At 38.3% G+C, this 113,184-nt stretch overlaps 2 protein-coding genes and 1 long non-coding RNA gene across 3 annotated transcripts in view; 2 read left to right on the forward strand and 1 right to left on the reverse strand.

The window, feature by feature from the left end:
• The window catches only part of LOC114037059, a 159,588-nt gene extending 145,329 nt beyond the window's left edge, over positions 1-14,259 (reverse strand). The window contains 5 exon segments of the mRNA XM_027853858.1: positions 2,279-3,196; positions 4,018-4,131; positions 6,146-6,272; positions 6,699-6,778; positions 14,141-14,259. Of these exon segments, the coding sequence (XP_027709659.1) occupies positions 2,279-3,196; positions 4,018-4,131; positions 6,146-6,272; positions 6,699-6,716 (1,177 nt within the window). The 5' untranslated portion in view covers positions 6,717-6,778; positions 14,141-14,259.
• Positions 14,260-36,505: 22,246 nt separating this feature from the next.
• MIS18BP1 (MIS18 binding protein 1) lies at positions 36,506-94,724 on the forward strand. Its single transcript, XM_027853796.1, has 17 exons — positions 36,506-36,560; positions 44,019-44,744; positions 49,139-49,288; positions 49,638-50,104; positions 60,137-60,210; positions 60,944-61,074; positions 61,613-61,700; positions 67,580-67,752; positions 70,585-70,751; positions 71,685-71,787; positions 82,569-83,466; positions 84,246-84,418; positions 85,562-85,722; positions 90,388-90,530; positions 91,576-91,663; positions 92,781-92,832; positions 94,467-94,724. The coding sequence occupies exons 2-17, from the start codon at positions 44,147-44,149 to the stop codon at positions 94,568-94,570; spliced, it is 3,570 nt and encodes a 1,189-aa protein (XP_027709597.1). The 5' UTR covers positions 36,506-36,560; positions 44,019-44,146; the 3' UTR covers positions 94,571-94,724.
• A 17,678-nt stretch (positions 94,725-112,402) lies between these two features.
• LOC114037026 overlaps positions 112,403-113,184 on the forward strand; it is a 10,552-nt gene continuing 9,770 nt past the window's right edge. The window contains exon 1 of the long non-coding RNA XR_003568399.1: positions 112,403-112,531. This is a non-coding gene — a long non-coding RNA (uncharacterized LOC114037026). The remainder of the gene's footprint in view (positions 112,532-113,184) is intronic.

Below are 113,184 nucleotides of genomic sequence, written 5' to 3' on the forward strand. Positions count from 1 at the left end.
AAAAAATCCTTGTATCATATTTCTCTGATAAGGGTTTGGTATCCAAGATAAATAGTTAATAAATATACGCGATTAATAGTCATTCTTCAATAGATAATGGTCAAAGGACATGAAGCAGCAGTTCTCAAAAGAAGAATTGCAAAGTATTCACAACCACATGAAAGAATGCTCCAGATCACTAATAATATGAGAAATGCATATCAAAATAACTGTTTCATCTCACATCCTACAAATTGGCAAAGATGACAAAAATGTCAATACTCAATAGTGAAGGAGTTATGGAATGATAGGAACACTATAATATATTGTTGGTGGAGCCATGAAATGGTACAACCATTTTAGAAAGCCATTTGGAATTATGCAAATAAAGTGACAAATATATCCATATATATTGAACCAGAGACTCCATTACTGGGGCTTATACCTCAAGGAAGGCCATCAATAAGGAAAAAGTCCCCATATACTCCAAAATATTTATAGCAGCATTTTTTTGTGATAGAAAAGAATTGGAAACAAAGTAGATGCCCATGGGGAATGACTAAAGAAACTGTGATATATGAATGTAATGGATTATTAATGTACTGTAAGGAATTATGTATGTGATAAATCTAGAGAAGCTGGAAAGATCCACATGACCTAATGCAGTTAAGTAAGCAGAGCCAAGAAAACAATATACACAATAACTACAGCAATGTAAATGAAAAGAATAACCACACACCAAAAAAATCAAAAGTGAATATAACAAAATTATAAAGATTAAGCATAATTGGAATGAAGAGGTATGAGAAAATACTCCCACCTCCAGCCCCCTTCATGGAAGTCAGAACTCCAGAGGTGTTACACATTGAACATGTTTTCAGATTTTTTCGAAGTATTCATCAGTTGAGCTGATTTGTTCCTCTTTAATAAAAATATTGTTTGTTATATGGGAGGACAATGGGGAGGATATTAGAGATAATGATAATGATGTAGAAAATAGAAGACATCAAAAACTTATTTAAACATTAAATAAAATTTGACAAAGAATTTTCTGATCTATTTTGTTTTGTTTTCTGCTATTCCCCTAAGGAAATCTCCCTAATGACAAGAGATGATGATAATTATAGTCTGCATTATGTTGTATTTTATGGTTTACAAAGTGTTTTCTTTGTAATCTTGTGAAATAGGTAGTGCAAAAAGATGAACAAATTTCAAAAATATTTGTCCAATTTTTTAAAAAAACTACTTTGCAAATGGAAAAAATAAACACTTGCTCATTAATCACTTGATTAGGCAATAGAAATCATTGTAATTTTATTCTAGAGCCTTAGACATTTCAAAATATGAGTGGACAAAGAACTCATTCACTCTGGGAATATATTCATTTGGTTTTAATCCACCTGAACAAGAACTTAAGTACTTAAGTAGACTTAATCCGTGATGGTGTGTTGAAACAAGTATTTGAACCTGAAAATTTTATTATGTTTTAGACATGAGTGAAAATAGTTCTCTGGGTTAGCAAACAAAGCAATACAGATTTCACCATAGTTCATCACTGGGTTTTCTGCTGAGGCTGTTATAAAGATAGAGTCACAATCTCAATTGATAGTAAAAAAGAAATTACTAGTAACACTATCCTCAATAACATCACATTTAAGAAACTTTGTGCCAAAAAACAAGCCCATTCATTACATGAATAATATTATTTTTGTTATAAACATGAATATTATAAAGGATTTTGTCAATCACATTATGTGAAAGTTTAGTATTTTTGTCATAACACTTTAGTAAATGTTTGAATTCTATTTGAATTCAAAAATTCTGTTTGAATTAAGTGTGAGCTAAGAAAATTATTTATATGGGTTGTTTTATAAAAAGCACATGTAAGGAATGAAGTTTTTTTTAATTTAAGAAAATGGGAGCTAGTTACTAAAGTTCAGAAACAATTGTTTTGGGGGATAAGAGGACTCTAGAGTTATTTTTCAGTATTTGTGTACTGTTCAAGTTAAACCTTAAGAAGAACTGGGTTGAGGGGGAGGAATATGGGTGTTTCTTTTCTTGAGACATTATCAGAGCTACATTTTACAATGTATATACACAGACTTTTGGTTCAGGAAGTTTGGTGGGAAAAGACAAAAGATAACTGAATAGCAACCATAAATAGTAACAAGTTTTAAGATGAATTTTATTTAAAATTAGAGGAATCAGCCTGAAGTTTTTATGTAGCCTCTGTCCCACTTTGACTTTTAAGCATTTAATAAAGTGACAAGTCTGACTAAAGTTTTTTCTATAATTCATTACATTCCCAATTTCTGTTCTTTGGCATAACGTCGCTGATGTTGGATGACTGATGACTTTCGACTGAAAACTTTCCCACATACACTACATTCATAAGGCTTCTCTCCAGTATGAGTTCTCTGATGCCGACTAAGGTGACTTCTCTGGCTGAAGGCTTTCCCACATTCACTACACTCAAAAGGCTTCTCTTTACTATGAATTCTCTTATGTTGAGTAAGAGATGAGAGGCCAAAAAAGGCTTTCCCACATTCATGACATTCATAAGGTTTCTCTCCAGTATGTATTAACTTATGTCTAGTGAGTAGAATTTTCTGGCTGAAGACTTTCCCACACTCATTACATTCATAGGGACTTTCTGTAGAATGAATCCTCTGATGTCGAGTAAAAGATGATCGATCAAAGAAGGCTTTCTCACATTCATCACATTCGTAGGGCTTCTCTCCAGTATGAATTCTCTCATGTATGGTAAAGGATGAACGGTCAAAGAAGGCTTTCCCACAGTCATGACATTCATAGGGACATTGTCCTGTGTGAGCCATCTGATGTCTCCTTAGGCTACTGCTGTGTCTGAAGGCTTTCCCACACTCATTACATTCATAGGGCTTCTCTCCAGTATGAGTTCTCTGATGCCTGGTAAGTGACGAGCGATCAAAAAAGGTTTTCCCACATTTATCACATTCAGGCCCTCTGTCTTTATTGGGATTTTTAAGAGAGTTCATTGATATTTGCTTGAAACCTCTTTCACGGCAAAGAGATTTTCCCCATGGTTCCCCTTTAGCATTTTGTCTCTTTTTTTCCAACCTGTTTTTAGGTAGAAGATCTTCTCCTCTGAGTCTTTCTATTAAAATTCCTGGTGATTCTAATTCAGAAATATTCTGCTTCAGAAGGGATCCTTGCACTTCAATTCTACTCTCCAAGTCTGAAAAAAGACAACACAAATTTACTCTCCTTGCTAGAAAAAAAAGGAAAACATTTTTATGGAAAGAGGATAATGAAATCAAAAGTAATTCCTACTAAGATACTGATGGTACTGGACAAGTTTTTTAAAAAGCCTGGTAAACTATGGAAAGGTTAGCGAGTAGAAGAGGAGTTGTGAACAGGTAGAACTTGGTGGAGGGAAGGTAATTAGCAAAGTAAGCAGAAAATATGAGAGCCTAACCAGGAACAGAGGCAGCTAGGTGGTACAGTGTTTAGAGTGCTAGGCCTGGAATCAGGAAGACTCACCTTCCCGAGTTCAAATCTGGCCTCAGATGCTTACTAGCTGTGTGACCCCGAGAAAGTCACTTAACCCTATTTGCCTCAGTGTCCTCATCTGTAAAATGAGCTGGAAAAGAAAATAGCAAACTACTCCAGCATCTTTGCCAAGAAAATCCCAAATGGGGTCATGAAGAGTCAGATACAACTAAAACAAGTAAACAACAACAAAAAACCAGGAATGTGGTAACATATAACTCCCTCATGCTTAAAAAGAGGCCAATGATGAGTAAGGACTAGGATAGGATCTGGAAGTTAAATGGTGGTCTCTGGAGAGGATAAACAGAGACAAAGAACTGGAGGCTGGCAAAATGAGAGCAAAGGCCCCACCAACACTGACACAGGAGGAGGAGAGATTTTATATCTGGGTCCATTGCAATGGACCTTTGGGCCTTGGGGCCATGAATATGGCCCCTCATTAACCCTCTGGGTTCTTCCTTCCAGTGCGTCCTCTCTGTCTGGCTTCCATATCAATCATATACTCACCTTGATAGATATTTCTTGGGACCTCTTTCTCTTCAGTTCTCTGCAGATCAAATGCCCAAGGCTCCTTCCCTTGTCCCACTTGGAAGATCATATCACATGTAGAAATGGGAAGCCCTGTTTATACAAAAAAAGGAGGAAACACAGCAGTTTGTCCTGGAGACAGACTGTCCCAGAAGTCAGTCTCAGATCCTTTTTTTTTTTTTTTGCTTAGGTAGGGATGTGAAATATAGACTCATATAATATGAGCATTGGAAGGATCTATATCCATCTAGTCCAAGCCCTTCATGTTCCAGGTGAGGATATTGATATCATTACATGTGAGGATATTAAGAAGTGCCTGACTTCATAGAGATCAAATCATTAATACGCAGTAGAGCTGGGATGAGCCCCGTTCTCCTGACTTTAGCATACTATGGTCCTTCCTCACTGAGAAAGGACAAGACAGAAAAATTCAAAGGGAGTTAGAGAAATTTCTGATGGTGGCTTAGGCAGGTGTTTCCAGGGCCCTTGGGAACAAAAGACAGGGAAGGTTATAGCCTTAGATGGTTGCCAATTTTCAGTTCTATGAATGGGAGCATTTACATCTTCCAAAGGGAAGTAAGTACCTGGTCTCTGAGTCCAAAAAAGGTTATAAATCTCTGGCCTGTGAGCAATTCAAAGGCTCCATAGCTATTAACTAACAATTCTCTCTGATATACCTGTACCTCAAGATTTGTTGAAATGGGGGTCTCTACCTCCTCTATCTTGCTGCCTTCTAGACCTTGCCTGGCCCCCTTCCTGCCTGGTGTTTTTTTTTAACTTTGCAGGCACATTGAGTCTGTACTTTCCTTAGTGCATATGGCCATCCTCATCACATTCTCTTTCTATAATGTGCCCTTCCTCTCCCATCTCTGAGATCCAGTTTTAGAGTAGGAAGTTTTCTTTGTCTTTATCAGTCCAGGTTTCCTCATAGGCTACAAAACAGATCCATACTGTTGTCACCTCCCTCCTGTTTAAGTCCCCATGCCTCTGACCTCAGAAAAATCCTATTTTTCTTCCCTAAACTATCGATTTTTGCTATATAGCCTGCAATAGAGATTCTGATGGGCTGTTCTAAGTTTTGTGTGTCTGAGATGCTATAGGAAGCTCTTGTTTGCAGACACATTGTTCAAAAATTCTACATATGCTCTTTATTCCTTTTCTATCCTTTCTTATCTATCCTATCCCATCACCATATGCCCTGCCCCCTCCACACTCTACTTCTAAATCTGTAGGCTTTCTCTGTACTAGAAATGTTCTTTCTGTTTCTGTTCTAGAGGCACAGAGATGTTCTGAGGTCCTCATCTTCTCCAGCACTCCATCTTTTATCTGGTCCAAGAGAGGCTCCAAGAGAGCCTCATTATCACTTTATAGTTAGGTAGCAGGCACTGGGGATTCAAAACATTTCCTACAGACACCGTTACGGTCCTCCACTCAAATCCTTCTTAGAGGCTTCAACATCATGGCATCAACACGGTGTTACACTAGGTTCTCAGAAGGCATCCCCACACACTCTCCCGAGCTACAAAAGCTTTAAATACAGAGCTATGGCTGGCCTGGATGTCTGTGAAGCTTAGCTGAGTTAAGGGAGCCCCATTGCCAATTTATTTGCTGGGTGGTACATTTTTTGGCCACGGAGAGTCATAAAGACCAAGTTGTAGAGGGATAGGTATCTGCCCTGGTTGAAGAGAGAACTCATGTGAACAGGAGCACAAATCCTTGGAGTAATGATATAAATCTTAATTATACTTCTTACATAAGTGCAACATAGATAACTTCAGTTCACCTGTCTGTATTTACTTAGCTTTTTTCAAGGTTCCACTCAGGCATCACCTCCTATAGGAAGCCTTTTCTGAAGTCTCCCCAGTTCCGAGTACTCTCTCTTGGCTTCTGTTTTATTATCTGTGTATGTGCATGGCCCAAGTATAATTTAAGCTCCATTGCACTGCTATTTATTTCCAACTTTACTGTTCCCAGTGTCTATCCAGTACAGTGCCTTCTTACATATTAGGCACTTAATGAATATTTGTTAAATTAATTCCATTTAGCAAAGAGCTGCATTTTCTTACTACAGGGCAGATTCTGAATCACAGGATGAAGCCGTCCTTACCCAGGGAGATGAGATTTCTGTAGTTCTCCAGCATCACATCTCTGTACAGGTCCCTCTGAGCAGGGTTCAGTTGCCTCCATTCCTCTTGGGTGAAGTTCACAGTTACGTCCTTGAATGTCACCAATTCCTGTAATAAGCACAATCTTGCTCACCCATGGATGCCTCATTCCAGGGAGAAGAGAAGTAATTAAAGGCATTTAAGATAGGTAGAATAGATAGGCAAGGAAGTGGTTTGTATGATGTTAATGGTTCTAATGTGGATTAGGAAGAAGGTTGGGACCAGTGATCTGAAACAGAAAGTACTTTGTCCCCAAGACACTGTGTCTAACACTAGGCTTCAGTGAGGCTGAGCATCAGATAGAGTACTCCTTATAGTGTATCATTTACTAAGGTTCTGAATGCACATTCTTGGGGATGAAGAACTGGGGTTCTGAACCCTGGAATGGACACAACTGGACAGAGAATTTCCATGACAAGGGAAAGAAAAAATACATATGCTCTGGACACTGTGATTTTCATTTCAGGGAAGAGAGAAGAAAGACCAATAATTCACCTGAGACTCAGGAGTCATTTTCTTCTTTATCTTCTTCTGTGTTCCCTCTTGGAGAAAGGTCAAGTCCTGAAGATACAGGGCTGGTGGTTGAAACAGAGGCCTTGTCTTTTAGTTCCCAGATTCAAGAGGCTTAGAAATCACTAAATCACAGGCTGGTGTAATTTTTTCCATTTTTCCAGACCCTACAAAGAGGGAAGCCAGAAAAGAGCACAGACAGAACTACTCCGCCCTCTCCAGGGGTCAGAGTAAACTAGTAGCACATGGCAGGGGATGGATAGAGCAACCAGGCTTGAAGTCACAGCTTTGTCATCAACAAGCTGTGCAATCTGGAACATGTAACTCAAGCTTTCTGTGCCTCAGTCACCTTCTTTTTCATTGAGGGAAACTGTTTCCTATCCTTTTCCTTATCCCACTGGCTATATAAAGAATCATTACTCACATCTCCTGTGGGGCCAGATGACATTGTAGCATTAGGACTAGGGAGGAGGCTCAGGAAAGGAGAAAGAGCATAAAATGAAGGACTAGAACCTTTGGGCTATTATTCTGGTCTTGCCGTGCACTAGTGATTTGACTTTGGGTGAATTATGTAACCTCTCAATTACTATCCATGAAATAAGAATAATCAATCAATCAATATTTATTAAGTACCTACTACATGCCAGGCACTGTACCAAGTGCTGGGGATACAAAGAAGGGCAAAAGACAGTCCCTGCCCTCAAGGAGCTTACAATCTAATGGGGGAAACAACAAGCAAACAAATATATAAAAAGCAAGCCATATACAGGATAAATAGTCAATGATTAACAAAGGGAAGGCATTAGCATTAAAAGGAGTTGGGAAAGACTTCCTGTAAAAGATGGGATTTTCACTGGAACTTAAAGGAAGCTGGAGAAGCCAGTTGGCAGAGTTGGGGAAGGAAGGGATTCCAGGCATAGAGGACAGCAAGAGAAAAAACCCAGGGCTGAGAGATGGAGTGTCTCCATTTTATATTCATACAATGCTAAATAAAGTAATGAGAGTGATTCCACAAAATACCTGTGAAAATCAATTTCATTACTTCTTAGTAACAACTCATTTCATAGCATCTAGGAGCTGAAAAGAAACTCAGAGGGCATCTGGTCCAACCTGTACATGAAACAATTTCTCTTTAACATAGTGGACAAGTCATCAACCAGTCTTTGTTTCATGACCTCTAGTGAGGGAGGAAACTACTATCTACTCAGGCAGTTCATTCCACTTTTGGATAGCTCTAAATGTTAGTGTTTTCTTTCTTTTAGCCTAAATCTGCCTCTCTTTATCTGCTGTTGCTTGGAAAGTTCTTAGCACAATACCAGGCACATAGTAGGCACTTCATAAATATTTGTTCTCTTCCTCCTTCCCTTTTCCTTATAGGGCTAAACAGAATAAGTCTAATACCTTTCCACAGAACAACCCTCCACATCCCTTCTAAGACTTCTCTTCTCAATTAATCAATCAAGATGCATTTATTAAGCACTATATGCCAGGGGAGGAACTATTGTTCCTGTACTATTGGGAAGGAACAATATATACATGAAATAGAATATACAGTATTATGCAAGGTAATTTGGGTACTTGTTGTCTCCATTTCCTCAGCTACTAACTCATTTCCCAATCCCTTGAAATCTGACTTCTGACCCTACCACTCAACTGAAACGGCTCTCTCTAAGGTTATTAACAATCTCTTAACTGCTCAATCCATTGGCCTTTTCCCAGTCCTCACCCTTCTTGAGTTCTCAGCTATTTTTGACATCTTTCACCACTCCCTCTTCCTAGACTTTGTCCTTGGCTACTCTGATACTGCTCTCTCTAGGTTTTCCTTTTCCCTTTCTGACCACGATTTCTCAGTCTCCTTTGCTATATTATCATCTATGGGCTTCTATGTGCTACATGCATGGGTATACCTCAGATCTATCTTGACCCCTCTTCTCTCTTCTCTCTATATTCTTTTTTGGTAATCTCAGTAGTTCCCATGGATTCATTATCATCTCTACACAGATGACTATCAAATTTGTATACCCAGATTTAATCTCTCTTCTGAGTTCCAGAGCTTCATCACCAAGTATATCCTGGATGTCTCAATTTGGATATCTCATAGATATTCCAAACTCACCACGTCTAAAATGGAACTCATTATATTCCCCTGTGAAACACACCCATCATATAGCTTTCTCCATTTCTATCGATGGCACTGAAATCTTTCTAGTCAACCAGATCTTCAATTCTTCACTCACTATCTAATCAACCTCTATATCCAACCAGTTCCCAAGTCTTGTCAATTCTGCCTCCACCACACCTCTTTTATCTGCTTCCTTCTCCACTCATACAACTAATCACTCTAATTAAATCTCTAATCATCTCTCAATTGGAATATGACAACAGCTTCCTAATCACTGTCCCTGCCTTCACTCTCTTGCTTCTTGAATCTATTCTCCAAATAGCCACCAAGCTGATAGTCTTAAAATGCAGATCTGACCATCTTAATTCCTACTCAAAAATCCTGAATGGTTCTCTTTTGCATTTAGTGTAAAATACTAAATCCTCAGTGTGGTATTTAAAGGGAGCTCTCCACAATCTGGCTCCCACCCACCCTTCCAATCTTATTTCATATTAGTCTTCTTCATATATTCTCCATTCCAGGCAAATGGACCCATGCAGGTTTCTTACACACAACATTTCGTCTACCATTTCCATGTCTTTACACAAATGGTTCCCCCATATGTAGAATGTACTTTCTCCTCACCTCCACTTTGTAAAATCACTAGCTTCCTTCAAAAGTATAGCTCAGGTGCTATACTTTCCTGAACCTTCCCCACCTCCAGCATTTATTAGCATTCTTTCTTTAAATTCTTTCTATTACTTTGTGTTTATTTTTTTACAAATTGTATTTCCAGTAGAATGTAAGCTCCTTGAGGGCAGGAACTGTTTTGTTTTTGTCCTTCTATCCCCAGCGCTAGTAGAGTGCTTTGCACATAGTAAGCAATTAATGTTTGAAGAACTAAATTGACAGTGTAAGAGAAACGAGCTGAAGGTAGAAAGAGTCATGTCTGGGATGCAAGAGAATCCGCAGAAGTCATATTCAGAGAGGTAGGAAGAGAATCTGACCAGTATTCATACTATGCATCTTGCTTCTAAAGAAAAGACAGACTTTGGTAAATAAAGAGAAGATACCGTGAAGGCAATTTATAGCATTCTGAACTTGTGAAGAAGGCCAAAAGCTGAATCTTGGGGGAAGAAATTTCTGGAGATATTGAGGGAAAACAGAAAAAAAAAAAAGTCAACTCAAGCTAGATGAGAAAAAAATATGAGGAAAAAGGACTCAAGAAAGAAGAAAGGATTTCAAGAACTTTCAAGAAGAAAATAGTAATTAGGCAAAGTTAAAAAAAAAGTTAAGGAAAACAAATGAGTGAGAGGGTCTAATATTTGTTTAGAGAAAAGTAAGTTAGGTGTGGCTGTCAAAATGTTAAGGGGTAATAAAAAGTAATAAAGGCAGTCAATCTGTAATGGATATAAAGATATTTAAAAAGATGGCAAGAAGTAGATCAATTAATGGTAAAAATGGGGAAATTTTGCAATGACTTGAATTGAATATGATGTCTGTTTTTAGCCACAGCCAAGTGACTGCTTATGCTCCAAGTACAGGCTGGTCTCCCCTCTTAAAAGAAAAGGTAAAAAAAAGCTTGAAGAACACCTGTCCATACTCCAAGGAACAAGAAAGCATTCATTTAAAAAAAAAAAAAAAAAAAGCAAAAACCAACCCAAAGAAGGAAAATTCATATGAACTGACGTACAGCAAAACAAACAGAATTAAGAGAATGTACATGACTGCAATGTAAAGGAAAAGATTGTTAAAAGAAAATCAAATTCTAAGTAATTGAAAGATGGAGCCATGACAGTTGTGTACAAGGTGTTTGAAGGGTTTTCATTGTGGAAGAGGGATTACACTTATTCTATTTGACCCTACAGGGCAGAATTAGAAACAGGGGGGAAAAGCTGAAATAGAGCAAATTTAGGTTTAATTATTAATAATTATTATTAAGGCTTTTGAAAAGTAGAATGAGCTGCTGGAAGAGGTAGTAGGTTTCCCCTCTTTTGGGGTCTTTAAGCAGAGATTGGAAGGTCACTTGCTGGGTGTGATATAATGGGGATTATTTTGGGGGTGTGGGTTGGACTTCATGGGCACTGAAGTTCCTTATAACCCTGAAATTCTGTGATTCTTTCATTTGGAACACAGCACCATGGAAGTCAAGGAAACAAAGTTTCACACATCATTCCATCTTTTCTCATTTCCTCCAGACACTCCCCCATTTTTATCATTCCCTTTAGAATCTCTTGGGCTGATCAGACAGGTAGGAAGAGAACCTGGAGCAAGCCAATATCGTGAAAGCCCAGGATGAAGAGAGTGCCCAGGAGGAGGGAGCTTATGTAGATGTCAAATGCTACAGAGAAATCAAGGAGTCTGAGAACTGAGGAAAGGCCATTATATTTGGCAACTATGGTCTCTTAGTCTTCTTCATTGGCAGTCTTGGAACAGTTTCAGTTGAGTGGTGAAGTAGGAAGCCAGGTTATAATGTGGAGGAGGGGTACGAGAAGGAGGAAAGATTTGTAGAGGGCTTCTTATAAGAACTTGACTGTGAAGAGGACTAAAGAAAAAGGACACTATTTTAGGGAATGATTGGGTCAAGTGAAATTTTCATTATTGTTTTTAAAAAGATTAGAGAGATCAAGAAAGGAGTCAGTAGGTAGGAAGAGATGGAAGATTCTAGAGGGAATGATCAAAGGCAGGGAGTGGCTGGAGGAAATGAGAAGAGAATGGCACGTGAGTTTGGCATTTAAACACCTTTACAAAAACCCATTCTTCCAGGCTTATTTTACTTTACTCTCTTTTAATTCACTCTATATTCCAGTTAAACTGGCCTGATGGAATTCAGAATTCCTTCTCCCATCTCGGTACTTCTACAAAAATTGGCCCCCATGCCTGGAATGCACTTCTTCTTCCCCTCTGCCTCCTAAAATATCTGGTTTCCTTTAACGTTCAGCTCATGGGCCATTTCCCACAGGAAGCTTGTCATGAACCCCTAGTCCTTAGTGCCCCTTCCTCTTCAAATTATATTGCATACATTTATCTGTTTACATGCTGCATTTTCCCAGTAAAATATAAGCTACTTTTTTTGTTTTTGTTTTGTTTGTCTTATCTTGGTATCTAGGATAGTATCTTGCAGGTAGTTAATAAAAGCTTTTGTTGGATTGGATTGGAAGGACTGTGTGATAGAGAGTACTGAAAGAGTTCAAATAATGTATTAATTCCTGAGAGACATCAAGTAGAATGGGGCCTGAGCAAATACCACTGGACTTGGCAATTAGTAGGCATTTTTCATGGGGTTAGTAGTACAGTTAACATCTGCTTACATGTTGATTAGTAAATTGTTATATACTCTGTTAATGAATGACAGTAGAACCTTATTCATGATAGCTGTGTCCAGTTATGTATGTGACTATGGTAGCAATTCCATTAAGACAACACTATTAATATCTGGCACTACAAGATATGATGGATGTAGGCATGAAATAAATTTCCTGGCAATTTTAAAGATTTCATTACAACTTGTCCATATCCTTTAAAAATCTAAATGATGGGAAACTTTCATAAGTGAGTAATATTTTGATAAGAAGAGGGAAAGGGGGAGGAGCAGCATAATGAAGTTGACAGAACACTGCATCTGAAAACAGAAGAGTTGATTCCAATCCCAGGCCTGCCATTTACCATCTCTCTGACCATGAACAAGTCACTTCCCTCCTCTAGGTCTTAGTTTCTTCATCCAGAAAATGAGAGTTTTGGACTAGCTGAATTGCAAGTTTCCTTCCAACTCTAGAATCCTATGATCCTAAAGCACCGGAAACACATGGCATATGGCATGAGCAAAGGTATGGAGACAAGAAGGAGTATTGTGCACATGTAAATGGACAGCAGGAAGGTTGACTTGTTATAGCTGAGGATGCATAACAGAGCAAAGCAAAAAAAAAAAAAAATGGACTAGATAGGGCAGGTGGTTGATTATGCAAGATTTTAAGCGCTAGCTTTGAAGCCAGGAAGACCCCCTAGGTTCAAGTCATATCTTTTGACACATACTGGCTGTGCAACTCTGGGCAACTCATTTAACTTCTAGCTCTAGGCAAATCTCTACATTGGTAGAGAAAATTTCCTCACTTGGGAGTTTCCTTTACAAACGAAATCACAGGTCCTGTGCCTCTCCTTATCTTTGAATTAAATAATTGCTCACATTCCTAATACAATTATGATTATAAAGTTTTAAATATATTATCTAATGACCCTGTCCTGTGATCTGTTGTAGAATATAAACTCACACTCACCCCATGATGAGAAATAGAATGTAAATTCTTTGAAGGGTGTAGGGTATTTTTTTTTTTGGTATTTGTAGCCATGCCATCCATAACATGGCAATTTGCATGTACCACTTACAAAAACAACAACAACAACAAAAAATGGATCTAGGGGTATATGAAAGGACCCATTTTGCTGGGAACCAACTGACTTGCCCTTGCTCACTCAGTGACTAGTAAGAAACAGAACTGTAGCTCAAATCCAGGTCTATCTTATTGCAAATCTAGTGCTCTTTCTACCACACCCATACTGTCAGGACATTGACAGTTTGAACATTCTAAAATGAGCAGTAATGGGACTCTTTTTTTAAAAAAATCGATAATTTTTTTTTTGTTATTCTGAACTTGACAAACACCAACAAAAATGAGCACTACTACCATATGCAAAGAAGAACAGAAAAAAGTTGCATATGAATTCTCGAATCTCTATTACATACAGTTGGCTTTTAATATATATATACATATAATATATATGTATGTATAATAAATTTAACATCTTAGTTTCAAAGCAGTGTCTTCCTTCACCCACTGTAGACTCTCGAACTAGGTAATGACTGATTGAATTGAAGAGAGACGAAAATGAACCAAGCGTGGCAGATACTGGAGTCTGTAAGACCTGCCAGACGGAGGTGAAAGTGATGGAGGAAGAGAAAATGGCCAAGTAGAGCACATCTTCTGGTCTAAAGGATGGAAAAGACAAGAGCTAGCCACACTCGGACAGAGGGGATGAAGCACGGGGAGGGGTCGCTGGTGCCAGCCTGGCCGCTGGGGGCGGGGGCAGGGGTGGTGCCAGGCTCAATCCACACCCGCACACCTGCGCACACAAGCCAGGGAGGAATTGGGAGAGGGTTCCGAAGGTCTCATTTAAGGCTCAGCGGGACGGAAGGGGATTCTCCAGCGGCTCCTCGAGCCCCCGCCCCTGGCACGGGACCCGCACGCCAGCACAACCCCCGCTGGCTTCTAATGACACAATCATTCACGCACACACACGCACACGAGTGGGGGCACAGAGCAGCCTTTACCTCCGGACCAAGGCTGGTCCACAGTCCTACCCTCCCGCGCCACCAGGGTACGCCTGCGCGTGTAACCCCCAAGGTGAGCCCCCAATTTCTTCAGACCACTGTTTCCTGCTCCCGGACTCCATTTCCCATAGGCCTCAGTGGCGCCCTGCGCCCCAGAAAGGCCTGGAGGTGGAATCTGGGAAGTTGAGTGCGAGCGTCTGCTGGGCTCAGTGCATTCTGGGTAATGTAGTCCTGCATTCCGGGTCTGAGCAGTTCCCCTGCCTGGGAGTTCTACCTCTTCTTTTCTCCTACTCCTTCACATCCACAGAAGACCCAAAGGCTTGGTGCAAGCAATAGCACCTGTTTGGTTTAAATTATCTTAGTTTGACTGCATATTGATATGTTACTCTCGCTCGAGGTACTCCTCCCAAATCTAAGCATATCAGTGAAGTGTTGGGCACTGGTTATTTAAAAATTAAAAAACAAAAAAACAAAAACTACGTAACACTCAGCGAAAGCCTTGGAGAAAGTTACAGCACAGAGATTTTAAAGTTGGGGGCATTCAACATCAAATGAAGGAAACTTCAGACGAGAGGAGAGCCGGGAAGGGTTATTTGTGGAGCACCCCCCACTCTGCACTACTCCCCCAAATTGGCGTTGGCACTTTTAGGTCGGGTTCCCAAAGGGGTGACTATTCTCAAGCTCAATGGGACTGCACTTCTCACACTAGAAGAACTCAGGAGATAGTTCCTAGCAAAGTCATTTATTGAAATGATTCTCCCCCGTGTCTCCACACCTCCTCCACAGCCTACTTACCTTACCATCACTAGACCACATATATTTCGCTCTCCTTTCCTGTTCTGGAACCATTTGCTGTTGTTGTTGAGTCATTTCAGTTGGGGCTGACTTTTTGTGACACCATATGGAGTTTTCTGGGCAAAAATATTCGAGTGATTTGCCATTTCCTTCTCCAGCTCATTTTACGGATAAGGAAACTAAGGCAAAGAGTTAAGTGGCTTGCCCAGGATTATGTAGCTAGTATATGCCTGAGGCCAGATTTGAACTTTGGAAGATGAGTCTTCCTTACTCCAGGCCAGACACCTTATCCACTACTCTGCTGCTGCTCCTGAATGGAGAGTCAATCTACTCAGCCACTTTTCTGGACCAAAAGGCTAGCACTCTACCATGTGTGTGCTTTTTTCCCCATTAGAATATAAATTCTTTGAGAGCAGAGACTGTCTTTGCTTTTGCATTTCTATACCCAGTGCTTCACAAAAGGTAAAAATGGTAATAAAGGCTCTAGAGGAAGAAAGCCCTTAGAATGTGGTAAGCTTTACCCTATAAATGGATTCCTTGAAAACTAGAATAGACCAAATAGACATCAATGGCTCCATGTGACAGCAAGAAATAATAGGAAAAAAATAAAAGATTTGAAAAAAAAATAGAAGAAAATGTAAACTATCTGATATAAAAAACTGACCTGGAAAATAAGTCAAGGAAGAATTTAAAGATTATTGGATTTCCTGAAAACCATGATTAAAAAAAAAAAAACTATATTTCCAAAAATTATAAATAAAACTGTCCTGCTTATAAACACTATCATTTTGGGGTAATGAGTTTATCAAACACTATTTCTGGATTTTAAAAATTCTGTTATATTGATCTGATTTTTCCCCCCTAGCATCAGGTTTTTAAAAAAAATGTTACTTATATTTTGAAATCTGGTTAGGTGAGCCTCCTTTCACTGATTTTCTTCCTAGTTCTTGATATTCTCACCTGGTTTTCCATTTGAATTTTGTAATGACTCTGGTGTTATATTAAATCTATATGAAGGACTTCTGGGTCATGTGAGCCACAAGATGGAGGAAGGACTAGATATTTTCTCTGACCCCCATACTTCTTAAATGTCTCCAAAATAGAAATTATGCAGCAAAGATAAAACAACTTCAGCTGTTTCTGTGATCTACAACACCCAGAATCCAAAAGAAGGTTAAAAACAGTATCTCAAACCCATGAATACTCACTGACCCTGAACTCACTCAGCATCCTTCTCTCATCTTCCACACTACTTGTAGTGAGACTGTAGGACCTGAAACAGGCTACAGAAGTTTGCTCCAGTTGTGACAGCAACTTTAACCACAGCCCTTCAAGAGCAAAAACCTACCAGGTGCTATAGGCAAAAACAACCCTATAGCACCAGGACTGCTAATCTCTGAATTGGCATTGTTAGGGAAAACAGTGCTACAAAGCTCTGACCTGCCTATCCTGGGCCAGAAAACTGAGGAAGAGAGGGAACAGAACAGGATACCATGTTAGGGGTGAGAAATCTGTGTAGCACTCCTTAAGCTTGAGGGAAAGAGAATAGCATGCAACTGAAACCAGTTCTGACCACCCAAAAGTCATTTGGGGTAGAGATCTAGGCTGGTGAACCATGAAAAATTGCCCAGTGTGAGAGGAAGTTGAAGCTTTGTGATCCATTTCCCAAGGAAACCAACATCAGAAGGGACAGGGAGCAAAAAAAGACAAATTCCTAAAGATCTCAGAAAAAAGAAAACTCAAAGACTTTGAATACAAGCAGATAAATCCACAGGGAAAACTAACAACAGAAAGAAATACGGCCTTCACATCTAGTAAAGGAGTTCAGATAAATTCTGCAAACCAAAGGAATACGATCCAATGCTTGATGAGACAGAGGACCCCATGGAATGTGAAAAGAACATAGAACCATAACATGCTGTTCTTGAGTGGTTCATAAGAGCAATGAGAATTATAGGGCAGAATTTGTGACCTGCACAGCAAAAAATAATGGGCAGAATAGAAAAATGAGAATCTTTGTTAGCAAGTCTCACCAAAGAAACAAAAGAGAGAACAATAGATTGGGAATGTAAATGTACAGAAGTGAAGTACTACATAGAAGAGAAGCAAAAAAAAAAAAAAATTAAAAGAAAATATGCTTACAGGCAAGCAAAACAAATTGATCTCAAAGACAGGATGTGTAGAGACAACCTAAGGATCATAGGTCTCCTAGACAAACATGATAGGCCAAAAATCCTTAATGCCATAATGAAGGAAATAATACAAGAGAACTACCCCAAAATTCTGAACAAAGAAAATGAAATGTCCATTGAAATAACTCATATATCATCCCCAGGGGGAAGAAAAAATCCCAAGGCCACAAACTCCAAGGCACATAACGGTTAAATTTAATAATTCAATTAAGAAACTAGATTCCACATGTGATCAGGAGAAAGACCTTTAAATACAAAGGATAGGAAATTCAAATAATGCAACACTATCCAGCACCCACCAGAAAATGTTGGAGGGAATGGAATGATGTGTTCTGAAAAGTAATGGAGCTCAGGATGTAGCCCATGGTGACATAACCTGCAAATCTGAGCTTAACCATACATGAAAAAAAAAAGATGGACATTCAATAATAATAAAGAGGCTTTTGAAACATTTTTAGAAAGAAAACCAGAAGTGAAGTAATTATTTGCTTTTCAAATACCCCAAACAACAGAAATGCAAGAGGAGTGAATAAATACAGCCACCAAGAATAACAGAGTGACAGCACAGACTCCAGACGGGGGTGAAGGCAGAAGTCTAATGGATGTAACAATGAAGAGACACACAGGGCTATTATGGACAAAACCTGATGACACCCTGCCTACAAGTGAATCAATGCTTTTTTGGGGGACTCATTACAACATGAGAGGTTACATAAAATGGGGGGAGGGAAGCAGGGCACAGAGAGAAATGTATGATGTGCCAGGGTTAAATCAAGGGCTAGCAAAGAGGGGAAATGACCCTTGTGGTTTCAGCAAAAGAAGAGCCTATAGGGGACTAGGTAAGGAGGAAGGGGGAAGGATTGAAAAGGAGTAGAAAGGAAGGAGGTCTTGCTTAAGTGGTGGGAGGGGGAATGACTTGTATTCTTATAAAATTAACTCAGTTGTTTATATATTTGAGAAATGAGGCCTTTATCAGAAACACTTGCTATAAAATTTTTTCAGTTATGATTACTGTATATTTCCTTCCATCCTATTTTCGCTATTTATCCTGCTTTCTCTTTCCTTTCATCCTGTTCCCCCTCAAGAGTGTTTTGCTTTTGACCACTGCCTCCACCAAACTGCCCTCCATTTTATCAGCAACCTCCTCTTCTATTATTCCTTTCCCCTTTACCTCCTACTTCCCTGTAGGATAAGATAAATTTCTATACCCAACTGAGTGTATATGCTACTCTCTCTTTGAGCCAATTCTGATGAGAGTAAGGTTCAAACATTGTTTGCCACCCCTCCAAATCTTCCCCTCCTCTGTTCAAGCTCTGTTCTCTCTTTTATGTGAGATAATTTACTCCATTCTACCTCTCCCTTCCCCCTTCTCTCAGTGCATCCCTCTTTTTTACCCCTTAATTTTATTTTTTAGATATCATCTCATCATATTCAACTCACATCCATGCCTTTCATCTATGTATACTCCTTCTGTGGGCCAGAAAATTTCAATCTGTAATAAAAGTCACTGAGAAAAACTCCAAGCATAACTAATCAATTTATTAGGGAGTCTAGAGGCCCCTATTAACTGGGTCCAATATCTTCCTCATGATCAGGAATCCTTCCCTTTGGGTGTTAGTTACTTTTATACATTTGGAAGGGCACTAAAAATAGAATGAGGTATTATAATTCACTGATTGGTCAATTCCAGAGGATGATTTTGTGACTGAGTGCCTTGAATGTAGGATTCACTTCCCTTGATCTTTAAGTTTGACCCTTATTTTAAATATTTTAAGGAAATATTCCCATGTGATTCTCTTAAATATGAGGGTTGGATTCTTTTCTATATCATACTTTTTAGGGAGTCTGATGATATTGATGTTCTTTCACCATGCTTTTCCCTCAAGATTGATCTCCTTTCTCCAATATTAAATCCAACATCAAGAAGGAGGCTGGAAGAATCAGCAAACCAAAAAAAAAAAAAAAAAATCCCTCCATAAAAAGCTATTATAGTGAAAAGGATGGTTTAGACACAAACTCAGAAGAGAATGACTCCAAAATATTTACAAGCAAAACCTCCAAGGAAAACACTATTTGGACACAGATTCAACCAGAATTCCTTGGAAAAGATGAAGCAAAAGTTTAAGGGGGGAAAAAGAGTTTAAAATGTTTTTTACAAATGAATGAGAGTGCTTGAGAAAAAAATGGAAAAGAAATGAGGGCTATAGAAGAAAGAATTGGAAAAGAAATTAACAGCATGGCACAAGAGGTACAAAACCTTCCCAAGTAACAACCTCTCTGAAAATTAGATTGGACCAAATAGAAGCTAATGACTCCAGGAGGAAACAAGAAATATTTTTTAAAAAATTAAAAGACTAGGGGCAGCTAGGTGGCACAGTGGATAGAGCACCTGCCTGGATTCAGGAGGACCTGAGTTTAAATCTGGCCTCAGACACATAACACTTACTAGAAAAAATTAAAAGACTGAAAAAATAGAAGAAAATATACGGTATCCCATAGCAAAAACAATTGACCTGGGAAATAGACCAAAGAGAAATAACTTAAGAATCACTGGACTACCTGAACACCATGACCAAAACACAAGCCCAGATATTCTCTTCTCTCTAGGTTTTTGGGACATCACTTTCTCCTGGTTTTTCTCCTATAGGATGCTCCTTTTTAGTCTTCTTTGCTGGATTCTTTTCCAGATCACACCCTCTAACCATAGATGTGTCTCAGGGCTCTGTCCTGGGCCCTCTTTTTTTCTCCCTCTACACCTACTTTACTTGGTGATCTCATCAGCTCCCATGGATTTAATTACCATCTCTTTGCTGATGATTCTCAAAAATAAAATCCTGTTACAAACACATATAGTCAATGAAAACAAATTTCTGCACTGGCCATGGGAGAAAAAATTCTCATTCTGCATTCTGAGTTCTGTACCTCCATTAGGAGGTGGTAGCATGTTTCATTATGGGCACCTTCCATCTGGGGAGGGAATCTCCTACTTCCTGCTGCTGCCTCATAGCCAGCCTCCTCAGGTGAGAAGACCTCAGACCACCAGTAAGCTTTCTTTCTAACTTTGGAGGGAGAGGTGTATTTTTGCAGGCTGAAAAAAAAATTAACTATAAATAAAGATTGATCTCCTTTGTTTACAAAACTTTAAAAACTTTCTTAGTTGATTTCCTAGGCTTTTCCCCATATTTCCTTAACTGTTTCTGCAATTTTATGCTCCAGCATCACAATTCTATTTCCAAATGAAGCCATTGTTTTGTTTAGGTTCTCTAGAAGTATTTTCAAAGTACTGAAAATACCTGTAGGCTCTTCAGTCTTTTTTATTTCATCTTATGATGTTTTTGCTGATTTAATTTTCTTTTGACTTCTTCAATGTGTTTATTATCCACATTGATGTGTATTATGTTCATTTTAGCTTTGTTTCTGGGGATGTTGTTAGTGTTCTATTATGTTTTCCTTTTGGCATTTGTTTTCAGTTTCTATGAATCTATAATACTTATTCAAAGTATTAGAAATGTTGTTTGCTTATTTTGAGGTTTTATTATAAGGGTTCAGATAATCTTAATTTCCTGTGGGGGGAGCAGTGGACTATGTTTTTGAGAATTTTTTTGTTAACTTTTTAGCTTGTGTGTATGGCTAGGTTTATAACATAGTATGCAAAGACTACTTGCAACAAAAGGAGAGAAATTTAATATTCAGAAAAAGTAAGCTGTTTGAAACACAGATTGATTTAATACCATTGGGACTAAGCTTACATCTTTGTATCTCATGCCATCTTGACTCTTGAGAATTTAACAAAGTGAAAAATCTGAATGAAATTCTTTTCTCTGAATTTATCACATTTTCAGGACTGCTCTTTAACATAACATCTTTGATGTTGAGTGACGGATGACTTACCACTAAAAACTTTCCCCCCATATTTCATACAGTTCCTTTCCAGTATGAGTTTTGAGATGTTTATTAGGTGACTTCTCTGTCTGAAGGCTTTCCTACATTCAATACATTCATAAGGTTTTCTTCGACCATGAATTCTCTGATGTCAGAAGAGGGAAAGGAAGCAAAAGAATGCATTCCCATATTTATTATATTAATAAAGCTTCTCTTCAGCATGTATTAGCTGATGTCTAGTAAGGATACCTTCCAAACTGAAGGTTTTCCCACATTCATTACATTCATAGGGACTCTCTCTAATATAGGCCTGCTGAACATATGGCCCACAGGCTACTTGTAGCCTACCAAAGGATTTTAGGAGGCCCGCATAAAATGTAGAGGATGTAAAAGAAAGTAAAGATGTAACAAGTGCTTCGTCCATGCCCTGCTTAACCTACCTTCTAGTAGTCACTATTGTGCCCATCATGTAACGTGATGGGTGGGTTGCCACTGCACACTCTCCCTGTTTGTCACGTTATCCATGGCAACCAACCATCATCAATCTGTCTTTAATCTGAGAAGAATAATAGCATGATAGATAAAAATCTTAAATAATAAGTATAATTACTTGAAATTTCCCTTTTTAAAATATGGTTTATTTGCAAAATAGTTTAATCATTAATTATACCTTTACTTGGAAAGTGACCCATTAAAAACCTATCTGCAGCCCAAAGAAGTTTAGTCTATTTTGATTTTGGCCCCTAATTACTGCCAAGTTGTGCAGGCCTGCTCTAGTATGATGATGTTGAGTAGATGAGTTTTTAAAAAAATTTTCAAATTCATCACATTTGTAGAGTTTTTCACCAGTATGATTTTCTTGCACATACAGTAAGCAATAAATGATTGAAAAGGGCTTTTCCACATTCATTACATTTATGGTATCTCTTCTTTATGGGTTTTTTGCCAGAGATGACAGATACCAATACTTGCATGACACCTCATTCATGGAAAAGGGATTTTTCCCATGTCCTCCTACCTTGAGAAGTTTCTCTATGCTTCTGCAATCTGTGCTCTGGAACAGTAAAAGGTCCTGTCTCTGAGTCTTTCTTTTAATGAATCTAGTGATTCTATGTATTTAGAAATGTTCTGCTTTGGAATTGATTCCTGGGTCTCAGGCCTACTATGCCAGTCTTAAACTAAAAGAAAACACAAATTTAATCTATTCTCCATGGAACAAGAAAAGAATATATTGTAATTAGATGATGAAGCATAAAATAAGGCCTATGAGGCATCCATTGTATGGGCAACCATCAAAAAGACTATATTGTAATCTAGAAAGAAGCTAAGAAAGGTGAGAGGAGAGTTGAGACAGGTTGAGAGATGGGGGGAGAGTACTGATAACACTAGACAAGGTGATCAGAGAATAGAGAAAGCCTATTTAAGACCATGATAAGAAAGATAAGAGAAGCAGATCAAGTGAAGGGGATGGTGATAAATTGGTTAGTTGGTTGTTGTCCTTTGTTCTCAAAGAGGACCAAAATGACATCATTATGCTCGAGTCAAGTTATGGACTGTGGCTGAACCGACCAATATGAGCTCATAATGTTCTAGTATAGGTCAGGCACAAATAGCCCATGTGAACATTTGAAGTGAATTCTCTAAATTTGCATACCTGGTGTTTCTTTTGAGCAACTTCAATTCTGCTTTGCTGATAGAGCATAGCACCTTCTCGAACATGGGCATGCCACACTGAGCGGTCCTGTGCCAGTGTCTCCTATGTTACACAATTTCAGTTCTTAAAAGAGACCTTGAGATAAATAGGAATACTAAGGAAGGAAGAAGAAACAGAATGGGATCTGGACAAACAAACTGTAAGGACAGGGTAAAGAGAGGGCAAAAGGTGGTATGCCATCAATAGGGGCTAGCAATGTCAGAGAGATGAGATACTCCTGAGGCTCCTTAAGGATACTGGAGAACTATTATGGAAGTATTTTTCAAGACTGCACATGTATAGCCTATGTTGAATTGCTTGCTTTCTCAACAAGGGGGGTGGGGGTGGGAAGGGAGGAGGGGAGAGAATTTGGAACTCAAAGTTTAAGAAACAAATGTTAGAAATTGTTTCTGCATGCAACTGGGAAATAAGATACACAGGCAAAGGGGTATAGAAATCTATCTTACCCTACAGGAAAATAGAAGGGGTAGGGGACAAAAGAAGGAGATGTTATAGAAGGGAGAACAGATTGGGTAAAGGGGTGATCAGAATGCAGGCTGTCTTGGGGTAGGGGGGAGGGGAGGGATGGGGAGAAAATTTGGAATTCAGAATCTTGTGGAAGTAAATGTTGAAAACTAATAATAAATATATAAATAAATTGGAAAAAAAAGGATACTGGAAAACCCTAGAGAGGGGCAAAATGTTAATATATCTGGCTTCCAGGTAGTAGGGGCCAGAATAATCACCATTAATATGTTCATTCCAGTTATATATAAAAATGTTGAACAGTAGAGGACCCAGAATAATCCATGAGGAATCTTCTTCCTTGATAACCCATTTTATTTGATAATCGGTTATATGAGCCCATCAACAGGTACTGTTGGTTTGGTCATTCAAACAGTGTCAAATCTACTTAACTGTACTAACATAAAGCCTACATTTATCGATCTTGCCCACAACAACAGTATGAGAAATTTTGTCAGATGCTTTGCTTCCCTCTCATTCTCCTTCTGTTGTTGCTCTAGAGACACAAAGTAAACTCAGTCTTTATGATATAAGCATTTGGTAGCGCCTATTGTGAAGCTCGCCAAAGGAATGCTTAATACAATTCCATTCTGAGCTCAACTATGTTCAGCTCTACAGAGACCTAAGTAATATTAACCACCATTCCGAAACAAGACAGGTATGCCTTTATCCTTTTCTTTATCTGTGAGCCCCCTACCAAACTCTCAGGCCTCTTCCAATCAATTTTGTATTGTTATGGGAATTTTTAACTTCCTTTTATTCCTCCTGCAGTTTTTGGTTAATATTAAATTAACCTGACCAAAACCTGTCCCATGGGATGTGAAAGTTTATTTAAGGTCTTAAATATTCCTTAGATAAGAAGACAGAGGAAGAATCTCAACTGTCCCTGACTTCTTGGACATACAAGTCCTCCTCCTCAATCGGTTTATTTGTAAATTCTCTAAATGTAGTTTAATCTGCAACCTGACTTAGTTTACCTATAGAGTTTATTTAATGAGTTTTGTTTCCTTAGAGGATTTGTGAGATTGTGACTGTTTTTGATGAAAACGAGACATATAAAATCTAAAGTATCACCTTGATCTATCAGTATTATTACCATGTCAAAAAAATAAATGAGGCAGCTAGGTAGCTCAGTGGATAGAGCACTGGGCCTAGAATCAAGAAGACCTGAGTGCAAATCTGGCCTCAGACACTTAGTTGTGTGATGCTGGACAAGTCATTTGACCTCTGTTTGCTTTAATCCACTGGAAAAAGAAATGGCAAACCACTCCAGTATCTTTGCCAAGAAAACTACATGGACAGTATTGGCATACCATGGTCCACGGGGCCATAAAGAGTCAGACATGACTAAATGACTAAACAAATTCTTAAAAAAGATAAAACTACTTTTTACTGATCATGGTTTCTTTCTAATTGCTCACAAACTATACTTTTCCCACAGAATCATTGAGGTGTAACAGATCTCAGAATGTGATCTAATCCAACTTAAACCCAAAAGCAACCCCACCACTCACACACTATAACATCTTTGACACATAGTCACGCAACCTTGGCTTGAAGACTTCCAATGGGAAGGAATCTACTACCTCTTCAGGTAGCCTGTTCTACATTTGGACAGCTCTCATCATTAGGAAGTTTTTCAGGGCATCAGCCCTAAATTTACCTCTCTACAATTTCCATCTGTTGCTTTTGGTTCTGTTCTTTGGGTCTACATAGAAAAAGTCAAATTCTTCCTTCTATATGAGAGCCTTTCAAACACTTGAAAATAGCTATTATGTTGTATATGTATAGCCAAATCAGGTTGCAGGTTGTCTTGGGGAAGGAATAGGGGAGGGAAGGGGAAAAATTTAGAACTCAAAATCTTATAAAAGTGAATGTTGAAAACTAAAAAGAAAGAAAGAAAGAATAAAGTGAAGGTAATTTTAAAAAGATAATGTTGACATTATTTGTCTATTAAAATTTTCTTCCATTTACCAACTATTAAAAAAAAGAAAATAATTATCATGCTCCCTTCCTTCCATGCCTTGAATCTTCTCTTTTTCAGACTAAACAGCCCCAATTCCTACCACACATCTTTGGGCTCAAAGTCCTTCACCAACTTGACTGCCATCTTTGGGATGCTCTCCAGCTTACTGATGTCCTTTCAAGACAGTGGCATTCAAAATTGAAAATGAAACTTCAGATATGGGCTGACCAAGGAAGTTTAGTTCAATTATCACTTCCTTATTTCTGGAAGCTATGCCTCTCTAAAGGCAAGCCTAGGTCACTTTTTTTTTTTTTGGCTGCAGTATTGCATCATAGACATAGATTCATAGATTTAGACCTTGAAAGTACCTCAGAGGCCATTCAGACTAATAACCTCCTCATATTACAAATGAGGAAACTGAGGTCCAGGGAGATTTAGTGACTTGTTCAAGGTCACAGAAATAGTAATAGGCAAGACTTAAAACCAGATTTTCTGACCATAGAGCAAATACCCTTTCCACTGTACCATATTGCTTCCATACATTTCACACAATGTTGACTCATATTGACCATCACATTGTTGATGTTTATTGAGTCTCAAGTTCACTAAATACCCCAGATATTTTTCAGATGACTTGTTATCTAACCTTTTGAACTTAAGTGCAAAACTTTATATTTTCTTTTAAAAATTTCATCTTATTAATTCATCTTATTAAATTCAGCCCATGTTCTAATTTATCAAGATCCTTTTTTGGATCCTGACTCTGCTTCCCAGTATTTAAGCCATCTTTCCTAGTGTTAAAGGAAAAATTCTGGTACAGACCTTGCTCTGCTCAATTAAAGGCAAACTCAGGAAATAAGACAAAAAGTTTAGTTTACTGGCACCAGGGCAGCCAAATCCAAGCTCCTGCCTGCTTTTATAGAGAGTAGAACAATTTACATATAAGGAGAAGACAATCCTGATTGGTAGACATTTTAAAAAGGAGATGGGATATGTGTCATCTCAGCTCCTCCCCATTGCAGCATCTTATGGAGATAAGACTAGTTTTCTGGTGATGGGAGTAGTCCTCAAGCAATGGGATTGACCTGCAGGCAATGAGATTAATTTGCTGATGACAGTAATCCTCAGGTATTTGTCTAAAGGGGACCTTTAGACCTGTCTCCTGCATTCTGGCTAAGCACAGTACCCAAAAGTTGAACAAGGTTAAAATATGGGGGTCATTTAGACTATATTTTGCCCAGAGGCCTGACTTTGCACACTAACATTAGGTAACTTGAAAATATGATAAACATGCCACACATGCTTTTATCCACTTGTCCCTTCTTACTCTGACCATTGCTGGGTGATCTCTGACCTGATGGGGCCTGTGAATCTCTATCTTCATTCCTTGGCACATAAGGTGCTTGAGATGGTCCAGGCCCCTCCCTAACACTCCTATGGATTAGCTCCACACATCCAGTGGTCATTTTCATTTTCTTCTCTCTATTTCCTTCTGACCTCCTGACATAGGTTAGAATTCTCTGCTTTTTCATATCCTTTTTCTTTTTTTTTTTTCTCCTTGAAGCATTTCTTTCATTCTTTCAGTAAATACTTCATTTCCCCAGATAACCTAAAGAAGAAAAATATGGTTCTCCAGATAATTTCATCTTCTCTAGGACAGAGACTGATTTATACCATGAATATGTAGGTGCAATCTTATATTGCTATAAGTACAAACATAGCACATTTTCTGCAAAGTTCTTCTTGACCTCCATCCACACTTGGTTAAAACAAGATCTTCAGTCCTTTGTCTTCTTTTTGATGACACTTTTGGCTAATCTTAGTGGCTAAATTCGATGGAAATTATCTCCTAATCATACCTGATAGTCGCTCTTGGGATTCAGTCACTAAGAACTCTTGTGAAGGATTAATTTGTAAATGTTTAGCATTAATTGGTAATTACCATATTCTGGCCTTAGTCAGAGACAAATAGAGACCTTTTCAACTAAGGAAAGATTATCTAATTAGATCTAATGACCAACCTTGTTTCTGTTTGTCCCCTATCTCCAGTATCATCTTCTTTCCTGGGTAAAATCAGGTAAGGGATATTCACTATAAAACTCACAAGCTAACCAAATGGATGCAATTTCTTGGGGATAAAGAATTTGTTCTCTGGTTCCTGGACATGACCCAGCCAGGAAGAGATGTTCTAAGATGGGCCATATTTTGGAAAGACAAAAAAGTCCAATTCACTTGAGACCTGGGTGTCAGAAACACGGTGGTCATTCCCTTGTTTCCAGTGCTTCCCTCTTGGAGAAATGCAGTCTTAAGGAGGCTGAGGAAAGAAAACAGGAAGATAAGGGGCAGCAGTTGTGGTGGGTGAAAGAAGAAATGACTTAGGAAATAAAGGTTTGAGCTTCTAAGCATTTCAATTTATTAAGCAATGCATGCCAATTGCCTAACAAATTGGGACCAGTAGCCTTCCTCAGTTTTGGTACTGGACCCTGAATACAGGTGGAGAGAGCTTCACAGGCATTCAGTGTTAATTGAATTATCTTTCATTACTCCTTCTCTATTAACCCTCCGTTTTGGCCAAAGGCAAGATGACTCTATGTCCTGGACAAGAAAGTTACCACTTCCATGATTTGGCTCATAATCTTCTCTCTTCCTGTATGGACTTCACCTCATTCTCTTCATATTTATAACAACCTTCCAGGTCCAGCTCAAATCCCACATAAAACTTTTCCCTAGCCACCTCACTCTGGAGTTGATTGCTCAGTCTTCTTAATTCCTTCTCAATTTACTGTCCTCATTCTTTTGGGTCTTATCATTGACTGTCATGTTGTATGTTAAATGTACGTCGGTGCACATACATATAGATGCATATGTATACGTACGGATCATGTGTGTATGCGTCTCTCTCACGTATGTATGTATCTAAGAAGAATATAAATTGGGAGCCACACGACCACCTACACAGATATGAGGCAGTAGAAATGAAAAGTTACAGACTTTTGAGAGCATCTTCTCGAGGGAAGGACCAGGACAAATGGAACTTTAAAAGAAGTTCGGTAGTGCGATGCCTAGATACCCATCATCCCCACGTCTTACGCCTGCGCAGTCCTTATCCTTAGCTTCGGTGGATCAGGGAACGCCTACATGACTCTGCCCTAATTCTATTGGTTTAGTTACCAGCGCCCGCCGACTCCATTTCCCGGAGGCCTCAGGGTGGTTTCCGTTCCCGCAGAGCCAGTAGAATTGCTCTGCCATGGGGGGGAGGGGGGGAAACAGGATTCTGGGAAATGGAGTCCGAAGGCAAGTCTGAGTTCAATTCTGAGGCTTCTGGGAATTGTAGTTCTAAGGGCTTGTCTGCGTAGGCCAGGGATAAGCTGGGATAGAGTTCCTAGGAAGAGGGCGGGGGGCTGGTGTGAATGAAAGGCGCAAGGTCAGCATGCTGACAGCCCTTTCTTTAGGGACGGGCCCAGGGAGAGCAGTGTCCTCCTCATAGTCTGTTGATGCCTCTTTCGTCCCTCAACCTGCGGGGGTGGAGCCCTTTTCTGTTACCTAGCCCTACTCCTCATTTTACAAATGGGGAAACTGAGGTGCCCAGTGAGAGGGAATTAGGCCCCAGGAAAGTCGGGAATCAATTCCAGATCTTCCAATCTTTCCTCTACAGTACCCCATCACAGAGCACCAGCCGGCCACCCTCGACTTGAATACTAAAGATACTGATCTTACGTGCTCTGTACCCTAAGCAAATTAAACTAAGTCACTTGGCAGTCCCATCAATGTCTCATTCAGGTGCTTTACCATCTCAGCTGTTTTCCTCATTATGTTCTCTGCACTTGCAATAGTCCCCTTTTTTCCATACCCCACTGTTGCTATCCTACCTGAATTTTCACACTCCATCTCAAAAGTACCTCTTCCTTAATATCTTACTGGATTCTCCCAGGTGGAAGTAATTTCTCCTTCATTAGATCTCACAGCACTTTACACTCTTCTTACACACTCATTTAATATATATTATATAATTAATAATATTAATATAATTAGTATATATATCAATATGTGAATATATTATAAATATATTTATTACATATGCACCCCCCAGCAGAGTGCATAGAAGGTGCCCATAAACATCCATTTATATATATATATACATATATATATAAAACATATACAATGCTGAAACTACAGTAGTAAAATAGATGAACTGAAAAAGATTCATTTCATAGGGAGAATCAGTTCTGTAATTAATAAATTGGCTAGTAAAAAGAGCAGACAGATTTACAGGTGAATTTTTCTAAATTTAAGGAATTTGGAAGTAGACTAAGGATAACTTTATCTTTATATGCAGTCTACTTCCAAATACAGAGAAAAAACAATATGGCACACAATTCTTTCTACCAGGCAAATATGCTTTTTATAAATAAACCTTAGAGAGGCTTATATTATACACTGAAAATGATACACTGAGCTCCTTGGTATATGTCTGCCTTAGCTGAACAAAGGAGATTTGGTTGTTGGAGATGGATGCCATAGGGGGCACCCAAGGTTTCACCCCTTTGACTCCGTAGGAGCTTGCCTTGAATCTGTGCTTGTCCAGCCTGGCAATGATTGAGAAGCTAACCTCAGGCCACTTCCATCCTAAGAGATTGAGGCCCGCTGAAGTTTGTGCAAGTGGTCAGGCACCAGAAGTGAATGAGAATTTGCAACTCCACTGCTTATAGGGGTGACTACAGCCCCTATTTTGTCTCACAGCACCCCCACTGCTTTAGCTGTCCACAATCCAATAGAGTGAGAGGGGTTAAGCTTGTTAGTCAAGAAGTCAGGCAGCCCAGTCATAGGGTCAAAGCAAACTCCCTGGGGTTGAAGCCAAGGGACTGGGGTGACTTCTGCCAGATCCCAAAAGTCATCCACCTGTCTCTGGAAAACGGTCATTTTGGCTATGGCAACACAGTGCTACATTAGTGAGAACTCTGTGTGCATCCATAAAGTTTTATTGCATTTAGGTAAACAGAAGACAGGGTTGGTGATGAGAAGGTCATGAGATGCACAAGTCTTCAGTAATAAGTGACCATTGCTGTCTCTATTTCCAACTCCATTCCTCCCAAGGACTCCCCACCATGTCTGATAGTCTGTGCTTACTCTGGTTTTAAAGTCACCCAGAATTATAAGCTTGTTATCTTTCAGCACATTGATGCTGAGGATCTCCGGGTCTTCATAAAAGTTTTCTTTGACCTCATCAGTGTTCATTATAGTGGGAGCATGCTCACAGATGATGGTGTCATGGTGCTTTCCTGCAAGTGGCAATGGAATTGTCATAAGCCTGTCATTCCCTCCTTTTAGTGGATAGAGAAGCTTATTGACTAGATTTATTTTGATTGTGAAACCTATGCCAGCTTCATGATGCTCCTCATTACTTTGGTCACTCAAGAATAATGTGTATATAGCACCAACTTTGGTAAGCTGGACCTCATTTGCCAGCCTTGTTTCACTCAGGGCTGCTATTTGGGTGCAATGCATGCTGAGTCCTCTCACAACAAGAACTGTTTGTCTTTAAGACCTACTGCATGAAAACGTACCAATGGTGAGTGAAATCACCTTTGCAAAAGTTTTTGTACTTTTTTTTGTGTTTCTACTGCAGGGTAGGATCCCCACCTGCCACGGTAAGCAGGCTGGGGTTAGGTTTGGTGAAGCAGACAATTTTTAGGGCACCTTTTCTAGGCCCTTTTGTGATCACGCTGGGAAATGAGCGGTGCAGTCCTTTAAAAAGCCTGCTCAGACACCTCCAGAGGACCGTTGAATCCCACTGCTGCTTCAGTGCAGTGAGGACATTCTATGGCCAGGCTGCAGGGTTGTGAGTACAGCTCCCAGTATATCTGCAGCAGCTACCTTGTCACTTGCCTGTGGCCACAGGACTTTGAGTTAGATAAAAATAGGAAAATGGCATGGATGATTTCTTTTCACATAAGAATAAATTGGATTTCATTGAGGCAGAGCTGCTTGAAGTCGTCAGCCTCACTGTCTTCCACAGTCATAGAAATCCAGTGGCAAGATAAAAGTCAAGACTACTGGCAATGGCCCAGGATGCAGTGGATGCCCTTGGTGTCTTTGGAGTCTAACCAAGCTTTAGCTGCCTTCACAGCTGTTGGAACAAATTGTTCTCATCTGCCCATCCTATTGGGATAAGTCTTCTCATGTTTGGGGTAGACATCCCTCCAATTCACTGATGAGTTTGAGACCCCTTGGTTACCATCACCCTGGTTTAGCCCATATGCCAAAAAGGTTTCCTGGGGAGGGGGCCCTGTGGCTCATGTTGTAGCTTCCTGGAGCCACAGGTGAGAGCTGAGTGAATCAGGCGGATGCCAAAGGTAGATCAGCAGTCCTGAAAAGTGCTCATCAAGGCCTCACACCAGAGGTGCTAGTTTTCCCTGAACACCTGTACACCCCACCTGGACCCAATTACCAGTGAAATGGCAGAGGGAGGATGTCAAGAGGGTACATGTTGAGTTCCAGTGCTGTCCGATAGTCAAGCCTGGGGTCTGTGGATTATTAAGCCTAATTCACTGGACCTATTGAATAAGTACAGTTTCATAGGGGGATAAGATGTATATTTATAGGCAACTATACTACAAAATAGTGTATCATTACAATGCAAATAATATAAATATATGATACAAAAATATATTAGAAAGGTGCTAACATGTTATGTGATCTTTGAGAGTTATTAGTAATAAAGAAGGACTGATTTTTAAAAAGAAGCAATTTGAAATATCTGAAGTTAATAACTAATGCCATGTGTAATGGAGAATATCATATGTTAGAGCAGGACTTCTTAACTTTTTGGTGTCATGGACCTCTCCAGGCACTGTCTCAATGTTTATTGACTGATTGACCCCCTTTGGCAATTTGGTAAAAACCTATGGACCCCTTTTCAGAATAATTTTGAGCACATAAAACAAAATGCACAGAATTATAAAAGAAACCTAAGGTTGGAGAAAATAAAGATGTACTTTTTTCCCCATTTGAATGCATGGACCCTCTGAAATCTATCCATTGATTCCTTAGTGGGGAGGGGTCCCAGCTCTGGATCCCAGGTTAAGAATCCCTTAGAAGTATTTCCACCATTAATAGATGCAAAGCAATATCATCCTCAGCTTGTCATTCAAATCCTTGACAACCAGGCTCCAGTACCTTTCCAGATTTACTTTACATTACTCCTTCATTCACTTTCCCTTCCAGTCAAACAGGACTACTAGCTACTTCCCCAAACTGCACATGCCATCTTCTAACTTGATACCATTGGAATCTCATTTCTGCAGGTCACTCTCTCCTCAAATCCTTAGCTTAACACAGTTAAACTTTAAGAGGACACTTTCTTTAGCAAGCCTTTCAAGATCCCCTTGGTTATTAAGTATTCTTTCCCTCTACAAATATATCTGTATTTATTTATCTACTTAAATGTCATTCTTCTAGTGGAATGTGAGTTCCTTGGGAGCAGCGATTGTTTTTGTTTTTGGCTTCATCTTTGGACCCCGAGCACCTAGTGCACAGTGAGTACTTGATATGTACTGAATTTTCTATTTCTATTTGATGTAGTTTTAGAAATGCTAACTAGAGTAATAAAGCATAAAAATAAATCAAAAGAACAACTATGGATAATTCTTATTTGAAAATGATATGATTATCCAAAAAATTCATGATTCTGAACAACAAAAAAATTGAGATAATAAATGACTTGAGGAAGGCAATAAATCCACAAAAATCACTTGCATTTGTCCTTATAAATAAATTATATTCTCCTCTGAAACTACCTACTTTCCATTTATTCTATATGTACTCTAAAGGATGTCCCAAAAATCTTAGTGCAGTTTTAATTACTTAAGTTGCACTAAGACTATTGGGACACCCTGCATCTGTTATTTCTCTGTCTCTACCTCTGTTTGTCTGTCTACATGTACTTATAAATATAAAAAATATACATATGTGTATGTATGTATATATGTATACATATATATAATATATACACACATATGTTGTTTCCTTCATTAGGATAGGAGCTTCTTGAAGGGCAAGGACAGACTTCTTTGGCTTTTATTTCTATCTCCATCGCTTGGCACATTTGTCAGGTATATAATAAGCACTTAATAAATACGTGTTTACTTGACTTGAAACACTGACAATAGAATATAGATTGATGTAGCATCTGTCTCACAGAATTGTGAGAATCAAACGAGATAATGCAGGTAAAACCCTATGAAAATGTTAGCTATTATAATTTTGAATGAACATATATGTAATTTATTGCACACATTTTCCCCTGAAATTTAGAATGGTTAAAATACACCTACAGTTAAAAATATATATACAAAACAAGAAATAACCCAACATGTACATTTGACCCAGCATTTATACACACTATCCAAATAATTTGGAGAAAGCAGAAAATTGTCATAAAATATCCAACTCAGAGGGAAATATCCAATATAAAAATTCTGGTCTGTATTCATTTTTTTGTGTTGAGCACACTGGTGTTTGTTGTTTGCAACAACAACAAAAATAAATCTGCTTGGGAAATTAGTATAACATATTCAGTCTTAAAATTAATACATTTATTTCAATAGGGTAGGGAATTTTAAAAAATCAAACAGTATATACAAAAAGAACAAAATTTAAGTCAATGATACTATAATGTTAAGGATATGATCTTGATCACATTTTGCCTCTGAACTCTATTATTATACATTCTTCCTGTTGGACGTCTTCACTTGGATTTCCCATATGCATCTCAAACTCAACATGTCCAAAACAGAATTTATATTCTTCCCCTAAAACCATTCCTTCTTTGAATTTCCTTATTTCTTTTTATTTGTAGAGGGAAAGAATACTTATAACCAAGGGGATCTTCAAAGGCTTCCTGCATAAAGTATCATCTTAAAGTTTAACCATGTTAAGCTAAGGATTTGAGGAGAGAGTGACCTGCAGAAATGAGATTCCAATGGTATCAAGTTAGAAGATGGCATGTCCAGTTTGGGGAAGCAGCTAGGTTGCTCAGTGGATAAAGTGTAGGGCCTGGAATCTGGAAGACTCATCTTCCTGAGTTCAAATATGGCCTCAGACAATAGCTGTGCAGCCCTGGGCAAGTCACTTAACTCTGTTTGCCTTAGTTCCTCATCTGTCAGATGAGAAGGAAATGGCAAACCACTCTAGTATCTTTGCCAAGAAAACCCCAAAATGGCATCACAAGAGTTGGATATGACTGAACAATGAAAAGTTCTTCTGTTGAGGGCACACCATTCTTTCAGTCACCCAGATTCACAAAGCAGTGAATGAGATTCTTCACTCTCATTAACCAGCCCCAACTTGCTATCCACATCCAGTTAGTTACCTGTTATCAATTTTACCTCTTCAACGTATCTCTAATCTTGTTCCCTTTTCCTTCTACAACCAGAATTCCCATCACATCTTGACTGGACTATTGAAATAGGCTCCTAATGGGCTCTTTGCATCCAATTTCTCTTCCCTCTCCAATCCATCCTCCAACAAAGCTGCCAAATTGACGTTTCTAAAACACACACAATGTTGCACATATGTGCATTAAGTATATATGTGCATATATGTATACACTTGTATATGTGTATATATGTGCACATACTGTATATATGTGCACATACTGTATATTTATGTGTACAGCCACTCCCTGGCACAAAAGCTGCAATAGAAAAATAAACTCTATTTGGCTTTTGACTGTCTGGCTGGTCTGTCTTTCCTTCTTACATGTATGTTCACCCTCACGCATTTATATTCTGGACAAATTGACCTACTTGTCATCCTTTCATCTATCCTACATTTCATCTCTTTTCTCTGCTGTCTCTTATGCCTGAAATGTTCTCCCTCCCTGGTTCTACCAGGTAGCATTCCTAATAACCCCTCCCCACTAGCAGTACTCAACTTTCATGCCACCACAACAAGGCCTTTCCTGATTCCTCCATCCTTTTATTTTGTATATACGCATTTGTTAATGTCTGTATCTTCTCCATAGGATATAGGCTCCATGAGAGCTAGGACTATCCCACTTTTGTAGTTGCACCCCAGCACATTGTAAAGTACCTAGGATGTGTCACAGTAGGCACTTACTAAGTCAGTTGATAAAAATGTTCTTCAAAGAAGCCATGCTTAGAAGCTAGTCAACAGATCCAGTCCCTATCCCTACTTTGCAAAGTGACTTTACACATATTATTTCACCAGATCTTCACAACACTGTTGAGGTTATTATTAGTGCTACAACTATTATATCTAACCAAAAAGGAAACTAAGGCCTAGGAGTTAAGGGACTTGCCCCAGGATCACAATTCAAGTGAGTGCCAAAGTTCAAACCCAGTGTTGGAAATTTGACTCCAAGTCCCGTGCTCTATGTCACTTATTATTTTTAAAAGGTCATTACATTAACACCAGGATACCTAGAATTGATTACTGGGAAGAGAGATCTTGATCACCCATTTGGTATTTATTTCTTTCCACACTGCTCCCCAAATGTATGCGGATAGCTAGCTACTTTTTGTACCAGTATTGAAGGTTATAGTCGTGGTAAGAGCAAGAATTCGGAGCCTACTTCACACCAAGCTTCCAGAACTTAGCTAAAACCTTTCCAGCTTCTGCAATAATGTAGTTTTACAGCCAGCAACTGCTGTTACAATTCATGTTCCATTTTTCAGCCAAATCAGTAAGCATTTAAGCGTCCACGACGTGCCGGGCACTTGGGCTGGGAGCTGGGGATATAAGTACAAAGAATGAAAACAGAGGAGCATGGCTTTGTTACAAGGCAAGTTCACGGGGTAATTCTTCGGCTTTTCCTCCACTCAACAAATCACACTGGAAGGCAAGCTTTGTTTGCAGTTTCTACTTAAGAAGGCTTCTTCGAACGAAAAAGAAAAATGTAAGCATGCAGGGCAGCCTACAGGACTTTGGCAAAAAGTCCTGCAGAAACTCTGCCCCCAGGAAGGCTGGCTTAAGCTCTGCACACTCGGACGTAAGCCGAGCCCGGAGACTGCCCGATGGCCTCGAAGACGCCTATCTCGACTTCATTCTGCAGATGAGGAAAGTGGGCCCGAGGAAAATAACTGGCAAGGCTAAGAACGGTAACTTCCGACTCGGAACGCAGCCACCTTTACCTCACCCCGCTCCGCGGCCTCTGCGTGGGTAGTGCGGCCGCTCCCGCCCCGGGGCTTTTATAGCAGCTTGCGCCGTGACGTAAAGCGACGAGACGTCGGGATGCACCAATCGCGCACGGCCTGGCGGTGGCGGGCGCGCGTGTGCCCGCATTTTGAACTAAAAGCCGGTGTGGCTGTAGGTAGCGGGCGAAAGGAGGAGCCCGAGCCGAGCAGGGTGAGTGTGCACGCCCGCGGTGGGGTTCGGACGGTCGTCCTGGCGGGCCGCTCCGTCCCCTCCGCCCCAGGCCCTCCGCGCTATGGCGCTGGGCCGGGCTGGGGCCAATCCTCTGCGGCGCGGAGAGCCGGAGCCAGGCAGGCCAGGGGTGCCCGGAGCCCGTCCCGCCCCCGCCGCCGGGGTCTGGGCGCTCTCGGGCCCCCCGGGAGCAGGGGTGGGGGGCGGGGTCGGGGCCTGTGTGTCTGCGGGGAGCCGGAAGCTCGGCGGCCGCCGGAGCGCGCTTCCCGCCCTACCCGCTTTTCTTCCTCTTTTTCGGTCTCTGTCGGCCTCTGCCCTCCGTCCCCGGCCGCACAGCCGCGTGCTTCGACCTCCTTCCTCCGGCCCCGGCTGCCTCCATGCCTCCCCCTCCTCCGGCCCACGCGCTCAGGTCTCCCCGCTCCCCGCCTTCTGGACACAGTCCTTAGAACCAGCTGCGCGGGGGACCTTCCCCTCACTCCTGGACACCCGCCCGGCTGGTGTCAGCTCCTCCCTCCCAGTAGAATCTATAAGTTCCTGGAGAGCGCGGTGCCCAGGACGTAGTGGACACAACAAACGCTTGTTCATTTATTCGATTATTAATTGCTTCTCCCTTTGTCCTGCCATAGTAAGGTAATGGGAAGAATGCTGGATTTCTAGTCAAAGGACGGAGAGTTCAATCCAGATTCTGCTCCTTACTACCTGTTGGGTGACCTTGGGCAAGTCACTTAACTCTCTGAACCTGAGTTTCCTTATCTGTAAAATGTTGGATTTGGACCCAGCGATTTAAAGGGCTCCCATTTAGGATCAAATTTATGGTTCTATGAAGTCCTGTCCTACTTTCCCTGACCCTTGCTGGGGCAGCCTCATTACTCTCCCTCCGTTCTCATAGCTCTGAGTGAGTCTGTTTTAGGCAGGGCATTTACCTAATTGCTTTTCTTCTCCAGTCAAACAAATATATACAAACAAGCCATATACGAGATAAATAGGTCATAATTAAGGGAGGGCAGACACCAGGAAATAAAGTGTGGGAAAGGCTTCCTGTAGAAAAATGAGTTTTAGTCAGGATTTAAAAGAAGCCAGGAAAATCAGTAGAGAAAGATGAATAAGGAGGGTATTCCAGGCATGTAGGACAGCCAGAGAAAATGCCTGGACCAGGGAGATGAGGTGTCCTGTAGGTGGAGGCCAGTGTTACTGAATTGGAGAGTAGATGTGTAGGAGAATAAGATGTAAGAAGACTGGAAGGGGGAAACGAGTAGGTTATGAAGAGCTTCCAGGCTAAAGACAGGTTTGGTATTTGGTCCTGGTGGCAATAAGGAGCCACTGGAGTTTATTGATTGGGGCAGTTGACATAGTTGGACCTGTACTTGGGAAAATCATTTTAATGACTGAATGGAGAGTGTTTTGAAGTGGGAAGAGACTTGAGGCAGGCAGACCCACCAGCAGGCTATCTAAATAGTCCAGAAATGAGGTGGTGAGCATACCAGACTGGTGGAAGTGAGAAACGAGAGGGTGTATTTGAAAGATGTTGCAGAGGGGAAATGGACAGGCCTTGACAGGAGCTTGAATGGGGGGGGGGGGGGTGAGAGATAGTGAGGAATCCAGGATGACACCTAGGTTGTGAGCCTGAGGGACTGAGAGGATGGTGTTGCCCTCTAATAAAGGAAAGATTGGGTGGGGGAGGTGGGAGAAGAGGGAGACTTTGGGAGAAAGATGCTGAGTTCTGTTTTGGACCTGTTGAGTTTAAGATGTCTATTTGACATCCAGTTTGAGATGTCTGAAAGAGAATTGTAGACAAGATTGGAGGTCAACAGAGAGTAAAGGCAGGATAGTAGATTTTAATCAATCAATAAACATTTATCAAGCTTCTGTTATGTGCCAGGCACTATGCTAAGCCCTGGGAATACAAAAAGAGGCAAAAGACAATCCCTGCCCTCAAGGAGCTCATAATCTAATGGGGGAAACAATATGCAAACACATATGTATAAAGCAAGCTATATACAGGAAACAAAAGAGGGAAAATGCTGGAATTAAGAGGGTTAGGGAAACCTTTCTGTAGAAGGTAGCCTTTTAGTTGGGACTTGGAGCGAGGGCGGTCAGGGAAGAGCATTTCAGGCATAGGGAACAGACAGAGAAAATGCCTAGAGCCTAGAGATGGTAATTAAATCCATGGAAGCTGATTGAGCTCATCCAGTGAAGTAGTATAGAGGGAAAAGAGAAGAGGACCCAGGAAAGAACCCTGTTGAACACTTATAGTTAAGAGGGCAAGATCTGGATTAGGATTCAGCAAAGGAGACTGAAAAGGAGCACTCAATTAGGTAGGAGGTAAACCAGGAGAAAGTGGTGTCCTGAAAACCCGTAGAGAAGAGAGTTTCTAGGAGAGGGTGGTCAAACGCTGCCAAGAGGTCCAAGAGAATGAGGATTGAGAAGAGGTCATTGGTTTTGCAACTGTGAGATCATTGGTAACTTTGAAGATAACAATCTCAGTGACAATGTAAAGTTGGAAGCTGTATTGTAAGGGGTTAAGAGTGAGAAGAGAAGGTGAAGGCACCTATCATAGATGGCCTTTTCAGTGGGATAAAATCATAATTTTTATAAGTGAGCAGGAAAATATCAACTTCGGCCTTTTTAACTTATCATAACTCATTACAAAATATTGTTTTAATCAGCCAAGATCTATCTTCTCATTCTTCCACCCCAAATCCACACCCCCCCCATTACAAACCTAGAAAAACAAAACTGATTACAAACATGTAAAGTCAACCAAAACAAATTTCCACAATGACCCTGCCCTTTAAAAATTGTTTCATTTTGCATTCTGAGTCATTCACCTCTGTATCAGGAAGTGATTTTTCATCATTAGTTCTCTGGAATTGTGGTTGGTTATTACTCTGATAAGAGTTTAGTTATCTATCTCTCTCTCTCGCTATCTCTCTCTCTCTATATATATAAACTTGTTTGTTCCCTGATTTATGACACTCCCTCAGATTCCCATTCTTTGACACCTCAAAAGGAGCTATAAATTATATCCTTAGAGTTTGTTTTAGTTAGGACTGATCCCTCCCTTAATCTTTGCTTCCTCTACCTTTCTCTTCCTTCCCTTCGCCTTTTACTTCTATTTCCCTGTTGATCAAAATGTTTTTCTATGCCCAACTGTGTGTGCGTGTGCGCGCGCGAGCGTCTCTGTGTGTGTTCTTCCTTCTTTTGACCAGTCTGAAGAGAGTGAGGTTCAAGTGTCATCTTCTCCCATTCTTCCTCCTTTTTGTAGACTTGTTCTTGAGCAATCTGATTTTATAAGATCATTTTCCTTAACCTTCCTTTCCCTACTCTTCCCTTCTCTTTCTATTCTTTTCTTAAAATCAAAAAGCCATAACAGAACACTCCCAGGCTTTGTCTAATTAGACTACTTTTATGATCCCTGATAAGATGATAGGGTTCAGAGGGGGCCCACATATCCTCTCCCCATATTTGAATATAAACAGTTTGTCCTTATTTAGGCTTTTATCGTTCATGTTTACCTTTTTGTATTCTCCTCACTCTTGTGTTTGTACTTCAGAGTTTCTCCACAGCTGTGGCTTTTTCATCAGAGATTACGGGAAGGGAATATGTATTGATATAGTGCCTACCTTGGGCCAACCACTGTTCTAAGTGCTTTACAAATATTACCTCATTTGATCCTCACAACAACCCTGCAAATTAGATGTGTTATTATCTCCATTTTACAGTTGAGAAAACTGAGCCAAACAGAGGTTAAGTGGCTTGCCCAGGGTCACATAGCTAGTAAATGTCTGAGGTGAAATTTGAACTCAAGTCTTCCTGACTCCAGGCCCAGTGCTCTATGTACTACACCACCTTATTGCTGGTAATATTTGGAAGTCTCTATTTTATTAAAAATCCATTTTTCCATCTGTACGATTATACTGAGTTTTGCTGGCTAAGTTATTCTTAAGCTATAAGCCCATATCCTTTGCTTTCTAGAATGTCATATTGAAGTTATCCATTCCTTTATGGGAGTGGCTACTAAATTCATGTATGATTCTGACTGGGGCTCCTGGTACTTAAATTCTTTCTGTCTAGCTACTCAAAGCAATTTTTCTTTGACCTGGAAGCTCATATTTTAGTTATAATGTGCCTGAAAGTTTTTCTTTTGAGGTTTTTTAGGAAGTGACTGGTCGATTCTTTGTATTTCTACTTTGAGCTTTGGCTCTAAGAGATATGGGCAGTTTTCTTTTTAGATTTCTTCAGATATGTTTATATCTTTTTATTGGTCATGGCATTTAGATAGTCCAGTAATTCTTAACTTTTTCTTCCTCAGTCTTTTTTCCAAGTAGGTTGTTTTTACTATGACATATATTAAATTTTCTTGTATTGTTTTTTCAGTCTTTTAACTTTGTTTTAATATTTTTTGTTGCCTCATTAGCTTCTCTTTGGTTTGTTCTAATTTTCAGGGAGTTACTGCTTTGGTAAAGTTTTTTACTTCTTGTGACAAGCTGTTACTTATCTTTCCAATTCTTTCTTCCATAGCTTTTATTTCTTTTTTTAGTGCTCTCATTTCATTTATAAAAAATATTTAAACTTAAAATAAAACCTCTTGCTTCATCTCTTCTGGGAATTCTAGTTGAATTTGTGCCCAAGCTGTATTTTTCTCTGTGGCATTGCTTGTAGATGTTTTAGAGTCATTCTTGTCTCTTAGGTTTGGGTCTTCAGTGTCCCTGCCACAATAATAGCTCATTATGGTGGGTTCTTTTTTTGTTTGTCCATTCTTCCAGCCTGCTTCTTGACATGTTTTCAGAGGTAGGTTCCGCTGTTCTTGTTGAAGGGAGATCTGGGCTAGTCCTGCTTTCTTGGTATTGTGTTTCATTCCAACATCTCAGGGACGGGTTAAGGACCTGAAAGCTTTCAGTGATCCCAAAGTGATCTGATCCAGGGCAAAGTCTGATTGTTTGCCCCCTGATCTGAGCTCTGCAGTGCTGGTGGATTTTACTCCTCTCAGCCAGCTGGCAAGCTGTGTTAGTTGGAAGAGACAGAATTGTAGGCTCCCTTTGGTTCTGGGATTCCTTCCTTAGTTATTCTCGTGGAGGCTGGGCTAGATGTTTTAAGTGAGATGCTGCTCTGAGTCTGGGGTCTGCACCACCCCTCTGCTGCTAGCTTCTTAACTTCTTTCTTTCTCTATGCATGGCCCAGGGCCTCCTTAGGCAGGAACACTAACCCCCCTTCTCAGTCTGTTCTGGATCTGTGACCTGGAACAGGTTATCGGGCAGTAAAGCTACCAGTTGGCAGCTGTCCCCACCTCTGTGGTCCAGAATGGGTCTGAGGGGTACCCATATAACTCATATTTACTGGCACTTTAAGGCTTTATGTCCAAATTGCATAGCAAATATAGGACCAGTGGGCCAGATAGTGAGCCAGAGTTAGTGTCTTTTGACAAAATAAGATCATAGATTTGTAGCTGGAAGGGACCTTGGGGGCCATCTAGTCCAACTGCAACCTTTTAGAAATGAGAAAGCTGAGACTCAGAGCAGTTAAATGACCAAGCCATTAAATGACCGTGGTCAAACATCTAGTGTTAGAGGAAGAATATGTCCTGCCTCCAAGTCTAGTACCTTTATCCATGATTATACCATGCTTTTCACTTCATCATTTCTTTCATTCAGATACTTACTCAATATTAACTTATTTAGTACATTCATTAGAATATAGTCTAGATTTTTTGGAACTTAAAATCTGGCTGGCTTAAATCTTAGCGTTGCCAATAATTGGAGTTTTTTAGTATAGTAATGATCGGTGATTTCCTTGGGTTGAGTATTTTCTTTAATGGTGTAAGATTGTAACCTTAGTATATGGTATTAGTGAGTTGTGGTGGTTAAAACAATATTATCACCTACTCACAAACCTTCTGGTGATGTGTACCCAATAAGTATATGCAAGTTTTCCTCATGGAAGGTAGCCAGTTCCTCAAGAAGCCAAGATCATTTATCAAGGAATTGATGAGGATTTTAATGAAAAGGGAAGTATATTTCAGTGTATACCTAAATAGGGTTGTGGCCTCTATTAATTTCTTATTATAGTTAAATTAAATATACAGAAATTTACAATAACTTATTGCTTCCTATAAAGTAAAAAGTAATTTTCTTCTATGTTAACTGAATCTTAGCATTTAGGGATTTTTGTCAGGTCTTCAGGCATTTTCTGGCCCGTACTGATTAGCTTCCATGCTTGTCTACAGCAGGGCTAGCTAAAGATAAAAGCTGAAGTTAAAGTGATAGAAACAGATCCCTGCAGGCTATATATGGACTTAGAAGACCACAAATGAACACTTACTATGTTCTATTTTTATTTATTATGTTAAACATTTCCCAATAACATTTTAATCTGGTTCAGTTTTGCTGGCTACAGATATTCTCAGGCTATGAGTTTGATACCTCTGCCTTAAAGCATTATATAAATACTAGCTATCATTATTATTGTTAACTAGTCCAACCCCTTCAAAGAAACTAGAGCCTTGGAAGTTGTGACAACTAATCCCTGGCCCTACCGTGCTCTAGGACAGGTGTCAAGTTTGAGGCCTGATGGCCACACACTGCTGGAAATGTAATTGGGAAATGTTTTAACAAAATAAATAAAAAATACAGTACAGCTTAAATAATGTTAATTTGTGGTTTTCAAAATCAGTATGTGGGCTGCAGGGGTCTATTTCTATTTAAGTTTGATAGCACTGCTGTATACTGTCAAAGATACCTGCCTGAGGTGAAAGACATGAACCCATCCTTTGAGGAGGAACATACATACCAGAAAGAAATACATGAAAGAAATAGAGAACACTTATAAGGCATTGTATCAGCAAGCATATTATTCTTCCTATAAGGTCTGTAATAGAGCATATGTATTAAAATTAACTTGTTTTGATATTTTGTATACATCCTTTGATAACTAGTGATCTCCTGGATTGACACAAAATTAAGATTGTGAATTACTGTTCTAAATAATTTACTGGTTTTTTTTTTCAGTTTTCTTATAGATGTCATTGTATAGCTATAAATCTTAACCTGAAGGTAGCTAAAAGGAAGAGTTTATATCTGTGAAACTTTTCATTATGATGCCTATTATAAGGTTACATGCAAATTGATATTTAATAAATATTCTGATAAGATACCACGTAGTAGAGTAGTTCCTCAGATCCTTGAAATTTAATCAATTTTAACAGAAATAAGTATAGCACTTCATGGAACTGATGAGTGGATAAAGTGATAATGTTTACTTTTTTGAATATCTTGATCTCCTAATATTAAAAATTGGATTTTCCCCCCAAAACAAAATCATATGAATACAGATGTTCAAATAAGTTTGGCATGAATTACATTAGACTTGATGAATCAACACATCCTTTTAATCAGTGAAAAATATTCTTAATGTCATGAATAACAGTTTAAAATTTTCTTTTAGATAAAACCATGAAGAAAATTGAAGTTTTCTTGAATTCTACTTTCCCCGTTTTCCCTTGAAGTTTTACTGTGAACAATTAGTTTTAAATAAATTTTCTGTTAAAGGACTTTTTTGGTAATCTTATCAAGATGATTACATCATGTCCACAAAGTCCAGAAACACCAAAGTTTTCATTGAATTCTCTTAGAAGAGGAAATGCACCGATTAATGCAGTTCTTTCAAAAAATATACCTTCAGAAACTCTTACACCATTAAAAGATTTAGTGAAATATAAAAACAACAATTTAAATGACAACAATACAAATGACCTTAAAGAGCACTTGAGCTCAGAAACAGAACAATGTAAGAATGAAATCAGTTCACTTCGGTCAACAATAATAGCTGGTAATCTTGGCTCTGACAATTTTTCGGATGGCTCTGATGAAAAAGCTAATGAACACAGAGAAGCAACATTTTTTCCAAATGAGGAAGTTTTCAAAGGAAACAAAACTTTTGACATTGTAACCTATGACTCTCCTGCAAAAATATTTCAAAGAATGAAAGCAAGGTCACTAGAAGCTACTCAAAAGCAGTCACTTAAAGACAGTATATCGTTGGAGTTACAGAGAAGTCAAAGAGATGTGATCTTGAGCCCTCTTTCACTGGAGAAAAGTAAACTGGATAAGACTTTTATTTCTGGCTTTCCTGATTTTCACAAAGTGTCATCAGATGATCATTCATTTTCAGGTTAGTCTTATTACTTAGGTTAGTGCTAATTATTTTAAAAGTGAGAAATTAGGTAATTGCAAAACCAGTTAAAGGATAAAATTGTATATGTATTGATACATTTTTGTGGCAAGGATGCATTCTAATCTAGAAATAAATACCCAGATCTTCACTATTGTGTATGATTTTGGGTAGAGAGTAGAAGGTTCAAAGGAAATTCTTCAGTTGGTGAGTAAGCATTTATTAAGCACCTACCATGTATATGTCAGGCACTGTGCTAAGTGCTGGGGATACAAAAAGAGGCAAAAGAAAATCCTTGCTCTCCAAGAGTTCATAGCCTAATGGAAGAAACAACCAATGAACAAATATGTATAAACAAGCTGTATACAAGAGAAGTAGGAAGTAATTAACAGAGATAAAACACTAGAAGTAAGAGGGGTTAAAGAAGACTTCTTGTAGAATGTGAGATTTTATATGGGCTTTGAAGGAAGTCAGGGAAACCAGCAGGCAGAGATGAGGAAAGGAGAGCAATCCAGGCATGGAGGACAGCCAAAGAAAATGCCCAGAGTGGGGAAGATGCCTGTTTCAAGGAACAACAAGAAGGTCAGTGTCTCTGGATTCAAGAATACATGTTGTGTTTAAGGTATAAGAAGACTAGAAAAGATAGGGAGTAGGTTATGAAGAGCTTTGAATACCAGAGAATTTTGTATTTGATGGTGAAGGCAATAGAGAGCCATGGGAGTTATTGGGGTGGGGGTGGGGGGTTGAGATAGACAAGTCTTCCCAAAAGAGGTTAAAAGTTGAGAGACCAAGTAGTGCTTTAGAATGGACTACTTCTTCCTTACTCTCCATCCTTCCACTCAGGTAGCCTGAGAAGAGACGCAAATGAACATCTCTGTTGGGCATTGGTCCTATAGAGAGAGAAGTGTTTGCATTGTGGCAGAACTGATTGTTAGTTGCTGACCTTTCCTGTCATTCCCTGCCCATTTCCAGTTGAGTGGAACTGAAAGCAGACAAACAAATTTGTCTTTACAACAAATATCATTGCAAAATTTTTTTGATATTATTATTATTAAGTCCCAGTCATTGGTTTCACTAATAACAGTATATTCAGTATAACACAATTTTAGTAGAGTAAGTATTCTTGAGTTTGTTACGTTGATTTTCAATATCTGTGGTACTAAGTTATCTTTTGTGTGTCAAGAATAAGGCCTAAAGTTTTTGATAAAGAAATATATAGAGACCTGAGTCAAATTTATAGAAATGAGAGCCATTCCTCAATTTATAAATGGTCAAAGGATATGAACAGTCAGTTTTCAAACAAAGTAATCAAAGCCATCTATAGTCATATGAAAAAATTCTTTTTAAACACTTGATTAGAGATGCAAATTGAAAAAACTGAGCTACCACCTCACACCTATCAGATTGACTAATATGACAGAAAAGGAAAATGACAAATGTTGGAGGGAATGTGGGAAAATTAAAACACTAATGCCCTGTTGGTGAAGTTGTATATGGATTCAACCATTCTGGAAAGCAATTTGGAACTATGCCCAAAGGGCTATAAAGCCATGCATGCCCTTTGACCAAACAATACCACTACTAAGTCTGTATCCCAAAGAGATAAAAAAATGAAAAGGACTCACATGTACAAAAATATTTATAGCAGCTCTTTTTGTGGTGGCAAAAAATTGGAAATTGAGACGATGCCATCAATTGGGGAATGGCTGAACAAGCTATGGTATGTGAATGTAGTATATTATTGTATAATAAGACATGATGAGCAAGCAGATTTCAGAAAAACCTGGAAAAACTTGTATGAACTGATGCAAAGTGAAATGAGCAGAACCAGGAGAACATTGTACAGCAGTATTTTATAATGATCTGTGAAAAATCTGGAAGACTTATGATGAAAGGTGCTGTCCATCTCCAGAAAAAGAACTAGTGGAGCCTGAATGTGGATCAAAGACACTTTTTATTTACCTTATTTTTCTTGTTGTTTGTTTTTTAATCTGTCTTTTCACAGCTTGACTTAGATGGAAATGTGTTTTGCATGACTACACATGGATAACCTATGTCAAATTGCTCACCTTCTCAATGAGGAGCAGAGGAGAAGGAGGGAGAGAATTTAGAACTCAAAATTTGAAAAAAGAATGTTGGGGCAGCTAGGTGGTGTAGTGGATAGAACACTGGCCCTGAAGTCAGGAGGACCTGAGTTCAAATGTAGCATCAGACCAAACACTTGACACTTACTAGCTGTGTGACCCTGGGCAAGTCACTTAACCCCAATTGCCTTTTAAAAAAAAATGCTAAAATTGTTCTTATGTGTAAGTGGGAAAAAATTATTTAAAAAAAAAAAAGAATAAGGCCTAAACCATGGTTAAATTTTTCAATATCTTGGAACCCATCTGTATTGGTTTTCCTAATTGAGAGGTTTGAATCATAGTGTGGTTTATAACATGCTATGGTTAATGACCAGTTTATTTCAGAGAATCCCAGAAGCCTATTGTCTTGTACAGTATTTTAAAAATTATTAAATTATTCAATATCTAAAGCTCCTTCAATACCTAGGAGAATAAGATCCTCGGAAGCAGAGTAAGGAATAATCTGTGGATTTTTGAAAACTCAGCATAATTTTTTCTTGGGAACGTTGTGCTGATGTGGAAGTTTGATATCTTACCTGTTATTTAAGAGTAGTATTTGATAGCAAGAGCTTTATCTTTCAAAGTTTGTAAAGTGATGAAAAACTTGAATGAAGAGTAGGGTGCTTATTAGGGAAAAAAGCACTTGGGGATTAAGATGGAAGTCAGTATTGAGGGAAGATAGAGTACAGTTTAGGTTGAACAATCAGATTTAAAGAATCATGGATAATGGCTTAATGGGAGGCTTGAAGAATGGTCTTGAACATAGGGTCTCTAATCTGTTATTGCTTCTGCTGTTGATTTTTATAATTTATAATTGGATGAGGCATAAATGCTTTACTTGTTGAATTTGTAGATGACTCAAAACTAAAAAGGATAATATGTTGAATGGCAGAATTCAGAAGTTTCTAATAGGCTAGAACACGCCCGCAGAACCTATGCCACACTAAAGGATTTTGTGCAGTCCGAGAAAAATGAAGAGGAAAACGTCTGCGGGTTGTGCAGGCCTGGGCTAGAACAAAGTGCTAAATCTAACATAAGAAGACTTGATAAAATAGAAATGTAAATTCATATACCCGGGGTTTAAAGAGTCAGTGCCACAAGTACAAGATAGAGGAAGAGGTAGGCAAGTTCAGATGGAAAAAATGTGGGAGTATTAATAGACTGCAAGCTCAATATGAATCTATCTGCAGTGTAGCCCAGTAGCCAAAAATGCCAATGCAATCTTACTTGCCCATAAGAGAATAATGTCAGTGCAGCTAGGTGGCGCAGTGGATAGAGCACTGGCCCTGTAGTCAGGAGGACCTGAGTTCAAATCTGGCCTTAGATCAGATACTTGACATTTACTAACTGTGTGACCCTGGGCAAGTCACTTAACCCCAATTGCCTAAAAAAAAGAAAAGAAAAGAAAAAAGAGAAGCATAATGTCAAGAAAGACAGATGTGAGAGTGTTTCTGCTCTGGTTAGACTAGGTCTGGTGGTTTAGGTTTATTTCTACCTGACAGTTTAGGAAGTTCACTGATAAATTGAAGTGTAGCCAAAGGAAGGTGGGTGGCATGATTAGTGACCTGAAGTACCTCCTGTAGCAGAAACTGAGGAGGTTTATCTTAGAAAAGTGGAGACTTGGTGGGGCAGGCTGCTCCAAGCCTTTAAAAGACTGTTCTAGAGAAAGGAGATTAGCCTTATTTTGTTTCAACCCAGAAAACAGAATTAAGTGCAGTGGGTAAAAGTTACATAGAGGAAGATTTGGGCTTGATGTAAGGAGAAACTTCAAGATAATTAGAGCTATCTAAAAGTAGAACTTGCTGTCATAGGAAGTAGTAGTGGATTTCTTTTACTAAAGGTCATCAGGCAAAAGCTGGATAGCCATTTGTCAGATCTTTTGTACAGAAGCTGTTTCTTAGGTACACGTTGAATTAGGTGGATCTTGAAATCTCTCTCCACCCATGAAACTCTTTGGAAAAGTCTTGTCACTGTATTTACTTGATTTTGCTTTTTGATGTCAGATAGTTGGTGATGAAAGTAGGAATAGAACTCATCTCCAGAATCCCAGACTGGTGTTCTATTGTACTAAATTACCAATTTTATATATGTAGATTAAAAAAAAATTCCATCTTCAGGTTGTGAGGAGTGTAATTAAATGGCATTGGGATGGAGGACATAAGTGGGGTGTTATACATGTTAGAAATACTCAAGTAAATATCCTATATTGCTGTAATGAAGTCTATTTAGTCATTAAATGTTTGTTTTCTTTACCTTCACTGATTTCTGCAGGTGAACCTTCTGTTTCTTCAGGAAGAAAAACCTCTTCCCTACCTAGTGAGGCTCCCCTGATAAATTTCCAGAATAAATTTTTCCTTCCAGTAAAACAAAAGATCCCATATCAGCAAGAAAACCAATCTTTTCATCAGAATTTAACTTATGGTAAGTTCTTTGTTCTTACACAGTTTCATTGATGAATAGTGTTAGTTCAGTATCTGTGTGAATTAAAACTTCAACTAACATGCAGAAAATCATTATTTCCCTTTCTTTCTTCTTCTTTCTCTTTATAAAAGCAAGTTTTTATGCCTTAACCATTAAAAAAAAACAACTAATTATGTAAAAAAGTTGGAATCCTAAGACTCGAGTGGGAAGGCTTAGAGGAAAGTTTTGGGTAGAAGAAGAACCTGGCTCTTTTTGAATGCTTGTATTTAAAACTTTAAGCATTTTTGTTTATACTTTATAGCCTTATAATTCCTTATAAATATAATACAATTTAAATGGTTTTCTGCAGACATTACAACTTCGAAAGAAAGACATGAAAACATTTCAACTTCAGTAATTCTGAGTGAAGCATTAGCCAGATCTGCCAGGCTCGTTCAAGACGATGAAAACAGAATTACAAGTGTTGAATTCAGCTTGTCTGATACCCTTATTTTGGAAAGCATCGATGCTGATGATGAAAGATCTCAAAGTCCTAATACTAATGGTATCAGTATTGACTGTGTACCAGCTAACACGGGCAACCAGTTATCAAAATGTGACAGTGAAGTGCCTACAAAAGGATCATTAGATCAGGAAATGAGTGAAGAAAATGAAGAAAAAATCTCTGAGACTGTCCAACAGGGTTCTGCATCAGATACGTTCAAAGTTTTGACTGCAGCTCCTAAAACTCACATAGTAGCACCAGAGAAAAAAGTTTCTAAGGTTTCCACAAGTGTATCACACACCAATAAAAATGCATTCACTACCAAAAAAAAGGTAGGAACATTTCTAAAGCTTTTGTTTTTCTAATTATTTGTTATATTAATTGGAAGCAGGAAGTAGACATACTTTATGTTTTTCCCTCTACTGTTCTTCAAATGATTAGATTTGATGGGCTTCCTAGACATTGAAGGACAACCTTAAATAACTGATGTTTACCTAATTTAAGATGCAGTACAAGCTTACCTATTGAGAAAATGTGGCCTAATGGAAAGAACAAAGGCTTAGGAGGAGTCATTTGTTCTTGACCTGGCTCTTCAACTAATTAAATATGACCATTGGGAAGTCATTTATCTATTTTGTAATCATTTCCTTATCTGTTGGATGAGGATAGTTAATAACCTGCCTTCACTTCTTCCCCTGTATGGTAATGTTAGTCTTTTCTTTGATGTGGATACCTCCTTCAGCAATGTAGATCATAACCTATTTATGTCTGCCCATCTTGTGAAGCTCTTGCCCATGTCTTTCCATCTTCAGTCTACTTAACATACTTTTTCTTTCATTTTCTTGACATTGTGTGGCTATCATTAAACAATGCAGGCTGGCCATTGATTCTTATTTGCCTTTACCATGTGATGAACCTATGTTCTTTTCTCATCGTGAATCTCTACAATGTCATCCTTTGTGCCTCTTCATTTGATTTATTCTTTTTAAAAACAGGTTTTTATTGCTATCTTTTTTTTTTTTTTTGCTCTTTTTGGTGAGGCATTTGGGGTTGTGACTTTTCCAGGGTCACAGTAAGTGTCAAGTGTCTGAGGCTGGATTTGAACTCAGATCCTCCTTACTCCAAGACCGAAGCTCTATCCACTGTACCACCTAGCTGCCCTTTATTGCTATCTTTTTTTTTTTACATTGCCTAGATTTCCTTCCCTTGCTCAATCCTAGAGAGCCATTCTTTGTAACAAAAATTTTAAAAAAGAGGAAAAAGATAAAAAGCAATTTAGCAAAATTGATCAAAAATATGACATTCTATGTCTACACCTGTGGACACTGACCTCTACAAAGAAAGAGGAGGAAGTTTCTTCTAATATTTCTCCTTTGGTGCCAAGCTTCTTTATAATTCACTTTTGATTGTTTTGTGTTCTTTGTTATTGTTGTTCCTTCCAATTACAGTTTTATAGTCATTTTGTGTGTTGTTTTCTTGTCTACTTAAGATAGTTCTTTTTAAACAATAAATTTTTATTGATATTTTTTGTTTATATCACCTAGATTTTGTCCTGTATTCCTCTCCCCACCCTTACACCCCCCTAACCCAACCATCCTATATAAAAAATATTTCTTAAAGAGGAAGAAGAGGGGGAAAAAATCAGCAGTGCTGGTCAGCTCATTGAAAACAACAAGCAAACAAACCAACTTCATTTATGCAGTGTTCCACACCTGAGGACCGCAGCTGCTCCCAAGAAGCATTAGGGAAATATTTTCACATACCTCTTTTTTGGAAATGAGTTTGTCCTTTATAATCTTGCAATATTCAGTTGTGATTGTTTTGTGGCAATTGTTCTTTTTCATTTAAATTGCTTTAGCCAGTCTGTGTTAATTTTCCTTATTCTACTTATAGTATGTGAAAGTCTTTCTATATGAAAGTGATGCAAGTCTCAGATATTCATCATATTTGTCATTTCTTACAGAACCATTATATTACATTATTTGTCAGTTATTCTACCATTATGGACATCTACTTTGTTTCCCTATCTTTGCTATCTCAAAAAAGTCCTGCTATAAATATTTTGTTGTATATGGAGCCTTTCTTTTTGAAGGTCAGTTACCTTTTCAGGATGTATACCTAATGGTAGAATCTCTGGGTCAAAGGGTATAGGTATTTTAGTTGCTTTTTTAGTTGGTTTGTTTTTTTATTTCAAATTGCTTTCCACACCCATGCATTGTTGGTGGAGCTCTTCATATCTAATCTATTAGCTCCTTCCCAGCTGCCTACAAATATGCTTATGTTTCTGAGATCCTTAAAAAAAAACTCTTGATCTTACCATACTCACTAGCTATTAACCTATGACTTTTTTTTTTAAATGAGGCATTTGAGGTTAAGTGACTTGCCCAGAGTCACACAGCTAGTGAGTATTATGTGTCTGAGGCTGAATTAGAACTCAGGTCCTCCTGACTTCAGGGCCAGTACCTAGCTCCCCCTTTAAAATCACTTAGTATTTTTTTGTTTGTTTTGTTTTATTTTTGCTTTTTGGTGAGGCATTCAGGGTTAAGTGACTTGCCCAGTGTCACACAGCTAATAAGTGTCAGGTGTCTGAGGCCAGATTTGAACTGAGGTCCTCCTGACCAGAGCTCTATCCACTGCCCCACCTAGCTGCTCTAACTATGGCTTCTTGCCCATTTGAGGCTAATCTCCAGAGGATAGCTTTCTACTAGGTGCCTCCACTTCCTCTCCTCTCACTTTCTTCTAAACCCTCTTCAGTTTGGCTTTTGATCCTATTCAACTGAAACTGGCCTTTCCAAAATCACCAATGATTTCTTTAATTGCCAAATCTAATGTCTTTTCTCAATCTAGCTTCTTTTTTGACCTCTGCAGCATTTTAACACTTGCTTACCTTCTGGATATTCTCTCCTCTAGATTTTCATAATGCTTTTCCTTGCTGGACATCCTCCTACCTGTCCTACCTGTTTGACCCTTCTCTGTGTCTTTTGTTGATTCTTTATCCATGTCACGCCTGCTAACCCATGGCAGTGCCTCAAGGCTCTGCTCTTTGCTTTCTTCTCTTTTCATTCTGTGTTATGTCACTTGGATGATCTGATCAGTTTCCATGGGTTAAGTTATCTCTATGCAGATGATCCCCAGAGCTAGGCATATGTCTAGCCCTTGTCTCTCCTGAGTTACAGTCCTGCATCACCAACTTCCTCTTGATGTTTCAAACTGGCTATCCCATGAGTATCTGAAACTCAGCATGTCTAAAACAGGACTCATTACACCCCTAAACCCTCCTGCCTTCCTAATTTCCCTCTCACTGTTGAGAATACCACCATCCCTATAGTTAACCTGGCTTAAAAAGTCGTCTTCCTCAACTTCTCACTTTCATTCATTCCCCGTATCTAATCCACTGCCAAATCTGCCAAGTAAAGCTAAGAAATATATGAAGTCCTTTCTTTTTTCTTATTTCATTATTTGAGAGCATTTGCTTTTGCATCAATTTCTCCCAGTATCTTTCCTCCTCACCTCTCCCAGAGAGCCATCCCATATAACAAATATTTTTAAAGAGAAAAAGAGAGAAGAGGGGGAAAAAGCATAATATATAAATACAGCAAAAAGTCTGAAAATATGTGCAATATACCACACTTGTGGACTTCTCACCTCTACAAAGGTGAGAATGTCTTCTCATAACCATTCTTTTGGGCTATTGCTTGTTCTTCATGGTTTTGTTACATTAACATGTTTTTTTGAGTGTGTTCTTTTTGTTCACATTGTTGTAATCATTGTGTACGTTGTTTTCTTGGCTCTGCTTACTTCACTTTGCCCCAGATTTCATGCTTCTCTGTATTCATCATTTCTTATAGCACAGTAAATATTCTCTTACATTCATGTACCATATTGTTTAACCATTCCCAATTGATGGACATATATACTTTGTTTCCAATTCTTTGCTCCCACAAAAAGGGGTGCTATAAATATTTTGGTGTATATTAGAACTTTCTTTTTATCAGTGGCCTCCTTAAGGTATAAACCTAGTAATGTCTGGGGTAAAGACTATGAAAATTTTAGTCACTTTGTTTCATAATTCCAATTTTCTTTCCAAAATGATTGTACTGATTCACATTCCCACCAATAATGCACTAGTATGCCTACCTTCTTCCAACTTTTATTATTGCCCTCTTTTGTCATCTTTGTCAATTTATAGAGTAAGGTAAAATCTTAGGGTTTCCCTGCCCTTCACCCTATCATCTTAGATACTGCTCCTGGGTTTCTGAGCTCTGATAGGGGAGCTTTGGCCTTATTTTGCCTAAAACCAGGCCCCCATGACAATTCCTGGTCAACTCCTGAGCATATTACATACAGTCCACCCATCATCCTCATCTCCTTCAACCTTTTTCTCCCCTTTTCCTCTCACCTCACCTCTGCTTTCCAGCTTCCCTTTATATACTATCTTTTCCCATTAGAATTTCTTGCTTGCTTGTATCTCCAGCAATTATCTCCAGTATTCCAAGGCAATGCCTGGCATATAGTAAGTACTTAATAAATACTCTAAAAACCCTAACCTGCAAATACTTCAACTTATTTCCCATGACATATTCTACCCTACCACAGCTGTACACAAAAATGATCATATCCTTGCTATCACTCAAGTATTTTTCTGTGTTTATGAACTCTGAAATCCCTTTTATCTGAACACAATCTGTTATCATTCAACTTCCCCTTTCGGAACTACAAACTATTTTCTCCTCTCCTGGAGCTCCCCTCCCAGCACACAGATAAAAGTCCTATTTTTAAACATTTTTTTATAATTTTCAGTTCCAACTTCTTTCCCTCCCCCTATTTAGAAAGCAAGAAATAGAGTACTCATTACACATATGAAGTCATACAGAAATATTTTCTGCATTGGCCATATTCCAAGAGGAAAAAAAAAGAAAAAATACACACTAATCTGCATAAAGTCCATCAGTTCTCTATCTGGAGGTGAATACCATTTTTCATCATAAGTCTTTTGGAATTATGGTAGATCATTGTACTGATAAGTTACTAAGTCTTCCACAGCTGATTAGCTTTACAGTATTGCTATTACTATGTAAATTCTTTTTATGGTTCTGCTAACTTTACTTTGCATCAGTTCACATAAATTTTACTAGGTTTTTCTGCAACTATCCCTTTCATCATTTCTTATTGAGCACATAGTATTCCATCACATTTATATATTATAACTCATTCAATCATTCCCTAATTCTTAACCACCACAAAAAGAGCCACCACAAATATTTTTGTACAGATGGGTCCTTTCTCTTTTTCTTTGATCTCCTCGGGATACAGATCTACTAATGATATTTTTGGGTCAAAGGGACACAGGTTTTTAGCTTTTTGAGCATAGTTCCAAATTATTCTCCAGAATGGTTGGACTAGTTCACAGCTCTACCAGCAGTGTATTAGTGTACCTATTTTCCCTCATCCCCTCCAGCATTTGTCATTTTTATTTTCTGTCATGTTAGGCAATCCGATAGGTATGAGGTAGTATCTCAGAGTTGTTTTAATTTGCATTTCTCTCATCACTTGTGAGTTAGAACACTTTTTCATATGACTGTTGATAGCTTTGATTTCTTCCTCTCAAAACTACCTATTCATATCCCTCGATTATTAGGAAGTGGCTCCATTCTTAGAAATTTGTCTCATTTCCCTATATATTTGAGAAAAGAGACCTTTATCAGAGAAATTTGCTGCAAAGATTTTCTCCCCAGTTTCCTGTTTGTTTTTTTTCTAATTCTGGCTGCATTGGTTTTGTTGTACAAAACCTTTTTAATTTTATGTAATCAAATTTATGCATTCTGCCTCTGTGTCGCTTGTTTGGTCATGAACTCTTCCCTGATCCATAGATCTGACTGGTAATTTTTTCCATGCTTTACTAGTTTGCTTATGATATCACCTTTTATATCTAAATCATGTACTCATTTTGAGTTTATCTTGGTCTATACAGTTCCCTTCCTTCACATTTTTTTCCACTGATTCATTTGATATTCTTGATCTTTTGTTCCTCTAGGTGAATTTTATTATTTTTTCCTAGCTTTATAAAGTAATTTTTTGGTAGTTTGATTGGTATGGTAGTGAATAAGTCAGTTAATTTAGGTAGTATTGTTATTTTTACTGTATTGGCTCAGCCTACCCACGAACAATGAATATTTCTCTAGTTATTTAGATCTATCTTTGTCTATGTGAAGAGTGTTTTGTAATTGTGTTCATTAGTTCCTGGGTATGTCTTGGCAGGTAGACTCCCAAGTATTTTATACTGTATGCAAGTTATTTTAAATGGAATTTCTCTGTCTCATCCTGCTGGATTTTGTTGGTAATGTATAGAAATGCTGATGATTTGTTATTAATCTTGCAACTTGGCTAAAGTTTGTAATTATTTTGGCTAGCTTTTTAGTTGACACCCTAGGGCTTTCTAAGTTAACCATTTTATCGTCTGCAAACAAGTGATAGTTTTATTTCTTCTTGCCTGGTCTTATTCCTTCAATTTCTTGTCTTATTGCTATCCCTAGCTTTTCTAGTACAATATTGGATAATAATGGTGATGATAGACATCCTTACTTCTTCTCTAGTTTTACTGGAAAGGCTTCTAGTTTATCCCCATTAGAGATAATGTTTGCATGTAGAAGAGTTTGCTATGTCGAGGAGAAGGGCAATCTCCATCTTCATCAGAGATGTCTTCATTATAGATGGGAATGAATAAGGAGATAGTGGGAGAAGACATCTGCATCATGGAAGGGGATGAGGGGGGAAAAAAGAGGGAGCTCTTGGAGAATGGCCTCAATTTTTCCGGTTAAGTATGAGATGGACTTCAACTGAGAAGGTAAAGGCCAAATTGTGGTGTTATAGGAGGCTTGAGGAGGGGCCAAAAGGTTTAGGAACATATAGAGAAGCATTGTGTTGCAGCAATGAGGGCCTAATTGACATTTTGTAATATAAATTTGTAGTGGAGCAAATCAGCTTGGTTTGTTTTATAATTTTTAATTGCATGGTTTTATGATTTTCTCCAGTTCAGTTCAGCACTATATAAATTGGAATAAAGGAGGCAGATGGTGAGCATAATCTAGGATAGTAGTTTGGGATAATGTGATCAGTAAAAGGACAATGGGGCAAGGGATTGACGAGTTAAAGGATAATATGGCCTCAAACTGATTTATTAGAGGTTGAAATAAAAAAGGGAGAAAAATGTGAAAATGCAAGGGTGATAACCTAAGATAGAACTAAGGAATGGACAGAGTGGCAGTCACAGTGACAATGGAGAACAGGGTGATGAATCGTGAAGCATAGGGAGAGATGGACTCATAAAAGATTACAGAGGGGCAGCTAGGTGGCACAGTGGCTAGAGCACCGGCCCTGAAGTCAGAAGGACCTGAGTTCAAATGTGGCCTCAGATCAAGCACTCGACACTTACCAGCTGTGTGACCATGGGCAAGTCACTTAACCTCAGTTGCCTTAAAAAAAAAGATTACAGACATTAAAAAAAATTCCAGAGTTCATGAGTATGGAAATAGGACACTTGTGGACCATGGCAGGATCAAGGGTATGGCCAGCTCTGTGTGTAGCTGAAGAGGAGTAGAGGGAGGAGTAAGGTCAAACATTGTTCTTGTTCAGTCATATTTGACTCTACGTGATAAAGTCCATGGGGCTTTCTTGGCAGAGATACTAGAGTGGTTTGCCATTTCCTTCTCCAATGTGTCCCCATTTAACAGATGAGGAACTGAGGCAGGTAGGGATTAAAGTGACTTGCCTAGGGTCACACAGCTAGTAAGTGTCTGAAGTCGTATTTGAACTCAGATCTTCCTGACTCCAGGCTTGGTGTTCTATCCACTGTACCACCTAGCTGCCCCAAGGTCAAACATAGTCTGGTCTAATTCATTCTCTGGCCTGCCTGCTGAAGATGAGCTTCTCTATACTTAGCCAGGCTGGTCCTCAGAAAGCAGATTTAGTCTGTTGTGGATGTTGTATCCAGAGGCTTTCTAGCTTGGTAGAACATACCAAAGTTTGTACTCTTACTAGTCTAGCATTATGAATCCAAGTTTACACTCTTAAAATAAAACATTGAAGTAGGATTTTGTGGGAGAACTATGTTGTTGCAAGGAAATAATGAGCTAACATTTGAAAACTTGAAAATTGTTAGATCCTTTTTTAAATTTAATTTTTATGATAACACTTTGAGGTACGTTCTACAAGTATTATTATCTGAGTTTTATAGATGAAGAAACAGGCTTAGAGAATTTATATAGCTTGTCCATGGTGTCCAAAGATGGGATTTAAATATAGGCCTTTCTAACTCTAAGCTCAATACTTTGGAAAAAGTTAAAAACGATACGGTAACGTAAAGATGGAATTATTATTAATACGTATCTGGGCATGATTTAGTAAAATTCGGAGTCTGAGTAACAATTAATTGAACTTTAGTAAGAGAAGCCATCCAAGCTTCTAGGGTTTTAAATATTTTTTTTTTTAAATTTTTGAAGACTTTATCTGGAAAGGTAGAAGGGAAGACTTGTACCTTATTTATGTTAGCTTCACAGTGTCCATTTGGACAGAATCTGAAGAAACTGTTGCACATCCTTTGAGAAGTACTCCTATGGAAGCTACAATCTCATACACAGAAAGGTCAAGATAACCTGGAAATTGCAGGTCATCTCAGTAGTTAAAAAATAAAGTACACAGTGAAAAGAAAACATATCTAAGCAAAATAACCTACACAGTCTACTGGATTATTAATGGAAAGAAAAGTTCTTAATCTTGTAGGAGAAATAATTGTGATAACGTGAATGTATTATACCTGATCACTTTCTGCTCCACATTCTTTGGTCTTTTTATTTTTATTTTTTTTTATTCCTGAGTCTTTTTGAAAAGCAGAAAGGTGTACAGAAAAAGAGTGCTAACTTCACTTGGAGTCAGGGGAGACTTGAGTTTGAGTTCTAGTGCTGACACTAACTGATCTGGGGTCAACACTGAGCCCCAGTCTCCTCATCTGCAAAACTAGTAGTATTTTATCATCTACCTCACAGTGTAGTGAGGAAAGCATTTTGTGAGAAATGGCCAAAGGATAATAACAGGCAGTTTTCAAACAAAGAAATCTAAGCTGTTCCATGAACAAAAATGTTCAAAATTGTTAATAATAGAGAAATGCAAATTAAAGTAACTCTTTGGTTCCACCCAGATACCCTAAGATAGGTTAGAATGATAGAAAAGGAAAATGACAAATGTTAGAGGAGATGTGGGAAACCAGGCACACTAATACATTGTGGGTAGAGGTGTGAATTGACCCAGCCATTCTGGAAAGCAATTTAGGATTGTGTCCAAAAAGTCTCTAAACTATGCACATACCCCTTGATATAGGGTGCTCCTATTAAACTTATATCCCAAAGAGATCAAAGAAAGAAGAAAAGGCCCATGTATACAAAAATATTTATAGCAGCCCTTTTTATAGTGACAAAGAACTGGAAACTAAGAAGGGTTGCCCACCAATAGGGAAATGGCTAAATTATGTTGCATGAATGTAATGAGAATATTATCGTGCTGTATGAAATGATGAGAGGGATGGTTTCGAAGAAAATCTGGGAAGACTTATATGACCTGATGCAGGCTGAAGTGAGCAAAACCAGGAGAACAATTTATGTAACAACAACAGTATTGTAAAGACTAACAACTTTGAAAGACTTAACCCTGATCAAGGCAGTGACTAACCAAATGCTGTAGTGCTAGTCAAGAAGCATGCTACTCGATTTGTACCAGAGAATGGATTCAGGATTAAGAATGAAACTTAATTTTGGGAAATTGCTAACCTGGAAATTTTTTAAAAATTATATATAATTATTGCAAGGGTTTGTTTTTTTTCTTCCTTTTTCCCTCAGTAGGGGAAGTAAGAGAGAGATACACTAACTTAATGTTAATTGAAAAACAAAACAAAAATTTAGGAAAGCATTTTGTAAATTTAAAAGAGCTATATAAATCTGCATATTATTCTGTATTGTGTTGTCTTAATGCGTGGTTGGGGAGTTTGGATTGGCTTTTCAGTTGTTTAGGATGCTAGAAGATGGTGGGAGGTATTAAAGAAGTTGATTAATTGATACTTGATAGAAAAAGAGAAGAGTACGTTGAAAATTCCATTCTCTTGTCCCTTCTGTTGCAGTATAAAGTTCATAGAATAAGGCATTTTAAAAAAGCAAAATGGAATAGTTTGGCAGTGTTTCTTCTTGGGTTCTTGTCAGTTATAGTTAGGTTTTCTTAAGTTAGGTTACGTAACTAAGGTATTCTTAATCAGAGTTTTCCCCCATTAACATTAAGAAAATTAATAGAAAGAATGTGTACTTTGTTTTATACTTCATTAGGAAATTTGTCTCCAGAAATGGATGATTAGGAACATGAATAATAACACTGCTGTGTGTGTAGAAGGAAAATTGATGTAAGTATACAATATCAATATGTTTTCAATAAATTATTTTATTCAAATTGAGTGTAGGAATTGCTAGGTGGGAACATGATAGCTTTTCTTGAAGTATTTGAAGGGCTGGCTGTCAGTTAGAAAAGGGGGTAGACTTGTTCCACTTGACCCCATAGAGCAGAATTGGGGGCATTTCCTGGTGGATGGAAGTCAGCTTTGAGTTGGATTTTGAAGTTTATTCTTTTTAAAATTTTATTATAAACTACAGACAACTTTTTAGTGCTTACTTACCAAAGTTATAGATGTGATTCTATCTGTGTTAGCCTAGGAGGTTCCTGTACTAGGAATTTAGTACTGCCCAAATCACAGATCCTTGCATGTTTGTGTATAAATTACCAGAAATTTTGCTTTGTTCTCATTTACATTAGGTGACCTAAGATAAAGCACTGGATGTGGACTTGGGAAATCCTGAATTTGAATCTTGCCTCAGGCATTTACTATCTTTGTAACCCTGGGCAAACAAATCACTTAAACTCTGGCAGCCTCAGTTTTCTGCCTGTAGTGATAGCACCTGCTGTACAGGTTATTGAGAGGATCAAATAAGATAATAAATATATGGAAAGCTCTTTTTAAATATTAAAACACTTTATAAATTTTCGCTATGGTGATGATGAAGAAGATGAGTTCATGTAAATCTTGAATGTGAATATTTGAGGATATATTTACTGAAGAATCTTAATCATCTTTTCTCTAGAGATACTCCTGACTTATATTGGCATAGTAATGCAATTGTTGAACGTCTTGACTACAACAGACTTAGGACTATATCAGGCAATATCTATGTATTAAAAGGAACAATAGACACAATTTCCATGAAAGAAGCAGGTAAAAACTTAAGAGCAAAATTTATTTTTCATTATTTTTACTTTTAAAGTAATAGTAAACTGACTATGTATCTCTAGTTTTGATGACTTATTACTTTTTTATAGCAGTTAAAATAATTAGTAATAGAAAAAAAAACCTAGCATATTAAGATTGAAATCACTGCCTTTGTGTTATATTTATGTTATCTGCATGTCCAGTAGATTAACCCCTTCAAACTAATGATGTTTTCATTTTCACCTTTTATACCTAGTTAGGTAAAATGCACGTGAGCTTCTTAAGAAATCTTTACTGAATTAAATTTAATTGAAAAGTCTGGAAACAGAAGTAGAATATTTTCTCTTTTCCAGGGGGTCACTTAATTAAGCTGAAAATATAAATTGCTGTTAGTAACATAATCAAACTTTAGTGAAACATTTCTCTGAAAATCAGAAGTTGCAATTAAATTCTAGTTATTTATAATTAGCTAGATATTTTGCTCCAAAATTTTGTCTTTGAAAAAAGTACTAACTTCAGTTTACCATTTCTTTGTTTCAAAAAGGGTTTCCAGCTAGTTTTACCAGGAAGTTTATATTTGGATTTCCAAAAAACTGGAAACAATATGTTGATGATTTGTTACAAGAATTAAGGTAAAATATTTTTCTTAATTTAAAATATAACTCTTTTTATTCTTTTTTTTTCATTTTTATTTTGTTCTTTTCCTTTTTCTTTCTTAATAATTTAAAATTATCAACAAGTGTGCTTACTTGGCTAGACAAAAAACAAAAAAGAGGATTGTATATGAAACCATGAGTTTCTGTTATATACAATTTTAAGTGTAAATTCATTTCAGACATTACAGTAACAAAACTCCTCTGTTGGCCACCTTTTTTGGACTTTTTTCTTCTGAATATTTTTAAAAATAAATGTTTATTGCCATCTTGTTTTTACATTTCTTAAAATTCCCCTTTATCCCTCCCATTCTCCTTATTCTTAAATATACTTTCATTAGCCAGTAGGACTTGATAAGAATTTCAGTGCTTTCTAGAAACAGAGCTGAAGTCAAAATTTGGCAAAATTTGGCCATTTTAAGATGAACACTTAGCTATTTACCACTTTTCCCTGTGTTATAAAATCACAAGATCTTTTTTGAAAGGTTTTTGGAGGCCATCTAATCTAATCGAACACATAAGCATACAGGAAACCCCCTGACATCATTCAAGAAATTGTCAGTCTTTTAAAGAGCTCTGGTGATGCTCCAGCCACCTTCCAAGGTAGCCTATTCCCACTTTGGGATTACTATTGGCTAAAAATTTTTCCTTTTGTCAAGCTAATGTCTATCTCTCTGTATACTTCGTTCTCACCCTTTGCTCTTAGATCTGCCTTCCAGGGCCAACGAGAATGTCTATTCTTTCATTTACGTATTGGCCCTTTTAGGACTTACAGAAAACTGTCATGTCCTCCATCTCTCCCAGGTCTTCTCCTCTCTAGGACAAACAACCCCTGTTCTTTCAACCAGTCCTGCAGTATAAGGATTTTAGTCCCTTCTCCATCCTGGTGTTCCTCCTCTCTACTCCTTCCACTTTCCAAAATGTGGCATCCAGAACTAAACACAATGATTGAGACATGGTATGGTCAGGATAGAGTATAGAACTGTCACCTCCCTCATTCTGATCTTGACAATGCACCACTGGATGCAGACCAGAGTGACAGATGTTTGATTGATATTGAGTTTAGAGTCTACTAACATTCCCAAGTCTTGTTTCACAGAAATTGTTGTCTAGCCATACCTTCTCCTTCTTATTCCTCTGATGTTAATTTTTTTAACCCAAGTATAGGACTTTATATTTATCTGTATTAAAATTAATCTTATTCAGTTTGACCCAGTGTTGCAGCCTGTCAAGATATCATTGAATACTGACTCCAGTGTAGAGATCTGGTAATCTCCAAATTTGATAAGCTGCCATCTCTACTCTTCATCTCAATCATTGATAATTATTTCAGATGGCAGAGAGGTGAGGGAAGATGCATGAGATACCCCACTAATGAGCCACACCATTACAGAAACATGGCTTAAAGAATGCTTGAGTCCATGAATTCATTCCAGATGACCCTGTCCTATACTCCAGTCTTTGAGAGGTCTAAATTTCTCAGATAGTAACAGTTCTTCCAACTATACATGCCATAGAATAGATAAATGCTTGTTTATTGATGTGGCATGATCTAGAGGTCTTTCACCATCTTTCACTAGATTTATTTTGTTCTTTCTAGTCCAAAGATTATTGTCCCAGGGGAACACATAAGCAAAATAAGAACTGAGCAGTTTTACCTTCTCATTATGGTACATTGTCATCATCATTTTCACTGTCAAAATTCCTTCCTTGATCCGTTTCTTTTTCCTGACATAGCTAAGACCTTTTTGTGGCCTTATCATCATTCTTGAACTCATGCTGAGCTTAAACATTCCTGACAGTATTCTTTTTTGTGTTTACATTTTGTATTTACTTGTTTTTTTTGTTTTGTTTTGTTTTTCTGATCCCTAGGCCCTCTCTCCGTACCACCCCCATTTAAAAAAAAAAAAAAGGAAAAAAAAAGAAGGAAAAGTCCCTTATAATACATATGCATGGTCAAGAAAAACAAATTTTTCATTAGCCATGTGCAAAACACCGTCTTTTTCTGCATCTGGGGCCCATTATAATGGCCTGCTTCATTATCAGTCTTCTTGAATTGTGATTGGGCATTGCATTGATCAAAATTCTTAAGCTCTTTAAAATTATTTTTATTAATAATGTTGTTTTTGTATAAATTATTTTTCTGATTCTACTCACTTTACTCTGAATCAGTCCATAAAATCTCCCCTGAAACTTTCCATTTCATCATTTAAAAAAAATATTATTTTGCTTTTTTCTCAATTACATGTAAAAACAATTTTTAACATTCATTTTTTTAAAATTTTGAGTTCTAAATTCCCTCCCTCTGTCCTTCCTCTCCCCGCCTTTGATTATTAAGCTTTTTTTTTTTCGTGAGGCGGTTGGGGTTAAGTGACTTGCCCAGGGTCACACAGCTAGTAAGTGTTATATGTCTGAGGCTGGATTTGAACTCAAGTCCTCCCGAGTCCAGGGCTGGTGCTCTATCCACTGCGCCACCTAGCTGCCCCTTCCCCCCTCTTTGAGAAGGCAAGAAATTTGGTATAGATTATACTTGTGCAGTCATGCAAAACATATGTACATATTAGCCATGTCGCAGAAGAAAACACAGACCAAAAAAAAAATTGAGAAAGCATGCTTCAGTCTGCATTCAGACCCCATCAGTTCTTTCTCTGGAGGTGGATAGCATCTTTTCATCCTAAGGCCTTCAGAGTTATCTTATTGTATTGTTGAGAATAACTAAGTCATGCACACTTGATCATTGTACAGTATTGCTGTTACTATGTGCAGTGTTTTCCTGGTTCTGCTCACTTCACTTTGCTTCAGTTCATATAAATCTTCCCATCCTGTTCATCATTTCTTATAGCACCATAGTATTCCATTGCAATCATATACCACAACTTGTTCAACCATTCCCCAATTAATGGACATCCCTTCATTTCTGATTTTTGCCACCATAAAAAAAACCACCATAAATATTTTTGTACATATAGGTCCTTTTCCTTTCTGTTTTTTTTTTCTTTATCTCTTTGGGATACAGACCTAATAGTGGTATTGATGGGTGAAAGGGTTGCACAATTTTTTAATCCTTTGGTCATAGTTTCAAATTACACTCCGAAATGGTGGGATCAGTTCACAACTCCACCAACAGCACATTAGTGTCACAGTTTTTCCACATCCCCTGCAACATTTGTTGCATTCCTTTTCTGTCATTTAGCCAATCTGAAAGGTGTGAGGTGGTACCTCAGAACTGTTTTAATTTTCATTTCTCTAATCAATAGTACTTTAAAGCATTTTTTATATGACCATCATTTCTTATAGCATAATAATATTCCATTACATTTACCATATTTTGTTTAGCCATTTACTAATTGGGCATTCCCTATTTCCAGATCTAGACAATTTTTCATGATTTCTTTTAAGTATGATATGTAGCTTTTGTTTTGTTTTTGTCATGATTTTCAGGTAATCTGATGATTTTAAGATTATTTCTCCTTGACCTACTTTCCAGATCTGTTGTTTTGGTGATACTATATCCTTTACTTTCTCTTCTGGTTTTTTTTTTTTCACCTTTTTTCACCTGTTTCATTTTGCTTTAATATTTTTTGTTGTCTCATAGAGTAATTATTTTTTCTTTAGCCCTTTCTGAGTTTCAAGGAGTTCAGTTTTTAGGTAAGGCTTGCCACAATATGTTTTAAGCTATTAATTTTCCTTGCTATTCTTTTTTTCCTACTTGTCCTTTCCTTTAACATTTCATTTTATATTTCCTATTTCATTTCCTCAGGGTACTTTTATAGTTCTTGTTGTCAGGACATTCTTTTCTCTGAGACTCTATTTTGACTTCTGCTTGGAATTCTTTTGGATTTACAATCTCTTGGGCTTCTCTCTGACCAAGATATTTTTTCATTGTGTTGAGTGTTTTCTTCTGTTTATCCATATCTTCAGATACAGTTTTCTGAATTAGGGCTGTGTGCTGAGTTAGACCTTGCTACCTTCCATACTTTTGGATGATGTGGGCAACCCTCTATTTGGTCCCATATATGGTGGTATACTGGGCTATATATAGACTGGGCTATCCTTCCTACAGGAATTCCTCTTTGGCCCAGTCTTCTGGTGAGTTGGCTTACATATTGGCCTTGAATCTCTTCCCTCTCTCTTTATCCTTGTATAGTTCCAAACCTGTATTTCACTCTGTCTTTGCTATGATCTTGACGAATCCCACCTATATGTTGTTGATGGTGCTGGGAGAAGGCCTTCTGGGAGACCCTAAGTGGTTTGCTTCTCACATGCTGCCCTGATCCTTTCTGCTGCTGTGTCTGAAGCATGGGGCTCCTCTGTTCCCTCTTATATCTTGAGCAGGACTGACAAGAGACTATGCACTGCGTTCCCTGGCTGCTGGTCTGACCCCATCTTCTGTGCCTCAAACTGGGTACCAGGCATTGTTTCTTTGGCACTGCCTGCCATTGCTTTCATCCTCTGTACCTATCTTTTTAAAAATCTAAATCATTGGCTCAGTTCCCTGTGCCTTAGATACCTCCCCTTTTTCTTTCTCACCCCAGTTGTTTCTGTTAGTGTCCTGGCTCATTTGGACTGACTTCTTTAAAATTTTAGTATTTTTTAATCCTAACTATTCTTTCTTTTTGTACTCTGTAAAATTGAGGATACAGATCAAATGACATCTGGCTTTTCTCACCTACATTATCCCATGTTCTAAAATAGAGTTGTTAATTTCTCCCTACAGTTCCCATTTTTTCTCTTAGCAATCAGCTCCTTCTTTTTAGTCAGAATTAAGTTCAGATTCTTCATATTGATTTCTGTACTTCTGGAAAGACTAAAGTATTCTTAAGACAATTTAAAAAAATATATTAGCTACAGAACTAGGAGAACGTTGTACACAGTAACAGCCACGTTGTGTGATGACTAACTTTGATAGACTTAGCTCTTCTCAGCAATGCAAAGATCTAAGACATCTCCAAAAGTCTCATGATGGAAAATGCTGTCCACATCCAGAGAAAGAACCGTAGAGTTGGAATGTAGATCGAAGCATACTATTTGCTCTTTTGTTCCTTCTGTTTTGTTTTGTTTCCTCTTGTGGTTCCTCCTATTGGTTCTAATTCTTCCTTACAACATGATTAATGTGAAAATATATTTAATAGGAATATATATGTAGAACCTATATCAGATTGCATGCTGTCTTGGGGACGGAGGTTGAAAAAGAGGAGGAGAAAAATTTTAAATTCAAAAGATTATAGAAGTGATTGTTGAAAACTAAAAATAAATTAATTAATAAAAAAAATGTATTGGCTGCTCTGGTTTTGACAGAGAGGAAGCCATAGCCGATTTTCAAACAATTAAAGCATCACTACTCATCATGCCCCATGCCAGGCTTGTAGTCTGTTTTTTGAAGTCATCGTCTTATTTCTTCTTTCTGTCCCATTGGTCTGTAGTATGCTACTATGACAATATCCCTTCTGTTTTTCCCTCTGATCTTCACATAAATTCTGTCTTTTTTTTTCCTCCCTACTATCTTTCCTTGTTCCTGCATGTCCTCAAATGAGTATATGTTAATATGCAATAGTATAGTGTTCTCCTTTGATCTATTTTCGTTCTGAACAAAGCATATTCTTTCATAGCCATGAGCCATAAATTTCACAGTCATAAATTTTATCCTATTCAGTCTCAGTGATACCTATAATGTTGAATATGTTTTCTTATATAAGAATCTCTACTTCACCTTCCTTATTATGTTCTTTGATAGTTTTTTTGTACAATAGCTATAACTGAGTTATTGTTTTGTTCTTTTAAAAACTCCATAATGGAGAGAAAACTTGAATGTTAACTATGAAAAGTATTTAATTCATAAATTTTTTAATTGTTTAAAGGACATTTTCTAAGAAAGGAAAAAAATGTAAATTGGACCAACAAAAAACAGATAAATCTGTCTTTGACACAAAGATGAAAAAAAGTGATACATCAGAAGAAACTGGAACAGAAGTGGTCTCCAAAAATGCCAAAACTAAAAATACTACTTTTGATGTTTCTGAAAACTGCTCTGGTATGCTTGTCTTTTTTCTTATATGTTTAAATTGACAGGAAGAATTGAACTATTGATTAAATATATTATTTTCTTCTTATACCTAAAGTGCAATAGTATGGAAGTTTTTGAAACATTGCATTTATTAGGATAATTTATCCTGTTTTTGAAGATTGTTTTACTGACAAAGAAATTACATAGTAAGCCCTAGAACCCTTTGCAGCCAGGATCATAATTTTTTCCTGGCTTCTATTAGATAATAAATACCGGGTAGCTAGGTAGATAAACCAACTAATCTTAATTCCTATAGAGATGTAAATATAATAGGTTACCTAGAACAAAGAAGACACTTAAACCCTAGAAGCTGGTCCGGATTTATATCAGAGCCATTGAAATGATTCATTCCTATTAAAAAAGAGAAAACCCATTTTCTTTTAGGTAGTGATAAGAACATAATTTTACTTAGTATGGTTTAAAAAAAAAACAGACTGCTAAAATTATTAGTCATGTCAAACCTTTAAAGGTTCAGGACAGCTGCTGTTGACCTTGATTACTTTTCTTGGTATATGTCCCATTATCACTTGTGGGAGGAAAAAGGACGTTATTTCTCTGCATAATTCTCTCTCTTGACACCTCATCTCCTTATTTTCCTGTTTTGAATCAGCAGTCATACTGCAAGCAGAGGTTTCTCTAAGACAAATGTACTTCATTCCTTACTGGGTAGAAAAGGGACAATTTGCATCCACTTGGTTGTGTCTCAAGCCTTTATCTGCTCTCAGGCACCCTCCTAATTTCTCTGCATTGACATAACAGGCTTTTGGCACAGCCTGAACACTACTGCCTTCTGATGAAGGTGGAGTGATAAACTGTAATGATAGTACCAGTTTAGTTCATCTTCTTCTCTAAGCAGAAGGAATCCTGCCCCCAAATTGGGATATCATCTGTAAATCTTGCCCTCTTTAGGTCAAAGACCTCACTATCATCTCTCATTTAGAGATCAGTTCTTTTAAGAAACCTGAGACACTGCTGAAAGAAAAGAGAAATTTTGAATTACAGTCTTGCCGCTGACTGCATTTGTGATTCTTTAGTGAATGGAACTGAAAATCTCAGATATTAGGGAAGGTTACAGAAAGTGGCAGGGACTTTCTAGGGTTGAGATACTCGTATCATCTCCATCTTTATGTGCCCCCAGCCCACTTAAACTGTCAGGCTGAGAAGAAAGATTTTTGCATGAGGTCATGGGACTAAAGCCTTTATTTTGTCCAATGTGACAAGCTCAAGCAGGTGGAAGTTTTGGTTGCCACATAGAGAAGGAAGTTTTTTTACAGAGCAAGAGAATTTTTTTGTGTGAGCTATTTTCTGTAGATACTTGTATGAAGGAAACATATCGTTGTATTTGGTTCCCAACTGATCAGCTGCTGGCTTGGGGTGCAGTTTTTTATGTTTCAGGGCTGAGGACAGACGCTTTTTTAATCTTTCATTTCCCTTGCTGGTCTGAGATGGGTTGGACTTTACCTTTTGGTTATCCTTACACAACGATTGGGGTAAAGGAGACTCAAAAAATAAGGGTTTAATGTGTTACTTCCCATCTAATGGCATTACTCTTTAAAAAAAAAGAAAATAATAGTGTCCTGCTCCCACTGCCAAGGGAAAAAAATGACATGGAGAGAAAATGTCCTCACCCAGTAGTGAGGGTTGAGTAATAATATGAGAGGTGGAAATTTAAGCCTTACAGAAAAGAGATCAGATCATAAAATTTTTCTCTTGCTTTTTTCATGAAAATAATCCATTTGGCAACAAGCTTTAAGTGTTTTAGAAAATATAGCAATTTAACTAAACTTGCATTTTAAATTTCTCCTCTGGATCTTGATTTTTTACTAGCCTAATGACTTACAATGGAAGAATATGTTGTTGTTTTTTTACCTCTCCAGATTCCTTGATCTCTTTCCTTTCTAACTGCCTGGCTCCAGCTTACTCTACATGTAGTTTGACTGTGAGTCCGTTAAATACTGTTTTTATCCTGTTAGCAGTGTTTATTAAGACATTTTTATAACATTTAATCAATATTTTATCATTTTCCAGTTTTATTTTTTGGTCTCCAGCTCTTGAATGAGATTCTTTGAACAGTTTCTTAGTGTGTAGGTTTTCATAATTATTATGAGAGGTTTTTAATACATCTCTCACATTTCCAAGAAGTACAATTCCATGTGTAAGTAAACTTACTATTTATGTTTGTTTTTGTTGACAACTTAGTTACTATTGTACCACACAACAAAATGAACAGATATTTAACATAAGGATTCCATGTACAAATAGAAATATAGGAGAAATAGAACTAGATTTGTTAGCTTTTTATTAAATTGTTGCATTTGTGCGGTACTTTCTAGGTTATAATATACTTTTTACCATTTTTCCTCATAACAATCTAGTGAGGAAGATGGTCAGTTATTTTTGTCCTCACTTTAAAGAAGGACATTAATTCAGTCCTCCACTCTGAATACCATGTCATTGAATCTGAGGAAGAAGGTTAAAAATTCATAACTCTCAATGCATGGAAGTCCCCTTTTCCTTTGTGTTTTGAAAAAGAATGATATAGACAGAACCTGCCCCATGAAATAAGTTGTCTAAAAGCTTTAAGAAATTGTAAAGCATGGTATCTTATAATTTATTAGGAATAAATGAACTTCCCTTTTATTAGGAAAGATCTTAAGCAATATTGTCCCACTCCAGTGGATTACTTTTATTCAGTAATGGTTGGTTTGCAATATGTATTCATTTGACATGCCTTTTATTAGAAAGCACTATACATTAAAAATCTTATTGCTAATGAAATATTAATCTTTGTCCTCATAGAAATACCTATTGAGTGTAATGCTTTACATAGAGCTACAGAACTAAACATGTTTCATACTGATCAGCATCATAAAGAACCTTTAAAATTGCAGCGTGATGAACATAATTGTGATAATCAAATGAATGTCACTTTCCAAACTGGAGGAAAAACCTATCTACCTAAAGAGGTAATTTTTTTCATACACTACTGTTTGATCTTCAAATGAGTAAAATAGACGTTTGATTTCAGTTGAATACTTAGTGCTTTTTGCCCATGTCTGACTATTTTAAGATAGGAGATTGTCAAGATGAAGCATACTATGGAGTTTTCATGTACTATTATCTGTTATAATCTAAAAATACATTTTAAATTTTAGCCAGAGAAACTCAATTAATATATGTACTAAAAAGACTTTCCATATTTTATTAGCATACCCTCACCTAAAAAACAATATTAAGGCAAAGATTTAGAGGATATAAATGTAATGAGGTACCAGAGTGTTAACCCCTCTGATGTGGTTCACCTACCTTAGCATTTTCTGGCTATTTATTTCTACTTCTTGTGACTCAATAAAATGAGGTGGCCTCAGGGCACAGCCTGAGGCTAGGAGTTTTTAATCTTTTGTGTGTCCTGGACTTCTTTGGCAGTCTGGTAAAACCTATGGAAGATCCCTCAGAATGTTTTAAAATGGATATAGTAAAAGACATAGGGCTATAAAGTAAAGCAATTATTTTGAAATTCACTTATCAAAATACTTTAAAAAACTAGGTAATAGACCCCTGCCCTAGGGGGTTTGAGAGCCATGTGATCAGCTAGCTTTACTTCCACCTCATGACTTCCTCAGCACAGGGAGGCGACTTGCAAAGCAGGAGATGAAAGAGGAGGTATTTCAGAGATAGAAGATTCCAAGGGACGGGAGTGATTAGAAAGTGATTTTTTTGTTTGTTTGCTTGCCTCCACCAAGGACATGTTGGAGGGAGATGATGTGACATCAGACTGTAGAAATCTGTTAATTTCTATGCCATATACATAATTTTTAAAGTACTCTGAGCTCCCTATTTAGGGTGGATACTGGTAGTGTTAATGATAGAAAGTTATTTCCATCTATTTTGTTTTTAAGGAATCAACTTCAAAAAATGAAAGTAAACTGATGACTTCTCCAAAGAAAACCAAAAATCATGAAGCTAAAACAAATGAAACAATATTTAAAAGTCTAAAGAGAGGTAAAATGCCCCCCAGTATTTTTTAAGTGAACCTTCGTATTTTGTTTGCTATATATTTTAAATATATAGATTTGGAAAGTGCCCATTTTTAAATTGTCTAGGCCAAAATTATTCCTGAAATGCCTTAAGGATTCTCAACTCTTATTCTGTATTAATGACTTTTTAAGGTGTATAAAACATTTTATTTTATTTTCAATGCATTTTATTGATGCCTTTTCTTTATATGATAGCTATTTCAGCTCTCTCCTCCAGACTGAACCCTCCCTTGTAATAAAAAAAAAAAAACCACTCCATCAAAAACGTCCGATACAGCGATTGTATTGACAATGTATATGGCATTTTTTCATAGTAGTCCTCCACCTCTCTGCCATGAGAAGGGAGAAGGGTATATATTTCATTATCATTTTTGCTGGGATCTTGATTAGTTTTTCAGTTACTCAGAATTTTATTTCCTTTTGGTGTGGTTTTTCATTTACATTGTTGTAAATGTTATATCGTTCTCTTGGTTTGGCTTATTTTTCTCTGCAACGGTTCATACAAATCTTTCCATGCTTGCCTGAATTCCTCATATTTGTTAGTTCTTACTACATGATATTCCATTACATTAATATACTGTAGTTACTTTACCATTCATTCCCCAGTAGATAGATACCTAACTTGTTTCTGGTTCTTTCCTACCATAGAGTGTTCCTATGAATATTTTGGCATATGTTGGACCTTTGTTTATGTTTTTTTATACTTCCTTGGGGCATATTTCCAGTAGTGGAGGTAAAATAGATACATGTGCCAGGGTCTGCTCTAGGACCAAGAGACCCAACACAGCGAGGCTAAGACTTGATACATACAGTTGTGGCTAGAAAAAGAACCAAGCAATGAGGTATAATGGCAGCAATGAGGCCAGTTTGCCTAGTGACAAAAAGTCTATTTATAGCAAGTCTTCACGACCAGAGTGTGGTTCCTAGAGGTGCTTATCTGAGCTCAGGAACCACCTAGGGGCTGGTTTGAGCCAAGTCTGTGATTTAGCTGCAGCAGAGTTTGTCCAAATGGTGAGTGCAAAGGACTGTTGTTATGCCAAGCTCAGGGCACAGCTGGCTTGCTGGACCTTAGCTCTGGAAAACAAGGTGTCTCCTAATAGTAAGAAAAGAGAGGAGTGGTCTTGCTGTGCAGTCTTGACATTTGGATATCAGACTTTTATCAGTGATAGTTGATGCCAATATTTTTTCTGCTTTCTAGTTTTTCTTCTAATTCCACCTTCATTGATTTTATTCATGCTAATTTTCTACAATCTAAATAACTGATTTTTATGTTATTGTACCAACCATGATTTATATATCAAAAACCAAGTTATTCTGAGGCAGTAAGCCATTTGGATTTATTAAAAGTACTGGACAATTTCCCAAATGTGAGCTTACTTCTAAACAAATGAACTATTATTTAGACAAAAAGAAAATAGTTACCGTGTAACTTGATGATATGTATTTTCAGAATCAAGAGGTTGTACAAATTTAGTTACTTGTTCTTTGAAATAAACTTTAGTGGCTCTATTTCTTGTTACCACTCAGTGTTGTCCAAGCAATCTGGCCATGTGTAAACTACATTTTACTTTTGTCAATAAAATTCCTTTTCACATAATATATAGACGTACTTTTTATGTTCCATATAAAGAAATAAAAGAAGGCACAGCATAATGATGCATAGTGAATTCATTACTTAAAAGTTTCTTCTTTTTCTTATGGTCCTCTGAATTTCAGATTATTAACAGATTGCTAAATTTGATTTCTGCTCTTTGACTCTAAGATACAATGAAATAAATATTCCTGTGTTGCTCATTTCACTTATTATTTGATGAGCATACATAGAGCTACAGAGAAATTTAATTTATTTTCCCTAATTTAGAGCCACAAGGCTCTAAATAATAGTGCTAACGTTCTTTAAAAGTTAAGTAGGAGCTTATTTAAAAAGTGTTAGATATAGACTGTTACTCTAAACTGTTGTCATTTGGGAGGGCTATAGCAAACCCATTCTTAACATAACAATTACAGTCAATTTACATAGTCCGCTGTAGTAAAGAACAGCAACATGGACGGATAATCCAAAAATCATTTAGAATCATCTTTGGTATACATTAATAGTAAGAAAGTAGATTCACTTTCCTCATATGTTTGTCTAACATTAAAGCCAGTTAGTTTTCACTGAGCATACATACCAAGTGATTGTAGGGTAAGGTAAAACAGAGGTGTCCTCCAAAGAATGTGCTATGATTCTACAAGTGCTATTGAGGACACTCGAGAAGAGACAAGAATTGCTGGCAGATGACAGAATCCCTGCTCAGAGATATGGAGGCAGTTGTTTGTCAAATGGTCATTAACAACAGAAAGGTCTTCCCAGGGTATATATCCAGCATGTGAGCGAGAACTTCCCAAGACATGATTTTTATCCACTTCTGGTAATTCACATAAACACAAACCATACTGCCAGAAGGAATCTAGCAAGCATATCTGAAGTTTACAAAGTTTTTGGCAAGAAACGCAGCACCTTAGGAGCAAAACTAGTGTTTTCATCACTACTGCCAATCAAAGTTAAGAGTTTCAGAAAAAAGAGGCAGATTTGTGAACAGCTAGTTAAGAATATGATATCTGAGTAGAGGATTTGGATTTGTGAACCACAGTTAAAATATAAGAATGAAGGATTCTTGGCTAGTTATGTAGTTTACCTAACAAGGGTTGATTTAAAAAAATAAGCCCCTCAGATTTTCCTAGAGTCTTGCAAATCTGATTTTTACAAAAAGGCTTTAAAATGAAAAGGAATGTGAGAGAAACCTGCCTATATACAGCTATGAAGCTAGATATTTGGTACCTAGGTAGAGAATTACTTCAACCCAGGAAGAATAGCAGTGAAAACACTCAGAAAGTCATGGAACTCAAAATTCAAGAAAAGAACCAGCAAAAAAAAAAAAATCAACCTCAGATTTTTACACATAAATACACATAGTATGAGGAATAGGCAAAGTTAAATGGACATCCTAATGAAATGAAGCAAATCAGACTTCATAGGTCTTGCCAAGACTTGGTGACATGGGATCCATGACTGAAATATGGCACTGGAACAGTTTAGGGGAGTAAGTAAAGAAGAGGAATGGCAAGTAGCATTGTAATATTAAGAAGATTTATTTGTATGAAGAGATCCAGGAAACAGGTCCACTGTAGCAGCCCTGGACCAGGCAGAGGAACCTTCATTGCAATGTCAGGAAACTGGTGCACTCTCACCCAGTGGGCTGTGCATTGTCTCTGAGCACTGGAGACCTTCAGCAGCTCCTTTGGCCTCGATGAACCGCAGTAGGTCCCAGAGCTAGCCATTATATCATCTTAAAATATGCCATACAGAACCAAATAGGCATCAAACTGTAGATGAGATTTGATGAGGGCAGAGTATAGCAGGAACTGTAACTTCCTTTTTTCTGGACCTGATGCTTCCCCAAATGCGGCTGAGGCTTGAGTTAGCTTTTTTGGCTGCCACATCAAATGAGCTGTTTTCCACTCCTACCTTCCCTACCTTGTATTTATGAGGACAATTTTTTGCAGCCTCGGTGTAGGACTTCACATTTTTCACTTAAATTGCATCCCATTAGATTAGGCCTATCTTAACCTCTTGAGATCTGTTTGGATCCTGACTGTCATCCTTCGGATTAACTTTACAGCTTTGCACCATCTGCAGTTTAATTAAGCATGCATTCTATGCCTTCTTTCAAGTTAGTTCAATTCAAAAATGGGGGAAAAACAAACAAGCCTTCCACAACCCAAAAGAATTTACATTCTGCCTCTAGGTGAAAAGTGTCCAAGATGTATGCAAGTGTGAAATCAAGTTTAATACGTGACTAGAAAGCACCTCTGTCACTACTGTGGGAAGTGCTTCTGTGATTAATGGAGCAAGAAGTCACCCTTGGCCCCGATGTGCATTGTGGACTCACTACGACAGCACTCAAGAGTGTGTGCTCCTGTCTCAGGCAGCTCAAAAGTGCTCTTAAATGGAGCTACTTTCTATGTATGTGGCACTAGGAACATCAGGGAAATCTGAAATGATGGTTTGTTGCCTTTCTCATAGTTAGAGGTACTTGTTTCTGGTTGGAGATGGATGTTATGAAATTGAAATTGCTCAAATTCCAACTGTTCAGATATTGAGGGCTTATTTGCAGAGGAGGCAATGCTCAACCTGCAGCTATGCTATGAAGTTCACTACTAGCAAAAATTCCAATTCTTAACAAAAAGCAGTCAGTTACCTGGTTAGCAGCCATGTATAAGGCAAAAGCCAAACTCCTCTTTGTTTTGTTTAATTTAATATTTTTCCCCAATTACATATAAAAACAATTTTTAACATTCCTTTTTTTTTTTTTAAATTTTTGAGTTACAAATTCTCTCTTTCTTTCCCTCCCCTGCCCCTTCACTGAGAAGGCAAGTCATTTAATATAGATTATTCATGTTCAGTCACGCAAAACATATTTCCATATTAGTCATGTGAAAGAAAACACAGACCAAAAAAACCAAACAAACAAAAATAAAATTTAAAAACTATGCTTCAGTCTGCATTCACACTCCATCAATTCTTTCTCCAGAGGTGGATAGCATTTTTCATCATAACTATTTTGGAATTGTCTTGCATCATTGTATTGCTGAGAATAGCTAAGTCATTCACAGTTGATCATCATACAGTATTACTATTGCTGTGTACAGTGTTCTTCTGATTCTGCTCACTTCACTCTGCATTAGTTGATGAAAGTCTTTGCAGGTTTTTCTGAAATCTTCCTGTTTGTCATTTCTTATAGCACAATAATATTCCACCATGGTCATGTACCACAACTTGTTTAGTCATTCCCTGATTGATGAGCATCTCCCCATTTCCAATTCTTAGCCATCACAAAAAGCTGCTATAAATATTTTTGTACAAATAGGTTCTTGTCCTCCTTACCCCCCCCTTTTTTTTATCTTTTTGAGATACAGACCTTGTAGCCGTATTGCTTGGTCAAAGGGCATACACAGTTTTATAGCTTTTTGGGAATAGTTCCAAATTGCTCTCCAGAATTGAATCAATTTAATCAAATTAAATCAATTCCTAACTCCACCAACAGTGCATTAATGTCTCAAATTTCCCACATCCCCTCGAACATTTGTCATTTTCCTTTTCTACCATATTAGCCAATCAGATAGGTGTGGAGTGGTAGCTTAGAATTGCCATTTCTCTAATCACTAGAGATTTAGAGAATTTTTTTTCTATATGACTATAGGTAGCTTTGATTACTTTGTCTGAATACTGCCTGTTCATATCTTTTGACCATTTATCAATTGGGAAATGACTTGTCTTCTTATAAATTTGACTCAGTTCTCTATATATTTGAGAAATGAGACCTTTATCAGAGAAACTTACCATAAAAAATGTTTTCACGGTTATGATTACTAATTGTAATTCCCTCCATCCCATTTTCCCCTCTTCTTATCCTTCTCTCTCTCTCTTTTCAACCTGTCCATCCCCAAGAGTATTTTGCTTCCGACTACCACCTCTTCTAATCTGCCCTTCCTTTTATCAGCCTTCCCACCCTTTCTCTTACCCCCTTTACCTCCTTCTTTCCTGTATGGTAAGTTAGGTTTCTATACCTAAGTGTGTATGTTATACCCTTTTTTTCTTTCTTTTTTTTTTTTTTTTTTTGCTTCTTTTTGGTGAGGCAGTCGGGATTAAGTGACTTGCCCAGGGTCACACAGCTAGTAAGTGCCAAGTGTCAGAGGCCAGATTTGAACGCAGGTCCTCTTGACTCCAAAGCTGGAGCTCTATCCACTGTGCCACCTAGCTGCCCGTTATGCCCTTTTTGAGCCAATTCCAATGAGAGTAAGGTTCAAGTGCTCTCTCCCATCTTCCTCTCCACTGTAAAAGCTCTTTTGTGCCTCTTTTATGTGAGATAATTTACCCTTTTCTACCTCTCCCTTCCCTTTCTCCCAATGCATTCCTATTTCTCACCCCTTAATTTACTTTTTAAATATCATCCTATCAAAGCTCATACCTGTGCCCTCTGTCTGTGAATACTCATAACTGCCCTAATAATAATAAAATTCTTAGGAATTACAAGATCATCTTCTCATATAAACAGTTTAACTTTATTGGATCCCTTATGATTTCTCTCCTATTTACCTTTTTATGCTTCTCTTGAGTCTTATAATTGAAAGTAAAATTTTCTGTTCAGCTCTATCTTTTCATCAGGAGTGATCTCTATTTCATTAAATGTCCATTTTTTCTGAGAAGTGATTCTTGATTGTAATCCCAGGTCCCTTGCCCTCTGGAATATTATATTCCAAGGCCTCTGATCCTTTAATGTAGAAGCTGCTAAATCTTGTGTTATCCTGACTAAGCTCTATGATATTTGAATTGTTTCTTTCTGGATGCTTACAATATTTTCTTCTTGACCTGGGAACTCTGGAATTTGGCTATAATATTCCTGGGGTTTTTTATTTTAGGATCCCTTTCAGGAGGTGATTGGTAGATTCTTTCAATTTCTATTTTACCCACTGGTTCTAGGATATCAGAGAAATTTTCCTGATTTTGAAAATTTGAAAATTTCTTGAAACATGATGTCAAGGCTCTTTTTTTGATCATGGCTCTCAAACAGTTCAATAATTCTTTAATTATCTTGCCTCGATCTATTTTCCAGGTCAGTTGTTTTTCCAATGAGATACTTCACATTTTCTTCTATTTTTTCATTCTTTTGATTTTGTTTTATTATTTCCTGATGTCTCATGCAGCCATTAGCTTCCACTTGGCCATTTCTAATTTTTAAGGAGTTACTTTCTTGAATGAGCTTTTGTATCTCCTTTTCCATTTGGCCAGTTCTACATTTTAAGGAATTCTTTTCTTCAGTGAATTTTTGTAAATCTTTTTTCATTTGGCCAATCCTACTTTTTAAGGAGTTCTCTTCAGTAGATTTTTGTGCTTCTTTTACTATTTACTATTACCTATTATGTTTTTTAAGGTGTTATTTTCTTCAGTATTATTTTGTGCTTCCTTTACCAAGCTGTTGACTCTTTTTTCATGATTTTTTTCCATGATGCTCATTTCTTTTCCCAATTTTTTCTCTACCTCTTTGATTTTAAAAATCCTCTTTGAGCTCTTCCAGGAATCCTTTTTGGGCCTAAAAACTCATTTTTCTTTGAGGCTTTGAATGTAACTGTTTTGACTTTGTTGTCTTCTTCTGAGTTTGTGTTTTGATCTTCCTGTCACTATAATAATTTTCTACGGTCAGGGTTTTTGTTGTTGTTTGCTCATTTTTCCAGCCTATTTCTTGACTTGTAACTTGATGTTAAAGTTGGATTCTGCTCCTGGGGTGGAGGGGACACTGTCCCAAGTTTCAGGTTTTTTGTGCTGTTGTTTTCATAGGCAGTTCTGGGGATCTGTAAGTTTTCAGTTCTTCCAAGGTGGTATGATCTAAGGAGAGGTGTGTTTACTACTCTCCTGGCCTGTGCTCTGGTCTGTGAGTGACCACAAGCACTTTTTTCTGGCCTAGAACTGTGACCAGAGTCCCTGTACCCTTGTAGACAAAAGCTCTGGTGTGCTAGTGCTCCTTCTCACTCTGGAACTGTGACCCAGGACTGAGACCCGGTCCAAATAGGGGTCCTGCACCGGCAGGGGGAACCATATAATCTCCTTCTGACCAGTTGTCCAATCCCCTTACCATCTGTGATCTCTAGATTCAGTTGTCCCCAGGACCTGCTGCTGGCTTGCCAGGTCTCTGGCATTGCCTGCTCTGGACTGGGCTCAACTCTGACCCCACTCCAACAGACTTTTCTTGCTGACCTTCTAAGTTGTCTTGAGCTGGAAAAATGTTTCACCTTGGTCCTTTTGTGGGTTTTCCTATTCCAGAATTTTTGAGGCATTATTTTAAAGTTGCTTGGAGGAGAATTTGAGAGGCTTTCTAGTAATTTCTTGACTTTCCTTAATAATAATTTCCTCCCTCTAAAATTGGAGGAAACCATAAAGAAAACTGGTAGCCTATACCTGATTCACACCAAAAAGAAGAAACTGGTTTTGTTGACATGTAAGTGGCAGAAACTGTGGGGAGAAATGACCACTCCTTCCTGTAATTAACAATAGAGGAGAGTAAAGCTGGGTATACATCCTTGACTTGAGAGAGCAGATTTCAAAGGATTTGGAAAAAAGGTGATTAGAGGATCCCACGTAGACTTAAGTTTCTATAGTTAAAGTTGCCCAGAAGGAAGTTATTTTATTCTGAATTTAATGAACACCAAAAAAAAAAAAAAAAAGAACATTTCTATATACAAAATAGAAGATAAAAAGAGGCCACAAATCTCTACTATATACAACTTGCTTTTAAAATAAATTCAGCATGTTACTTTCAGTTTGCTTATCTGTATTTCCTTCTGTGCATTTTTAAAAAATGCTTCAGTAACTCTCTCTTTCACCCACACACACTCTCTCTCTCTCTCTCTCTCTCTCTCCCCCTCCCCCCTCCCTGCCCCCCCCAATGCTGTCACTAGTTCTCCAGGAGAAACTGATGACATTCTGAAGATATGAAAAGAAACAATTTCTAATGAGCAGAAAAGGGAAGGAGTTATCTAGAGATCACTGTATGTATAAGAATTATCGAATAACAGATTTTTTTTAAAAAGGCACATACAGAATATTGAAACAAGGGCAGGTAATAGAGAGTGATTTTAAAAGGGCATGGCCTTCAACCACAATTCCAGAGGAATTGTGATGAAATATGCTACCCACCTCCTGAGAGGGACACAGGGTACAGATTGAGGCCTTTTCTGAACTTGGCCAAAATGGAAATCTGTTTTGCTTGATTATTCATGTTGTTATAAGGATGTCCTTTTTCTAGAGGGAGGGGGAGGAGAGGGAGGGAAAATGTATTATCTTTCCCCCTAAGCCCTTCCCCGACTCCTACCTTCTACATTGCTGTAGAGGGCAAACCATTCTCCCAGTTCCTCAGGCTCACAACCTAGGAGTTATTCCCAACTCCTCACTATCTCTCACCCTTCCTTATCCAATCTATTGCCAAGGCCTGTCAATTTCACCTCTGCAACATATCTCAAATACATCAGCTTCTCTCCTCTGATACTGCCACTACTCTGGTGTAGGTCCTCATCACTTCATGCCTGCATTACTGCAATAGCCTGCTAGTGGGTATGCCTGTCTTGAGGTCTCCAATCCATCCTCCATTGAGCCACTAAAGTGATTTTCCTAAAGTGCAGGTCTGACCATCTCACTCCCCTACTCAGTAAACTCCAATGGCTCCCTATTGCCTCCAAGATCAAATAATCAAAGAATGCTCTGTTTGACCTTCAAAGCCCTTCATAACCTAGCTCTTCCTACCTTTGCAGTCTTCTTACATCTTACTCCCCAGTGACATTGGCTTTCTTGCTATTTGTTCCACAAACAAGACACTCCATCTCTTTTCTTTGGGAATTTTCTCTGCCTGTCCTTCATGCCTGGAATGTCCTCCTTCCTCAACTTCACCTACTGACCTCCCTGGCTTTCTTTAAGTCCCAACTGAAATTCCATCTTCTGCAGGATACCTTTTCTAGTCCTTCTAATTCTAGTGCCTTTCCTCTGTTAATTGAGTCTTTTTTCAATTGTGTTTGATTCTTCATGACCCCATTTAAAGTTTTCATGGCAAAGGTACTGAAGTGGTTTGCCATTTCTTTCTCCAGCTCATTTTACAAATGAGGAAACTGAGGCAAACAGAGTTAAGGGACTTGACCAGGGTCACACAGCGAGTAAGTATCTTTGGCCAGATTTGAATTTAGGAAGATGTCTTCCTAAATCCAGGCCCAGCACACTATCCACTACTCCACCTAGCTGCCCATCCTTTGTTAATTATTTCCTGTTTATTCTGTACATAGCTTGCTTTGTATCTATTTGTTCCCTCCCTCATTAGATTGTAAGGTCTTACAAGAGCAGGTATGGTCTTTCAAATCCCCAGTACTTAGTGCAATTCCCAGCACAGAGTAGGAGCTTAATTTGATTTATTGATTGATTTTTGTTAGTTGAAAAAAAATTAAAATGTTTGAAAGCAGCATTATTCCTAAAGGAATGATTAGGATTTAAAGCTTAGGATGAGCTAAGTTACTAGATATACTTTAATGTAATAAAACTAAATTTCTTTTATAATATTGTATAATTTTAAAATTACAGAACATGAAAGTAGATTAAACTGACTTTGACCTATATAGTAATAGTCCACATGGTTCATCATCAGAACCTGATAGGACTTTATCATTGAAAATGACACTAAAGGAGATGAATTACCGTCTGCCTTGCTCTGCTGCACCCTTAAGACCTTTCCATCTGCCTTGCAACTGAAACTTCCTATGTGTTTTATCTCCCCAAACAGAATGTGAGTTCTTTGAGAAAAGTAACTGTCTTCAATTTCTTTCACCAATGACTAGTGTAGTGCTTTGTACATAGTAAGCATGTTTATTAAGTGCTTTTTTATTCATTCATTCATTAGTACAGATCAACGTAGACTTAAGATACATTATGTGTCTAATTTTATTAGGAAAATAAGTTTCCCTTTTTTGGGTATTGTCTTCAAGTGCTATGGTAGCATCTTGCTCAATATCACATGTGGTTTTGAATAGCATTACTTTCAAATAGTAGACACTATACTTCCTCTTAAGATTCATGTATGTTAATTATTAGCTATGAAATATATTAAAACTTTTGTTTTTTTTTAATTTGCATGTATAAATGTATATGAATGGCTCATTTTTTTTTTAAAGTAAGAAAGAATGTGGCTAAAGACATCACTCAAGAGTTGATTGAGTCCATTGATACACAGTCTTCAAGGGAAGAGTTTCTTTCAGATACAGAAAAAATGGAATGTATGAATAATATAAAGAAGAAACTTACTGTCATGTTAACACCAATGAATTCTAAAAAGACACTGGAGCAAAAATGTAAAGATAATAATTTGTCCACTGACACCATGAAAAGAATCTCAGAGCTTGCTTTGCCAAAGCATAAAAATGGTGGCAACAAAGCTGACTTGAGGAAAAATAAAAACAACAGATTTTTAAGGTCTTTAGAAAAGACATTTGGAAGTGGCTTAGTACACAAAACTGAGGATGAGGATGATACTGGCATATATGCTTCAGTCACCATCAACCAGAAAATTAAAATGTCATCACCTCCAAAGGAGCAAAGTTCTACTTCTGACTCTGAGAGAAAAATAAAAAAGTCATTAAGACTAAAGAGAATTGAACCTTCTGGAAATATTTTGTCCCACAAAATTCAAACCAAGGTGACAGAGATCTCTGGTCAAGAAAGTGAAACAGAAGAGGAATCCAGAAAGAAGGCTCAACTTGGCATGAAAACAAGGCAGAAGGAAACCAAGGAAACTGTAATTAACCAGTCAAAATGCAAAAGGAAAGATACTAAGAAAAGCCCAGTAATATTGGAACAAGAAAGTGAAGAGAGCGATAAAGATATTCACTCTAAGACAAAGAAACCTACCTCTTCTTCCAGCAAAACTTCTGTTCGGAAGATTGGTAACCGGAAAAAGTTTTCATCAGCAGAGGTGATGGGATCTAGAAAAATAAAGGATCAGCCTTTGGAGTGCTTTCCAGATTTAATTAAAGAGGATAACTGGACTGAGAAGGAGTTACAGAAATTTCCAGGGTAAGTAGTTTGATTTAATACTTTCCTTTTTTCCTTTTTTTAAATGTTTGTTGAGCCTTTCCCCTAAAATGTTACTTATTTATTTTAAGCAATTGGAGTTAAGTGATTTGCCCAGGGTCACACAGCTAGTAAGTGTCTGAGGCTGGATTTGAGCTCAGGTCTTCCTGACTTCAAGGCCAGTGCTCTATCCACCGCGCCACCTAGCTGCCCCAATATTGGTTCTTTAAATTAAAAAATAATAGAGTGAAAGAAATCCTAAGAGTGAAATTCATTTGTGATAGATTGGTATCTAGAGCTAACTCTTCACACAGTAGTAGATAGATATTTATTTAGAGTACTGTGCCTTGTTCTGGGCACAGAAAGATAACTTTAGGACTACAAAGCTGCTTGATGGGTTGGTTAATTGGATCTGTGAGGAAAATCTTAAAATATCCGATAGAAAAGAAAATGGAAGTTTAATAAATGGTTCTATATATGAACAGGTTTATTATAAGGAAGCATGACTAGCTAGTTCTTTTTTACCACTAAGGAAAACACAAAAGGAATTGATTAAATGGAATGTAGTTAGTTAAGGAAGAGGGTGTAATCGCTTTCTTGAAGCATTTTTACAAAAGGAAGAGAATCAGCTATTTATATAATTTATAAATAGATAAATAGGATTTAGAAAAGTGATGTAATTCTTCAAGTATTGATAGTTCTCATTCATCTTCACGTATTTGAACTTTGGCTACTTTAACATTCTTGATTTAAAAAGCATATATGGCTTTGGACTTCCACAGGGCTTTGTCATCTGTGCCAAAACAAAAACGTGGTTTCCGGTTGAATGTAGCCACCTCTATGGGACCTCGGACTACCGAAGAATCCCAGAAGAAACATACAGAAGAGCACCAAGAAAGAGGTTCTAGGAAACGTGCCATCAAGAAAATGGTACCCGGCTCCAAAGTCTCAAATGGTAACCTTACAGTTCAGTGATAGAGTTTACATGGTCTCAAAAGGGCAGATTACATAGGGTAGCCATTACACAGCTATGAATTTGAGTTTATTTAAAAACTTAACTGTCTAAATGCATATTTAGACATTATTTGCTTCTTTTGATACTTGACTTTTATTTCCCTTATTCCCAATTAAAGCTAAAACATTTTCTGGAAATCTTTGAATTTTGTAACTGGTAGGGACCTTAGAGATTATCTAGTTTCTATGTTCTTTTTAAAGCCTATTTAGTTTGAGTTTTCTCTACAGGACTTTTCATAGCCCCAGTTATATATACTTACCCAGGAAAATGGTAGTTCACAAGTCATCTGAAGGTCTAATCCACTGTTTAGTGTGCCTACAGTCTGTCTGGGATTACTAGAATTTAGACAATAGTTTCTCCCAGTGATAAGAAAATCACCCCTCCCTAGGAATGCTCAAGAAGCTAAGAATTACCTGGATGTTTAAGAAGAGGCAGTATGTATAGAAGTAGATTAGATCCTTGAGATGTCAAGAACTGGCCTCTTTTTGTACGCCCAGCCCTTAGCAGAGTGTCTGACACATAGTAGGCACTCAATAAATATTGATTGATTTATTGATTGGGTATAATGATACTCAAACTTGACCTCATGGCTCTACCAAAATTTAATGTTTTATACCACAGTGAAATCAGTAGCTTAGACATGTAGGTGATCACTTGTTGATTTTTCTGGTGGTAACTAATTATCAACACAATTAATATATCTGCATGTAGCCATTTTCATAATATATATAAGGACTCTATTGATCTTTGTTCCATTTCTATAATGATAATAACAATCATGGTAATTATTTCGTGCTTTACAATTTATAAAGAACTTTACATTCTTCTTGATGATATCTACTTCTTTACTGAAGTCTTGCACAGTCCTTCTTTTCTGCCTTTCAACTCCCTAATTGCAGGCCATAGCATAAGTAGAATACCAACCTTAGATAGAGAATAGTGTATTTAAGGAAGCAGCAAGTCATCAGAATCTGAGTTTACAGTATGTGTATGCAAACTTTAGATTTTATTAAAGTTACTAACTTTCCAGACCAAATAGCATGACTCATCAAATTCTTGACAAAATCTTTGCGTGAATTTAAGGCACAGAAGTTGATACTGATACAAACCAACCTGTAAGGATAACTGCCAGAGTGGGAACTCTAAAAAGAAAACAGCAGATGAGAGATTTCTTAGAACAACTGCCTAAGGATGATCATGATGATATGTTCAGTGGATCGCCTTTGCATAAGCAAAGAATACAGGTAATAATTTTAAACAGGGAATATGGCATTTTAAATTACTTTTAAAACTTTCATTTTTGTATACAATTACAAAATTGTATTTGGCACTATTTAGACAAGAGCAAGGGTTGACAAACTACTGCCCAAGGGTCAGATCTGGGCAGCAGCCTGTTTTTGTATGGCCAGTTAGCTAAAAATGGTTTTTATACTTTTAAATACAACAAAACTTTGTTTTAACATGTAAAAAACATTCTTAACTCTCAAGCTGTACAAAAACAAGCCCCTGGTCAGATTTGGCCTGCAGTCTGCCAGCCACCGGACTAGGGTTTCAAATAAGCAGCAGATATAGCTAAAGCAGATTATTGCAGGCCAAATCTACCATAGCTTGCTAGAATGCATCTAATTGGGAATTGAAGAGAATTATATAAGAGGAGTAATGTTACTATCATCTGTGACTGTAAATCTTTATACACATGTGTGAGGACACATCTCACACACACACACATACACACACACTTTTCCCCCCTACCTGGGCTTACAGGCAGTTTTTACAGTGACCTGCCAGAGATACTAATAGTTTCCTCCCCCCCAATATTGTGCTTCCTTGGGTTGCACCCTCTCATGTATACCTTCATTACCAATTGTCCCTTCCCATATTCTTTGACTTATCAAGAGGAGCTAATACTAAAGGCAGAAGATAATGAAATAAAAAGTGACATTGAGCCTGATGATTTCCTGTGTTCCTGGAGGGGAATGTTCAAGTTTGAAGAGGAAAGGAGCTCTCTTTTTGTCTTGCTAGGTTTTGACCCAAAGATGACTTGTCTTAGCCCCAAAACAAATTCCTAATCCAAAAGTCTTCAACCTTATATGCATCTGACTCATAGAAATGCATGCATTCTTTTGAACAAACCTACAGGTTGGAAAAGTTAACCTGAATAACTAATCCCTTAATAGTCATTTCCCTCAATATAAATCTGCTTATGTGCTAATTTTCCTTGAGCACTTTTTAACCAGAATGTAATATATCCTTTTTACTACAAACCACAGTGTTCCAGAGAGCATATATTTATACACATTGGAAGTACATGCTTGAGGTGAGATACTCTAGGTGTGGATCAGTGCACATACCCTCAGATTCAATTCAGGGCTTGGTTAGTTGTGCAGAACAGCTTTCTATCCCACCTCCTTTCATACCCTACAACTATCTATCTGTCCTATATATCTTCTGCCCTTTGTAGCTAAACTCCTTGAAAAGACTGTCTGCGATAAGTGGCTCCACTTAGTCTCCTCTTACTCTCTTCCATCCTTATCATTCCACCAAAACTGCTCTCCCCAAAGTTACTAATGATCTCTTAATTGCCAAATCCAGTGGTCTTTGCCCAATCCTCATTCTCCTTGACCTCTCTGCAGTTTTTGACGCTGTTGATCACTCTTTCCTTGATACTCTCTTCTCTAGGTTTTCAGGACACCACTCTCCTTCCCCTGGTTCTCCTCCTACCTATCTGACCATTCCTTCTTAGTCTCATTTGTTAGATCCTTCCTGCAGGTCATGCCCTCTAACCATGGGCATCCCTCAGGATTCTGGCCTGGGCCTTCTTCTCTTCTCCCTCTGTACTGCTTCACTTGGTGATCTCATTGGCCTCCATGGAGTTAATTACCATCTCTATGCTGATGATTCTCAAATCTGCCTATCTTATACTAGTCTCTCTGCTAACCTTCAATCTCACATCTCCAGCTCCCTTTAAGACATCTCAAACTGGATGTCCAGTAGACATCTTAAAACTCAACATGTCCAAAACAGAACTCATCATCTTTGCTCCTAAATGCTCCCCCTGCCTCCCCACCTTCTCTTTTACTGTTGAGGGCAACACTGTCCTCCCAGTCCCTCAGGCTCACAAGATAGGAGTCATACCAGACTCTTCTCTGTCTCCCATCCCCCGCATCCAATCTATTGCCAAAGCCTGTCAACTTCACCTTTGTAACACCTGTTGAATACTCCCTATTCTCTCCTCTGACACTGCCACCTAATACCTGGACTATTGCAATACCCTGCTGATGAGTCTCTCCCCATTCCAATCCACCCTCCATTCAGCCGCTGGAGTGATTTTCCTAAAATGCAGATCAGATCAAGTCATAACACACCCCTTCCCTCAATATCAATAAACTCCAGTGGCTCCCTATTGCCTGCAAGATCAAATACAAAAATGCTCTATTTGGCATTCTAAGCCCTTTGTGACCTAATCCCTCCTACCTTTTCAATCTTCTTACACTGTATACCTTGCCATATACCCTTCTGTCCACTGACACTGGCTTTCTGAATGTCCTGTGAACAAGACATTTCATCTCTTGGCTCTGGACGTTTTCTCTGGCCGCTGTCCACTATGCCTAGAAGGCTCTTCCTCCTTAACTCTGCCTGTTGACTTCCCTGGCTTCTTTTAAATCCCAACTAAAATCTCATCTTTTACTGAAAGCCTCCCCCAGCACCTCTTAATTCTAGTGCCTTCCTCTGTTAATTATTTCCTATTTATCCTGTGTATAGGTGGCTTTATATATATATTTGTTTGCACGTCAGATTGTAAGTTTCTTGAGAGCAGAACTGTCTTTTGCCTTTTTGTATCCTTAGGGTTTAGACTGTGACTGGCACATAATAGACACTTAATAAATGTTTTTGATTGATTCATTTTATATTTTTTGTTACAGGGGATAAGCCAAAGGGGGAAGGGGAATGTAAAATAAAGGTAATATACAATCAAAACTGGTAAATACAATTTTATGTATAAAATAAATTTAAATAATACTTCACACAGGTAACTCTTAATTCCAACTGGCATTTACTCAACATTGAGATTATTAGAGTAAGAATAAGATCAAATATTTCACCATGATACCTAAAAGAACAGAAATGAATATTAATCCTTATACTTCAGTAGTTTGGTTGGAACTTTCTATCTATGCAGGTTATAATTCATCCTTGCCTTCATTCATCCCAAGGTATAGGTTGTCTTTGTGGCTTTTCATAAATTCATTGTGGATGCATCAAGCATATCAGAAACCCATTTGACACCCAATCAAAGAGGATGCCCCTTTTAACATCAAAAAATTTCAGGAATCCAGGGGACAAGAGAGTAGGGGAATGATAGAGAGGAGGGCATATTGGGAAAGGGAGTAATCAGAAGCAAATACTTCTGAGGAGGGACAGGGTCAAAAGAAAGAATAAAACAAATGGGGGGGCAGGATAGGATTAAGGGAAATAGAGTTAGTTTTTCATGGCCTGTCTACTATGGAAGTGTTTTGCATAACTGCATATGTATAACCTATATTGAATTGCTTGCCTTTTCAATGAGGGTGGGTGGGGAGGGAGGAAGGGAGAAAATTTGGAACCCAAAGTTTTAAAAACACATGTTTAAAAAAAATGTTCACATGCAACTGGGAAATAAGAAATACAGGAAATGGGGTACAGAAATACATCCTGCCCTACAGGAAAATTGAAGGGGAAGGGGTTAAGAGAAGGGGGGGAGAGATAGAAGGGAAGGCGGACTAGGGAAAGGGGTATTTGGAATGCATGCCATCTTGGGTCGGGGGAGGGGTGAGATGGGGTGAAAATTTGGAACTCAAAATCTTGTGGAAGTAAATGTTGAAAACAAAAAAATAAATAAAAAATTACCAAAAAAAAACAAAAACAAAAAATTTCAGGAATCCCCACATGATAATAATTAACATCAGGTAATTGAAAATATATAATGAAGAACTATTATGAATTCAGTAACTTTTAGATGGTTTATATTTTATAATCACAATAGCATCTACATAAATTTGAAAAATAACATATATAGATGAGAGTAAGCATAGCATAGTGGATAAAGAGTCCAGCCATAGTATGAGGAAGACCTAGTTCAAGCCTACCTCTGATTCATACTGACTTTGGGACCCTTGGCAACTCATTTAACTTTTTAGTACCCTGGGCAGCACTCTTAAGACTGAGTGCAGGTGCTCATCTGCATGGTAGAAGGAGTTCCCTAATTGAGAGTTCCTTGTACCAGTGAAGTTACAGGTTCATTCCTCATTTACATACATACACACACACACACACACTCACTCACCACCACCACCCATATAATTTATATTCAATTTACAGAAGGTTTGTTTTCTGTATTTACTACATTGTTTTTTAATGATCTATACCACTTATAGTAATTTTTCATCTTTTCCCTACCTGCCCCCCAGGCCATATATGCATCCTACGAATTGGGAACCATTCTTCTAGGTATTTTAATATTTCAAAGGTGTGAGGCAACACTCAGGCTATTCTAAATTTTGTTTTTAATTATCAGACGCATTTTCCTCTCCTACTCTTTGTAATCTTTGTCACAAATAAATATAGTCAGGCAAACAAAGGTGCATATTGGCCATATCCAAAAATGCATCTCTAATTCTGCCTGTTAGTCCATTGCCATTGTCAGGAGGTGGGCAGTATTTTTCACCATTGGTCCTCTGGTGTCATGGTTGATCAGAGTTCTCACATCTTCCAAAGTTGTTTGGGGCCATCCTTCCATTGTCTCTTGTTCTCACTATGTGGCCAAGCCACACTGCCTTGTCTGGTCATGTGTGTACTTGCCATTAGTTCTTTATAACTATACTGAGGTAATAAGAAAGGTGTGTGTGAGTCATTATCATTTTCTTTTCTAGTTACCAAATTTTGAAGTCAGTCAGGATGATGATTTCCCACATATGGACAGAGATCCAACAACTCCATCTTCAGTAATTTATCCCTTGGCAAAAACCCCCCAGTGTCAACATGTCAGCCCTGGTATGCTGGAATCTGTTAACAGGTAATATATGTTTGTATAAGGAGTAAGGAATATGTCTTTAAAAACTTTCGAAGTGGAGCAGCTAGATGGCACAGTGGATGGAGCTCCAGCCTTAGAGTCAGGAGGACCTGAGTTCAAATCCAACCTCAGACACTTGACGCTAGCTGTGTGACCCTGGGCAAGTCACTTGACCCTAATTGCCAAAGCAAAAAGAAAAAAATACTTTCAAAGAAAAAAAAAATAGAACAAACAAGGCTCCTCTTTATTCCATAGACAGTTTAAGTAACTTAAGAACATAGAGACATAGGTCAGTTGACAAGACAGAAGTCAGGAAATAAGATTTCTGTCTCCCACATTTGACCTCATCACTAGAGTACTTTTTTTGCTGTTGTAATACCAGTGTTTCTTTGACCAGTTTTGCTTCACTAAGTACCTATGTTACTTGCTTAGGCGTATTTTCTAGTCATGGTGTAAAATAATTTTTTTTAAATGTCAAGACCTATAGTCATCAGAGTTGTCTTCCTTAACAGATTCCTGTTTTTCAGTATACCTTGTGAAACCAGCATCCAAAATTGAATACAGTATTCCAGCTCTTGACTGACCAGTGCAGAGTATAGTGGGATTATTGCACCCCTTGTTCTGGATATTATGTTTTTATTAATAAGAGTATGAGATTACATTAACTTTTTGGTATCCATGTTATATTGGTAAGTTGTTGAGCTTGCAGCCCTCTAATGCCCTCAGTACCAGGTACAATGTCGGGTATATACTATAATCTTGATAAAGGCTTATTGAATGATTGGAACATTTGAGAGATCAAAAGACATTGTCATTTCCTAAAAGTTGCTTTTTGTAAGTCTATGTGCAAGTTGATGCTTTTAAGAATCTGAGTTAAACATTTGGTTTGTGGGCTTAAGAATACTTTGATTTTATAAAAAGAGGGAGAAAATTTTTCTGTAGACCAAAAACAATTTAAAATTCATGTTGATTTAGCAATTACTGTATAACTAATTAGACCTCACGGATTATCTAAGTTCATTTGAAATGCTAATTTGTATTTTTGCAGGAAAGATTGTGATAAATATGTGTTTCAAATGCAAAAGGAGAATAAAAGTTATGGTGGTATGGTATGGGCCAATGTCAAGAAGAAACCGGTAACATTTTTTATTCTTATTATTAATCTGATTTCATTCATTCATCATGTATTATGTGCTATAGGATTCAGAAAGCCCAGCTTCCTTGTGACCATGAGTGACACTCATGACATAGTTGGTTTTTGAAGCCAGTTTGAGACTGGTCAAGCTTCTTTAGCATATCAAAAAAGAAAGCCATAGTCATACTTTAAGAAGCAGACAAAACTCAGGTTTTTCTAAAATCCTTTTTCCATGAGAAATGAAAATTTTTGTTTTTTGATAAGGAAAACAATAAAATGGAAGTTAGGTCTTAGTCCTGGCTTTACTATTGACTCTCACTGTGACCTACAACGTACCACCAACTTGGAAAATCACTTCCTGACCTTTTGCTTTCTCATACAAAATGACAGGGTTAGCCTCACTTAGCTCAAATGGCTTTTCAGGTTCTAAAATGTGATTCTAGAACAACACTGACTACTTATAGACTTTATTTTACCTAAAATGCCTTATAATTACTGAAAGTCTACTAAACCTTGAAGCCTTAGAGTCCATTTTCACATCTCTTGCAAATACTATTTTATATTCGCAAGGCTTTTGATAAACCTAAAAATTGGAAGAGCTAATCTCCAGTGTAATGCTCTATACCAGCAGCTTCTTACTCTTAAGATATTAGCCCTTGATTTGAGATTATTTATTTACTCTTTTTATTCAAACCATCATTAAAATAATAAATTCAGTAAGTTTCTAGTGAATGAAGTTAATGTATTGAAGCTGAATTAAAAACTCTTCTAAGGCACCAGTTAATTTAGTGGATTGAGCAGTTAATACATTCAGAAAACTACTATGAGTTCATGAGTGTGAGTATAATCACTTTTATATTACTTGTTTATCATAGTAAATTTAACAATGTATACTGATTATTAAGATGAAAACCAACTCCTTACAGAGGGAACTATTAAAAATAAAATAAAAAATTAAATAGGCTGCCTCCGGACATAGTAGGTTTTTATGCAAAAGTGTTTTTATGCAAAAAAGCCTTGGCTGGGTATGTGTTAGAGGACATTTCTGTTTGGGTATAAATTGGGTTAGATGGCCTCTGTGGTCCTTTCCAATTCTGATATTTTGTGATTCTTTTTAGGTTGGATCTGATTTTACAACTCCAACATCTAGAAGAACTCAGTTTAATAGAGGTCAGTATAACATTTCATACAGTGTTGTATGAAAGAAGGACTAGATGAGCATTTAGTTCTCCCTTCCTAAGAAGTGAAGAGGTTTTAATATCCTTTAAATAGATATGCTTGAGGCATATATACTTCATGACATCTAACCATGCTTGTGAAATGGCCTTGTGAAAAGAGTGTCAAGCATGCCAGAGATCAGAATAAGTTCAAGCTGACAAGGAAAGTTAAAAATATAAAGGAGTTTTTTGTTCTGTTTTTTACATATGTTGGGAGAAAGTGAGGATTGAAAAAAAAAAAAGGGATAGGACCACGCTCAGGGTTGATGAAATGAATGATAATAGATGAAAGCCACTTAACTTTTACTTTGCTTCTGTTTTCCCTGAGAAGGGGAACGATCTTTAGACTGAAAAGGACAGAAGAAAAATGGATGATAGGGAGTTGATGTTTAAAATAAGTAGGGATATAGAGAGCATCTAGCTACCCTTGGTGACTTGAAGTCTTCAAATTCAGGTGAATTGCATCTCAAGATAGTGAAAAAACTTGAAAATGTGACTCTTGAACTAGTTGGTGAGCTTTGAAAGGTGGTGGAGAAACAGGTACAAGAGAATTTGAGAAGAGCCAAAGTTCTAGTTTTCAAAAAGGAAGGGAACAGAGGCTACAGACTATAGATCACTCAGTAAGTTTGGCTTGGATTCCTGGCAAAATTCTAGATTTTATTATTAAGGGAATGATTAGTGTATGCCTAGGAAGTGATGATCACCAAGAGCTTACATAACTTAACCTTATTGGGTTTTTTTGAGAGTTATTACTAATTTCTGGGCTGTTGAGGCAATCTTGTAGTTTACCTAGATTTCTGCAAAGCATTTGATGGTCTCTCATACTGTTATTCTTGTGGAAAAGATGGTGAGAGAAATGTGGACTACATGGCAAAATGGTTGTTGTCCTCTTGAAGAGGACCAAAATGACATCACTATGTTAGAGTCAAGCCTCTGATTGTCTGATAAGACCAATATGAGCTAAGAATGTTCTACCACAAGTTGGGCACAAATAGTCCATGTGAACATTTGGGGTTGATTCTCTGAATTTTCACATCTTGCATTTCTTTTGAGCTACTTCAATTCTGCTTTGCTCATAGAGCACAGCACCTTTTCTGATGAGGGCATGCCATGCTGCACAGTCCTGTCCCAGTGTCTCCCATGTCACATAATTGTAAAGTTCTTAAGAGAGACCTTGAAAATGTCTTTGTATCGCTTCTTCTGACCACCATGTGAGTGCTTGCCCTGTGTGAGTTCTCCATAAAATAGTCTTTTTGGCCAGCGTACACGTTTAGAAGTGGAAAGGCTGCTGGATGGCCTCTTATTAGGTCTGTTGTCGAGGGGTTTTTGTTCAGCAGGGGGTTGGACTACATGACCTCGGAAGTTCCTTCTAATTCTAAAATCCTTTGATTCTGAGATCGATATTTTTTACTGTTTGTGGCACAGGTCTATAGTACAATCCTGTATTTGGAGTAACCGTAATTTGTTGCTCTAAATTTGACAGATTTGTCATTCTATTTCTTGGAAATGTTGTATTGCCATATTTATTTAAATACTTTCATTTATAAAATGTGTTCATACCATTCCTTAAAACTCTTCTGATCACAGGAATGAAATCTGATATTGGAAAACTCTTCAGTTATACGACAAAACTGAATTTTGATGAAGAAGAACAAGATGATTATTTCTCCAACTCTGATTCTGCAGAGTAAAATCAGAACACACGAATTCCAGCGTTTATTTAACATCATAACACACACTTGTATATAAAGTACAGTGTATTTGTATTAATTTGAAATGTCAATATTTTCTCTGTGAAATTGTTTTACATATGTTTATTTTTTACTTTTCTATTTTAGTGTATAAATTGAGCATTTCTTTCTACTTTCCTTGCTAATATGAAGACATGCAAATCTTACTAAAAATATAAAAAAGGTTTTTTCTTTGTAAATACTTTTTATAAATGATTGTTTATCTGATATTAAAAATATATATATGTATATATAGTTGACAACTCTTCTGCAGTATTGTTCTGTTTACTCTATGAATGAGATGTTTCAAATAGGTATTAGGAAAAAATACATACCTTTAGACCCTGAGTAATTCTCACCAGATGCTGTACAGTGAATTTTTTGTTTGTTTAATAGAAGCCTTTTAATACCAAACATGCCCATGTGTGTATGTATAACTTTCACAGAATGTTGGGTCTAGTTTATACTAACATTGGCTTTTGCCTTTCTGGGATACAACTTTCTTTTACAATTCATTTTTTTTTTTTCAACTTTATGCTGAACTCGAGTGAGGATTTGATACAATCCAAAATAAATTGACAATAGTTACTAGTTTGATACTTGGGCCCAAAGATAATAGCTTTTGTTGCACTCTTAACACTTGTATATTTGACTGTGAAGATGAGTCCCAATGGTAGGTGACTAGAAAAAATTATAAAAAATAACCCCCAAGGCTTTAGGCAAATTTATATTCAGTTAGAATATCATTTGCTATGTTCCAGGTTTAAGTTTGGGCTATGGTTTTCTATTATGTGAACTCATTTCAAATCCCAGCGAGTGTTTTTTCTTCTACTAATGACAGTCTCAAACTAGCTCTTTTGAAACAAGAATTTTTTCATTTATTTTGTTGTTTTATAAATTGGCATAGAGACCATCACCTGCAGTTACAGTCCATATTCACCTGCCTCTAATCCACAACCAGCTTAGCTCTACAAATAAAGCTCTGATGTTTTTGTATTTGTCAGTGTCATTTTGACCTGGCCACCGGGTGGCAGTAGGCTTGATAGCTTGGAGTTGAGGTAGGAAGAACGTGATGGTCCAACAGTTTCCTCTCCTGTGCAGTTTCAAATCAACCAAAAAATCTTCTTTGGTTTTAGTAGAAAAAACAAAGACCTTTTCCCTTCCAAGATCCTCCTTTCCATCATCTTCAAGAAAAAGTTTAGTGAGTAGAAAGGTTGTGGAATTTATAGAAGCCCAGAAGGGGAAGAGTAAGAGAAATGTGATAACTATCCTGTAATATTATTTATTATTCTTTAAAATAGGATGATGGGACTGCCTATAAAGTAAGATATTGAATGAAATCTAGACAAATCTCGAATCAAAAAATAAAAGGACTATGAAAAATCAAAATTTTATAGAAAACTCTAAAGGGAGCTTCCAGATAACTGGTCAGACTTCACAAGATACTCTTGGAAGCCTAGGAACAGATGTGATTTGCCCAAGACCACACAGCCAAATTAGCAGAAGGTTTGGAACCCAGGACTTGTCATTCTTAATCCAGGCTTCTTTTCAGTGTGCCATGCTACCTCCCAGAATAAACTGTATGATTTTAATAAGTGAGTTGAATAAATTCAGGAATTGCAAAGCATTTTTGATGCTGAATTAGTATTGTGTTAGCATCTGAAGGAATGATTTGAAAGATTGGCCAAATTCTCTACATTAACACCAATTTTTAAATGAGTGATTTTGTAGTAATTTAGTCACCACCTCTGAAAGATCAATCCTTGCATAGAATTTAACTAGCCTAATGAACTTTCACAGCTAGCTAGCAGAGGTTTCCAGACATTATGGAATGCATTGTGGCCATTATAGCTGGACCATCCCATTACAGACACATCAAGATCACAACGAAGATTAGTCAATAGAATTTCAAGTTGCAACTTAATTGTAAACTTACAACTCATGGTATACTAATACCTCTGTATGTATCCTCTAAAACCATGCTCTGGGGCCAAGTTAAAAGTGAAAATATGTTCTAATAGGGGGGCGGAGCCAAGATGGCAGAGTAAAACCAGTGACTTGCTTGAGCTTTCCCCCAAACCCCTCCAAATACCTGCAAAAAATGGCTCTAAACAAATTCTAAAGCAGCAGAACCCACAGAACACAGAGTGAAACAAATTTCCAGCTCAAGACAACCTGAATGGTTGATTGGAAAGGTCTATTGCGCTGGGCTGGGAGAGAAACGCAGTTCCAAGCAGGGGCGCAGGAAAAACAGGCCTCAGCAAACCTGGAGTAGGCCTCAGAGGACTAAATCATGGGCAGCTATCACGGTTTCCACACTTCTCAACCCATATATGTCAAAGACAACGTAGAAGGTCAGTAGGAAAAGTCTTTGACCTTGGTGAGAGAAGCTAGGTCCCAGCTCCAGTCCAGGCTGCAGCCTCAGGGCAGTGGCTGTTTCTGGAGCTTCCAGCCCATAGACTGAGGGGGAATCGAGTGGCTGATCAGAGAGGGATTGCAGGAATTTCTTTGCTGGTGCTGAGACAGGATTCTCTTGCTTTGCCCATGCTTGGATCTGGGTCACAGTTCTGGGTGGTGGTCCTGGGGTGAGGAGGAGTGCTGGCATGGTGCAGCTTGTAGTGGCAGTAGAAAGGGAATCCTCCTCACAGTTCCAAGGCAGAAGAGAGTGCTTGTGGTCACTCATAGACCACAGCACAGCCCAGGAAAGGAGTAAACACTTTGCCCTTGATCATAGCACCTTGGAAGAACTGAAAATTTACAGGTCCCTAGAAGTATCTCTGAAAACAGCTGCACAAAACCCTCGAAGCTTGGGACAGTACATTCTCTACACTGGAAGTAGACCCCTACCTTAACAAAGAGTTTATAACTCAGGTAATTGGCTGGGATCATGAGCAAACTTCACAAAAAAAGTCAGACCATAGAATCTTTCTTTGGTAACAAAGAAGATCAAAACATACAACCAGAAGAAGACAACAAAGTCAAAGGTCCTACATCCAAAGCCTCCAAGAAAAATATGAATCAGTCCCAGGCCATGGAAGAGCTCAAAAAAGATTTAGAGAAGCAAGTAAGAAAAGTAGAGGAAAAACTGGGAAAAGAAATGAGAGTGATGCAAGAAAATCATGAAAAACAAGTCAGCAGCTTGCTAAAGGAGACCCAAAAAAATACTGAAGAAAATAACCTTAAAAAATAGCCTAACCCAAATGGCAAAAGAGGTCCAAAAAGCCAATGAGGAGAAGAATGCCTTAAAAAGCAGAATTGGCCAAATGGAAAAGGAAGTCCAAAAGCTCACTGAAGAAAATACTTCCTTAAAAATTAGAATGGAGCAAATGGAAGCTAGTGACTTTATGAAAGATCAAGGCATTGTAAAACAAAACCAAAAGAATGAAAAAATAAAAAACAATGTAAAATATCTCATTGGAAAAACAACTGACCTAGAAAATAGATCCAAGAGAGATAATTTAAAAATTATTGGACTCTCTGAAAGCAATGATCACAAGGGAGCGGAACCAAGATAGCAGAGTAAAAGCGGTGACTTGCTTGAGCTCTCCTCCAAACCCCTCCAAATACCTATTAAAAAATGGCTCTAAACAAATTCTAAAGCAGCAGAACCCACAAAAAGACAGAGTGAAACAAATTTCCAGCCAAAGACAGCCTGGATGGTTGATCAGAAAGGGAGCAAACGTGGAGCAGGCCTCAGAGAATTGAATCTTGGGCAGCTGTGGCGGTTTCCAGACTTCTCAACCCATGAACAACAAAGACAACTTAGAAGGTCAGTGGGAAAAGTCTGTTTCTATGGTGCTGAGGGAGAAGGACAGTGGGGTTCCAGCCCCATTCTCCAGGGTGGTGGCTGCCTCCTGAGCTTCTGGCCCACAGACAGGGGGAATCGAGTGACTGATCAGAGGGGGATTGCAGGGATCTCTCTGCTGGTGTAGGATTCTCTTGCTTTGCCTGTGCTTGGATCTGGGTCACAGTTTTGGGTGGCGGTCCTGGGGGGAGGAGGAGCACTGGCTTGGTGGAGCTTGTAGTAGCTGTGGAGAGGAAACCCTCCTCACAGTTCCAAGACAGAAAAGAGTGCTCATAGATCAGAGTACAAGCCAGGAAAGGAGTAAATACCTCACCCTTGATCATAGCACCTTGGAAGAACTGAAAATTTACAGGTCCCTAGAAGTATCTCTGAAAACAGCTGCACAAAACCCTTGAAGCTTGGGACATTACATTCTCCACACTGGAAACAGATTCCTACCTTAACAAAGAGTTTATAACTCCAATAATTGGCCGAGATCATGAGCAAGCAGCACAAAAATAGTCAGACTATATTATCTTACTTTGATGACAAAGAAGATCAAAACATACAACCAGAAAAAGACAACAAAGCCAAAGCTCCTATATCCAAAGCCTCCAAGAAAAATATGAATTGGTCCCAGGCCATGGAAGAGCTCAAAAAGGATTTTGAGAAGCAAGTAAGAGAAGTAGAGGAAAATCTGAGAGTAATGCTAAAGGAGACCCAAAAAAATACTGAAGAAAATAACACCTTAAATAACACCTTAAAAAATAGCCTAACCGAAATGACAAAAGAGGCCCAAAAAGCCAATGAGGAGAAGAATGCCTTAAAAAGCAAAAGTGGCCAAATGGAAAAGGAAGTCCAAAAGCTTACTGAAGAAAATACTTCCTTAAAAATTAGAATGGAGAAATTGGAAGCTAGTGACAATTTGAGAAATCAAGGCATTGTAACACTAATCCAAAGGAATGAAAAAATAGAAGAGAATGTGAAATATCTCATTGAAAAAACAACTGACCTGGAAAATAGATCCAGGAGAGAGAACTTAAAAATTATTGTACTGTCTGAAAGCCATGATCAAAAAAAGAGCCTAGACATCATCTTTCAAGAAATTATCAAGGAAAACTGCCCTGATATTTTAGAACCAGAGGGCAAAATAGAAATGGAAACAATCCACCTATCACCTCCTGAAAGAGATTCCCAAAGGAAAACTCCTAGGAATGTTGTAGCCAAATTCCAGAATTCCCAGGTCAAGGAGAAGATATTGCAAGCAGCCAGAAAGAAACAATTCAAGTATTGTGGAAACACAATCAGAATTACACAAGATTTAGCAACTTCTACATTAAGGAACCAGAAGGCTTGGAATATAATATTCCAGAGGGCAGAGGAGATAGGATTACAACCAAGAATCACCTACCCAGCAAAACTGAGTACAATCCCTCAGGGGAAAAAATGGACATTCAGTGAAATAGAGGACTTTCAAGCATTCTTGATGAAAAGACCAGAGCTGAATAGAAAATCTGACTTTCAGATACAAGACTCAAGAGAAGCATGAAGAGGTAAACAGGAAAGAGAAATCATAAGGGAACTTATTAAGGTTGAACTGTTTCCTACATGGAAAGATGATATTTGTAACTCATGAGACCTTTGTCAGTATTAGCGGAGTTGGAGGGGGGGGAAATTATATGTATTGATAGATAAAGAGCGCAGGGTGAGTTGAAGATGAAGGGGTGATATCTGGAGAATAAAATTAAGGAGTGAGAGAGGATTATACTGGAAGAAGGAGAAAGGGAAAGGTAGAATGGGGTAAATTATCTCACATAAAACTGACAAGAAAAGACTTTTACTGTGGAGGGGAAATAGGGGAAGGTGAGAGGGAATGAGTGAATCTTATTCTCATTGGATTTGGCTTAAGGAGGGAATAACATACACAATTGGGTATGGAAATCTATCTTACCCTACAGGAAAATAAGGAGGAAGGGGATGAGAGCAAAGGGATGATAGAAGGGAGGGCAGATTGGGGGAGGGGTAATCAGAAGCAAACACTTCTAAGGAGGCACAAGGCCGAAAGAGATAATATAATAAATAGGGGAAGGATAGGATGAAGGGAAATATAGTTTTCCACAGCATGACTACTGTGGAAGTGTTTTGCTTTACTACCCAAGTATAACCTGTATCAAGTTGCTTGCCTTCTCAATGGGGGTGGGTGGGGAGGGAGAGAATTTGGAACTCAAAGTTTTAGAAACAAATGTTAGAAATTGTTTCTACATGCAACTGGGAAATAAGATACACAGGCAAAGGGGTATAGAAATCTATCTTACCCTACGGGAAAATAGAAGGGGTAGGGGATAAAAGAAGGAGATGTTATAGAAGGGAGAACAGATTGGGTGAAGGGGTAATCAGAATACAGGCTGTCATGGGGTAGCGGGGGAGGGACAAGATGGGGAGAAAATTTGGAACTCAAAATCTTGTGGAAGTGAATGTTGAAAACTAAAAATAAATTAATTTAAAAAAAAATATGTTCTAAGATCATTGGGATAACTAAAGTCCCTTAAGGTGAATAATACAAATGGCTTGATTTTATACTGAATTTTAAAATACTGCTTTAGGTTTTCCAACCAATGACCTAAAATCCCCCCTTCAATATGTAGCATATTCTTTGCTTTTTTTCTGAATTCCTTATGAAATCTTCTGAATTTTCCCTTATTTTGCATAATATGCAAACATTTTAATAAAATTCTCTTCCTATGTTTTATTAACCCTTTTCCTCCAGTTAACAAATGTGAACTGGCTTAACAAACAATCTTTAATGAATAATTTTGGCAAGTGCATAGCATGCAGAGTGCATAGCAGATAAGAGAGCTGGCCTCAGAGCCAGGAAGATCTGGGTCCAAGTTCTACCTGTGATTCATAGTGGCTGTGGGACCCTAGGGAAGCCAAGCTCTCAGTACTTTAGGCCACTTTCTCCTTGGCAGAGAAGGTACTGGCTTGCATTGGCAGAAGGAGTTTCCTCCCCAGGGGGGCTCCCTATACCAGTGTAATCTCAACTCCATTTCTTCTGCTACTTTTGATGGTCTGTCATGCTATGCCTCCTAATGAGATGAAGAGATATGGACTACATGAGAATAGTTAGTTACACGGACTTGGAACGAATTGACTGGACTCGAAAGAATTGTTTTTAATAAGTCAATGTCAACATGGAGTGTAGTGTTTCATGGAAGGTCTCAGGGATCCCTCTATCCTTAGACTTGTGGTGTTCAGCAGATGGCTTCTTTGTCATATTTGCAAATGATACAATGCTGGAAAGAGTGGCTAATGTTGGATGACATGATCTAAAAACATTTCAACAGACTAGAGCAATGGGCCAAATCAAATAAGTTGAAAATTAATAAAGATACAGGGGCAGCTAGGTGGTGCAGTGAATACAGCTCCAGCCTTGGAGTCAGGAGGACCTGAGTTCAAATGCAGCCTCAGACCAAACACTTGACACTTATTAGCTGTGTGACCATGGGCAAGTCACTTAACCCTATTGCCTAGCCAAAAACAAAAAAAGAAAATTAATAAGGATAAATATAAAGTCATGTACTTGGGTTAAAAAAATTATTCACAAATACAGAAATCTGAACTGCAAGATTATATTGGCTTGGCAGCCAAAAAAATATATAATGCTGTCTTAGATTATATTAAAAGAGACAGTGATCAGAACAAGTGAGATAATAATAGTCCTGCCATACTCTGCCCTGGTCAGAGAGGTAGTTAGGTGGTATAGTGGTTAGAGCACAAGGCCTGGAGTCAGGAAAACCTGAGATCAAATCCAGCTTCAATCACTTACTAGCTGTGGGTTCCTGGGCAAGCCACTTAATATTTGCCTTTGTTTCCAAGACTGTAAAATGGGGCTAATAGCATCTATTTACCAAAGTTGTGAGGATCAAGTGAGATAATATTTATAAAGGCATTTAGCATAGTGCCTGGCTTAATAATCATTCCTTTCTTCTAGTCAAGATACATCTGCAGTATTGTGCACAGTTTTAGGCACCACAGTTTAGGAACGTTATGAACAAGTTGTGTCATGACCAGAGGGTGACCTGAAAAGTAAGAGAACTGGAAGACATCTCGTGAAGATCAGTTGAAGGAACTGGAGATGTTAAGCCTAGAAAAGAGTCAGAGAAGACCACGATCACCACCTTCAAATGTTTGGAGGGCTGTCTTGGGAAGGGCAATTAGATGTGCTCTGCTTGGCCTCCAGAAACAGAACCAGGAGTAGTAGGTGTTAAGCTGCAAAATGAAAGACTGAGGCAAACTTAGGTCCTTTGAGTCCAAACTCGGCATTGTTTAGCATCTCAAAATTGGAAAGGAGTGGGGGCAGCTAGGTGGTGCAGTGCATAGAGGACTCAGGTCCTCCTGACTCCAAATCCAGCCTCAGACACATAACACTAGCTGACCTCACACACTTGACACTCATTAGCTGTGTGATGGTGGGCAACTCACTTACCCCCGACTGCCTCATCAAAACAACAACAACAAAAAAAACGAAAAACAATATGTGATGATTGTACATGTATAGCCTATGTCAGATCGCATGCCCTCTTGGGGAGGGGAAAGGAGGGGAAAAAATTTAGAACTCAAAATCTTATAAAACTGAATGTCAAAAACTATGAATAATTTTTTAAAAATTTAAATTGTAATACACTATGTGCCAAACACTATGTTAAATGCTGGATATGCAAAAAGAGGTAAAAGATAGTCCCTGCCCCCAAGGAACTTACAAGCTAATTGAAGAGACAAAATGCAAATAAATATATAAATAACAAACTATACATGGAATAAATAGGAAATAACAGAGGGAAGGCTTCCTCTAAGATAAGGGATTTTAGTTGAGACTCAAAGGAGGTCGGGGAGGTTAGTAGGCAAAGTTGAGGAAAGACAGCATTCCAAGTATGGGGGATAGTCAGAGAAAATGCCCAGAGCTGAGAGATGAAGGGTCTTATCCAATGAAACAGCCAGGAGGTTGTCACTGGAACCAAAAGTACATGTTGAATAGAAAAGTGTAAGACTGGAAGGGGAGGAAGGGGCTAGATTATGAAGGGCTTTGAAGGCCAAATAGAGTATTTTGTATTTGCTCCTGGAGGCACTAGGGAACCACTGGTATTTACTAAGTGGGGAGTTTGGGGGTGGGGTAACATGATCATCTGCATTTTAGGAAATCACTTTAATGGCTGAATGGAGGATGGATTGGAGTGAGGAGACAGACAGACCCACCAGCAGGCAACTGCAATAGTCCAGGTATGAGATGTTGACGGGTTGCACCAGAGTGGTGGCAGTGTCAGGAGAGAAGGGGGTATATTCAAGAGATGTTGCAAAGGTTTTGGCAAGAGATTGGATATGAGCAGTGAGATATTGTGAAGAGTTGAGGATGACTCCTAGGCTGTGAATCTGAAGGAGTAGGAGGACAGTGTTGCCCTTAAGAGTAATATGGGAGAGGTTTTAGGGGAAAAGATAATGAGTTCTGTTTTGGAAATACTGAATTTTAAGATGTCTATTGGACATCCACTTTGAGATATCTGAAAGGTAATGGGTGATGTGAGACTGGAAATCAGCAGACTCAGGCAGGATAGGTAGATTTGAGAATCATCAGCAAAGAGATCATAATTAATTCCATGGGAGTTGATAAAATCACCAAGCGAAGTAGGGGGAAGAGAAGAAAGCCCAGGATAGGACCCTGAGGGACACCTACAGTTAGAAGGCATGCTCTGGAGGAGGATCCCCCGAAGGAGATTGAGGAGTGGTCAAATATGTTGGAGGAGAAGTGGGAGACAGTGGTGTCCCATAAACCTAGAAAGAAGACTATCAAGGAGGCGAGGGTGATAACAATATCAAGGAGAGAGGTTGAGAATGAGAGATCACTGGTAACTTTGGAGAGAAGTTTCAGTGGGATGATAAAATTGGAAGCTGGGTTGTAAGAAGTCAAGAAAGAGAAGAAAATATGGAGGCCTTTTCAAGGAATTCAGCTAGAAAGGTCAGAAGAGATATAGAATGATAATGGGATTGGAAGGATCAAGTGAGGGTTTTTTCAGGATGGGGGAGACATGGGCATGTTTATAAACAGTGGGGATTGAGATTGAAAAGTGAAAGGGGGATGACGGGTGGACTGTTAAGAGACGGGATAGAATGGGATTGCTTGAACAAGTTAAGGGGTTAGCCTTGGTAAGGAGTGAGGTCACTTCATCATGTGAGACACGAATGAAGGAGGAGAATGTGGCAGAAGGCACCTGAGACAGAGAAGATGAGGAAGAGGGGAAAAAAGGGAATTCACAGTGAATGGCCTCAGTTTTTTTCTGTAAAATAGGAGGCAGGTTCTCAGCTGAGAGATTAAGGAAAGGGGGAGACATAGGAGATTTCAGGAGGGATGAAAAGGTTGGGAAGAGCCAATGTGAAGATTGGGAGAGTGACTTGATAAGGGAGGTACAGTAGGATTACCTAGCAGCAGTGAGGGCCCAGTTGAGATTGTAGTGGACCTGATCAGAATGACTGCATGATTTTCTCCACCTTTGTTCCGCCACACATGTGGAAGCAAAGGTGATGAACAGTGAGAGTGATCCAAGGCTGAGGTTTGGCTAGGCCTAATCAGTGATATGAAAAGGGGGCTAAAGATTCAAGGATGAGGACAATGTAGAGTTGAATTGATTCACCAAGGGGTCAAGATAGGGAAAAGAGGAGAGAGTGGTTAGTGAAGGGGAGATGGCCTAGGAGAGAATTTAGGGGTCAAGTGATTGGAAGTTGTACAATAGATGAAGAGTAAGGTTTTGTGAAGTAAGGAAGAGGGAGAAGTGAAAAGTCAATAGATTATGGTTGGATAGGGGGGATTTCAGAATTCTTGAACGTAGAGGTGGTACATTTGTGGGTGCTGGCAAGATCAAGGGTATGAACATCTTTGTGAGGGGCTGAGGTTGGGTAGAAGAGGAGCTCATGACCAATGAGTAGGTTGAGGAACTGAGTGGGTAGGGGGTTTGAAAGAGAGTCAATACATGTGTTGAAAACCCTCCCAGCATGAGGGAAGGAGTTGGGGAGGAGAGGAAAACTGTGAGCTAAATGTCAAACTCATTGAAGAAGGAAAGGGAATGTAGACAACAGCTACCAGGATTTTGATTGGGTGGTAGATATGAACAGCATTAACCTCAAAGGAAGAGAGGTTACTTAGCGATACTGCAAGTGGCCATAGGGAGCAAGGAATATTCCAACTCTCCTGCCTTGGCCTGTGAGTTGAGGAGAATGAGTAAATATGTGGCCAATACTTGAAAGGGTGGCAGGGGAGGGGAGGGGGTAGGTTGTCATCAGAGAAGAGCCAAGTTTAGTAGGCATAAGTGGAAGAAAAGATTTAAGATGAAGGAACGTTTGTTGCCTATAGAAGAGACATTCCAGAGGACACAGTAGAAGGGCTGGGTAGTGTTTGGTTGAACTTTGGGGGAATGAGGGTGGGAATGAAGAATTAGATGGCAGAGAATGAGGTTTTAGATGATACTACAAGTGTTCAGAGTCCCTGGGATATGAAGGGTATGATGGGATGTGAGAATGTTCATCATTGAATGAAGGGCATCATTTCTCTTCCCAAAAGAGGTTGAAGACTGGGCTGGAGGCAAATGCAATATGAGATGAGAAGCACACAGTCTTGATGGTCAAATGGGAGGCATTGCTTCACAAATCCTCTTCCCTCCAAAGGCTGGAGATAAGGCAAGAAAAGTGTGTAGCTGGAGATGGAAGGGGAAAAAGGAAAGATAGCCCCTGTCCTTAAGGAGCTTATAGTCTAATAGACTATAGTCTAGTAGTCTAATATTATAGTCTAATATAGCCTCTATAGTCTAATAGGGGCAGTCTACACATATTCTCCTATATAGCCAGTGGTGGCCAAGAAAAAGTGTTTTGCTTTGGAAAGTTGTAGGGGTGATGAGCAGACTGGCCAATGGGGACTTTGTCCTTAAAGCATGCTCAATATACTCTGCCTGGTATCAACCCACATGGACAGTTGGTGAACCTGCTTCTGGAAACGTGTGGTGGTGTGTGATGGAGGGCCTCTTCCCCACCCCACCCCCATTCATAGCATGCCTACACAGGTATCCTATGACTGAGTGCTATTCCCTTTTTACATAATTATTTTACATAATTAGCTACTGAGCCAGAACTGAGCGTTCATACAAAAGAGCTCAATTAAAAAGAATTCTCTTTTCTTTGGTGATGAGGCAAGAACTGCTGTAAGCTTCAGGATGGGAAGAGAGGTTGCAGATGCTACCAACAGCTGCCTTATATCTCCCACTTGCACCTCCATGCAGCTATGAACCCATGGCCACCTCTATTGTTTGGATCCCTGATAATTCTTTCCTAATCTTTGCTAAGTGAGTATCAGAGATGAAACAGACTATGAAACCTTGTGAGCTTCATTAAGATTGGAAGAATTACCTCAAGTCCAGCAACTGGAGCCAGTGGTAGAGTCTGAGGGAAGCTAGCCGTGAGTAATAACCTGCTTCAGTCACCACAGCAGAAAATGGACCCATCAGCCAAAACACTGTATCCTATAACCAAGCATTTACTCGCCCATCTGCTATGCCACTTCCTGAAGTGGCCTTGGTAGGTCCTCACTCTGAAGCCTGTAGCTCATAGTAGATCTTGTCTCTTCTCATTACCAAGGAAAAGAGGGCTCTTCCACTCATTCTAACCTTTTATATATACACAGTTTTGGCTCACTAACCAATTAAAAAGCTTTTCATTACCACGACGTAAATTGGCGAGAAATATAGGACAGCCTCATCATCACTCACTATTACACATTTCTGGAAGTAGGCTCACTAAGCCTCCACATGGACTGATACCACATAGAGCATACTGCACATATTTTAGGCACTGGGCCCTCATTGGCCAAGTCCTCTATTATACAGTGAATAGAGCCACAGGAGAATAGTATGTTTTGAGAATCAGAAAGTTGATGTATTTCACTAGTTTTTTAAACTGGCTTGTTTAAAATTGGTCTTGTTGACCAATTCAATGGCTATTTAAATTTTTTTCTCTTTATTTTCAGAATTTTTATTTTTTTAGTTAGGATTTTTTGATTTGTGGCTTTTCCATTTTTAAAAATTGCATGCCCAATTTCTTGATTCGTTCTTTCCCTTTTTTTGTCGATGAAAGTATTTAGAAATATAAAATTTCCTCTATTGACTACTTTAGCTTTATCCTAAAAGTTTTGATATGTTTTCTCACTGTTTTAATTTTTTCTGATGAAATTATTTGTTTCTACTATGTATTATTTGACCAACATATTCTTTAGGATATTACTCTCCATTTAAATTTGAATCATACCTTCAAATACCCCTTTGTTGATTGTAATCTGCATTGTACTGCAGTCAATAAAAGAACAGTTTAATATCCTTGCTTTTCTGCATTTGTTTATGTGTAAATTTTTGTAAAAGTGCCATGCAGAGCTGAGAATTATGTATATTCCTTTCAATTTTCATTCAGGAATCACCTGAGGGCTATTATATCCAATTTTTCTAAAATTCTATTCATGTCCTTGACATCTCTCTTCTTTGTCCTATCATTTATTAAACTTCTACTATGTGTTGGGTACTCTGTTAAATCCTGAGGATACAAAGAAAGACAAAAACTGTACCTACCTTCAAAGAGTTCACAGTCTAACAGGGACAATACACTAAAAAAAATTCGTTTACAAACAAAATATATACAGAATAATTTGGAGATAGTCTCAGAGGAAGGCACTAGCATTAAGGGGGCCTGGAAAAGTATTCTTACAGAAAGTTGGATTTTAGGTGAGACTCGAAGGAAGCCAGGAAGTAGAGACAAAGAGAGAAGGCATTTCAAGGATGGGGACAGCTAGTGAAAATGCACTGAGTCTGAGCATGGAGTGTCTTGTGTGTGACAAATACCCTTTTTATTATCCTTTTCTTCCTTCGCTAATCTTACCCCATTCTGAGCTTTAGCATTTCTGACATTATGGTACAGTTTCATCATTTCATTTTCTTCTTCTTGTGCCTGTCCATGCTTCTTCCATCTTCTCTACATTTTATTGATTTAGTCAATAAGCATTTATTAAGCATTACCTTACGCCTGGTACTCTGCTAAGTGCTGGGGATACAAAGAAAAGCAAAAACACTATTCCTGCCCTTTACAATCTAACAAAAGAGAAAACATGCAAATAACTACGTACACAAATATTTGTGGAGGGAACTTTAGAAGGGAGGGTGAGGGAATAATAGGTCAAAGAGACATATAAAAGGGTGTTTACATTTATGGGAATGGGAGGATAAGGGAGAGATCATTGGAGGGGGCTAGATCAAGTAACAGGAGGGCAAGGTAGTACATGGAAGTAAAGTAGAGGAGTCAGGAGGGATAGGAAATAAGAGATATGCACAAACATAAAAACAAAGATTAGGAGTAGAATCTGTTAGGGAAAGTATATGTTCATATGTATGTGTGTATATATATATATATGCATACATGTATGCATATATCTATATCTATATATAAATATAGCCATGCTTAATTGTAGCCTGGGGCAGGAGCAAGAAGGGGGAAAAAAGAACAAAGTAAAAAGTGTACAGCAAAGAACAAAAGAAAACCTACAAGGAAGCAAAGAAAAGGTGGACAGCTCTCAACACAATGTGTAGGATTTAATATATAGACTTTCTTGAAATGGAAATTTATTGCCATATATTTTGAATCCTCTCTTACATTCTGCTGTACACAGGACATGTTTTTTTATTTTATATTTAAGTTTTAATATTTGAGCTTATAATATGTTTCTTTTACTTTTCTTATGTATTTAAGTTTTAGTATTTAAGTTTAAAATAAAAGAAGATAGGGGGCAGCTAGGTGGCACAGTGGATGGAGCACTGGCCCTGAAGTCAGGAGGACCTGAGTTCAAATCCGGCCTCAGACCAAACACTTGACACTTACTAGCTGTGTGACCATGGGCAAGTCACTTAACCCCAATTGCCTTAATTAAAAGATTAAAAAATATTTGTGTATATATATATATAAATTGGAGATAATTTCAGAGGGAAGGTACTAGCATTAAGAGATTAGGAAAGGCTTCTTATAGAAGGTAGGATTTTAGCTGGAACTTGAAGGAAGCCAGGGAAACCAGGATGTAGGCATGAGAAGGGAGAATATGCCAGGCATGAGCGTGTCAGTTAAAATGCACCATGGAGACATGGCGTGTCTTGTCTGAGAAACATCAAGGAGACAGTGTCACTGGATCATACAGTATATGAAGGGCAATAAGGTGGGAACCACTGGAGTGTATTGATTAGGGAGATGACTAATCAGTGGAAGAACCAGGATTCAAACTCAGGTTTTCAGATTCCAGATCCAGTCTTTCTGTGCTACAGAACATAGTTTCTCTTTCATTTCTTTGGGGTCAGGCCTCCCAAGATTGTACTAATTCTACAAGAATTCATAACAAAGGGACCCCCACAACTACATGGGACACATACACGTGGAAGAAAAACCAAGTAGATGAAAAATGCTTCTTGTCCAGACTCTGACATTCAACCAGATGGGCAACTTATAGGTTAGGTTGGATCCAATTAGGACAATCTATGCCTATTAGTATATATACCTTAGATAGACTCCACAAAGCTCCCAGAGTTAAACAAGAGGAGAGCAGGCTGTATTGCCTGTGAGAAATTGCAGAGCTCCCTTACTGATCTCAACTTGTTGAGTTGTTTTCAGTTGTGTCCAATTCTTCATGACCCCATTTGGGGTTTTCATGGCAGAGATATTGGAGTGGTTTGCTATTTCCTTCTTCAGCTCATTTTACAGATGAGGAAACTGGGGCAAACAGGGTTAAGTGACTTGCTCAGGGTCACACAGCTAATAAGTGTCTGAGGCTAAATTCAAACTCAGGTCCTCCTGACTGGTGCTTTATCTACTTCCCCATCTACCTGCCCTACTGACCCCAAACCTTTCCCTAAAATAAAGACCTGTCTTTTTAATACCAATATCTATTCTACTAGTACTGTTTGGTTATGAGTCATTGAACACAAAAGTCTCCAAAAAAGTAAAAGTATCATTCAATGGGCATTAGAGAGGCACATAGTGGGAGTGAGCAGGCTACAACACAGAACAAATAAGGACCTATGAAGAAAAGATGGAGTAAAGGATACCACTGAAGAAATGTACGACCAAAAAAGCAACATGAGCTGGTCACAAGGTGAGAGCGAGAGAGAAATGCTTGATGGCCCATCAGTTCCACTGCTAATGTCACAATATCAAGATAAAGTATGTTGCTCTCATTTCTGAATTTAGGGGAAGATATGGCCAGGAGTTATCAGAATAAGCAGGATCAGATGGGTTATGATCTTAACTGTTGGATGGAACAACTTCTTGAAGAGATCATAGTACCAATGGAGAATTTGGGTCAGCTCTCTTTGGACCTAAAGGGCAGAACCAGGAACAACAGGTGAAAGCTGCAATTAGGAAAATTTAGGATGGAAGGCAGAAAAAACTTCCTAACAATTAGAGGTATCCGGATGTAGAATGCGTTGCTTCCTATAGGTATTAGGTTCTAGCTCATTGTGGTTCTTCAAGCAAAATGCTTGGTTAACTCTATTGTAGAGGGTAGTCCTGGATGGCTGCTGACTTACCATCCAACTCTAAATTTCTGTGATTCTAAAACTGACTAGCTATGTACAATGTGGGCAAAATACTTCCCCCCTCTCTTGGACTCTGTATCTGTGAAAGGAAAGGGTGAAAGAACAGTCCTGGTCCTTCTCCCATTCCTCCAAAGTTTGTTCCCAAAGTGGATGATACTGCCCCCTGGGGGGCATTGGAACGATCAGGGGGTGGTAGTAACCTAGGGTGCAATTGGGGGGCCTTGAATAAAAAATAAGGGGGCAGTAGAAACATAAGGAAAGAAGATAAGAAAATTTTGAAAAATCCTTTGTACATGTTTCATCTGTTTTGTAACAGAGTTAAAGTCATAGTGATTACATTATTTTCCAAATAAATACACAAAATGCAAGTTATAACTAATCAGTGGTCAAGTCCCATGACAGGTCTTAACAAGCAAGTGTTGGTAAGTGATCCAGTAGATCATCATCTGGAAGTCCAGGATGATCAGCAGAAATATGTGCTGTGTAATACTGTGAGGCAAGATTGTGTCATCAAAATTTCAATGCAGGAAAAAACCCACACATTTACAATAAATTATTAAATTTATGATGCATCATTTAAAAAAATTTGAAATAATACAAAATTTTTTTAAAAAGGTCAAAGGGTTAAAGAAAGTAAATGGGGGGGGGCGCTGAGCATTTTTTTTTAAAGGGGGCGGTAGGCCAAATAAGTTCGGAAACCTCTGCTCCAAACCCTAGCAGGAAGGATAAAGGCAACTCCTGAACAACAAACGATGAGGATGCTCTTACCGTAGACCCCTTCCTCACTCAAAGGCTCCTTACAACTTGATAGAGGGAAAAGTCACCGACCCTTAAGTTAAAGGATCTGGGATCAAATCCAGCCTCTCATGCCTGTTCCCTGAGTGACCGTGGTCAAATCACTGTACTATTCATCCGTAATCTGTAAAACGAGGGGGTGGAACTCAGTGGCCTCTGATGTCTGGATCTACGATATTGTCAAAGTGCACGGCTCACGTGACGTCTGTACTCCTGCATCCAGCCAAACTTGCCCACCCTGCCATGGTCTCAATGGTCCAGCAACAAGACGACGACGGTCAATATTGATATGCTGCTTTAAGATTTCAAAAGCACTTCACATGCAGTATCTCACTTGATCTTCACAACAACCCTACGAGATAGGCGCTCTTAAAATCCTCATTTTACAAACAAGGAGACCGAGGCTGTCCGCCTGAAATCCAGGACTACATTTCACAGACGCCAGAGCTCTGCTCTTGCGCACAGCGCATCAATTTCCCAGAATCCATTTCCAGAGCAGACTGCCCGCCCTCGAAAACTTGGGGGGCGGGGTTCCGGAGCCACGCAGAGGCTGCTGGGAAATAGAGTTTAGCCATTGGAAATTGAAGGGAAGCTTCCTAAAGGGATTTGGGTTTGTATTTATGTAGACAGAGCCCGGGATGGGACCCGGGGGGTGGCCATGGGTTTTATGTGGTCCAGCGTTGAACGAAGGTAAGGCGTATATATGTGTGTGTGTGTGTGTGTGTGTGTGTGTGTCCGTGTCCGTGTGTCCGTGTCCGTGTGTCCGTGTGTGTGTCCGTCCCCAAGCGTTCCTTGAGGAGAGTGGGGTCTGCAGACCCTGGACAGGTGCAAGGGGTGGGGAGGAGTTTCTCTGGGGATCCGAGGCCCAGAGAAGGGGAGGCGACTTGCCCAGGGTCACACAGCTAGCCAGTGGCAGATCTGGATTCGCACTCAGATCTTTAGGCTCCTGGAGCATTCTCTGCCCCATGGGACGCAGAGTCCCTCCCTTCCCTCTCCTTTTCCTAACAAAAGCCCATTCCCCAGTGACAGTGGTTCTCCAGCCTCTGTTAGGAGGGAAAGGAGAGAGAGAGGAGGGAGGGAGGTGCCCCAGCCTCACTCTGGTGGAATCGAGGTCCTGGCTGATGAGAGGGGAGGGAAGCGGGGAGGGAGAGTGGTGAGGGAGAGCGAGAGAGAGGAACCTGAATCAGAGAACAGGGATGTACACGGAGGTCAGCCCAGGTCCGTGACTTTTCCCAGCAGCACTGAGACCTGAGACCATTTTTAGAAAGTAATAGGTCGAATTTTGTTACTTTGTTATTCTCTCTCTCTCTCTCTCTCTCTCTCTCTCTCTCTCTCTCTCTCTC

This window comes from Vombatus ursinus, unplaced genomic scaffold, assembly GCF_900497805.2.
Source record: "Vombatus ursinus unplaced genomic scaffold, bare-nosed wombat genome assembly UNPS02010219.1, whole genome shotgun sequence".
Classification (NCBI taxonomy): domain Eukaryota; kingdom Metazoa; phylum Chordata; class Mammalia; order Diprotodontia; family Vombatidae; genus Vombatus; species Vombatus ursinus.

Coding starts and splice junctions, on each gene's coding strand:
- MIS18BP1 (XM_027853796.1), top strand. CDS start 44,147: ATGATTACATCATGTCCACAAAGTCCAGAAACACCAAAGTTTTCATTG. Junction 70,752..71,684: donor AAACCTATCTACCTAAAGAG/GTAATTTTTTTC, acceptor TTTGTTTTTAAG/GAATCAACTTCAAAAAATGA. Junction 85,723..90,387: donor TGCATAAGCAAAGAATACAG/GTAATAATTTTA, acceptor TTTCTTTTCTAG/TTACCAAATTTTGAAGTCAG.